At 40.2% G+C, this 121151-nt stretch overlaps 2 protein-coding genes and 1 non-coding gene across 3 annotated transcripts; 1 reads left to right on the forward strand and 2 right to left on the reverse strand.

Moving 5' to 3' along the window:
- Positions 1–1848: 1848 nt before the first annotated feature.
- On the reverse strand, positions 1849–90687 carry LOC139469866 (WD repeat and FYVE domain-containing protein 3-like). The gene is made up of 70 exons (XM_071252181.1): positions 90564–90687; positions 84431–84635; positions 77299–77422; positions 72327–72601; positions 69322–69514; positions 68539–68725; positions 67418–67584; positions 65968–65997; positions 63111–63166; positions 62354–62500; positions 62144–62241; positions 61208–61368; positions 59876–59980; positions 59018–59211; positions 58325–58463; positions 58121–58221; positions 57498–57643; positions 56967–57053; positions 55969–56197; positions 55223–55437; positions 53975–54369; positions 52798–53019; positions 51607–51788; positions 50698–50926; positions 50074–50213; positions 49035–49146; positions 48346–48536; positions 47371–47523; positions 46646–46719; positions 44172–44333; positions 42365–42501; positions 41742–41850; positions 40753–40970; positions 40355–40569; positions 38950–39093; positions 38121–38394; positions 37557–37678; positions 36427–36628; positions 35851–35922; positions 35197–35422; positions 34617–34824; positions 33124–33209; positions 32781–32886; positions 30134–30235; positions 29943–30020; positions 29128–29260; positions 26549–26631; positions 25735–25897; positions 25102–25322; positions 24172–24320; positions 23636–23695; positions 19514–19660; positions 18420–18503; positions 17988–18042; positions 16858–16977; positions 16056–16173; positions 15158–15264; positions 14053–14206; positions 13804–13895; positions 12927–13139; positions 12336–12480; positions 11598–11752; positions 10207–10299; positions 9495–9728; positions 9055–9177; positions 7786–7845; positions 6393–7185; positions 6129–6240; positions 5345–5542; positions 1849–4726 (listed from the first exon to the last, which is right to left on the reverse strand). The coding sequence occupies exons 2-70, from the start codon at positions 84620–84622 to the stop codon at positions 4600–4602; spliced, it is 10944 nt and encodes a 3647-aa protein (XP_071108282.1). The 5' UTR covers positions 84623–84635; positions 90564–90687; the 3' UTR covers positions 1849–4599.
- Positions 90688–92514: 1827 nt separating this feature from the next.
- Trnas-uga (transfer RNA serine (anticodon UGA)) lies at positions 92515–92596 on the forward strand. The gene has a single exon. It is a non-coding gene; the product is annotated as a tRNA-Ser (tRNA).
- A 17642-nt stretch (positions 92597–110238) lies between these two features.
- LOC139469867 (UPAR/Ly6 domain-containing protein crok-like) lies at positions 110239–116274 on the reverse strand. Its single transcript, XM_071252182.1, has 3 exons — positions 116097–116274; positions 112902–113030; positions 110239–112764 (listed from the first exon to the last, which is right to left on the reverse strand). Exons 1-3 carry the CDS (start codon positions 116155–116157, stop codon positions 112544–112546), a joined length of 411 nt encoding a protein of 136 aa, XP_071108283.1. The 5' UTR covers positions 116158–116274; the 3' UTR covers positions 110239–112543.
- Positions 116275–121151: the final 4877 nt, after the last annotated feature.

Consider the following 121151-nt stretch of genomic DNA (forward strand, 5'->3'; position numbering starts at 1 on the left):
GGCCTTACAAGCATATTTTTCTTTCTCAAACTCTAAACCAAACTTCAAATCATACAGATCAGATCAAAACAAATCAAAACTCTACCTCTCTAACACAAGAACCTCCTCAGAACAGCTTCGAGCAAACCAGATTTGTACATTCAAGAACATTGAGCACACAAACTAAACTAAAATCACAAAAACGTGTTAAAAAACTAGATAATGCAACAAGAACAAGGAATTGATGTAAGTCTTCGCACAAGCAGTACCTAGGTGGCAGCACGGACACACACAGCGTCTTCACACAACAGTCATACTACAAGGTACATAACCTACAAAACGATCTCAGTTTGGCCCACAAATAATGTTTATAACATATTTTCTCGTATGTAACAATTAGCAAGCTTCCTATGTACAAACAAAAGAAACACAATATATACAGAATGACAGCTAGCATATTGCACAATGCCATTAGGAGTGTGTCAATGATGTATTTATGTATATATATATATATGCAGTTCATAACACTTATTCCATCACACACATATATATCGGTGATTTCCATTACATTGGTTTTTAACTTATTTTTATATCCCTAAATATCCTTTTGTTACTTGGAAATACATGCCTCAGCATTTTCGTTCACCTTATTTTATATCCAACAGCTTAAAACATTCAGTGGGAGAAAATATGATTACATAGCCATATCAAATATGGATTCAAAACCTTTTGTATAAATCAAGGGGTTATCATTGGCAGGAACAGACACAAGGTAATCTCAGTCCCAATGATTCTGCCATGTTACCAGTTGAAGCCTCGACAAGCACATCGGATCTCGGTTCAGGTGAGCTAACAGTTGCTTATTACTGGTACAATATAATCAACCATGAAACTAACTATAAAATACTTTTATATTAATCATATTCCTATCATCTAATGCTAGAACAAGTAAAACCTAGTGCTCTGGCAATGTTTTTTATAAGCGTGTGGACAGTTAAATCATATTACTTTACATATGACTGTGAAAGAGTATGCCCTAGAGATTAGAATATGTATTGTGTTCTCTGAAAACAGAAATATACAAATGAAAGTTTGCCTGAGAACCAACAATTATTCTCTTAGCCTAAGTAACCTTGGATCAAGGATAACATATATACAGGATGATATTCACAAATTGACAGACATAGTGATGTGCACATATCATTTCATCCACCCAAATTCACGAAAATCACAAAATAGCAACTACCCTTTCTTCAAAAGGACTATCCATATTCTTCTGTTACACAGAAGCATACTTTATCTGAAGATCTAAAACAGTAGTTGCATTCAAAGTTCACGGTAAGAGAACTTCCGAAATCATCCAAGTCACGCAACCATATGGAAACCCTTTTGTGTCGGACACATTGGCTCATCCCTGAAACCAGTGTTACAATGATAGAACCTCTACAGACACCAGGAACACAATCCTGTAGGTTACTCCCACAGGCAAGTGAAATGTTACCATTCTTCGGGGTACCACAGAACAATTTCCTTTCTTGTGCAAATCAATATCTGTGCCATTTTATGAATGTGATATTTTTTTCATATACTTTGATAAATAAAATATTATAAATCAAGTAACATTAGTAAATAAAGCAAATTTTAGGAGAAAAATAATAACAAACTGGTAGCCTACAACATGTTGGCAGCTTACAACACACACGCTGCTCCTATTATGGAAACGTAAATGTGGACCGTGGAATTCAGCCATGGAATGTCTCCTAGTATGCTTTATTGGGGTGGATCAATTCGTCATCAGCTATGCATACAGGGATATACCTCGGTGGTCTCAGAGAACTAGTCTACTGGAGTAAATGTTGGTCAAAATTAAACATCTTCCTGTTCAGACTTAGAACACAGAAACGTTTCTACTCAGTTTAACACTAATGCACTGAATGCAGTACTAAAACACATCTGAAAGTAGAAAATCAGGACTGTCTTTTCTTCAAACTAACAACACTGTATTCTAATTTGTCTGTCATGGGTATTTAGTTGAAAGCTGTAAAAAGATCCCTATCTCATATAATGTTAACACTAATATTCTAACAGACAAAACTTCAGACAGTTTCAGCAACTATGACTTCCTCCTCTTGAGGTCATAAACCCATTTGAAGTAGACATGAATCCTGTTTGGCTAACTCTTCACGTACATATTACACAGAAAAATTATGTTCTCTGCTATGAAATGAGCAGGGAGTTAACATTCATTGCATCAAGGTTTGTGAAAACATATTCAAAAATAAGTAATACAAGTCTCATGAAAACACAAACAAAATGTTTGAGTCAGTCTCTCACTCTGGTATAAATTCATTGCACAAAAAAACAACTGATCACTGCTAACATGACACACCCCTCAAGGAGGAGGAAGTGTTAGAAATTGCTGACAGTCTCTATCACTTGGCTGTAAATGTATTCTAATTCCAGCTATAAAGTCAAACAAAACATATTGACAAGGGAGCAACATGGAACTGTATCATACAATTGCTAACCATGTTCATACTCAATAGCACTATCTTCCTGACGAGCTGCTGGCTGTCTCAACATCATGCTGACGAATTCATGTCTGTCTCCTGTCTTGCTGATGAGCTGACTGTCTCACCATCATCCTGATGAGCTGATGACTGTCTCCCCATCAAGCTGATGAGCTGATGACTGTCTCACCATCAACTTGACGAGCTGATGACTCTCACAATCATCCTGACGAGCTGATGACTCTCACAATCATCCTGACGAGCTGATGACTCTCACAATCATCCTGACGAGCTGATGACTCTCACAATCATCCTGACGAGCTGATGACTCTCACAATCATGCTGATGACTGTCTCACGATCAACCTGATGAGCTGATGACTGTCTCACCATCGTGCTGAGCTGATGACTGTCTCACGATCAACCTGATGAGCTGATGACTGTCTCACCATCATGCTGATAAGCTGATGAGTGTCTCACCATCATCCTGATGAGCTGATGAGTGTCTCACCATCATCCTGACGAGCTGATGACTGTCTCACCATCATCCTGACGAGCTGATGACTGTCTCACCATCTAGACAATGAAGCAAGGTGTGGCTCACAAGCTTCATCATGAGTTGTATCACAGCTGCCAATACAGCTCCACATCATACTTCTTTTCTGTCGGACTAACACATGTAAACAGCTTCAAATTGCTCCACATCATACTTCTTTTCTGTCGGACTCAACACATGTAAACAGCTTCAAATTGCAGAAACAGTTACAATCTCAAACTGGTAGCTGTATTATGTAATGTCAACTTATCAACATTGATACAACAGTGATTATGGCAAGCTGCTGTTAACAAAACTACACTGTTAACCGTGGTGACAAGCAATGCAGATTCTGTAACAATTGGTAACACTGAGTGCTGTGTGTGTGAGAGATTCTGAGGCTGGACACAGATGCTGGACACAGATGCTGGACAACACAGAGCACAACAGGACTCCTACACCCTACACTGCAGACAGACAGCTTACAGCACTGCAAGCAAGATCTGTTCAAACTCTTGGAATTTCACTCCATCCAGAGATTCTGTGTTGGCAAATACCGAGGTAACTGTGCAATATCTTTGTAGTGTGAGGTATTGTCATGTGAAAGATCTTCCAGTGGTGGCTCTCCTAAAGGTGACTCGATTCTCCCTTGTATACAGATTGTTATCCTGTGTAAATGTTCTCCTGTGTTCATGTTGTTCTGTGTTAATCTTGTTCTCTGGTAATGTTGTTCTGCCATGTATCCAGATGATGCAAGTTAGTTCAGATGAGGTTCAAGACCTGACCGTCCCTTCAGGTCGTGACAGAGAACCAGCCTCACACATTCATACACAATGATATGCTTAGGCAAGTAGTAAAGTTTACGCATTAACTTATCTGGGACTTTTGACTTTCTATTCTTTGGATTGCATGTATTAAGATGTGACTACTTTCTCCACAACCATCATGTTCCATCCCTGTTGTCTTCAAAACAATCCAATGCAATAACAGCAACAAAATACCATAAGACATGTAACCAATACTGACAAACAGTACAGAGTGAGGGAGACTTCAAGCAACAGACACAGTAATTCAACAGAAACATAGCTCCCCTTCTGTCAACAGTGCCGAACCACGAGCACCCTCAGCGTGGTCCTTCCACAAAAGTCAGTCTGTTCAATTCACAGTAACAACTCCATGGAGATCAACATAACAAAAGCTGCAAATGCCATTATGGACCCTCTTCATATCAGGTTTCCAACAGGCCAAAATCAGGCTTCAAATATGACCCATAGCTTCAAATGTGCCTTCTTTAGGCTTGACGTCTGCCCCTGCAGGCTTGACGTCTGCCCCTACAGGCTTGACATCTGCCCCTTCAGGCTTGAAATAAGGTGTCCCTGGTGTAATGAGCCTCCAAAGACTATCTGCCTCATCTTGCCAGTGTACAAAACGAGGCACTCCAAGATGGCAAGGTATGACTGAACCTCTCCCTACCAACACATCACAACATTGGTACAGGTGAAGTCGCAGGTGGAACGTGTACTGTGGTCTACTGTTCACTGACACTAGTCTAATGCACTCTATGGAATGATGGTGTTCACGTCTTCTGGCTGGAGATGGCGTCGGCGGCCTGCTGGGCCCGGACTATGTTATAGCAGGCCTGACACACTCGTACCGGTCGCACAATGCGAAGACGCCGGATCTCCGTCTCATACCGGCTACATCTGAAAAGAGGAAAGAATTTTTGATAGGCATAACATTAGTCATGTTTGTAGGGAAGTGTCAATCAAACAAAATGACTGACCAATCAGAAAGTCACAAGTGATATACAGACTCCGCCGACTTTTATCAGTGTGATAGGATATTTGTAAGGTCAGCTTTCAGGACAATAGTTTGTTTTTTCAGAGCAATTACAAATAATATGTAGATAAAAAACTTGAGATGTTGGCTGGTCACTAATGGTGATGAAACAGCAATGTCTGTAGACATGTAACACATGTCATGTTATCAGAAGTATACACGTTAAAAAAAATGGCTGACATTCTAGCCTGTACATTTGGCGCCTCATTACCTCGGCTCTGGTGATAGGTCAGCGGGTCGTTTGACTACATACCGATATATGGTGTATTTCAAAGAGTAAATTTCAGTGTAGCAATTTTCGTCTGCAAGTGCTTGGGGACAATAAACTGATGTGCTCAAGTTCCGTCATATGGTTATTACGTACATATACATTGACATTTTCTGAAGACATTTTGAAAGTTTTACTACATATTGACTTGGAAAAATTCAAAACACCAATGTCATCACTATCTACAAATATTCTGCCATGACACATCACTGACCTTGAACAGAACACTTGTCCACAATTCCGACAATGGTGTCGCCGCTCGGAGAAGGAAAACTTGACAGAGCAGGAGAGACAGCTGTCCACTCCCTCATCCTTCATCCAGTGGTCAGCCACCACACGGCCAGGCTGGTCAGTCACTGTCCAGCTGAATATCCGTCCCTTGGCGTCACCCACATACACTGTCTTGTGGTCCCTGCAACACATACACACACACGCAGTTAAACACAGTTAGTCTAGGGGTAAAAGCGTTCACTCATCACACCAAAGACCCGGGTTTGATTCCCGACATGGGTACAAAATGTGAAGCCCATTTCAGGTATCTTGACGTCATATTTCTGAAATGTTACAACACAATGTATACCTGTGCTTATAAGTGTCTATATGTGTGTTTGTTCTTAATGCTGTTGTCAGCAATATTCCAGCCATATCATAGCAGCCTCTTAATAATCTAATCTGAACCAGCAAAACCAATGATTGATATTATGAGCAATGTCCAACATGGTTGGGGAACGATCATGCACAATCAACCAAGTCACCAAGCCTTGTATAACGTCTATCTTTATTCTATCTGTATGACAGGTGCCTGTAAATAATCAAGTATGGACGTGAAAGTTCAACTCAATTTGAAACAGAATATTTATTATCTAAAAGATGGTTACAACAAAATGTTTTTGTCGGAAAATGTAAGTTTAGCTAACTTGAAAATGGCAAATGAAGATTTCTTAGCCAAAACCTGGTAATAATAAGTGCCTGTTTGGTATCATGAAGGTTCGACTCACTTGGAAATGGCAATGGCTGTGACAGCAGCAGGGTCCTTGTTGTCCTTTCTCTCAAACGCTGTGTGCATCGTCAACTTGCTGCGGAACACCAGCTGACTCTGCCATTGGAAACCTGCCACGGAGGGAAGACCATTGAAAATACCAGTAAGACAAACAGCACTGAAATAACATGTAGACCTGAAAATACATCAACTTCATAACCCAAATACTTAAAGATAAAAGGACATGAGTGTATGACAATGTACTGTATGTGTCTTGTCTCACCTTCTCTCAGTGTGTTCTTGTTCTTAGGCTTATACTTCTTCAGCACCTCCTCCATCGATTTCTTCGAGTCTGCCACCTCACCCTCCTGAATCACCACAAAGTCGGAGCTGTTTGATCGAGACGAGTCCGACTCATGCCCCGACCCCTTCAAGTCAGGATGGCTCTTGCTACGACCATCGACACCAACACTGTTTTCCCCACTAGCTACGGCCGCCAGACACGGTTCCGACTGACTCGGCTGCTGGCTGTTCTGAGACGTCACCTTTTCCTCGTCACCTAGTTCGGTGAGAACATCTAGGGCAGTTTCTAGGGAATGTTCCCCTGACTTGATGCTCGAGCTGTCACACTCTCTACTCAAGTCATCTCCGTCACCATTTGTACTTGTGCCATCCTCGCCTCGGTACAAGTCACTCGTGCTACTCGTCGTACTCAGGTTGGACTCCAGTCTTTCGAACACATCCTTCTCTGTGTCACCCATGTTAGTTTGTTCTCGTTTCTTGTTATCACGGTTCTTCATCCTGTTCACATAGTGATGCTCACTGTCTGCAGATGAACCGAGTTCACATTCCTTTGCTGCCAAATAGTCAGGATCTTTAAAGTCTTTCAACAAGTCCACAGCTGATCGGGCATCGCTGTAGCTATCACAGGACTCACGGCGAGCTATTTTTGGAATTCCGATTGGTTGAGTATTAACAACAGGGGAGGTAACCACATCCTTCTTGCCTGTTTCAGGCTGGTCCTTGGATTTGGTCTTGGTTTCTATCGGCACTTGGACATACTCGACACTCCACATCTGAGATTAAACATAATATGTACATATAACTCCAACCATAAATCTCGTTATAAACATACAATGATCATTATTCCAAAAAAACTAAATGAGGTATTAGATGCTTACAAAATTTGAGTCCTAACAGCAGTCTGTCCCCAAACTCTTGCATCGACCAAACTCAACTAGGCATCATTTTCAGTAGATAATAATATGGATTATTACTAGTTGAGGTCACTATATATCAAACAGAATATTTCAAACTCGGACTCCAGACTATTGGTTAAGTCGCAGACTACTATATTCTACCATTCAACAACCTTTTTCCCTCTGCATTCAAGGGTAATGATCAACATCAAGCAAGCAATAGAAGACAACATTAATTACATTAGACATTGTCTCCATTCCACACAAGTCTGTGACTACAAGTACAGCATCTACACTGACAATTGACACCAAACGGTGAAAGCCTAGGCTCCATTTAAATTGATTCACAAATTGTCACAGGTATATTCAACATAAGTGATGAAATTAACAAAGCAGATTTGCTTCTCATAAGAAGGTTTGCTACAAAAACTGATAACTGTTTACAAGGTTTAGTAGTCCAAAGGACAGTTTCCTTACCCGGACAACTCCATCACTGCTTCCTGTCAGGATGACATTCTGTGAGTCCCATTCCATCATCTGAATGCAAACAATATATTACTGATGTTAAACAAGATGTTCTGATGTATTAGATTGTATCTGCTTGTGTAAGTTAGACAGTGAGTCGGGACTGTGTAAGTGCTGCTCTATAATGCTGCCAGAAAAGGCTCCTTCCACTGGCAACCTGAAAATATTTGAGTCTTGGCAAAGCAAACAAGTAGTTCATTTGCAGGGTCAGGTGAGATATGAGACAAGCATGGGTACTGGGGACCTATTCTGACCTAGATTTCTCATGTACTGGGGACCTATTCTGATCTGAATTTCTCATGTACTGGAGAACTATTCTGATCTTGATTTCCCATGTACAGCAGACCTATTCTGATCTTGATTCCCCATGGGAGACAAGCATGGATACTGGAGAACTATTCTGATCTTGATTTCCCATGAGAGACAAGCATGGGCGCTTGGGACCTATTCTGATCTTGATTTCCCATGGGAGACAAGCATGGATACTGCAGAACTATTCTGATCTTGATTTCCCATGAGAGACAAGCATGGGTACTGGAGAACTATTCTGATCTTGATTTCCCATGAGAGACAAGCATGGGTACTGGAGAACTATTCTGATCTTGATTTCCCATGAGAGACAAGCATGGGTACTGGAGAACTATTCTGATCTGGATTTACCATGAGAGACAAGCATGGATACATGAGAACTATTCTGATCTTGATTTCCCATTAGAGACAAGCATGGATACATGAGAACTATTCTGATCTTGATTCCCCATGAGAGACAAGCATGGATACATGAGAACTATTCTGATCTTGATTCCCAATGAGAGACAAGCCTGGATACATGAGAACTATTCTGATCTTGATTCCCCATGAGAGACAAGCATGGGTACTGGAGAACTATTCTGATCTTGATTTCCCATGAGCGACAAGCATGGTGCTTGGGACCTATTCTGATCTTGATTCCCAATGAGAGACAAGCATGGATACTGGAGAACTATTCTGATCTTGATTCCACATGGGAGACAAGCATGGGTACTGGAGAACTATTCTGATCTTGATTCCACATGGGAGACAAGTATGGGTACTGGAGAACTATTCTGACCTTGATTCCCCATGTACTAGGGACCCTTTCTGATATTTATACCCCATGGGAGACAAGCGCTGATACTGAGGACCTATTCTATCTTCAGGAGTGTGTGATACAGTAGCATGGTGGAGGTGAACTGTACTTGCCTGTGACATGGCCACACATAAGATCTGCTGGTTACGCCCTGTGGAGGTGTTGACACTAGCAATGCCCTCTCCGTTGGTGTTCCAGATGTGAAGGTAGGTGCCAGAACATGTAGCAATGTCGCCCTGTATGATACATAGCAAATGGGGTCAACTGAATGACAGACACGAACAGTCCTAACATTTTAATAAAGTCCGCATTAACAATTTCTTTTATAACAGAATTTAATGAAATAATGATGGGCAGGTATCAATTAATTTCATGTTTTGTGGTGATGCAGTCAGGCAGGTTTGGGTGAAAATATAACAATTAATTTATTATGGCCTTGAGTTGTATTCCTCCACCATCTTGTCAGAAGCAGTGGTAATTTACTGTCACTGATACAATGAAACCATCTGACGGTTCCTGGCTGGATATCAGATCAGGCAACAAAGCAACTCACTGTCAGATCATTGATGGCCACAGCAGCCACCGGCGCTACGTGACCTCTCAGCTGATGTACAAAGATCAGCCGGCTCATATCCCAGATGATACAGGTGCGATCACGTGATCCACTGATGATCACATTGTACGCAGGGGAAGCTGCTAGACATGTGACAGGCTCGGTATGGCCATACAGGGGGCGCTTCAGGAAAGCTTTCCGCTCTTTAGGAATGTACTCCCAGACGTTCACAACCTAGAGACAGATATGATGGGATGGGAATTACAATCTCTGATAGTGGAAACCTCCACTGGATGTATACATATATACACTTTAAAGAGCATTGCTAGGAATGTAAAGTAATAATTTAAGGCAATTAGGAATATCTGGGAAAATTCGACTGAAAAATTTAATCAATTGAAGAGAGATATTAACTGATGTTCACATCTGTCCACACCAGATGGTAATCATACATGACGCAGTGTGAGATCGGCTTCAATCGTTGGTCATAAATAGCGGGACTATACAGAAACTGATGTTCACATCTGTCCACACCAGATGGTAATCATACATGACGCAGTGTGAGATCGGCTTCAATCGTTGGTCATAAATAGCGGGACTATACAGAAACTGGTGTTCACATCTGTCCACACCAGATGGTAATCATACATGACGCAGTGTGAGATCGGCTTCAATCATTGGTCATAAATAGCAGGACTATACAGAAACTTACACAGCTGAATCCTCCTGTGATGAAGAGTTTGGAGTTGGGGCAAGCAGCACACAGTATCTCTCCGTTGTCCAGACACTCAAACACTGCCGAGGCCTGGCACAGACAAAACAGATCATCAACTCTTTAGTCCTTCATACGTTTTAGTGTCTCCTGCAGTCATATTGATGGCCGTGGTGTAAAATGATACTTACATACTTATGAGTTATAGACAAGTTGCCACTGACCCACACATGAAATTCCAGAAACAATCATGACATGACTTCAGCAGCGTTAGAAACAACAGTTTTAGACCACTAGTCCTTATAATGATAACATATAGCAAAACACTTAAAAAGGGCAAATTTCTACTAGTCCTTAGGATGCCTTAACTATGGGGCAGTTTGGCAAGGATTACAGGACGAGTGCCAACTTCTAACGCTGCTTCAACATATAAGAAGAGAGATCTTATGATGTGTGCGCACACCAAGAATTAGCTGCTCCTATTATATCCATTTGGAGAATGGAGAATGCATCAAGGTTATGCCAGGTCTTAAACTACTTGACTACGTTTCACCCTTTGTCTTTGAACAACATAAGAGGTGAGGTGAGGTGAGGTGAGGTGAGGTGAAATTGGGTTCAATGTTTTATCCCCATAATGCCGAGCGCCAGGCAGGGTGAATACAATTTGGATTTTTTAACGTCTTTTGGTATGACGCAGCCAGGGATCGAGCCGCCGACCTTCCGCTCTCCCTGAGGACACTCTACCACTAGCCCACGGATACGTTCCAAAGGAGAGACGGGAACACGCACTGCAATTTTCTTCAAGTATCCTCCGTACTTGGAGCAACCATGTTGGCTATATGACCTCCAGAATATTCTTAAAAAATAGCATGGAGTGAGTGAGTGAGCTGGGTTTAACGCTGCTTTTAACAGTATTCCAGTTATATCAGCTTATATATGTCAGCTTAATGTGGGAGGAAAGCCCGAAGTGATGCAGGTCTCAGATGTTTACCACTTCGGTGAAACCCACGAGCACAGGTATGGTGCTGACAAACCTAGAAACATAATCGGGGCGAACCGGTATTCGAACTCACAATCATAGGTTTCTGGCATGTCGACTGGGCCGGACCCGTGCCCCCGAAAATAACATGGAGAACCAAGAAGAGCCAGACATCAAATGGAAGTTGGAGGTTATGGTATTGGTTGCAATAACATGAAGTCCTATAATTCACTGAGGTTTTTATACATCTTTTTCAGGGCTACATGAAGTGTACATTCATAACTGACCATCAGCCAATGACAGATGTTGAAATAGAGAGGAACATGAAAATGCCCTGATGTTCATCTTAGAACATATAATGAAATCTTTGCTTATCCAGTCATTTCAGTGAGCAGGAAGCAAGTGTACCTACCCTATCAGATTCGTAGTTGCCGATACGGACACTGAGGTCTGAGTAGCCCCAGGCCAGGTACTTGTTGCAGCCTGGTGGGATGAGGACTTTGTTCTGCTCCACAGCCATCACATACTTCTCACTGTGGAAGATCTGACCCACAGCGCTCTTCAATTCTATAACATACAGTACATATATTGCACCGCACTCTTTGTCTCTATAATACACATTACATATTTTGCATGGCACTCTTCAGCTCTACAATATACAGCAGCAGTTCAAAATTTAACAAACCCCAAATTAACAACTGCCTTAAAGAAGCCTTTCCTGCTAATTATCACAAGTCTGTACTTGCTTTTCTTGAATTAAAGCACTTTTCAAGGGCTGTCAATGCATTTCAAGAACTTAACCCTCCATACCACCAAATTAGCAATTTCATTGAAGCATTATGGCAATGTATGTGTGAACTATGTGTGGGTTGGTCTGTGTATTGGGTGGGTTTATGGAGTGGGTAGGTCTGTGTATTGTGTGGGTCTGTGTATTGTGTGGGTCTGTGTAGTGGGTGGGTCTGTGTAGTGGGTGGGTCTGTGTATTGGGTAGGTCTGTGTAGTGGGTGGGTCTGTGTAGTGGGTGGGTCTGTGTAGTGGGTGGGTCTGTCTAGTGGGTGGGTCTGTGTATTGGGTGGGTCTGTGTAGTGGGTGGGTCTGTGTATTGGGTAGGTATGTGTATTGGGCTGATGTGGGTAGCCTGTGGACCTACCTTTGACAGGCTGCATGGAAGGTTTGAGATTGTCAACGTTGTGGAAGAAGAGTCTGTCCGCCGAGGTGCTGGTGTAGGAGCCCATGGGTAGGGGGTCCAGGGCACGGATGTTCAACTTCTTCTGGGGGTGGGGCCGCTTGAACAACTAAACACAACAGCATACATCTCATATACATAAAACATGTATGGGTAGAATTTCCTACAGCGCTGGTTCAAAGTTAGTAAATCAAGAGAAGGTGTTGACGGATGCTTGCATAGATAGGCTGTCACAGTCATATTCTGACGACTGATAAGTGGGAACTAACTGAAGAAGTTATTACAACTACAGAGTGAGTGAGTGAGTGAGAGAGTGAATATTGTTTGACACCACTTTCAACAATATTCCAGCAATATCACGGCAGGGGACACCAGAAATGGGCTTCACACATTGTACCCATGTGGGGAATCAAACCCTGGTCTTCGGTGGGACAAGTGGACGCTGTAACCACTAGGGTACCCCACCTCCCCACATACACTGATAAATCTGTGTACATGAAAGAAAATCATTTCCAGAGTAGCAGCTGCCTCTACAGAAGAAATCTCTCCACCAACCTGTTTCGGTATTTGCCCAAAGTTGTTTATGAAACCAATTGTGGCGTTCTTCTTAAGAGGATCATCAATGCTGTAGATGTCCACATTGCCTTCATAGAACAGATGGTGGAACACATTGACGGACTCCACGGCTGGTGGTCCTCGCTGCTTGCAGCCGAAGATCAGGTCGATCCATTCATGGAGGTGAGCGCTCACATAGTCACACTCAAGAGCCTGGCAATGGCAATGGAAGACATTAATCATCAATCATTTCATAACATTGTTTTGAGGGAACGAGTGAAGTGAAATGGGGTTTAGAGTCGCGTACAAAAGATTATTGCACTTATATAGCGACGTGTTTTGATCAAACACCTGGGCCCACTTGCACAAAGCGATCTTAGCGCTACGATCATCGTAACTCCCATACTTTAGCATAGGCTTACAATAGTCTTAGCGCTAAGATCGCTTTGTGAAAGAGGGCCCAGATGATCGAACAACGGACATTTCGCTCTACGGTCGGACGCTCTACCACTAGACCATGGAGCTGGTCGGGAACGAGTGAAAGATCTATTATGGTGGTTTGAAAATGTAGGTTTGTTTAAAATAATTTTTTTGAGATTGCAGGAAAAAGCAAAATCAACCCACTTCTCAATTACATTCTTTATTCACTGCTTACAAGATTATACCAAGGATGTTATTCAGTTTACAAACAAAACATTTTGCATAGAATAAAGTATTGGGGTCCTAACAGTCATCAACAGTTGCAAGTTCAACTCCATATATGGTTAAAGGTGATCTAGCAATGTGGGGAGTTGTGCAAGTGGCAGCAATAGTAAAGAGATCTCTGGGCATGAGCTATCACTGTGAGGAGCTTGGAGTTATCACTGCTGTGACATACCTCTCTGTGGGCTCGGATGAACTCTCTAGGGTCCCCTTTAGCCCAGGCCGGTAGTATGACATCACCAAGCTGGACCCCGCTCTGCTTACAACCTGCAACGTGAACACACAAGCTGTAGGAAACATAACACTCATGTTCTACATGTCCTCAGATGTGACTTCAATATTTGTTTGTGTTTATGGAGGTATGGACGTAAAAACCAACATTCCTACTGTGTAAATCTGCATTGCTAAGACATCATGTACCTACCTAGGTCAAAGTTGTTCTTGTTGATCAAGAAGTCCGGCAGGTAGAAGAACTCTGGAATAAGCTCTTTCACATCTGCCATGTTGTGTTTAGCTGCTGACAGCCAGTTCTCTCGGATGCTGTGAAACATTCTGTCAGCCAGGTCAAAGTGACCTCCCTTGAAATGAAATCAACAGATCATTATCTCACTGAAGACTACATCTAGATAAAGGGAGGCTGTACTCTAGGGCCTGGTGCCAGGCATATCATAAACTTGAAGTTCACAAAAATAGAATGGTGGTTATTGGTGACTAAAATGCTGAACATATTTCTAATCTTGATGAAATGATGAAGTACTCAATTTCAAAGATGGTTTTGGGGAATGAATGGCTGGATGGGTGGGTCTGTGGTCTGGGTGGGTTTATGGAGTGGGTGGGTCTGTGAAGTGGGTGGGTCTGTGTATTGGGTCAGTTTGGCTGTGTATTGGGTGGGTTTGGCTGTGTATTGGGTGGGTGGGTCTGTGTATTGGGTGGGGTTATGGAGTGGGTCTGTGTATTGGATGGGTTTTATGGAGTGGGTGGGTGGTTCTCTGTATTGGATGGGTGGGCCTGTGTATTGGGTGGGTGGGTCTGTGTATTGGGTGGGGTTATGGAGTGGGTCTGTGGAGTAGGTGGGTCTGTGGAATGGGGGGGGGGGGGGGTCTGTGGAGTGTGTGGGTGGAGTTTGGGGTCTGTGTAGTGGGTGGGGTTATGGAGTGGGTGGGTCTGTGGAGTAGGTGGAGGAGTCTGTGGAGTGGGTGGGTCTGTGGAGTAGGTGGAGGGGTCTGTGGAGTAGGTGGGTGGAGTTGGGGGTCTGTGGATTGGGTGGGGTTATGGAGTGGGTGGGTCTGTGGAGTAGGTAGAGGAGTCTGTGGAGTGGGTGGGTCTGTGGAGTAGGTGGGGTGGGTCTGTGGATTGGATGGTTGGATGGGTGGATGGGTTGATGTATGGATGGGTGGATGGGTGGATGTATGGATAGGGTGGAGCGGATGAGTGGGAGCTTGGTGTGGAGTAGGTGATTACAGACCCACGGGTTCAGATGCCAATCTAATCACAGGCTGAGATACTATGCCACAAGATTAGTCTCTGACCTGGAGTTTCAGGAAGTGCTGTGTGAAGGGTTCCATCCTGACTAGATAGGAGGCCACGATCATGGCTGACGAGTAGTGAGTGCCGTAGTGGTAGGGTGGGGTTTCACCTGCAAACATAAAACAGCGGCATCATTTCATGTCCCGATCAATGTTTCGACAGACAACACAAATGTGAGTGAGTGAGCAAATGGTGAAGTCATCAATATGCCAGCTTTATGACAGCAGTAAGCAAGTAATCAGTGATGGACAACATCATCAGGGTATGAAACCATTGGCCAGGTAATCTAACCACCTGATTCCCATGATAGCCCATGTTTGTATTTTATCACTTTATATAGTGATCCCCAACAATCATCTCAAGTGAGACATGGCATTCATCACTAGTGGACCCGTGAAGATGCGGGGTAGAATAGGTCTTCAGCAACCCATGCTTGCCTTAAAAGGCGACTATACTTGTCGTAAGAGGCGACTAACGGGATTGGGTGGTCAGGCTTGCTGACATGGTTTATGCAATGTCATTGATCCCAAATGCATGGATCGATGCTCATGATATTAATCACTGGATTGTCTGGTTCAGACTCAATAATTTACAGACCGCCGTCATATAGCTGGAATATTGCTGAGTTAAACAACAAACCAACCAACCAACTAACCATCACTAGCGATCGCTGATATTCTTATGTAATGGTCAGCTGACATTCATCACTAATGATCAGCTGACATCCGTCACTAGTGATCACCTGATATTAGTGACTACTGATCAGCTGACATTCGTCACTAGTGATCACCTGATATTCGTCACTACTGATCACCTGACATTCGTCACTAGTGATCAGCTGACATTCTTCACTACTGATCACCTGACATTTGTCACTAGCCATCTACCAGCTTCACCCACCTTGAGGATCATCCCACTCGTTGTATCTCTTCTCGAACTGTTTGAGTCTGTCTGGGGACTGGGCCCCCATAGGAGCCGACAGATCTCGGAATGTAGAAGCTTTGTACAGGTCCATCTCCTGTAGATGGAACCAGACAACACATAAATACCAGTCCACAAATGTGAACAAAAATCTGTGCAGTCATTTTCAAGTTATAGGTCACACACAAAAATGTCCTCTGAAGGATTATAGCAATGCGGTAGAAAGCAATAAGACAGCGCTTTGCAAACATCGGGCTGTACAACAATAACAAACACAGGGAATCACTATCAATGCAAAATTTAACACTCAAAAACAGAAATCACTATGTACGTCCACTTATGTAACACTTTCTAAACAAAAAGCAAGTCTTAACACTAACTGCTGGGAAATACGTAATTAACAAAGGCATATTCCCCCATTTCATGCAATAAAAAAAAGTTATTCACTTTCTTCATTACCGTATATCGCTGTGTATAAGGTGAGTTTTTCGTACCTAATATGAGGGGGTTAAGAAGGGGGGTCGTCTCATACATGGAGTCGAAGATCTCACATTTTTTTCCACTGGCGATGTGGAAAACAACGCAAGATGAACATATTTTTATTGCATATATAAGGTTTGTGTGCGCACTTGTCCAGGTCGCCTTATACACGGAGTATAGGATTTGGGGTTGATTTTGAAGGCATGTACAAGGGGGTCGTCTGATACGTGGGGTCGACTTTAACACAGTCATATACGGTATGTAAATGAACTAGAAGACTCCTCAATGGCTTTGCTCCTACCTCGGAATCATAGTCGTTGATAATCCAGGGAAACACAGGGTACTGCATAAGGTCGTTGTAGCATCTCCCCGCCAGGGTGTTCAGGTGCATAAGGTACTGGAAGTTGTTGATCTCACCCCGCTGTGGGCAGACACACAGGACTCATTATACTCAACCAGAGACACAACACAGGTCAAAAGCAAGGAGGAACGTCAAGGGTCCTTGTCTCCTAATTGTTAAACAATTTCATAATATTTCATTTCATTTTTAATACAATGCCATACAATGTTCTGCCAGTTGATGTCAGTGAGTGAGTGAGTTGGGTTTAACGACACTTTTAACATTATTCCAGTTATATCGCGTCGTGTCAGCTTAATGTGGGAGGAAAGCCCAAAGTGATGCAGGTCTCAGACTTTTACCACTTCGGTGAAACCCACAAGCACGGGTATGGTGCTGACAAACCTAGAAACATAATCGGGGTGAACCGGGATTCGAACCCACAATCATAGGTTTCTGGCGTGTCCAGGGGACGCAACTCTGCACAGCAAATTGCGCCGCCTTAGACGACTGGGACACCCGTGCCCCCCAGTTGATATGACATGCTTAGGGGGATCCTTAGATGATAATTTTATAGCCAAAAACATGCCCCCTTGATTAACAGTGAGGTGAATGGAACTTGGTCCTGGAGAGAGGAGTGTTTGTTATTCATTCATCTATGTCATTAGACAATCCATGGCACAGTAAATAACCACGTCTTGACCTAGTTTCATCACTCATGTTGGCCACATTCAAACAATAAACCATTACATATGTGTGGTTACATGACGGACTCAGCGAGGAGGTCTAGCTTTGGTTATATGGTGGCATATGTCCATGTTATAAACAGTTGTAGATAATATCGTTATAGCAAAATATGTTTGACAAATTTGTTTTTAAATATAACTATGTATACATGATTCAATTGTATATATATCAACTTATGGCTTAAATAATGCTGATGCAATGTTAAATGTTAACTAACTCACTCAAATGATGGACTGCAGTTAATTACTACTGCCAGTGGTATTGACTGTCAATCTGATAGGGAATTTAACAAAATATTAATGATGATGATGATGATGATTCCATTTGATATGACTATTGACACCTACCTCCCATCTCTGCGTCACAGACTTCTCCCCTATCAAGCTGCTGATGAGGCCACCACTGCAAGGAGGTTGACACATGAAAATACAGCCCTTAATGTGAGGTTAGGGCATGGCAAACATGTTTGCTTATTTGTTATCTAGAAAAGGCTTAAAACTGCTTAACTTAAACATTACCCTTCTTTCATATAGGTTCGACAATGATGACAGATTATTCAAAAGATACCATCAATTGTTTGATAGGCATTACTTAGAAGTTGACATATGACAAAGTAGACACAATAAAAGACAATAAAATTGAAACGTCGTCTTTACAGTATTAAAGAAGCTGTTATCCATAAATTGTGTCTAGTTTGAGATATCATTAAGTATGTTCAGAAGAGTCCTGAAACATTCAGTTTATCTCTGACAAGAGCAGTGAAACTCTACGTGACGTACCCCGATTCTACTTTAGCATTCTGCTTCTGTCCGGACACTGACTGTTGGGCATTGTCAGTGATCGCTGTGGCCACCGACAGAATTCTGAAATCATCATCCAGGTTTTAGTGAATACATGAAGTCAAATTTATGTAAAATCAACCATATGTTTCAATAACAATTCTGATATTACTTTGGAATGATCTTCTTTGGTTTGGTTTGTTTGTTTGTTGTTTACGTGTTTACACCCCACTCTGCAATATTCCAGCTATATGAAGGTGGTGTGTATGTAATCGAGCCTGGACCAGACAATCCAGTGATTGACATCATGAGCATCGATCCACGCAGTTGGGATACGATGACATGCATCAACCATGTCAGTGAGCCTGACCACCCAATCCCATTAGTCACCTCTTACGACAAGCATAGTCGCCTTTTACAGCAAGCATGGGATGCTGAAGACCTATTCCACCCCAGACCTTCACAGGTCGAATGATCTTGTAAGACATGATGGAAGAACTACTATATAACATCTTCTAACTGAATCTTTGGTGCAATCAGTGGGGTGAAAAAAAATAATTTAATTTAACGGTACCATGATGCAGGTTTGATTTGACATGTTTGCTAGGCCTGGACATGAGTGAAACATGTGGTCAAAGCTCCACACATTCATAAAATTCATCATCACTAATTTACTGTTTGTCAAAAACACAAGGTGGTGTTGAGAGTTCCGAAGTCACATCGTTGTAAATGCAATTAGTTCCCTGTCTGCACCCACAACTGATAACATGACTTGAGCGTTTTAACATGACAACCAATCAGAGACCTTGTATCACTAAGTAATGGATATTATAACACTATGTCAATTGAAAACATGGCTCTCATTGGTCAGCATTGTCTCGCTGTAGAATGCTTCATGTCACCGGTGCATTAACAATTTGCTCACCATGATATTTCAAGCATGTGAATAATTCACGAAATATAATCATAATGTAGTGGGAAAACAAGTGTAAATGGTTAGTTTTAGGCTCAAAATTGTAACTATTACACCCAAATCATAATGGTTGGAATCTCTGTAATATCAATGAATTGTCTGGGTTACAAGGTGCACTTACTTTGCATACACTTTGTTCCTGATCTTGCGAGGGAACGCCAGTAGATAGTTCCTGCCATCTGCAGAGAAAACCTCGATGGCAATGGGCTGGAGGAGGTAGCGGCGTTTGTGCACCTCTCGCACCTCATCATAGGCGAACTTGCTGCACCTGTTGAATCAGACACATGACATCAGATATTGACGACTATCTCATACTGACCAGGGTGTCATTGTACAAAACAACCGTAGCCCTACAACTCTCGTAGGTCTATGTTAAGGTATGGGAGTTACCATCCCCTTAGCCCTATGACTCTCGTAGGTCTATGTTAAGGTATGGGAGTTACCATCCCCTTAGCCCTACAACTCTCGCAGGTCTATGTTAAGGTATGGGAGTTACCATCCCCTTAGCCCTATGACTCTCGTAGGTCTATGTTAAGGTATGGGAGTTACCATCCCCTTAGCCCTACAACTCTCGCAGGTCTATGTTAAGGTATGGGAGTTACCATCCCCTTAGCCCTATGACTCTCGTAGGTCTATGTTAAGGTATGGGAGTTACCATCCCCTTAGCCCTATGACTCTCGTAGGTCTATGTTAAGGTATGGGAGTTACCATCCCCTTAGCCCTATGACTCTCGCAGGTCTATGTTAAGGTATGGGAGTTACCATCCCCTTAGCCCTATGACTCTCGCAGGTCTATGTTAAGGTATGGGAGTTACCATTCCCTTAGCCCTACAACTCTCGCAGGTCTATGTTAAGGTATGGGAGTTACCATTCCCTTAGCCCTATGACTCTCGTAGGTCTATGTTAAGGTATGGGAGTTACCATCCCCTTAGCCCTATGACTCTCGTAGGTCTATGTTAAGGTATGGGAGTTACCATCCCCTTAGCCCTATGACTCTCGTAGGTCTATGTTAAGGTATGGGAGTTACCATCCCCTTAGCCCTATGACTCTCGTAGGTCTATGTTAAGGTATGGGAGTTACCATCCCCTTAGCCCTACGACTCTCGCAGGTCTATGTTAAGGTATGGGAGTTACCATTCCCTTAGCCCTACGACTCTCGTAGGTCTATGTTAAGGTATGGGAGTTACCATCCCCTTAGCCCTACGACTCTCGTAGGTCTATGTTAAGGTATGGGAGTTACCATCCCCTTAGCCCTACGACTCTCGCAGGTCTATGTTAAGGTATGGGAGTTACCATCCCCTTAGCCCTACGACTCTCGTAGGTCTATGTTAAGGTATGGGAGTTACCATCACCTTAGCCCTACGACTCTCGCAGGTCTATGTTAAGGTATGGGAGTTACCATCCCCTTAGCCCTATGACTCTCGTAGGTCTATGTTAAGGTATGGGAGTTACCATCCCCTTAGCCCTACGACTCTCGTAGGTCTATGTTAAGGTATGGGAGTTACCATCCCCTTAGCCCTACGACTCTCGTAGGTCTATGTTAAGGTATGGGAGTTACCATCACCTTAGCCCTACGACTCTCGCAGGTCTATGTTAAGGTATGGGAGTTACCATTCCCTTAGCCCTACGACTCTCGCAGGTCTATGTTAAGGTATGGGAGTTACCATCCCCTTAGCCCTATGACTCTCGTAGGTCTATGTTAAGGTATGGGAGTTACCATCCCCTTAGCCCTACAACTCTCGCAGGTCTATGTTAAGGTATGGGAGTTACCATCCCCTTAGCCCTATGACTCTCGTAGGTCTATGTTAAGGTATGGGAGTTACCATCCCCTTAGCCCTACAACTCTCGCAGGTCTATGTTAAGGTATGGGAGTTACCATCCCCTTAGCCCTATGACTCTCGTAGGTCTATGTTAAGGTATGGGAGTTACCATCCCCTTAGCCCTATGACTCTCGTAGGTCTATGTTAAGGTATGGGAGTTACCATCCCCTTAGCCCTATGACTCTCGCAGGTCTATGTTAAGGTATGGGAGTTACCATCCCCTTAGCCCTATGACTCTCGCAGGTCTATGTTAAGGTATGGGAGTTACCATTCCCTTAGCCCTACAACTCTCGCAGGTCTATGTTAAGGTATGGGAGTTACCATTCCCTTAGCCCTATGACTCTCGTAGGTCTATGTTAAGGTATGGGAGTTACCATCCCCTTAGCCCTATGACTCTCGTAGGTCTATGTTAAGGTATGGGAGTTACCATCCCCTTAGCCCTATGACTCTCGTAGGTCTATGTTAAGGTATGGGAGTTACCATCCCCTTAGCCCTATGACTCTCGTAGGTCTATGTTAAGGTATGGGAGTTACCATCCCCTTAGCCCTATGACTCTCGCAGGTCTATGTTAAGGTATGGGAGTTACCATTCCCTTAGCCCTACGACTCTCGCAGGTCTATGTTAAGGTATGGGAGTTACCATCCCCTTAGCCCTATGACTCTCGTAGGTCTATGTTAAGGTATGGGAGTTACCATCCCCTTAGCCCTACGACTCTCGCAGGTCTATGTTAAGGTATGGGAGTTACCATCCCCTTAGCCCTATGACTCTCGTAGGTCTATGTTAAGGTATGGGAGTTACCATCCCCTTAGCCCTACGACTCTCGCAGGTCTATGTTAAGGTATGGGAGTTACCATCCCCTTAGCCCTATGACTCTCGTAGGTCTATGTTAAGGTATGGGAGTTACCATCCCCTTAGCCCTACGACTCTCGTAGGTCTATGTTAAGGTATGGGAGTTACCATCACCTTAGCCCTACGACTCTCGTAGGTCTATGTTAAGGTATGGGAGTTACCATCACCTTAGCCCTACGACTCTCGCAGGTCTATGTTAAGGTATGGGAGTTACCATTCCCTTAGCCCTACGACTCTCGCAGGTCTATGTTAAGGTATGGGAGTTACCATCCCCTTAGCCCTATGACTCTCGTAGGTCTATGTTAAGGTATGGGAGTTACCATCCCCTTAGCCCTACGACTCTCGTAGGTCTATGTTAAGGTATGGGAGTTACCATCACCTTAGCCCTACGACTCTCGTAGGTCTATGTTAAGGTATGGGAGTTACCATCACCTTAGCGCTAAGATCACTTTGTACAACGGCACCCAATCATATAACATTACTTTAAGGTTCATCAAGTGTTGTTGTTGAATGAGTAAGTCCCAGAGATTTGACGCCAATCTCAGCAAAGTCAGCATCATCATGACAAGAAACGTCTGCAATGAACCTCACTGTACCCACGGGACTTGAACCTGGGTATTCAGCATGACCAGTAAACACTTTAACCATTAGGCTACCCCTGTTGTAAAAAAAACAGTCACTGGTTACCTCAATCAGGGTTACCATGTTGAGATTTTCATTTTGAAAAAGATGAATAATATGAATGGCAGGTGGCTATGATATGTGACTTCATGAATTTGCTGCTAAGTCCCATTTTTAGACTTGAAACTGTTCATGTGATAATTGCTGTTTTTCGATATAATGTCAGACATGTATCCTGAAATGTTTTGAAAAAATTATTTTATTACATTACGAACCAACGAGAGAAAAATAAGATATGGCGATTTTTAGGGAAGTAAGTTGACATCAAAAGGTCTTTTTTATGACGTCAAAGCACAATTGCATCATAGCACCCATAAGGTCCCTTTTCTCTTGGTGGGTCACATGTGTTATGTTACTATTCGGGCTACTAAATAGCTCAGGTCAAGTTGTTGCATCCCTGCATGATAAGAGCATAACAAGACACTAATCAGCTGGGTGGTATATCTACTGTTGTGACTGCCGGATCTACATATTACTCACCTCCATATATGACAAGTATATGATAGTACAGCAGAACACGGGGAGAACAAACATGGATAGGAGCAAACAAACATGGATAGAGCGAACAAACGCATACAACGTTCCGTTACAAAATCCCTGAATTATTTCCTACATATTATCATACATAATGTACATAAATATACTCTATACAGCAACTTAACATACACACTGAACTGTTATTTGACCCCGAAACACCACTTATTAGTGACGTGTTGAGCGAACTGTGACATCTCACTTACTGTCAATTATTGTCACTGACATGGATATACTCTATATATCCATGCTATAGAGTGAACTGTGAAATCTCACTTACTGTCAATTATTGTCCCTGACATGGATATACTCTATATATACTCTATATATCATGCTATACAGCCATGACTAAAACACTTACATTCTCTTCAGTGCACCCCCACTGCTCATTGATGACTTGGGAATGATGGGATCGTGATACCTGCAAAATAATGGAGTGTGTGAGCGGGTGATTTTATGCCACCTTTAGTAATACTCCAGCAATATCAGGGCAGTGAAGATGTGTGGAAACAAACAGTGGCCTTCAGTGTGATGAGAAAATGGTTTAACTACTAGGCTGCCCCAATGACCCCTTCGCCCAGATAATACAAATCACAATCACACTATCTGAACTGTTCATACACAATTTAGTGACATATGCAGATCTTAATAACACTGTTAAGTTTCATAGTTTTTACATGCATTTACTATTTTAAATATTACATTCATATAACACACTACAAGACATTTTAAAAAAAATATGAAATAATTACACTCAAATATTATACTCAAGAGTGTAAACACAACAAATATGACATTTTCATCTTCCCTGTTTTAGTACAACAAAATATTCACCACTGAATAAAAAGGCTACATAACGTGGACAGTATTATTAATATGGTTGACAACGTGACTCACTCAGGGGGAAGAGTGTCAATGTCTTTGATCTCCCTTGTCTTGAGGAGCGTGAAGCCATCAATCACATAGAAGTGTTCCTTGCCGAACAGTAGCAGTCCCTCTGCCGTGTCCAGCCCCTGGATCCGCGCACACCGGAACATGTGGGTGATCTGCGGAGGAAGATAACGGTAACTTGTAACACTGGTTGCATACTTCCTGCTGCACAGTTATGTCCTTGTAGTGACCATTTGTAACTGTATCACTAGATTCACATCAATGGGTGAGGTGAGGTGAAATGGGGTTTAACGTCGCGTCCAAGATTATTGCACTTATATAGCGACGTGCATGCACGTGTATGTGTGTGTGTGTGTGTGGCTGCTTGTACTAGTCCGAACTGATGCCGATTTATAGTGCTAGTTCACTGAGATACCATGCCGCAGTTTAACATGAACATCCCACTCAAACACAGTATACTGACTCCGAGCCGACCAGTCCTTGTTTTAGCCCCTTAATGCCAGACAGGTTAACAACAAGTACCATCTTTTAACATCTTTAGGTATGAGGCGGCTGGGTCACATCAATGGAGGGCGACAGGTTTCATATGAATATGGACTACATGAAGAGGTATTCATCTTTTGATATGGTTTAACAAATGTAAAACAGGAACTTATTTACACATGCAATACATTACCGGTACAAAAAGAATGAGACATATCTTAAATACCGAATTTCTTCCCAATTCATGGAGAAACTGTAATACTCTTGCTTAAAGAAGGGAGCCAACTCTACATGCCTGGAAATTCAAGTTGGGTCCATATTTAGAAATATTTCCACAAGAAGTATGATCAGGGATGATCAGGGATCGGTCAATCCACCTTCAAGCCTCCTACCTCATACCAAACCATGAGCCCATATTCACATCCTACAGCATGCCTTGTCCCCGGCACCCACCTTCTCCTTGTCTCCCAGCAGCCTGAGGATGGCCTGGTTGTCTCCCTTGTCCCCTGTGGACTGACCCTCCTGTTGACCCTCCCCTGTAGTGGTGTCTGACCGCTCCCCGTCTGTTGTGTCGGCCGTGTCTGTGCTCTGGAGGTCATCCGGGTCCTCATCCTCAGTGCCGGACCGTTGACTGGTCGACCGAGGCAGAAGCTTCGGCATATTCATGATGTCATCTGCAAGAACAAAGACACCAGCATTAATAGATCTGTCGGGACATTATTTTATGTTAGTTTGTTTGTTTGTGGTTTAATGCTGCACTCAGCAATATTACAGCTATATATCAACAGCCTGTAAAAATCAAATCTGGACCACACTATCCAGTGACTGACAGTATGAGCAACGATCCACACCATCAGTGTACAATGACACACCATCAACCAAGTCATCGAGCCTGACCAACTGATCCATTTGGTCACCTCTTACGACAAGCACAGGTTGCTGGGAAACAATTCTAACCCGGAATCGCAACAGAGAATCAATTTTAGTTCCAGAGTGCTGAAAACTGCTGTCCCAGGAGATTCATCTGGCAGCAGCATGTAACACATGAACCTGTATGAGACATTGATCAATATATTACGTCCTCACCTTCCAGTGACCTGTCCGCCCCATTCTCAGACTCGGCAGACAAAAGATCAGCATCACCAGTGCGCTGGATGGGCAGAGATTCCATACCCAAGATTGTCTGAGGCCGATACTGCTCACAGAAATCCTTGCTATCAAAACTGATGGCTACTTTGTACCTCAGGGGCTGAAAATAAGACCATGGACATAAACAGTCATGACATAAATTTGTTACATGTATTTAATTGTTTTACACAAGTTTTAGTGGGGGCACACATGGCCCAGTCGTCTAAGGCGCCGCGATTCGCTGTGCAGAGTTGCGTCCCTTGGAAACGCCAGAAACCTATGATTGTGGGTTCCAATCCCGATTCGCCCTGATTATGTTTCTAGGTTTGTCAGCACCATACCCGTGGTAAACGTCTGCGACCTGCATCACTTCGGGCTTTCCTCCCACATTAAGCTGACAAGCCGTGATATAACTGGAATACTGTTAAAAACGGCGATAAGCCCAACTCACTCACTCACTCACTCACTAAAAGCGGCGTTAAACCCAACTCACTCACTCACTCACTCACAAGTTTTAGCACATCACACTTGGATCTAACTGTGTCAGTCAGGGTCACAACAACAGACTTAAGTAGTTCCAGGGGACATAGGTCGTCCTAACAGCTCAAATGATATTTGCTTACATATTACTGAGACAACACAACTGATATTTACAAATTCACACCAATTGGTTAAATGTCTTCTTTTTTCTCTAATTTCATTTTCTTCATGCGGGTCAATTGTAAAGCAACTATTGGGTCTCAAGACTTCAACACCTAATGCTGATACTTACACTGTCCTCCAGATCAGGCCTGTATGGATAATGCACGTAAAACAACTCATTGCAGTGCATCTTCTTCCTCATTCGACAGGGACCTACAACACAAGCACATTGACACAACTACTTCCAGCCTCCATGATACACACACGTTATACCAGGATCCCATAAACATGCTGTCATTAAAAATAATGCATTTTTTTAGAATAAAAATTTGATACTCTCATTTCTGAAAGGTAGCGGAAACTTCCTGAACAGGGTTCCCAAAACAGAAAAAAACCCAGCTCACCCGAATACACCCGAGCACCCTTGATATCCTCTGAAGCAATATCTCTTTGATAGTGATTTGCAAAGACAGTGGTCCAGTCTTTGTTGCTCTTCAAGTCTGTAAGATCTTTGAAGCGCTAACAATTCTGTAACTTTGGTAAGTTTTATTCTGTTGTACATAGCGAGGACAGAGCTGCGAAGTATGTGCCCAGTGTTGAACCTTTCAGGTTTCTTGTGCTTCTCAGGTGGCATAACTCTGCTATGGTGAAGAGAACCTAGTTGCTGATAAACCCTTAGATCTCACAAACTGGTCAAACTCTTCCCTTTATCATCACATATATTCCTTGTGGATCTGCTCTTGGTTGAATATCCTCTGCTAGTGAGGCTAATTGCATCATGCTCTATGCGTGAAGCTTGTAGAGATCCATTCTTGGATGAACTTGCTTTGTGTGAAGATGAAGAAGATTTGACCAGTTCGGGAGCTTTAGTGTTGGCTTCATTAGTATTGCGATAAGGTCTGGAAATCCAAGTTCTTGACGGCCAGTAAGACGTGACCACAGGCAGAAGAAGGTTCTTCATGTGCATGATCTTCTGTAATATCAGAGGTATCAGTGTTGGTGGTGGGAACACATGAGCGAGCGTGAAGTCCCTCCCACAATACTGCTAGTGCATCATTGGCCCAAGTCTGCAGGTCGATACTGATGAAACAAAGACTGCAATCTGTCGGTTGAATCTGGTTGCAAATAGGTCCACCTAGTTATTGACATGGAGATTGCATTTGTCTGCGGACAAAAGCTCGGTCTCTAATAAGTGCACTCCCCAACAGATGTCTAAGTATCGACGTAGCAGTCATGGAAAGTATTATAAAATGGAAGCTGCATCTGGTACATCAAGCCTGGATGTATAATTCTCCGGTCTGAATGATCCTACGATGTAGGGTGATCGAGACCATGCAGAAGTGCGGCAGTGTCATCAGAGACTGTGCCTTGAAGGAATGTAGAGATCATTAGGGTCATGTGCCAAATCAGTGTCTATATTCACCAACTCCCGATCATCAAAAATCTAGGGATGACTGGTCCTTCTGGCCGTGTCAGAAATTTGAAAACTGCCCGGCTGCCATCAGCACCCAAAGACTCTAGAAGCTGCAGGCCCTCATTCAGAAAATTGCAGATTATTGTGACAATAAATTGACACAAAAATTGACTGCAGGCCATAAGGACACATACAAATTTGAAACTACACGCCTAACACAAGAACTACCTGCCACGGTGCCCACGGGCAGGCGCATATTTCGAACACTGCCTTCAGAGTTGATTGTCGCTATGTCGACCTGTAGTCCTGGTGAAGAGGCAAGGAATTCCATCCCCTAGGTGCTAACATTCTTACAATCATTGTCAACGAAGGTTTACTGAAAGTTACTGACCCGGTTGCATTGATGTATGGTGTCTGAATGTGCAAATAATCATTAAGTACAAATAATCATGCACACCAATCTGTAAAGTGCACTGCACAGCTCCTATTAGGTGTCTGATCTAATTCCAGCATAATCATGCTTGTTTACAGTCTGAGAATCTTGACACGTGTTTTGTTTGTTTGTTTGTTATTTAACACCGCACTCAGCAATATTCCAGCTATATGACGGCGGTCTGTAAAATAATTGAGTCTAGACCAGACAATCGAGTGATTGACATCATGAGCATCGATCCATGCAATTGGGATCGATGACATGTATCAACCAAGTCAGCGAGCCTGACCGCCCGATCCCGTTAGTTGCCTTTTACGACAAGCATAGTCGCCTTTTGTGGCAAGTATGGGTTGCTGAAGACCTATTCTACCCCGGAATCTTCACAGTTCTCTTGACACGTGACTTGTAAATCACCCTGAGCAGGAACACGGAATACAGCATTCCAGGCGGAAACAAGGTCTCGTAGAAATTAATTCATGTGCTAATACAAGCCATGTTGACTAAATGAGGTAGACATGGTCTGTACCAGAGTTTAAATATCAGAGAGAATGTCGATGATGGAGTCCGGTGTGATCTAGACTGTCCAAACTTCTCCGAGCCAGACGGTTCATGGAGGTGATAACCTGGCTCATGTGTGCGTTCGGGTGACCTGGTTTTTTTCTGTTCAGGGAACACTGTTCAGGAAGTTTCCACTAGCTTTCAGAAATGAGATGATAAAAGAAATAAGTATGAGTTAGGATTAGGTAAACTTGCCATATTAAGAAGATATTGTCTTCATTTTCACAATGGTATGAATACTATGCCATCAGTGTAACCATTCAATTATACCCGTCACACATCAAACCCATATAACCAGACATACCTTCCGTCATATCCAGCTGCCACTTGTCCAGTCTATTGCTGACCTCAGGGCCCCATATTCCCCGAACTCTCAGCAGCTCCCCCTCCATCTGGCTCCACTCCTCAATCAGGTACTTCTCCATGTGCTGCTGGCTCTGTTGTCAGGGGCAACACAGTTAGCACCAAATATACCATTACAATAAAACATACTTGTTACTGATACCATGTCTTATCAAACGTATTAAAAGTTCATTCAGACTTAATCTAAATTACAGAAACAAATAAGGAAAACTAAACAAAAATTAAAAGGAGCGTAATATGATTTTCGAAATACAAAAGAAACTATTAAAAGTAATGCTGTAACTTAAAATTAACAGACTATGTGAATAAATTTGAGGTAAAATTGATGTAAACTCTTTTATGCTTACCTCAACAGAAAAATTGAGGGATTTAGTTTTTTGTTTCTTAGTTTGTTGTTTATGCCACACTCAGCAATATTTCAGCTATATGACGGTGGTCTGTAAATAATCGAGTCTGGACCAGACAATCCAGTGATTTATATCATGAGCATTGATCCACTCAATTGGGATCGATGACATGTATCAACCAAGTCAGCAAGCCTGACCACCCTATCCCGTTAGTTGCCTCTTACGACAAGCATAGTCGCCTTATACGGCAAGCATGGGTTGCTGAAGACCTATTCTACCCCGGATCTTCACGGGTCTATTGTGGGATTGAGAGAAGGACTAGACATTATGACATAAGGTCAGTGAATAGTTTCTTCCTGAGTTACGGATAAGACATGTTTGATCTCACCGGAATGGCACAAAGTATTACCTGCAGATACTGCTTGTGTTGAAACTCCACCACATCTTTGACTAGAGTTACATGGGTACTGGTCCACATGTAGAAATCCTGCAACAACCAGAGAGACCATGTGTAAAAGGGGGGATGGATCACCGCTTTACCAAGAGCCAATAAATTGCAGTGTTGGCAAAATGAACATGTACATTGATGTGAGTACTTACATGAAAGTGTACATTGGATGCTGGGGATGACTTGAGGGGCAGCTCTCTCTTTGCGCGGCGCGATGCTAGACGGAGGACGCCACTCCCTACTCTTTGTAGTTTCTGTTAACAAACAATTCCTAGACTGAAACATGTTTCTTTATCTACACTCCCCTGTACTACACGTGGATGTAATAGTGGACTCAGGAATAATTATATATAATAACTATCTGTATCAGCATCTAACACTGGCACAGCCTAGTAGGCCAGAAGGAACAAGAATGTGTTTTTACTCCAAAACATATCCCCCCCCTCTTGTTTTTTTATGACATTAGTTCAAGTTGTTACTGTAAATGTGTTTGCAAATCTGAAAAACAATAATAGCAAACAAGGGCCTGGAGAGATAATGGTTTAATGAAGAAATATTCATTAGCTGTAGAATTTTGGCGGGAAACAAATGCTACTTGTTTGAGACATAGTCCAAATTGATACCAAGGAAACACATCAAATTAAGAAATCATAACTAAAAAATATGAAAAGGAAATAGTTTAGCATGTAGTCATAGCACATGTATAGTTTCATGCAAAAATATTCATTGGTTTGAGAGTTATGGCTCTGATATGAAGCCTAGCATTGTTTGAGTTTAACTCCAAATTGTTTCCATGAAAACATGACAAAATAAACTTTAAAACAATTTTCAAAATATCAAAAGGCACCAGTGAAGATGATAAGCAATGCACATCCTAAATTTTGTTGAAATATATTGAATGGCTTTCACGTTACGGCCCAGAAATGAAACTTACCCTCGTTTGAGACAAAGTCAAAACTGTTTCCATGGAAACATACAAAAATATACACATTTTTGACAAATTTAAAGTACCAATAGGCACCAGTTAAGCTGAAGAGCAATGCATGTGGCAAGTTTCGTTGAAAGACTTTGATGAACGGCTATCAAGTTATGGCTCTGAATAAGATGGGAACGCCGATACCAATACCAACAGGCACCGAGCCAAACACAACATGTCTCATCTCCCTTTGGTGGGGGGAAAGACATAATTATGCAAACAAGATAAGACAAAAAGATATGCACCTGTTAAAAAGAAAGCTAAAGTGATAACTAACAAGCTTCAAACTCTCAGATGCCTTAACAAAATAATAGTGTTCTACTGCATTCAAGAACAGATGAAAAATAAGTATCTCGAATACATAACAGGGTGCACATTATTCACAAACTTGAGATGAGTGTTACTAATTAAAAAAATAAAATATAGCATCACTCAACACCTAGTGGGTGCTAATTGTTTGTCATCACGACAGCATCTTTTGTAGTCACAGGAGCATACTATTAAACAAACCAATAATTGCTTTGGATTGTAACTCATGAGGAAAGAAAAGATGTTGTGATGTCAAACAATTATCACCCACTAGGTGATAAATGTTGCCACGCATTAATTCCTGTCAAAACACTACCTACAATAAACACAAAAGGAAGGAATTTATGGATGTCAACTTCTTTATAATGAGGAACACAACATTTTGATGTATATGCGTATGCCTTTATTCACCCGATGAAGAGGAAAGCATATACTCCTAAACATTCCTCATAATTAAGAAGTTGACATTCATACATTCGCTTCCTTATGTGTATCACTCCTAAATGCCTTTCAAATTGAGTGAGTATGGTTTTACGCCACTTTTAGCAATATTACAGCAATATCACGGCAGGGGACACCAGAAATGGGCTTCACACATTGTACCCATGTCGGGAATCGAACCCGGGTCTTCGGCATGACGAGTGAACGCTTTAACCACTAGGCTACCCGACCGCCCCGCCTTTCAAAGACTTAATAAACACAAAGGTTAGGTGAGGTAGTAACTACCCAGGGGAATACAAGTGATTGTATGGTCCAATCACAGGCTTTGATGTTCAAAGACAAAATCTACCAGCTAATGTTGAACACCACCCACCCCATGAGTGACAGGTTACATTTGTCCGATACCTGATCTATACTTGTCACTGTTCAAACTGCATTTATCATGATTAGACATTTTCAGCAGAATGCACTTCAAAAAAGATAGGTAAGTAGAAATAACAAGTTACCATTTTTACATGACTGTCAACATTTTTTTACTCACAACTAATAATCGACTCGTCAAGTCTAACCCAAAATTCATAAAGGCAGTTTTCATGTTTGTCCATCATCCATCATATTTACGGGACTAGCCAACTAGCCATCTGTAATGCGAAAGTGGTGGCCATGGCAGCCAACTTTACAAGCATTTGTCTATTTTGCCAGCATATTTATGGAGCTCTGAGCCCCATTCCACAACGTGACCTTAGTGCTATGACTAAGTCTATGTTAAAGTATGGCAGTTACTATCATCTCAGCTGACAATATCGCTCCGATGCACAGGGCCATGGATGATAGAGAGTGAGTGATTAGGGTTTTACGCCGCTTTAAGCAATATTCCAGCAATATCATGACGAGGGTCACCAGAAATGGGCTTCACACGTACCCGTGTTGGGAATCGAACCTTCTTCAGCGTCTTCGGCGTGACGAGTGAATGCTTTAACCACTAGGCTACCCGATCCCCGCATGGATGATAAGCAATAATCAATGAATATTGTTACTACCCAGTAGCCGAGGCTGTCCAGCTGTCGACTCACCGACTGTATCTGTGTCTGTATTCTGTCGGTGTGCATCAGGACAGACTTGCGCTCATTCTCAGCGTAGTTCACCCAGATCTTGGAAGCCGCTTCTTGTATCAGCAATCTACACATTTGTAAAACTTCATCATCTGTCATGTCACAAACAACAACAAACAACAAATGATAAATAATAAATTGAGGGATACATAACTGTTGAGCATATATTTGCTGGCGCCCCATTTAATGATATTCACATATGTGATGTTCCTATTTATTTGTATGTGTTTATCAACAAGCTGAGACCTTGTGCTGATGCAACCCAAATTTAATTCCAGATAACAAAGTGTTATCTTACACTTACCTGACAGTGTTGAGATCCGGACTGGAGATGTTCTTGGTGGAACTGTCAATGTTATTCAGTTGGGTTCGGAAAATCTCCTCTAGAGCCTGTTTGAACATGAAAATAATTGTGTCAAATTGATGCATGCTTCTTATAATAAATCAATACATAATTACATGTGTTACTACTACGTTTGACATAAAAAGCAAAAATCTTTCTACTTAAATATCATCAATGTATAAAAGCAAGGTGGAGAGGTGAAATGGGATTAACATCACATTCAAGATTAGGGCATGCTTCTACTAGTCTGGGCTAATGCCTGTTTTATAGTGCTTGCCCACTGATACCATGCCGAAGTGTAACATGGATACCATGCCGCAGTGTAACATGAATACCCCACTCGGACACAGTATACCGACTCCAAGCCAACCAGTTCTTGTTTAATCCCCTTAATGCCAAGCTCCAGACAGGGTAACAAAAAGTACAATCTTTTAACGTGTTTTGGAATGACACAGCCATGGATCAAACCACCGACCTTCTGCTCTCTTGGAAGACACTCTATCCACTAGACCAGTGAGGCGGTCATACATAAGCAGGGGGTAATGAGTAAATTAAGTTTGACGGTGCAGAAAATACTGTAAATCTTGAAATTAACACGAGCGTGAATTAAATGCGAAAAATGCGAGTGGTCTTTGCTCACATTTTTATAATAAGACATTTTGGATAGCAAAAAATACCAACTTAGACATAAGCTGATGTATTCCACACCACTGTTTATTGAGAAGCACTTGTATATGAAGATATATACAATGTCATTCAAACACTAATTACATCCTGTGAATTGTCACTGGTGGGGTCAAGACAAGAGTTCTACTCACTTATGTCATCACTGATCACACCTGCAAGTCCAGACAGACGCCACCCTTTGTTCTTTGCGACTGTGTCAAAGGCCAACACGAGCCAGCGTGCATGTATTGTTTTTTGCGGAAGTTCTTTACTCAGCGCTAATAAGCGGTGCTATTTGGTGTGTGATTGGATTAATGTAAGGTTGGATTAGGGTGAGGATTCTAAACCTGAGTGAGGACATTTTCTTTAGATAGAAATCCAGTGATGCTTGAGAGGAGGGGGTGTTGCATTTATATTGAGTCGCATTTTTGGCTAGGGTCCAGTGGTCGCATTCTTTTGGAGACGCATTCATTTCACGATTTACAGTAATTGAATTCTGTCAGGCAAACTAGTGGTTGACAGCATGAGCAGTGATCAGTGCCATACAATCACAATGAACCAGATCCCCTGATCCACAAAGTGTTTGTAGCACAACGTCATTCGTAAGCCTATGATAAACTATACAGTTACAATACGTTGTAATGCTATGAATGCCTTGTTGAACCCAGGTCACATATTTTAACCAACCAATTCTCATCATAGTTGCAAGTATGGATAGCTGTGGATTTTTTCTACCCTGGAATCTCCTAAGTTCAGCAAGACAAAGTGACCTGAAACGTTGTACTCACAGGCTTCTTGCAGACATAGAGTTCATCCCACACCCTCTTGGCAGCAGTAGCCACCAGATGCATGCCTTCCTTCAGTACGGAGTTGGTGGGGGCCGTCTGCCGGGGCTTCTCTGCCGGGGGAGTCTGGCTGCTGGGGTCAGCCTCTACAGCGTCGGGGTCCACGTGCCATGTTGTTTGTCTTGGCTTAGACTCACTCAGGTTAGCTCCGCTGTTCAAAAATACAAGTCAGCATGAAAATGAAGACCTAGATGACTTGAGGATTTCAACTTTTTTTTATTCTTTCAATGCAATATGTTTCATCTGCGAAGACTAAATAACACATGTGATAAAGTAATAATGTTTGGAGTACTAAAAACAGTGTATTATATCAATAAAACACATGTAAATACATCTACAGGATCCTGTAAAAGTATGTCCCCCCCCGACCGAAAAAAACAGACTAAGTTGCACAAACATATTTTTATTCTGGATTACTGAAGCTAATCAGGTATAAAAAAATGTTTTAAAACTAAAAACATAAAGGTATGGCCACAGTAGAATCTGCAACTCTGCTATGCAAGAAGTCCTCAATGATTGTTACCTTGACTCTGGGTCCTCTGTAAGCTGCAGCAAGCAGTAGCAGAGACAGCCAAGGAACTCCTGATCATAGTTGCCAGGCCCAAACACCATGCTGCGGGAGTTGGTGAGTCTGTGGAGGGCCTCCAGCACCCCTGCCTGGCTGGCCACGCTGTCTATAGGACGCGACAGCTGGAACAGGATGGTCCTGTTCAGACACTTGTAGATACTGTCCAGGGACACCCCAGATGCTGCAAGGTACATGAAGGATTGATTAGTGAATGAGTAAGGTGAGTGTGCAAACGATTTGAAGAGAATTTCAGTTATATTAATCTGTGCCAGCTTCATGTTAGGTCATAGGTCATAGTTTTAAAAACCTTGACACAAGAATGGTGCTGCCAACCAGGCAGGTGTACTGACAGACAGAATTGGAAAATGTAGGATTCAAACTCATGACAGTGGATCCAGGCACAAATAAGGGACACAACTCTGAACAAGAACATGTATTACCTATGATCATTGTACACTTTACTTCTATCTAAATGAATCATCCCAAATTTGGTTCAGTTTCGACAGAGTTGCTTTATTTTTTTTAGAGTTTTTATTATCAAATTGGATTTACAACATATGTGGAAACTAAATTGAAAAAAACATTTATGATTGTTGTTCAAATACTTACATTTTCTTTTGGCTTGTTGTATCAATTTGCTAACAAAATCATACACCTCTTTGGAGACTCTTGTGAATACACCTGCAAAAATAGATTTACTTCTTTCATAGCAGTTAATTAAATTAACAGTTCATTAACGGAAACAGAATAAAGGAATTGATGTAAACTTTACTCAAATGTCAAATCAAGCCATGCGAATGTTGATTAATGCTGCAGTCAGCATTATTCCAGCTTTAACACACCAGCCTGTAAACAATCAAGACTGGAACAAGCAGCCCAGTGGTTGATAGTATGAGCAACGATCCATTGAGGTATGGTGACACACAGTCAGCAAGGTCACACAAACTGGCCACACAATCCTTATTTTAATCAGCTCTTACAATTTTGGGGTACTGGGGACCTATACAGAACTTGAATCCTCCCTCACGAGGGTATAAATAATAGTTAAATTATGTATCGCTAGAGGCCATCATTATACTTAGCATTGTACTTAAATATATATATTTATATATGAAACGACTATGATAACATAAAGAACATCTGTTTCTGCATGAATGAATAAATACGCTATGAACATCTGCATACCTTGCCATAGTTTGTCTACAACCCTGCTAGCGAAGTAGAAGACGTTGGCAGCCATGTTGTTGTAGCTGTTGCCTGTGCCGATGGGCAGTGCAGCCTGCTCCCCAAGGAGCACATCAGCAGCCAGCAGGTGCCCCATCAGAGTCGTCAACAATTCTGTCTGGAACTCCTTCTGCTGGGCTCGACTTGCGTGTTCGGGGGAGGCCTGGAGGGGATGCATGCAACACGGTCAACACACATTCAACAAGCATACAGTCGACAAAGTCATCTATATCCCCCTGCCCATTTTAACACGTTATGGTCCCAAACTAGGTAACTGACCCAACATTTCTCGTAGCCCATGTCAAAATAGCTGCAATGGAAGTTCTAAAATAAACATTTCTAAAATTCCTTAATATCAAATGGCACCAGTTCAGTATGTGCTTAATATATATATATAGACATGCAATGTTTGGAAGGAAATATTTAACAGTTTATTTGTTATACTCAATAAGTGAACCCACCCTATGTTAAAAAATAAATCCAACTTGTTGTCATGGAAACATGAACAACAAAAATTTCTAAAATGCAAAGTTTTGTAAGAAAGTATTGAATGGGTTTTGAGTTATGCTCTGGAAACAAACACCACCCTTATAGAAAGAACCTAAGTCCAACTTGTTGCCATGGAAACATAAAAAATACAAATTTCTAAAATTCCTAAATAGCAAAAGGCACCAGTTCAGCATGAATCTGATAGACATGCAAAGTTTCATAGAGAAATATTTAACGCTTTCTGAGTTATGCTCCAGAAACGATTTTGGGATGCATACACACACGTACAGAACCCATTTCAATATCCCCCGCCAACTTTGTTGGGGCAGGGGATAACATAAATATTATGTTTTCAAATTTGTGGATGTCATTGAGTAGAGAAACTCAATAATACAAGCAAATCTGAAAACACATGTTTGTTATCAATCACTCTTGCTCGGGAAATAACGAAACTTAGACACTTGTGTTGTAAACATAGTATGACATGAACACCCATATAATATCTTCTATATATGTTGTTTTGTCACGGAGAGTGAAAAAACACTGGAAAAAAACCACTTATTTTGGATCTTGTGGCAGCTTCCTATTCCAACAACACTTACATCAAGAAGCAGGTCTATTACAGCATTGGACTTGGAAGTTGGAGGCTGTGAGAAGCTGTCGATGACGATGGTGCGGAGGAAGTCAATGATAAACTTTCTAGCGGAGTGATTGGTCAGGACGCCTGGAATAGGAAACAGGGTACATAGAAATAGAGAAATTCATCAGAATAATTTGATAAAAAAAGGTTGGAATCCTACCTGATACCTCAGGAATTTAAAAGAGGATCTGCAGAGCAAGCTTGTACATTATTCACTAGGTGTGGGATACGAAGACACACAACCATGAAGACACAGTCAGGTCACACATTGTAACCACCCAATCACAATCACAATCATAATCAGGTACGAGGGACCTATTCTTAATCCTCACATCTGACATTAGTAGAACTATATATTTTCAGAGTGTGTAATAAGCAATAAGAGTTTAACACCTTATCAGTCTTGCAGCTTCATCACAGTGCTGAACACAAAGATTGACCTTCATATTATAATGGAAGCGTTAGTTCTTCACTAGTCTAATCAAACAATGTGACATGTTCCAGACAGTATCTGAATCCCACTTACTTCCATTACTTTTCTCCGGAGTCTTGACCAACACAACAGGCTCCGCATCAGGGAATGGTTTGAACTCCTCCTGGGGAGACGTGAGGTCACTGTCCAGGTCCATTGGCTGGAAGGGGAACAGTGTGGCAGCTAGCCCCGAGATGAAGTCCGGCATCGTGCACAGCGTCAGGAAGTCGGCCTGGTTGTGGTACAGGAACAACAGGAACTGCATCAGCGTCACGGGGAAGTCCTGCAGCCACGAGTTGTTGGCGCTGGTGTTGTTCTCTTCTCCAGGCTGGGGACAAGACGTGAAGAGCTCATGTTAATCATACCTCATGCTAATGTTTTGTAATGATCAATTTGGAAAAGCAACTGCAGTCAAGAAAGGAGCTAAACTCTGTCAAGAAAATACTGCTCCTGACACAAAAGGTCTGAAATATTTATTATCATCCAAAACTGGCTCCCACAGGAGATATCGCTTGGATGAGATCAAGCGATATCTACACTGTAGATATCGCTGCAATGAAATTATATCACAATGCTTTGGAGACCATTGTGACGTCACTGGTTACAATGACGTCACAATCAAATGACATCACTAATGGCACTGCTATTGAAGCTGTTAGCAGTACTTTTTACACTGAAGACACTGCTAATTACTGTCTGCAAACTGAAAAACTTGGAAGAATGATGTTGGATGATAAATATAATCTCACCCTCGTGTCCTCGGCAAACCTCAGACTTTTTCCACTTTTATCAACTCGTGTTGATATATTTGATATCAAAAGACACTAGGGTGAGATTTCTAAATCTGCACTCAGCTATGTGACAGATGACATCAGATACTGACCGTCAAGTTGAGCATGGCTCTGATCATGGACAGGATGACAAAGGCAGCATCAGGCACAAGGTCCACCTTCTCCCTGGCCAACAGAGCTACAGGCTTGCTGGCTGGCACCCCGAATATCACAGTCCACACAGCATCCAGGTTCAGCTGCAAATAACATTAGTTCTATGATGGACTACTCTGACATAGTAACAGTAGTTCCCTCAAACTGGTAGACAAACAGCCTACAATACAAGACACTAGCTTAGCTCAGTCACACCATTAGTTCTATGATGGACTACTCTGACATGTATATTCATGTCACTGGAACACGGGACTAAAACATTAGTTCCCTCAAACAGGTAGACAAACACACATATAATACAAGACACTAGCTTAGCTCAGTCACAACTTTAGTTCTTATGTTGGACTACTCTATCATATATTCAGTGAAGATCTGGGGTAGAAAAGGTCTTCAGCAACCCATGCTTGCCGTAAACAGGTGACTATGCTTGTTGTAAAAGGCGACTAACGGGATCGGGTGGTCAGGCTCGCTGACTTGGTTTATACATGTCATCGGTCCCAATTGCATGAATCGATGCTCATGGTATTAATACCTGGATTGTCTGGTCCAGACTCGATTATTTACAGACCGCCGTCATATAGCTGGAATATTGCTGAGTGCGGGGTTAAACAACAAACCAACCAACCAACTATGAAATATTCATAAAATACAATTCAGATTGATCATTGTCACCAACTTTTCAATGACTGTCAACGACCTACATGACAATAGTGTCTGCAAACCTCAATTTAATTCTTGTATCTAAATTATATTAAGAAAGATAAATAGATCATTTCTGATATTAATATGAAAATATATGGAATAGTTACATAAAATATTCAGAAGTTAATTTTACATTTTCACAATAATCTTTAAAACTACAGCTACTGACACCAATACACAGGACAACACGTCTGTTGTTGCTATGTGGTCACAAGAAACTATCTCCAATCTGCACCATTACAAATAACAAAGGGGCTTGTCTGAACATCACACACAAAAAATATAAATATAAAAATTATTCAAATACTTCTATTTAAGTTGTGGTAAATAAAAAAGGTATTTCTATCATTTCAATAAAATCATGTGAACATATCAAACTCGTGGCATACAGTGCACAAAATCTAAACTGCAAAAAAAAAAATACTTTCACCAATCAATGAAAGAAATTCTACTCTCTAAACATACAAACCACTATATGCAGAGATGGCAAAAAATAGCCCAATAAGTCACAACTCAAGGCCATGTGACCAATTTGGACGGAATTCCTTAGAAATACTGCCATCACTGCACATCTACCAGTGTGTCAACCAAACACAATGAGTCTAGTGTGACGACACGGAGAAGTTAATTAGAGAAATATACCCTCCCATGTGACCTGGCTTGGGCGTCTACCTGAACGTCAGCTGGCAAGTCCTTCATGTGCTGGCCCAGCATCAGTGCCATGAGCAGGAAGTAGAGTGCCGACACGTCCGTGTGCCGCGGCAACAACCACTGCAGGGCCAGAAATCCTGGCACATGACACACCTCAGAGTTCACTTCCCGTTCATGGCCTTTAGACGCAGTTCCTAGATTGAAACCTAAACAAAAAATGGTTATTAGGCCACAAAGAAATAACTATTCGATTTTCATCAATTAGCCTAAATAGTAGTCAATACAATATCATAATAACTTGAAGACACAGGTAAGGATACTTCTCTATATATACTTAACTTGGAGAATAATTTCTCATAAGTCTTAAACATTTCCAGCCAACAACATACCCAACATGGTGGCCATCTGGTTCTTGATCACATGCTCTGTGTCGCCCAGCCAGCCTCCACCGAAGCTGCCCTCGCGGAAGCGGTTGATGTTGTTTGGGTTGCGGAACATGGTGAGGAGTAGTCGCAGAGCCAGTACTACGGTGGACTGGTGAAGGTGAGGCTTCAGGAACAGCAGCAACCAATCAAAACCCAGCACCTTCTGAATCTCCTCACACGTACTGGTAACAACAATGGAGAAAGGGGATAACAAAAAGTCTGAATACATTAATTTTATTTGGTTTTCTTCGTTTGTTTGTTGTTTAACGCCGTTGAATATTCCAGCTATAGGACGGCAGTCTGTAAGTAACCGAGCCTGGACCAGACAATCCAGTGATTGATATCATGAGCATCGATCCACGCAATTGGGATACGATGACATGAATCAACCAAGTCAGCGAGCATGACCACCCGATCCTGTTAGTCGCCTCTTATGACAAGCATAGTCGCCTTTTACGGCAAGCAGGGGTTTCTGAAGACCTAAAGAATACATTAATGAAATGGGCCTTCACAGTCAGAACATTCGACTATGAAGCATACCTCCATCTGGCTTCAGATGCTGCTAATCAGAAGTCCTGCACATTGAAATATGCATCATTTTTCTCTTGTAAGGTGAGCAGTGAATACTAGTACTAACATTTGATACAAAATATTTGTATTTGGCCATTTCAAGTTCAAAAGAATCCTTGTTTGTGTTTGTTTGCTTTTCAATGCCACACTCAGCAATATTCCAGCTATATGAAAATAGCCTGCAAATAATCAACTCTGGACCAGACAATCCTGTGATTGATATAATGAGCAACAATAACTAAATCGTGGTACAATGACATGCAACCAACCAAAGCACAGAGTCTGATAACCTCTGATGACCAGACAGGTTGCTGGGTGCCAACTCTAACAAGGAATCCCGACAGGGATAACCTCAGTACATCATGTTACTTTAAGAGACTCACGATTGGTCCACTTTGTTGGCTCCTCGTGGAATGATGAGCTTCAGGACCACCTCCAGGAGGATGTTCCTCAGCTTGATGGTGTGGATCTGGTTGACCTTGCTACTCTCAGCTGGAGACAAGGAATGACAGTGTTATAAAGAAGAAACTTACACTACTTGCTGCCTAAGTGCCATGAATGAGTGAGTGAGGGAGTGAGTTAGATTTAACGCCACTTTTAACAGTATTCCAGTTATTTGGTGCGTGTCAGCTTAATGTGGGAGGAAAGCTCGAAGTGATGCAGGTCTTAGACGTTTACCACTTCGGTGAAACCCACGAACATTGGTATTGTGCTGACAAACCAAGACACATAATCAGGGCGAACAGGGATTCAAACCCATAATCATGGGTTGGTGCCATGCCCAAGGGACGCAACTCTGCTCAGCAAACTACAGCACCTTAGGCCATTGGGCCACCTATCTCCTTTTGAGAAAAGGAATTGTAGCATGATGAGTAAAAGCTTTAATCACTGCTCCCTGACAACCCTGTTACAGTATTATCTACAATGATGACTAGCATGTGACTTGATGCTGTAACTTTGTACTGCATCCTGACCCCTGCTACCGCTTCTGTCTGACATGCAGTACCTGTAACTTCCTGCTGTGTGGCTGAAGGGGACACGTCCTCATCACTGTTGGACACTCCAGTACCGTTCACCTGAAGACTGATCAGCTTCTCATTCACACTAGCTGATGGAATGGTCGATACAACAAACTGACCAAATCTGCAACACATAATGTTCATTAATACTGACAGCATTAAGATAAAATGCGTTTGTTGAGAGCTAAAATTATTCCGTAGTTTGAAAAGATGAAATTGTTTAGTCAGGATTCAAAAACTATTCCAAAAATTAAATTTTCTTATCATGCAACCTTTCTTTCCATCCTTATGTGGAAAAGGGCTTAAACAAAGTTTCCAGCTTCTGCTTAGTGTTATAAAAGACAGAAACTCGTGAATGGGTGAAAACATCATAAGAGGTGACGTGAGCCCTTAATGCTTGTTGGACATAACATCATGAAATCGGGTATAACATGTGTCATGTGTTTTCACGTAGGACATCATTACACGAACAACCGTGCAGCTTTGAATAGGGATATATTCAGCCACGACTTATATCCAATCCGGAAGTGGTCTCCAGGCAATCAGTTGTACAGGAGAGACCACACTGCTATCTCCTACAGACATTACGGTGAGCCAGCTCGGGATCTCTTTGAGGCTTCGTCAAAGCTATCAATCATGCCCGCAGGATTGAAAAATGCTAAGAAGAGAAGATGAACGATCGACAACATCCACAAGAGGTTCTTCAAACCAATACTAAGACATCACGCGCACAAATGTGAGGTGAGGTGAAATGGGGTTTAACGTCGCGTCCAAGATTATTGCACTTATATAGCGACGTGCATGTACGTGTGCGCGCACAAATGGACGAGCCTTGTGGAGACTTCGATGTTGAAGACTGGAGTCTCTACAGATAAGTCACTTCACCCTCCACTGGGTACTTAGTCTGGGAACCCGAATAACAATAACCATATTATGTACAGGATACAGAGTACATTCCATTGGTGATGGTTGGTCTATGACATTGTGGATCCGGGACTTGGTGCAGACCATTTGGTTGATATACCAGAGAACTGATAGATTGTCCGACTGGATCATGATTTGTGATGCACTCAGGATCTCTGCCCAGTGGTATTCAGGCAGAATGACTGCCTTGAGTTCCAGGTTGCAGATGCAGAGTCTCTTTTCATCAACAGACCAGGGCTCTGCCATCTGTAGATCGTGGAGGTGAGCACCCATGCCCACGGTCGAGGCATTGACAAAAAGGTGTTGGGTCGTGTTGAACAGCCACAAAGAGACCCTGGCGCAGACATTCGACTTCACTACTCACCAATGGAGATGCTGATGTAGTGTTACTGGGAGGTTTATCAGAACCTAGCAGTTTAGTCCTGGAGGAAGTCGTGTAAGGTCACAACGCACATGATTACAGCGGGTGTTTGGGTGGTGACCAGGGTGATGCTGGGATGTGTTTAGGCGAAATGTTTTAAGAAGCTGGAAACTTTGTTTCAGCAAGTTTCCACATAAGGATCAGAAGAAGAAGAAAGAAATGCATAGTATGAATAGCAGAAGTTTACAAATTGTATTCGTTGAGAAAGAAAATTATTACCTAGTTTGAAATGTAGACATTGTTTATTTAGGATTCAAATTATGTTCTGTTCGCAATAAAAAAAAATTAAATTTGATTTGCATAAGTTTGATGATACAGTTATGCTTACATGGTATTAAGAACACCCATACAAAAACATTATGATGAAGGAAAATCATTTCTTTCGCCACCCATGCCCCACCCCTTTAAGTCACAGCCTCTAGAGTCAAGAGTAGTGTTGACTGTCTAACCTGAGTAGGGCAGGGATGTCTGGTGGCCCCTGCAGGAGCTCATGGAGGACGGACGACACAGTCTGGATGGTCAGCTGGGAAAGGCGGACGTCATGCATGACATGCAGCAGTCGCTCAACCAGACCGATCTGACGCATCATGCCATGGTTCACCTTCTGATCACTGCAACACAAACACACAATATATCTACACAAACACTCAATTCATCGACATGAACACTCAATACATCGACACAATATATCAACACGAACACTCAATACATCGACATGAACACTCAATAATTCGACACAAACACTCAATATCTCAATACAAACACTCAATATATCAACATAAACACTCAATACATCCACATGAACACACAATATATCAACACGAACACTCAACACATCAACATGAACACTCAATACTTCGACACAAACACACAATATCTCAATACAAACACACAATATATCAACACAAACACTCAATACATCGACATGAACACAATATATCAACACAAACACTCAATACATCAACATGAACACTCAATACATTGACACAATATATCAACACGAACACTCAATACATCGACATGAACACTCAATACATCGACATGAACACTCAATACTTCGACACAAACACTCAATATCTCAATACAAACACTCAATATCTCAATACAAACACTCAATATATCAACACAAACACTCAATACATCCACATGAACACACAATATATCAACACGAACACTCAATACATCAACATGAACACTCAATACTTCAACACAAACACACAATATCTCAATACAAACACAATATATCAACACAAACACTCAATACATTGACATGAACACACAATATATCAAAACAAACACTCAATACATCGACACGAACACTCAATACATCAACATGCCAACACTCAATACATCGACACAAACACTTAATATATCAACAAGAACACTCAATACATCGACAAGAACACTCAATACATCAACACGAACACAATACATCAACACAAACACTCAACACATCAACATGAACACTCAATACATCAACATGAACACTCAATACATCCACATGTACACACAATATATCAACATGAACACTCAATATATCTATACAAACACTCAATACATCAACACAAACACTCAATACTTCGACACAAACCCTCAATACATCAACACTCAATACATCGACACAAACACTTCATATATCATAACACAAACACTCAATACATCGCCATGAACACTCAATACATCAACATGAACACTCAATACATCAACATGAACACACAATATATCAACACAAACACTCAATATATCTATACGAACACTCAATACATCAACACAAATACTCAATACATCGACATGTACACACAATATATCAACATGAACACTCAATATATCAGACCGCCTCCGTGGTCTAGTGGTAGAGCGTCCGCCCGGAGAGCGGAAGGTCTGGGGTTCGATCCCCAGCCGCGTCATACCAAAAGACGATAAAAGATGGTACTTGTTGTTACCCTGTCTGGCGCTCGGCATTAAGGCGCTAAAACAAGGACTGGTCGGCTCGGAGTCAGTATACTGTGTCTGAGTGGGATATTCATGTTAAACTGCGGCATGGTATCTCAGTGAGCTAGCACTATAAATCGGCATCAGTCCGGACTAGTACAAGCAGCCACACAAACACACACACGTACATGCACGTCGGTATATAAGTGCAATAATCTTGGACGCGACGTTTAACCCCATTTCACTTCACCTCAATATATCAAAACAAACACTAAATTACATCAACACAAACACTAAATACTTCGACACAAACACTCAATACATCAACACGAACACTCAATACATCAACATGTACACACAATATATCAACATGAACACACAATATATCAACACAAACACTCAATACATCTAAAAAAACACTCAATACATCAACACAAACACTCAATACATCGACACGCACACTCAATACATCGACACAAACACTTAATATATCATAACACTCAATAACAAACACTCAATATATCAACATGAACACTCAATACATCGACACAAACACTCAATACATCGACACAAATACTCAATACATCGACATGAACACTCAATACATCAACACAAACACTCAATATATCGACACGAGAACTGACAAAGTCATAGTTTCTATCTTCGACAGACTTTTTAAAAAATTTATGGTTTACGTCAAAGGATGCCATTTTGCATTTAAGTGTTTATGCATGAATCCAGACCGCATTGATAACTTGACATTGGAGCGTTCATTTTGGAATTTTGACATGAAAATGTTTGTGTTGATATATAGAGTGTTTTTGTTGATATGTTGAGTGTTTGTGTTGATATATTGATTTTATTCACCAGATGAAGGAGTAAGTAAAAACGTTGTGTTCCTCATAATAAAGAAGTTGATATCAATAATATCTCTTCCTTTTGTGTAACACTTCTAAATGCCTTTCAAAAACTTTATATGACTTTGTCTTACCTAGATTCTGTTAACAGCTCAAAGAAGTGCTCAAAGAGAGATCTCTGTAGATCCCCTGGAGCTTCGTGCCACACCTGCAACACAGACACAGGATTTCACATGACGCAGGAATCCTAAGTACATTCACATTACTCATACTTTCTCAATAAGCTTTATTTGACACAATATATTCATATAACTTGGTGCTGTTTTTTTACAATAACATTGATGGATTTGTAAATAAATACATCTCTTAGTTAGCTCGTGTCTACCTGATACCAATGATATGACCACTTTTCACATTGGATTTAGCCGAAATAACTAAATTAGTACAAAACAATTTGTCAGAAAAAAGTCATTTTTTAGGTATGATGACAGAAAAATAATGCTGTATGCAGAGTATGAGAACTAAAACTATCTCAGTTTAGTTTTACATCTTTTATTTCCACTCTACCAAAATCTAATTCAGTTTCAACCATACTAAGGCTAAAAACAATAATAGTCTTGGTTCTCAGGCGTCACCCGCATCATCACAAAGTCTGCTGCACATTTTGTTTTTATTTCCATTTTCAAAAAAATATAAAAATCCTAATACTTAAACACAATGCACAAAAAAATGAAAATGGAAACAAAAACGACACGTGCAATGAACTTTATGATGATGTGGGCAGTGCCTGAGAACCAAGACTGTTATTTTCTTTATCCTAAGATATTTCTGCAGTTGTTCTCACATAGTATTTACTGACCTCGAGATCGCAGAGCAAGTCTTCAAACGACGTCTGGTTGGGTATGGCGGAGCTCTCTCTTCCACTGTCAACAGTACCCACCAATGAGAAGGTGAGATGTAGGATGTGGCTGTTGAGGAGGTGACGCTTCTTCTTGTACAGCATGGCCAGCATCTACAGTGCAAGTACGGTATGCAGGCTGATCATTCCAGACGACATACATGCTTATTACAAACAGGACAGAATTTTATATCGGCTTCTCTTTGAAATATGTCATCACATCAATCCATATATTTCACCAGTGTTTCAAATGCTTTTGTCAGCCACACACTGAGTATTTCAAAATACAGTGAAACCCTGTACTTCCAAAACCCTGAAAAATACTCCAGATTACCAGTAACAAATTTCTAAATGAATGAGGAGCAGGGTAGCCTAGTGGTTAAAGTGTTCCCTCGTCACACCGAAGACCCAAGTTCGATTCCCGACATAGGCACAATGTGAGAAGACCATTTCTGGTGTCCCCAGCCGTGATATGCTGGAATATTGCTAAAAGCGGCGTAAAACCAAACTCACTCGCTCATTTAATGAATTGTCGGTACATGTCTTTTAGTATATATACTACTCAAAACAAATTAAAGAACACTCAATTTTTTCACATGACTATAATGGCTTGAGAAGTCCTACCTATTTCATCATTTCTCTATGTAACAGCTCATAACTAACTGCTCAATATAAAGTCCTATACCACAGATCGAAAATACAAGAAACTCTCAGCCTGTTCAAATTTCTGTTAATATCTCATAGTTTAAACATTTCTAGAATCCTCTCATTGCTTCAGTCATAGTCTTCATATCCAGGAAGATATGTCCTACACTTCTTGCCTGACACTGTTGTGTACCATGAAGCACGGTACGGCTGGGTGTCCACATCGCTTGCCTTATCCAACTTACTCCTCAAAGTGTTTCCCTTGAATACAAACAGAAACGCTGTCACTACCTGATAGCCTCGGATCCTGTCCATGTCCCACATGGCCGACTTGTTGCTCCGGACCACGCATACCAGCGCCTTCACCGCAGCATACAGGCCCTCAACATCAGTTGCCATGGCGATCAGGCCCAGCAGGGCTGAGGTGCCTCCAACATTGTCCAACATTTTGGCAACAGGACGAGGACAGAACGTGCGGACACCTACAAAATTGAAGTGCCTTCATCAAAATCACCATCTTTGAGAGTTAAATACACTGTGTAGAACTAGTGAGCTAGTGAGTGAATCATTTACCCTAAGGGGCCAACCATTTCATAACAATGAGGGGTGCTTTTCTCAACAAATAATTTGTACCTGAAAAAACAGCAAACAAAATAGTTTTCCCTCAGGGTGGGCTCCCCTGAACAGAGACAAAACATTATCTCTTGAACTGCTGAAGCAATCACCAAAATATATTCTGTGATACAAAAAAAATATTAAATGGTCAGTCCCTTAGTAACTATCAGACGTTAACGCCTGACCATCCAATCCATCACGTCTCCTCTTACAACCAGCATAGGTTGCTGGGGACCAATCTATACCCAGAATCCCCGCAAGGTTACTTCAATAAGGTTAATGACATTACTGGATAACCGACACTGATATCAGTGGGTTGTGCCTTCCAGCAAAGCCTGGAACCCATATGTGTTTACATATCCTACCAAGATAGCCCATGAGGATGGCCCCTAAACTGCGAGCTGGTCCCGCCAGGTGTCCAGATGCATTGTGGAGGATCCTGATCGGTGTTGCGTTTTCATGGGCTGACATAGCAAGCTGGAATAAAAAAACACTTCTTAAGTATCTCATAGACTATGTAATGTACAATCAGACTCTGTTAATCCAGACAGTGCAGTTCCTAGAGAAATTGTCCGTATTAACACATTTAAAGAATTGTGGGTAATGAGTAATGTCCCTTTGTATCTAAATATTCTCAGCAGCAATTGTCCAATGTCAGGGTTTCCAGACTAGCAAGGTCCAGACTTGCAAGGTCATTCAGTGCCTGTTTAAGTAGTACTGAACGTACATGTTATGAACTGTTATTATCTGGTACGGGAGACTATAAATGTCATGTAGCTAGCAGGAAACTGTAAAAGTCACGTACCTAATGGGAACCTGTAAAACCCATCTTCCCGAGGCAAGAGTGTTAACTGACTATAAAAGTATAGTTTCTACCCTTGCCGAACTAGGCTGGTATTATGGAGTTAAATTTTGGCTGGACTAACGAGTCTATGCATATTCCAATCAAAATCGCGCACAGAAATCGAAATCCGGTTCATAAATTGTCGTGCAGATTTCGGTCGATTGCAGGATTTGCAAAGCATGTGCACCGCCAACTCGTTGGCAGCAGATATTTTCCAAATCTTATCATGATTATAATCAAGGTGCTCACGTGATTTGATGCATTTCACGATGTAAGACCCGTTTTATCACAATATAGATCTTGATTATTGATCCTGACTGGGCGCCACCATTTTGTGTGAAGCAAATGCAAGTGCTACGAGAGGTGGATCTGATTGGTCCATAGGAGAGGCTTAGAAGGGACATAACTGGTAATAGCCTCTGGTGGCGCTATGATCGAGCCCAGTATTCCTGCCAAGTTCGCCAAGGGTGGAAACTGTACTTTTATAGTCAGCTAACTCTCTTGCTTCGGGAAGATGGTAAAACCTAGCAAACAATGTAAAGAAACGGATTGCTGCATACCTGTTTGGCAATGGACTTGCTGTCTACTTTGTTGTAGACTTTCCTGATCTTCGCGATGGTCATTTGTGACATAGCATGAGCGTGAACTTCAAACATCACCTTCTCTTCAGCTATGAATGGTCCAGAAACTTCTCCATCTTCTGAAACAGTAAGAATACACTTCCCTGAACACAGTTCCTAATATTGACAGAAACATGGTGAGCATGGTCTTCCGTCGCTTTTAGCAATATTCCAGCAATATCACGGCAGGGGACACCAGAAATGGGCTTCAAACATTGTACCCATGTCGGGAATCGAGCCTGGGTCTTCGATGTGACGAGCAAACGCTTTAACCACTAGGCTACCTGACCACCCCTCCACCCATTGAGAAGCCCTCCACATACATATATTCAGATTATTCCACATTCACTTATATGTAAAGTTTGTACAAAACTTTGAAAAGCCATGTTAAAGAAGAAGGCACATGCTGACAATGAAGATGAAGTCAACAACTGGAAAAGCCTTTTAGGGTAAATTGCATTATTTGTAAATCAAAGTAGTGTATGACCACTTCCCCCAAAACTGTTTTGCTTGTCATTCTCAAATCAACCAATAACAAACTTTTGAATACTGTGACTAGCATACCAAGAACAGGAGCCTGAAAGCTGCCAATGTATGTTGGACCGAGGTTGTAGATGTTCTGAATGGTAGACGACGACACAATGTCCTCAAGGAGGTGGCATGGTCCCTGTCTGAAGGTCAGGCGGGAGTTCCGTCTCAGCTGTGGGGGAGTTCCGATGTAGGCGAACACGGAAGTGAAGGCTGTTGGGCTGGCAGTTCCCCCTCCGCCCAGGTTGGGGGAGATGTAATGAAGCTGTAGGAAATCAGACATTACAGCATGAACTGTTTGGAGCATAACCGAGGAACACATCAACGGAAGACTGCTGGAATGTTTTGTCTCTTCTGCATGCTCTAACTGTAGTGCAACGGGAGACTTTTAATGACGGTTAATGACTGTTAATGAATGTTAATGAATGTTAAAGACACTAAATCTCCAATATGTAGCAATGCAGCCAAGAATCACAGACTCAAAGGTGACGTGAGATGGGGTTTTATGTCGCGTCCAAGATTATCGCACTTATTCAGCGATGTGCATGCACATGTGAGTGGCTGCTTGTTCTAATTCAGACTAACACCTATTTTATAGTGCTGGCCCACTGAGATACCATGATATAGTTTAACATGAATACTCTACTCAGACACAGCATACTGACTCCAACCGACCGGTTCTTGTTTTAGCCCCTTAAGGCCGAGTGCCAGGCAGGGCAACAAAAAGGACCATCTTTTAACGTCTTTTGGTATGACGCGGCCAGGGATCGAACCACATACTTTCTGCTCTCAAGGCGGACACCCTTCCACTAGACCACGCACAGACTCAAAGTCAAATCATCAAAGATATTATGCATAATCAAAAAGTGTATTAATTCCAGTATGTTCCAATTACAACATCAATGTAAGAAAGTCTAATGGTCCCAAGCAGTGTTCCTGACCCACCTTCTGAGTCTGTACATGTTCTCCATCCACAAAGAGGCTGACGCTGCTGTTCTTCATGATGCCAGCTCGGTGGAAGATCAACACCAGGTGGTGCCACTGTCCTTCCTGTGTGAGCTCGGGGCACCAGAACCTCACAGTGTTGTCATTCAGGGTAGGCTCCTGTTCCTGCTCACACCCACTCACTGAAACCACAACAACACTGTCGTCACCCCAGCAGCCAGTCATGAATAGTCAGTGGCTCTCAGGAAAAAAAGGGCAGACTTTTTGTTCTTGGTTTACAAAAATATGAGTGAAAACTCCTAGTCAGTAGATGAGTACAGACTTGATTTTCTTGTTTGTTCTAATCAAGTTGACAGAATGTAATGCCATATGAGTGGAGTAGGAGACGTGGGTCTGCACCCATGGGGTGACAAGCAATAGAGTGCTGAGGACCTACTCTACCCAGGTCCCATGGGGTGAATAGAGGGCTGGGGACCTTTTCTAACCCAGAGTGCTGGGTACCTATTCTAACCCTGGTCCCCATGGAGTGACAAGCAATAGAGTGTGGGGGACCTATTCTAACCCATGTCCCCATGGAGTGACAAGCAATAGTGCAGGTGACCTATTCTATCCCAGGTCCCCATGGAGTGACAAGCAATAGTACTGGGGACCTATTCTAACCCAGGTCCCCATGGAGTGACAAGCAATAGTGTCCTTGGGACCTATTCTAACCCAGATTGCTTGGGACCTATTCTAACCCATGTCCCCATGGAGTGACAAGCAACAGTGCTGGGGACCTATTCTAACCAAGGTCCCTGTGGAGTAACAAGCAAAAGTGCTGGGGACCTTTTCTATACAAGGTCCCCATGGAGTGACAAGCAATAGTGTCCTGGGGACCTATTCTAACCCAGATTGCTTGGGACCTATTCTAACCCATGTCCCCATTGCGTGACAAGCAACAGTGCTGGGGACCTATTCTAACCAAGGTCCCTGTGGAGTAACAAGCAAAAGTGCTGGGGACCTTTTCTATACAAGGTCCCCATGGAGTGACAAGCAATAGTGTCCTGGGGACCTATTCTAACCCAGATTGCTGGGGACCTATTCTAACCCAGAGTGCTGGGGACCTATTCTAACCAGAAGTGACAAGCAATAGAGTGTTAGGACCTGTTCAGGGCCAATTTGGGGTTTAAAAGTAAAGATGCAAAAACAAACCAGAGTTAGGCATGTAAGTTTCCTGTGTGGCCACAATAAGAGCTCTGTCCCGGGATGCTAGCGTGACGCTCAGGCAAATGAGATTCTCGTCCCGCCCCTGCAGGTTGCGGACTACGGTGAGGAGGCGCACAGGGTGGGCGTCCTGGGCCACGGTGCTGAACTTGTCCACACAGAACCACGTGGAGTAGGTCAGGCCGGACTGGGGAGGGAACACCCGCTCACCTGGACACATAGATTAGACACGATCATAGCGACGACATCATTTCCATACAAGTCAGCACATCAAAACTATGAAGAGAAGATTTTGGAGAAGGCATGTCTGTTTCTTATTCATCGAAAAGAGATGCACTTCTAAAAGGCATCAATAACTGAAATTAAGTCACTGATAAACATACACAAGTTATTTTCCTGATGTCTTTTAACATATTGCTTGTTATAAAATTATTCCTGAAACTAATTAATGCGATCATTTAACTAGAAAGTATTTAAATTTACACATTTCCTTAAATAATTTGAAATTCAAACATTTATCAAAGAGTAAATCACTGAATGAAAGAAGAGTGATCAATTAGTACTGAAGAAATACATGCACCATAATAGACACTGACAAGCGAACATGTCAGCATTTACTCTTAACTGCCAGAATGGTTAACAGTGAATGAACAAGTTGGAATAACGATTTTGAGTATTATCCCCTATCACAGCATGTCAGCCTAATGTGGGAGGAATGCCCCAAGTGATGCAGATTTTAGATGTTTACCACACTTTGATTTGTTGTCGACAGCGATCTGTACATAATCAAGTCTGGACCAGACAATCTAGTGATTGACATCATAAGCATCAACGATGACATGCATCAACCAAGTAAGCAAGCCTGATCACCCCATCCCATTAGTAGCCTCTTACGACAAGCATGGGTGCTGAAGACAATTCTAACCCAGATTGTTTTCTAATTCGGTGGGGCCTAAGAGTACAGGCTAAAAATATAACGTTGACAGACCAAGGATCATAATCAAGACATGTCTAGGATCTGAACCCAAGACCAGCAGATCCTGGTGAGACTGTGGGACCCAACTGTGCACAGAGCAATGCAGCAACTTGGACAGAGGATACAGTATCAGCACAATACAAACTGCCTATCAAAGGAGTTGTCACATGTGCATGATTGTTTAATTACCTGTGCCCACTCCGCCAATGACAACGGGCTCCGAGGTGCCGACCACTCCCCCTACAACGGAGGGTGTGGGTGGGCCTTGGGGGGCAATGCTGGGCAGGTACAGGCAGGCAAACCCTTCCGCATTCATGTCAAACTCTACGAAGGCAGGAGTCACCGTTGCCCCATGCATCCTGGCATCTCTGGGTGTTGTCATGGAAACCAGACACTTGACTCGAGTGAGAGGGACAGTCTGACCAGCAGACTTGAGTTTCTTCTCGATCTCCACAGTGGCTTTCTTGTCCTCCATGTTGACGGAGTGGGACACTATCTCAGCATCGTGCCAGGCACATGTGTCCAGCTGGGCCGTGTCTTCAACTGCTCGGCAGCTGAGAGGGGAGCCCAACCTCATGAAGTCTCTGCAGTAGATCACATGTATATCAGTGAGTGAGCTGTGGACAGTTTATCAATTACATCACTGCATATCACTTCAGGGAAAGCCAAAGTGATAGCAGTTCTGGACATTTACCAATCATGAGCATGGCCTATGCTGACAAACAAAGAATCATAATCAGAGAGAATCTAGGATTCTGGTATGACTAAGGCTGCAACTCTGCTAAGAGAACTGCGTACACCCATAAATGTATCAGTGAGAGCCAAAGAACCAAGATGGGTCAAACAAGATAAAAAGGTGTGTTACTTGTTAAAGTTTTGTAACAAAAGATCAAGTAGCTGAAATATGCATCAAAAGATGCATCACAAAACTACTTGCTGTGTCACTTATAAGCTCTCATAAAATGTCAAAAGGAATGCATGTCTACAATTTTATGTCACTGCTTTAATATACAGATTTCCTCTCTGAAAATGTGTCTTTTTCAGTTTTTCTTGTCATCAATGGAACAGTATGAGAGTATGAGGCCAAATTGTCTTGTTCAAATATATTCTGGAACAATCTCCTTTTTAAAAATACACCACTCCTATCACCTCCCCACCGGAGTAGTCAGTTACTGAGGCTGAAAAGAAAAACATTATTCACAGGCAATGACAATACAAAGCGTTAAAATGAAAATGGAACATTTAATGTTGGATATCTCTACTACTGTTGACAGTGCCTTAGAACCAAACTATTTCTAATTCTCAAGCCTAATATATCAAGTATATATCATTACAATCCAACTGCCTAAGAAACCAATCACAACAATAATTTACTATTATTTCTGTACTCAATTATTGTCTTGAATTAACTGTAAACCTGGAAATGCATGTACTCACCGTAGATCTCTGGGTGTGAGTGACTGTGAGGCCAGTCTCTCGAACATGTACTGTAGGTAGGGGTGGAGTGGGTGGGACTCATCAGCGAGGGCCACACTGCCATGGCTCAACAACTCGTGGGGGAAGCGCCCATCACACATCACCTGTTGGTTACGTTCAGTACGAAGCAGGGTCTTCAGGGTGTCACCAACAAACAGCCGCAGGTCAAGGGAAGTCTGTAAAGATGGTGAACATTTGATTTAAAGGACAAGTATACAAAACTACAAGCAAAATCATGCCAATAACGCCTTTAGTGTACACCCTCATTGTAATGACTGTATGAATTCAGCCAGGAATTGATGGTCAGGCTTGATGACTTTGTTGATTGCTTGGCATGTTACCCTGACAGGGTAGGATGGATCCCACAATGTTCCCCGATGGTTATTCTTCCTGACCATCTCTGGGGTCAAGTGGATAGAGCATCTGCCCAGAGAACAGAATGTTGGTGGTTTGAACTCCAGCCATGTCATACCAATAGACGTTAAAAGATGGTACTTGTGGTTACCCTGTCTGGCGCTCGGCATTAAGGGGTGACTGCTTGGCTCGGAGTCAGTATACTGAGTGGGGTACCCATGTTTAACTACAGTATGGATCTCAGTAGGCTAGTGCAATAAAATGCCATTAGTCCAGACAAGCATCTTCACACACATGAATGCATGTCTTAATATTTGTGCAATAATCTTGAATACAATATTAAACCTGATTACCTGAATATCAGATAACAGCTCGATTGCAGGCAGGAGGTGGAACATGGACAGGACGGCACCCGCATGTACGACGATGAGGTCCGAGGGGCTGGTTAGATTGAGGGACATACTTCCCGTGCTCCCTCGCTTCGGTTTCAGAGCAGCCTGGTTTATCTGAGACTCATCGGACACAGAGGATGTGTGTTTCCTCAATGAAGGGGAGTCAGCCTTCACTTGGTTGGGCATTGGTCTGGAGTCATAGTAAAGTCTAGGGTAAGACCAACTTCAGTGCTATTAAAATTTTGTTTTTTGCAACCTCAAAGATTATTCATTCCAATTATTGCATTTTCTCTAATGTTTACGTTTGTATTAAAATCTACATGCAAACAAAACCTCAAATATCTATAAAGATTATTTAACTTACTGCAATAAGTAGATAATGCAAATAATAGTTTGGCAGAAGAATTGGATCAATAGTTCAGTGTTTTGTAAAAAACATTTATTTCCTTAAGTTTAAAAATATAGTCCAAGAACATTAACTATGAAGATGTTGACATCCTATATATGCAAGAAGCAATTCATAAAGCTGATCATGCAACAGAGTTTTTGAGCATGGCATGACTTCTTTTTCACTCAACTCGTTTTAATAATACAAAAAAGATTTGTTTTTCAGAGTAGAACAAGGCAATTACAGCTTTAACTTATTGACTTGAACTATAAATCTTCTGACAAGTTGGAAACTGGCATATCATCCCATCATCCCCCTATCACATCCCCAAACTTAAGGAATTAACATTCTTATCAGACACAAAACTTTTGAACTCCTCTCTTAGGTCATGTCTATAGGCTTTATGTTTTCTATGTCATAATAGCAGAATTAATGTGGTGTCATTTGCCTCAGATTGAAGACTATATTCCTTCTCCAACATACACACATCTCCAGGAATTATACTGGATAACAGAGTGTCGCTACAGTAACTCATGAACTTATGGAGAGGATGATCACTAGGTGTCTCTACCTGTCAAAGGCATCGAGAGCCATGTCATACAGGTATCGGATCATCAGGATCGCTGACAGCAGTATGATTGGTACCGGCTTCTGCAATCTGAAAACATGACAGTACAAGTTATCTACTGCTCAGAAGACATGGCAGTCGAATCACCAACATTTCAACGAAATAACCATGGTAACATGTAATACACTGAACCAAAAAAGTTGAGCAAAACATAAATATTTGAGTATACACTGCAGCGTAATATATGGTTCACCCTCAAACTGTCCTCTTCATGCCGCAGGATTGGCTGAACGATTTGCATGGGCGCAAATTCATCAACAATCATAAATCGATATACTATTGCAGTACTGGTACTACTACAACCCTTCTCACAATGTAGATTTTCCTTGTATCATCAGGGCCTAACTCATCCACCATGGCAATGGTTCAGCAAGGTGTTAGTGATACAAGGAAGGTACCTATGATGACAGTGTCATACAAACCTAAATTGTGTTCATTCTAAATGAACACAACACATACTAAGAAAACACCTACTTGTCATCCTTGGTGTGGCAGAAGAAGTCGTGGAGATGGTCCAGGTTTTCACTAGGTTTCAGATCCTCAGGAGCAGGTTGGATGTCTATGGTGTTTGAGAAGCAGCCTAGCAATCGAATGGCCTCTGTCAGACTGTCATACCTCACCTGCAACACAGAAAAACTCAGGCTAGCAAAGGTTGTATAAATGAAAAGGTGTTGCATTCTATTGTGCTAGACACAACTTTTACTGTGCCATATTCACACTTTACCGCAGAGGCACATAGGGATATCATTTACAGTGTGTATTTAATGCAATAGTCTAAGCATCAGTATGTAACTTTGTTTGTTTGTTGTTTAACGCCGCAATCAGCAATATTCCAGCTATATGACGGCGGTCTGTAAATAATCGAGTATGGACCAGACAATCCAGTGATTGACATCATAAGCATCGATCCCACAATTAGGATCGATGACATGCACCAACCATATCAGTGAGCAATGAGTTGCTGAAGACCAATTCTACCTGGTTTTAATGAGATTGACTTTCTGTCAGGTGATTTAAAGTTTAAAAAAATAGATATCAATGATTAAGTGTGTACATGTTATGGCTAAGAGTTTCAAAACAAATATAATTTCTTATACCTCTGAAGCAAAGAACTTTGCATTGGCTGGTTCGTATCTCATGGCAACAGTAAGAGTGCTGAATACTGTCCGTAGCATGGTAAGTATGTCCTTCCTGGGGACTGAAAAACAAAATGAAAAGTGATGACAACAGTACAATTCAGACGATTTGAGACTTTGGCATGTTAGGACTACTGAAAGTTTGCTCACAGAGGACATACATACCCATATCCCAGGGTGCCCTGGGTGGGTCAGCCAGGCAGCCCTCCATGGACACCAGCACGGACATGACGTACACGAAGCCGCCTACTTTACGGAACACTGTCCGAGTTCGGTGACTCTCTCGCAGTACATTCAACAGAGACTGAAAACAGATGGAAAAACTCTCATGTAACAAGCCCCTGAAAGTATACAATGACCATGACAACAGCATCTTGTTTCCAACGTACAAACTTCATTCAAAGACCTGTCACTTGCCTGGGTTTGGCTAAGGCAGTAAGACAGTTATTATTGATCTTGCTCCCCAAGCATGCGAAGTCTATGAAACATGTCAGATAACCTGCTATAAACAGTAGGGATGAAACAATACATCAGAGCACCGGTGCATCTCTAGTTTTCATGTGACGCTAGATAACGAAATATATTGTCGCAACAAGACAATACACTTCCTAAAATAAATTATTTAGTACTTGTGCCTACAGCTAACTTTTCCTTTGGAACCGGCTTTGAAAAATTTACAGTCAAGAAGTTTTCACATGATTTAACGTAAAGACAATCCAATGTTTGACATCATGAGCATCGATCTATGTAATTGGGATATTAGAGAGGCTGACAACCCGATCCCGCTAGTTGTCTCTGAGACAAACATGGGTTCTTGACAGAATGGATTCTGACATAATGAGATCTCATTATTCCTACCTTGAGAATGTGAGTCTTGAGTTCCAGGTCGGTGACAGGTGCCGTGGGCATGAGACCCAGGAGAGTTCCCATGTCATCGTCGCCACCAGGTGACAGCACCAGCTGCTGTACGATGTTGAGAGCCAACTGTCGACAGCCCAGGTATGGCACCATGTTGTGTGCACAACGAGCTCCTCCACACTCTCGGAACACACCTGGTCACACGCACAACACACTAGTAAGGACAGTTGTTGACAAACACCACACATGATACAGAACTGTACCTACACAAGTCTTCCTATAAGGTACACCAATGAATCATCGTACATTGATTCCTTGATTCCTCTTACTGCAACCAGCATGACTTCAGTACCTGGGTCTCTTTAATGCAAACATATGCCATTTATGCCAGAACAAACTGAAAATATACTACTCAAAAGAAGTTAAGGACCACTCGATTCTTTCATATTGCTATGGATAATCTGTCACGCCATGACATCAGATGGTCTTAAACCTCTTTTGTGCAGTATATTAAGTCTTGGTAAATCATGACAGTTTTTAGAGATAAGTTAAAGAGCCATGTTAGCAAGAATATCTCTTGTCTAAGTCAGTTAATTACTCCAAATTAGTAATGCAAGTAAATGATACATATAAATTAAAATTTTTAAAAACATCTCCATTCTGTGATATCAGTAAACTCTATTCGCAACATGTGGACTCATGTAGGCTTTATATGTCTTGAACAAACCGAAAAAATAACAAAGTTGAACATGGAAAACTATCTGCATAATTAAACCAACTATTAATCCCGTTGAAATAGGAACAGGACAGTAAATGGATTCCAACAAATTGCTAAAGGGGAGTTGTGGTGTTACTGACTGGCATTGCTGGAGTTGCCACACAGCAGCACGGCCAGCGCCTCCATCACGTGGTGCCCCAGCTCCTGCTGCTCCTCCGGGATCTTCCCACCATCCCCGCCCACTGCTGCAACACACACACACACAAATACAGATTTACATTTGTTACACAAACCAGTGTTCAAAGTTGTTAGGGCTCCTAGAGGTCGTCTCTGAATCTACTGCTACAACACACACATACGAGTACTGCTTTAGATTTCTTAGACAAACCAGTGTGCAAAGTTGTCCAGGGCCCCTTGAGGTCTTCTCTGAATCTACTGCTACAACACACACATACGAGTACTGATTTGGATTTCTTTGACAAACCAGTGTTCAAAACTGTCCAGGGCTCCTTGAGGTCTTCTATGGTATTTGAATCTAGGGATCTCCTTCATATTTCACTTTTAACATTTGAGTAATGACAAGGAACTCTTGACTTATTCATAATTTTGAACACTGCAGATCCTGCACATCCAAAGAGCTGCTCATGCGGGATTTCAACCTGGGACCTTTAGAAGTACAAGGCCAACATTTTTTGAAGAAAAGCTACCAGCACATGGCTTTTTATTTCATCATGTTAACTGCAAGTTTAATTTGGCTGTCATGAAACAGCATTTTGTACCATTACAGCTATCACCATGTATCCTACTGCTCGTCAATACATCAATGTTCAGTTACAGTTGCCAGAACATGTTTCAGGCTGTATCTTGTCAGCAATGTTTACAATGATATACTGTATTTTCACTCGGGCATCATGACACCAATTAAGAATTGACTTTCACTTTGTGTGAGTTCATTGGAGTATGAACCTTTATAGAATGAGGGCCAAACTGTATGAATGTCGGAGCTTGCGTCATACAGTTTGGCCCTTATTCTATAAAGGTTCATACTCCAATGAACTCACACGAAGTGAAAGTTAATTCTTATAATTTTTAATATCACTATTTTTTACCTCGATGGATGTAGAACTATACACAATTTTATTTAGGCCAAGTACGTGTGACTTCATGTTTACCCAGGAATGTGCAAGTAGTCTGTCAGTGTTTACGTCATTTCAAGAATATGGTCTCGTGAAAACAGTATGAACATCAAATTGTGTCGTTCATACCCTTATGAAAGTCGATTTTCCAATGGAAAAGCTGGATAACATGTTAACTTCACATTAAAAAATTTAATTACTACATCCCAAAATACAAACATCCTCTTGTCATAATTCAAACTGAACAATGGTTCTAAATAACCCTTTTGGCCACGGAGGCGGTCACTGGATTTAGATGCACCTAACTAAGGATCTGACTGGCAGAGGGCAGCTCACCTGAGTCACTCTGTGGCTCCTTGAGGAGTGCTGCGTATCTGTACAGACAGGTGACCATCACCTCCAGCATGCCCACCTCACGGAACACATCCCTGTAGGTGCTGTGGTAGCGCAGGATCTTCAGCAGAGTCTTCATGCACAGGATGCTGCACTCTATGGAACTGCAACAGTGGTGATGGAAGTCAGTCAGATAACATGCTCTACTCTGGGTGACAATGGCTGAGAGATATTCACGATTCCAGATCAAAATGAAAAAAGATACAGGTTTTGGAAATCAAGATTGTGGCCTCCTTACAATCACTTCGGGTTTTCTTTTTTTCGTAAATCACCATTAAAAGTTCACTTTCGAAATATGTAATTGGAGGTGACTGAGGTAGTTGATTCAGTTAAATGTTTGTTGTTTAATGCCACACTCAGCAATAATCCAGCTACACAATGAGAACCTGTAAAGAACCATACAATACAGTGATTGATATTGTGAGCAACGATCCATTCCGTCAACATACAATGACACCCAATCAACTAAGTCACTATGCAGAGTTACATCCCTTACACATGCCAGATTTGACTTGCATCACTACAGGTGTTCCTCCCACATTCAACACACATGCCATGAGTGAGTGAGTGAGTGAGTGAGTGAGTGAGTGAGTGAGTGAGTGAGTGAGTGAGTGAGTGAGTGAGTGAGTGAGTGAGTGAGTGAGTGAGTGAGTGAGTGAGTGAGAGAGAGAGAGAGAGAGAGATTTTACGCCCTTTAAGCAATATTCCAGCAATATCAAGGCGGGGGACACCAGAAATGGGCTTCACACATTGTACCCATGTTGGGAATCGAACTTGGGTCTTCGGCATGACGAGCAAACGCTTTAACCACTAGGCTATCCGACCGCCCCACATGCCATGAGGAAGTGTGATAAGGCCAAGTGCTCTAGAAGTACTTACTGTTGTGATTTGATGAGTATGCTGAGGCTGATGAGTTCCTTGCAGGGAACAAAGTTCAGATTAAACACAATGAACTCCATCAGCTCAAAGAATTTGTTCTGAAACAGACAAAAGTTGCAAATGTAAAAAGACACAGTCACAGATTCTTATTAAGTATTCTCCAATTTCAACAATGTCACTTGTCTTTTAAGAAAACAAATATTCACATGCCTGTATATCGTTGGGTTTAAGATAGATTTTCTCTGCAAACTGAGAGAGTGTGTGCTGTGGTTCAAGGATGAAGTAGTTGGCGTTGTCCTGGTGATAGATGCTGCTGATGACGTCGAGGATGGTGCTGCACAGCTGACTCGTCTGGGCCTGGAATCAACAAGAGCACATGATCCATACTATCGAGTCATTAGTAAAATATCCAACTGGTAAATGTCATTCAAAGAACTCGTGTCTCATTCAGGCAGGAGCCAAGATAGACGAGGGTTTATTTAAGGAATGCTCCTACCCTACATCTCTGTCAACAAACAGCAGAGCTGGCTCACAGCCTTTACTGTTGACAACCAGGTCTGGAGTGAGTGAGTGAGTGAGTTGGGTTTAACGCCGCTTTTAACAGTATTCCAGTTATATCACAGTGTGTCAGCTTAATGTGGGAGGAAAGCCCGAAGTGATGCAGGTCTCAGACATTTACCGCTTCGGTGAAACCCACGAGCACGGGTATGGTGCTGACAAACCTAGAAACATAATCGGGGCGAACAGGCATTCGAACCCACAACCGTAGGTTTCTAGCGTGCCCAAGGGATGCAACTCTGCACAGCAAACTGCAGTGCCTTAGACAACTGGGCCACCCGTGCCCCCACCAGGTCTGGAGGACACAAAATTTGAAGAATACCCAGTATTGAGTTCAAAGTCCTCACATAAGCTGAATCCAGTGTGAATGTCACATTTGAGTTTTGCACGAGACATCGACCTTGCTCACCTTGAGGAATACTGACTGTAATACTTGGAAAGCATGTAGGTTGCGGACACTGACACCTGAAACACAAACTTCCTCTTAGAAAACCTGGCACCATCAAGCTGATCATGTGTTCTTGTAACACATTGTCATCATCTTACAGACACAGCACGACTTCCACACTACACGTATCAGGCAAAGAAAGCTACATCTACGCAATACACAATATCTACTTCAACCACAACATCCACAATATCTACTACATCCGCAACATCTACTACATCCATAATATCTACATCATATCCTACTACCCATGCACCTCAGTCTGTTCTCCAGGTCAAGTTATTTGTTAAAGTAGGTCCAATACACACTGTTACTTTTCATTGTTCCTTACTATCATTTTGGGAAGAATTTTGTTTGTTGTTTAACGCCGCACTCAGCAAAATTCCAGCTACATGACAGCGGTCTGTAAATAATCAAGTCTGGACCAGACAATCCATGACTCACATCATGAGTATCAATCCACGAAATTGGGATACAAAGACATGCATCAACCAAGTCAGCGAGCCTGACCACCCGATCATGTTAATCACCTCTTACGACAAGCATAGTCGCCTTTTACAGCAAGCATGGGTTGCTGAAGATCTATTCTACCCCGGATCTTCACAGGTTTTTTCGAGAGGAAGACACTGTATGCTCTTGCTTCTAAACGATTGCTACTTGGATATGCAGCTAAATGGACAAGCAACAGACCATAACAAGTAAATGCACAGAAAGACTGATTTACCTTGGGAGAATGTACATGGAAAGATACAACATATACTTGTTATATTTGTCAAATTTAACAAATATATTCAGAATGTGCTGATAAAAAGAAATAAAAACTGATTTTTTAGTTTTCAGTGTATGCTTTCTACATTATGATAAAGTACTAGTACATAAATGTACACATTGTTATTATGCATAATGTATCAGTTTACTCGAGCAACGGTGAGGTCAACAACAGATGTTGTATGGATGACTTACACAGTTAAACAAAACTGTCACAAGCCATATAAATCAATATACATAAATTTGCAAAGGGATTATGTTTCTGGCTGTGGTCATGAGGCAAGTGTTTCCTTGCTGTGTACTGTGCTGCATTGATTATCACCACATTGTGACCCAAACATGTTGCCAGGAGGTGAGTGAGATAGTAAGTTTATGTTGTATGTAGTTTTTAGCACTATTCAATCCATAGCACTCAACACCAAGAATGGGTTTCATGGTGTCCATGTGGGAATTGAACCTTGGCCTTGAGAGTGATAAGCACAGCCTTCCACAATTCTAAAAGAAATGACACAAAGTTATCCCCATTACAGTGGAATTAGACTGATGAAGCAAGACTAGTGAAAGTCACATGGACTGTGCAACTATCTACTAACTACAAGTAATAAAGTAGGACAAGCTCACACAAACATGCAGCAAACCATCATACAAGACAATGTACCATTATATACATAATATAAGGCCATAATAAAGAATATTGCCAAAAGTGGCAAAGTTATATGAAGATATGTAGGCAGTTTTTTCGTCCAGACAATTACATGATTACAGATGAACAGATCGACATGCTCATTTATGGGGTTGGGGATGGGTGGATGGTGTCAATATTAAAAACCAAAGCAGTCAAAAAACGTTCAGGAGTGGGTGGGTTGCCCGAAACAAAGTCTATTCATAATGTGGCCTGACTATGTAATACAATGTACTGGTACATAATCATGCAAAAGAAAAAGATATACATAGTTTCATTATTCAGCACCCGTACAAATGAAAATGAGTAGGTTGGGACAATATTTTACATTTTTTTAAGGGTGTATCAAAGTGAGTGAGTGAGTATGGTTTTACGCCACTTTTAGCAACATTCCCGCAATATCACAGCAGGGAACACTAGAAATGGGCTTCACACATTGTACGCATGTTGGGAATTCAACCCAGGTCTTCAGCATGAGGAGTGAACGCTTTAACCACTAGGCTACCTGGCTGCCCATGTTTGAATCAAAGACGTGAGGATGTATGGTGACTTTAACTGCTGGTACTAGCCCGGACTAATGCCGATTTTTATAGTTCTATACCATAGATACCATGCCACAGTTTAACATGAAGACCCCACTCAGACACTGAATACTGACTCCAACCAACCAACCAGTCCTTGTTTGGGGCCCTAAATGCCGAGCGCCAGGCAAGGCAATAACAAGTACCATCTTTTAACGTCCTCAGGTATGACATGGCCGGGGATCAAACCAGCAAGGTGTAACAGTAATAGCTGTGAGTGAAATGGGTTGTAACAGTATTTCAGTTACATTGTGTGGGAGAAAAACCTGAAGTGACTAATCAAGATTTAAAATCAGGGAGATTCTGGGTTTTGAACCCACAATGATAGGATTCTGGGGGGCTGAATTACACATCCATTGACAACTGAGCCACCTGTGAACCCCTATAACTGTATTCAGGCTGAGCCAGACAAACCAACATCTGACCAACTGCAATACAGCCACTTGGTGGTCCTCACAAGCCCTTGTCATAAATTGCTGCCATGTTGCACATCTGATTTTAGTCTCCATGTATGTCCCATAAACAAAGTCAGTGTACTGGATTAAACGTAAATGCAACTTTAACTTGACATCACTTTTAATGAAAACTTTAATACATAATAAAAGGAAATTCAAACTGATCAGTGTGAAAATCAATAAAAATTGAAGAAGAAAAAACGACAATAAAAAGCAAGAATAAATAGAACTGTTAGTAGCAAGCCATGCTGACATTACAGATGTTAGAAGATGTATTAGAAGAACTCTAGTCCTCTGTCCCCGTGATAAAGACAGTGTTTAGCGTACTCAACTGTTACTACCACTGGAAAATAGCTGAACCTCTGTCAAAATACCAAACAAAACAAAATAAACTCAATGTCAACAAAATTGTGAAATAAAACACATCAAATGTTTTAACAGAAAACATGCCATAAACTGGGTCTGAAACAAACGGAAGTCAAAATTAACTAAACAACTGCATAGAACTGAAGAGGTAACCTAATGAACAAAGACAAACCAAAATTTTTAAAAATCATGACAAAACGCGAGAGGAAATAAAAGAATTTGGAATATCTATATATACTATATACTGATATATATATATATGAAATCAGAATAATGTTGTTTAGATTTTTTTTATCTGTCGACTTAAAATTTTGGGCCGACATTCTGTAAACCCAAACAAAAATATCTGGCCTTGGTACTGGTATTGTTTAGCGCATTTCATCAATCTGTATACACATACAGCTTAAAACATATGTACAATGTGAACCATTCATCAACTTATCTTTTACATAACAGATAATATTTTAATACTATATCATTAACTGACTGCTAAATAATAAAGCAGTTCCATCAAACACATCAAAACTGAAAATTTCTCAACATTCAAGCATATTCATTTTGCATCATGCAAGCTCAAGTATGGACGATGCTTTTCTCTACACATGATCACGTTGACATGAAAATAACACTGTTGTGCTGTCATGAAAACATTTAAACCATGTAATCTCTACTTAAAAATGCAGCATATCTATAAAATACAAACACATTCCCATGCAATCAAAATAGATTCCATCTAATAAAAACCTTATTGAACGGTGTAACATGAAAGCAAGACACTTCAAGAACATCACTTCCAATTAAATAAATCTAACAAAGTACTAGTCTGGACTAATGCCAATTTTATGAGATACCATGCTTAGTTTAACATGAATACCAGACTCAGACAAAGTAGCATCGTACGCTATATTATCGCAGCAGTTATTTAATCATGGATTGTAATGGCAAATGCTTACTGACCTATTAAATATTTCAAATGCAAAATGTTTGATCTCTATGACAGATCAATTAGGATTGATCAATGATGATTTTCTTTACCGATCCAGAGAGGGTTAGATCATTGACTTTGTGTGCTGGCAATAGGTGCCTCACTCTAAGAGAGTAGGTTCGAATCCTGGATGGGACTCAACCCAAAAGAGGACAAGAAGTTATACTTTACAAAGAAAGTGTAAACCCCTCTATAACATTTGTTTTATACATTTGGTGTAAACATATTTGAATTGCATAATAGCCAAGTTAAACAAATCTTGGTAAGCCAATAGTCCTAGAAGATATTCAATTTTAAGACATATGTTTATCTAAATGTGTAGACACATCTCATCCACCCTGTGGCAGAGGTATTACCTGGGTAGGAGAGTGAGCGAACTCACTCAACATAATATAAATAATAAAGTGCCCACAGTGACTTCACGGACGTACCTTTCCCTGCCGGCTGTGGGGTAATGAAGCCTGGCATCTGGAAGAGTGATCCCGAGCTGGCCTGGCTGGGCTTGAGCTCCAGGTAGCCGCACGTGGTAAGTGACCCCACCAGAAGCACCAGGTTCCGCAGGGCTTGTTGGGACTCCTCCGCAGGGTCTTGCTCAAGTCTGATGTCAGGAGATTACAGAATGAAAGAATAAGTAATAGACCAGGACAATTCATTCAAAACTTGAGTAAAAGGTATGTGTACAAATAAAGTAACAAAATATTCAAGTCCACACTTGTGTCTCTATTTTCTTCATCAATCATGCTACAAACTAATCATTAGCTACATGTTGTCATCACACAGTATTAGAGCCTGCGTTAGAAACTGGCACTAGTCCTGTAGCCCTTGTCAAACTGCCCAATAGTTAAGGTATCAAAAGGACTAGTAGAAATTTGTTATTATTAAGGGTTTTGCTATATGTTATCATTATAAGGACTAGTGGACTAAAACTGTTAGTTTCTACACTGAGAGCCAAATTGATTTTAATATCTTTCTAATAACAGTGTTCCATGTGCTCTTCAAAACATTTTGGTATTTTAGCTTTTTTTCTAAAGCAGACTGAAATATAAGACCACTCAAGGCCTTTTCAAATCTTTGAGAGCCTTGTAACATCTTGTCTATGAAATCGTTTATTACACATTAAATGTATCTGTGTAATTTCTTTTCGTCTAATACTGAGGTCAAAGTAGAATAAGTTAGACAGATATTGATGTCAATAATGAAATAAAATACAGATATTCCACAGTCATGGTCCAATTTCAGTAACGTACATTGACGCCACTTTAACTCCCATTACTTTAAACTGATTCATATTGTGTAAGACAACTTTACCATGTAACCTTATCTGTCTTCAACTATGGGAAACTGGATATATTTCCGATGGCCTGCATGATTGGAAGGTGACAAGTGGTCTAAAGGTATGTGTTAAATGTTCTTTTTTTTGCGCAATAAATGTTTTGAAATTTTGACTGCTATAAAGAACTGGTTAGACTTGCACTTGCACATTTACAGTTTTCCCTAGGATATTCTTGGAGGTTCCTGTTTAGGTACTCCCTGTGCCAGTCACACAACGCACCTGAGAAGGAACTCGGAGAGATACACGTATCCCTGGCACGACCTGAAGTCATCAAGCAGGGTCTGTGACACCTCACTGGAATCTTTCAGGAAGCAGAACACCGTCACAAACATTTCCACTAGCTCCAGGGGAGACAACTCTTGTACTCTCTGCATGTTTTCTATACAGTGACGAACACAACCCTTGTCTGCAAACAAAAAGTAGAAACATGCTGTAGCATGCAACAAAAATGCATTGTTTAAAGTAAAAAATATCATTTATACTTATTCTGACTCATACTTCTACACTCATGTGTATGAGTCAGGATAAGAAAAAAGGTTGAAAAAAGAGCGAGACAATGAAGTTTAATGCTGCAGCCAGCTCAATTCCAGGTACATGATAGGGGCTTGTAAATAATAAGCTCTGGAAAACAGATAAACCAGTTGTTGATAGCATGAGCAACATATATAATATGAAAGCATGTGTCTTCAGCAGGCACGCTTGGACAAAATATGTTTTGCCCCAAAATAGATATTATCTTTATAGCCTTAACTTTATTACATTCAGAGGTAATTATTTTAGACTGAATAGAAGTAGTAAAATCCTTTCTCTTTACATTCACTGATACTGTTTACTGACCCTGTTATAAGAAAAATACATGTAACCTTTGCAAAATGAAACATTACCATCATTAATAAGTCAATAGGGAAAGTTTCCAATTCGTAATTTTAGCCAAAAAGGGGCCAAATACCAGCCTCCCAAAACAAATCCGTGTGTACATTACATAGAACGTCAGGTCCGTACCATGAATGTATTTGACGACTGTGTGAGTAAGTCCGTGGCGAGACAGCGTGACAAGCACCTCGGCAGCGCTCTTCCTCCAGGGTACATTAGACAAGGGACACCAGCTAGTGATGGCACTAAACAGCAGACTGAGGTCATCCTTCCTCGCCAGCTCCTCAGCCGGGGAGATGTGGTTGCACAAGCGCACCAGCACCTGCACAGCAACAATACTCATGCAGGGATATACTGTTTGTTTATTGTTTAACACCGCAGACAGCAATATTCAAGCTATATTACATCAGTTTGTAAATAACTAAATTTGGGCCAAAGAAACCTGTTGTTGATATAATGAACAAGGCGCTTGCCATCAGGATATTTGCAATCCACCAAGTCACGATGTCTGACTACCTAATCCAATTTAGGGCATCTTACGACAAGCAATACTAACAAAGAGGACTTATTTTAACCCAGGTCCCCACAAGTCTGTAGGCATCTATGTCAGTGAGTGAGCGAGTATGGTTTAAGCCGCTTCTAGCAATATTACAGCAATATCACGGCACCAGAAATGGGCTTCACACATTGTATCCATGTGGGGAATCGAACCCGGGTCTTTGGCGTGACAAGCGACTGCTTTAACCACTAGACAACCCCACTGCCCCCATCTATGTCAGGGTATCTTAGGGCTGAAGTAACTGTATCTCTGTACTCCATGCTATAAACGATGTTGATATTGACTTGTTACTACACAGAGCTATCGGCTGTCCCATAGTGTTTTCCTAATAGATTCTGATTTAGAACATACTTCACCAACAACCCTGCCATAACAACCAAGCTGCCCAATAGTTAAGGTAGTAGGACTAGTAGAAATTTGCCATTTTTGAGGGATCTTTTTATGTTATCATTATAAGGACTAGAGGACTAGAAATGTTAGTTTCTACTGCTGATAATGTACATGAATCTTATCCCACGAAAACTCAACTGCAACATGATACCCTTCCTAAAACACTTGCCTTCAAATATGTGTACTTTTATTCAATCAAGCAAGTTTCTGTGTACTTATCAGGTTGGAATCATCAAGAGAGTACTCAGCGCAATGACGGAAAAAACATCTATTGTTGCATGATCTAATATAGAAGTACTCGTATTTAAAGGCAGGTGTCTCAGGAAGTGATTGCGTTGCAGACTTTGATAGATCACGATGCATGCACTTCGCTGAGGAAGAAGGTATTATTAGGACAACACCATGGACAACCTCCCGAGGCATAGGAGTTAACTGACTATAAAAGTCCAGTTTCCACCCTTGCCGAACTAGGCTGGTGTTATGGAGTTATGTTTTGTGTGGACTAACGAGTCTATGCATAGCCTAATCAAAATCGCGCACCGAAATCGAAATCCAGTTCGTGAACTGTCGTGCAGATTTTGATCCACTGCAAGATTTGCAAAGAATGTGCATCGCCAATTCGTTGTCAGCAGATATTTTCCAAATCCTTTCATGTTTTTAATCAAGGTGCTCACGTGATTTGGTGCATTTCGCGATGTAAGACCCGTTTTATTACAATATAGATCTTGATTATCGATCAGATCGTCCTGACTGGGCACCACCATTTTGTGTGAAGCAAACGCAAGTGATACGAGAGGTGGAATCTGATTGGTTCATAGGAGAGGCTTAGAAGGGACATTATAGGTAATAGCCACTGGTGGCGCAACGATCAAGCCCAGTAATTCCAGCCTAGTTCGGCAAGGGTGGAAACTGGAAAGTCAGTTAACTCCCTTGCCTCGGGAAGATAAACAATGACAGTCAGTCCATAGCAGCACAGGGATACAGTTACTGCAGCGGGGTACTTGACACTGCTACATCCAGTCATAGTATACAAGTTATGCACAATAAGGAGTAAAATCTGGCCAGAGAATATTTCAAGGCAAGGTTTTTCAAAGCCAATCTATCACATATCCATTTGATATCCCTAGGAACACAACTATTCCCTTTCTAATACATTTGCTAGCATAGTATAATGCAATTCAACGTTATCAAGCAAATGAAAAAGTTGATTTGTAGCATACTAACATTTCACATTCATAACAACATACAATACAAAATGAAAGGAGAAACAAACAAAGAAAAATAATCATTATTTCATTATTCAATCAACTTATTGTTGCTCTTCTTGGGATTTTGATTATCTGTACAAGGAAATGAATAAATCATTTTGAGGTGAAGGTTCCACTTGTTTCAACTTGTTTTAATAATTCACTTTGCCATTTCTGAAATCAAACACTTTTTTCAGCATTGTTGAGCGAGGCTTGGTGTGCATGATGCCAACTTGCTGCAACATTTAGTCTGAAGCCTGGGTGTGGATGATTAGAAAGTTTAGAATCGATATATCAAAGCATCACGATATTTATCAGTTAATAATAGAATTAGTTGCTTTGCATGTGTATCGATACAATTTATGACGCAGGCCTGCAGTTTATCAACTAATGCTAAACATGAACTAGACTGATCCATTATATTTTCAAATTGAATCTTCTGCCTTTATATTGTCCATCTTAAACAGGGTTATCTTACAAATGTAAACATTTCTGTGGCAGTGAATTATTATTTTAGTATCGACATACACATTGTATCCATAAAGCATCAATATAACAAATTAATGGATACATTGATATATGGATATATGATGACATCCCCATCTGAGAGAGTGAGTGAGTAAGTTGGGCTTAACGCCGCATTTAACAGTATTCCAGTTATATCTCAGCGTGTCAGCTTAATGTGGGAGGAAAGCCCGAAGTGATGCAGGTCTCAGACGTTTACCACTTCGGTGAAACCCACGAGCATGGGTATGGTGCTGACAAACCTAGAAACATAATTGGGGAGAAACGGGATTCGAACCCACAATCATAGGTTTCTGGCGTGCCCAAGGGACGCAGCTCTGTACAGCGAATCGCGGCGCCTTAGACGACTGGGCCACCCGTGCCCCCCATCCCCTTCTGAAGCTTCGGCTAACCCATGTCACTCTGACACTTACCTGCACAAACACTTTCTGTAACAGTATGCGTCTCTCCTTGGGACTGAATTCACAACCGGGTTCTAGTGTGTCACTGATGGTGTCAGCAGGCAGGTCGAAGAAGAGATATAGACATTTGACGAGCGTGGAGGGGAGGGAGGCGGCCGTCATGCAGTCGATCAAGGCCTGGTCGCCGATGGACAGCAGGTTGATGGCACTCAGTAGGGTCCAGCCATTGCTGTTAGGTTCACCAGACTCTATTTCCAGAAACTTGACAATTGCACAACTGGCGGCCTCTGAAAGTCACATGACATGAACACATATCATTACACATCTTCTTTATCTTAGGACAGGTTACATGAAAATATCTTGGTACAAATATTCATGATCGTAGTACATGTTACATAAACAAATCTTAGTACACATCTTCCTGATCTTAGGACAGGTTACAAGAAAATATCTTGGTACAAATATTCATGATCGTAGTACATGTTACATGAACATATCTTAGTACACATCTTCATGATCTTAGTACATGTTACATGAACATATCTTAGTACACGTTACATGAAGATATCTTAGTGCACATCACATGTTACAATGAACATATCTTAGTCCATATTACACTGTGAAGCACCTGCCTCCAAGGCAATCAATCCACTGTGACAAACTCTGGACGTTCGTGAGTACACTGCCAGTTATTGTAGGTCCTGTCATATATTGCTGTTGCCACATATCTGACCCACCATATAGCTTTTTATGACTGTAAACCTAATCCAGTGTATTTCAATTATTTGTTAATTTTTCATTGATCTTGAGTGATCATTTATTGATTTCAATATTTAGTTCTCTATGTACCGATGTAAACCTTGATGTTGTAACATGGGAATCACCTCATAACAACATGTACCCAGTAGGGGTGTCACGATAAATCGAAATATTGATACAGTGATCCCTCGATAGCCATTCTTTTGATTGTTGTTATTGCATTACACGCGGCCGGTTTGAAGTTCGAAGACATCTCACATGTTGTCTTACCAATCACAACAAGCTGAGATGAGTATTTAATCAAACAATGCAGCTTATGTTTTTTGTTGCTGGGATTTTATTTTATGTGAGTATAATGCCAGATCTGTGTACGATATGTTTTTTCACAACCGGAACAAAAGGCAGAATGGTTTCGATCACATGCAGCCGGAAACAATGAACAAAATTGTTTTTCAAATACACACACGTGTACTTCGACATGGAATTAACTTTCATCAGTTTATTTGTAACTTTATTTGCTTTAACGCGCTTTAAGGGGGATATTTTTCATGCAATTTTGGGAGGCAAGGTTTACCCTGCGGTGCATCCGGAGTAGCGGTACATCGAGGAGTGTTAAGTCGAGGGACCACTGTATATTGCTATTGGTAAGCACTTAAAGTCAATAAAACGATTGTTCTATCAGTTTCGATTGTATTTACATCAATAAAATACATGCAATGATGTTCAAATTTGTTTTTCTTTTGATCATGAGTGGTAGTAATTTTTATACATGGTAATGTGGAAGTTTCTTTTTCTTAAGTTATTAGAGTAAAGAAAAAACAAATCAGTCATATCTCAGACTTTACTTTTTACTTGTTGTTATGGTTATCACATTCAAAGGAAACTTCAGTTCCAAGGTTTAATTCACCTCTAAAATCCATCTACAATCCATCTACAATGATACACTGAATACTATCGATATGGGTCGCAATAGTTGCTTGCCATATCAATAGTTATCGCAATAGTTTCTTTCAATATCAATAGTTATCGCAGTAGTGACTTGCAGAACAATAGTCACCACAGTTTAGAGTGACAGGCTAAGTATAAATAAAATAGAAAGTACCATGCAGCTATTACTATCATGACTCCAGGAAATCCACTTGCATCTTCTACTACTCAATGTTTGATAAGGATACCAAGCTGGTGCTTTTTACATATACACGCACATACATGTCTACAGATAATAAACAATACGTTGTGTGCATGTTGGAGTAATAGAAATATAAGTATATTTGTTATAAGTCATTGTGATATGTAAGAGTCAACGAGAAAGCCTAAACATGGCACATATTATTACTTTGAAGGAACATGAGCGAAAATCCCAAATCCAATCCAAATATGACAAAAAATTTGACATTGTCCCAACCAATGGGATCTATAATTACAGTGCTACTTCTCAATGGCTCACCTGGATATGTAGTTAGAATTCATAAGGAAAGCAATGAAGTATATGCTTACATCCATAAAGATAAACTTATAATGAGAGAAATATTAACTGTTATCTAGGGTTATTGTTAATGCTCCTGATAGATTGATAGTGGTACCACAGTGATGACTTATATACTAAATGTTAATTAAATTCCAAGTTCCTGAATGCATTTGTTTCAACCTTATCAAGCTTTGTTTACAATGGCCATCTGTTACAATGTACACATATTTATGTAATATGACTACATATTCATAATTTCCATTGTTCTCTGTGTACATAGGGACACAAAATTATGTCAGGCGTGTTGTTTCCACCAATGCACTACAGCGAAACAGACATAATTTTGTCTATGTCTACATGGTTAAATGAAAACACAAATTAATACTTCTGAATCGACGATACCAATCATAATTTATCTACATTCAATTGGTTATACATATTTATGGTAATGAAATGGAGATATTACACACTGGATTATCATGGATGATATTTCTGCAAAACCTCATGTATGTTAAGTGATATAAACAAAATCAAATTTGCGCAATTAACTCGCAAATCAGTTTTATCTGCGCTGACTTAGAACCCAGTTTACGAGTAACAACTACCGTAATGAAACATTTGTTATTTAGTAATCTTTTCAGAAAATGACAAGTGTTGACCTTGAACTTCCATTACAGCAAAACAAGAGGTCAAAGTCATCAATATCGACTGCAATTAAAAGGCACCAGTTCACCACTTGACCTGTCTATGTGCCAAGTTTGGTGAAGAAATAGTGTACATTTTTCAAGATTTGCTACGGATACGAGAACTACCCCCATTTTCAGTCGAAGTCAAAGTTACTAATATGGAAACTCAAAAAATACATTTTTCAAAAATTCCATTACTTCCAAAAAGCATCAATTCACTACTTGACTTAACAATGTGCCAAGTTTGCTGAAGAAAAAATGTATGTTTTTTAAGATATGTTCCGGAAATGACACCATGCATGGATGAACACATGGACTGCCAGACAATGTCCATATTTAATACACTGGATGTGATGTCTAATAAATAAGCAGAGCATTTATAATGGAAACCGATACCGGGTTCTATCTTGTGTTGGTTGATGACAGGCATAGAGAGCCGGGAACCAGCTTACAGAGCAAGAGCACGAGCAAGAGTAACACTGTGAGGAGCCTGATGCAGCAGAGACAGCAGTACAACTACATCCTCTCTCCCATGTGTCAGTGTAACACTGTAAGGAGCCTGGTGCAGCAGAGACAGCAGTACAACTCCTTCCTCTCTCTCATGTGTCAGTGTAACACTGTGAGGAGCCTGGTGAAGCAGAGACAGCAGTACAACTCCATCCTCTCTCTCATGTATCAGTGTAACACTGTGAGGAGCCTGGTGCAGCAGAGACAGCAGTACAACTCCTTCCTCTCTCTCATGTATCAGTGTAACACTGTAAGGAGCCTGGTGAAGCAGAGACAGAAGTAAAACTCCTTCCTCTCTCTCATTTGTCAGTGTAACACTGTGAGGAGCCTGGTGCAGCAGAGACAGAAGTAAAACTCCTTCCTCTCTCTCATTTGTCGGTGTAACACTGTGAGGAGCCTGGTGAAGCAGAGACAGAAGTAAAACTCCTTCCTCTCTCTCATTTGTCAGTGTAACACTGTGAGGAGCCTGGTGCAGCAGAGACAGAAGTAAAACTCCTTCCTCTCTCTCATTTGTCAGTGTAACACTGTGAGGAGCCTGGTGAAGCAGAGACAGAAGTACAACTCCATCCTCTCTCCCATGTATCAGTGTAACACTGTGAAGAGCCTGGTGCAGTAGAGACAGCAGTACAACTCCTTCCTCTCTCCCATGTATCAGTGTAACACTGTGAGGAGCCTGGCGCAACAGAGACAGAAGTACAACTCCTTCCTCTCTCCCATGTATCAGTGGTAACACTGTGAGGAGTCTGGCGCAACAGAGACAGAAGTACAACTCCTTCCTCTCTCTCATTTGTCAGTGTAACACTGTGAGGAGCCTGGTGCAGCAGAGACAGAAGTAAAACTCCTTCCTCTCTCCCATGTATCAGTGTAACACTGTGAGGAGCCTGGTGCAGCAGAGACAGAAGTAAAACTCCTTCCTCTCTCCCATGTATCAGTGTAACACTGTGAGGAGTCTGGCGCAACAGAGACAGAAGTACAACTCCTTCCTCTCTCTCATTTGTCAGTGTAACACTGTGAGGAGCCTGGTGCAGCAGAGACAGAAGTAAAACTCCTTCCTCTCTCCCATGTATCAGTGTAACACTGTGAGGAGTCTGGCGCAACAGAGACAGAAGTACAACTCCTTCCTCTCTCTCATTTGTCAGTGTAACACTGTGAGGAGTCTGGCGCAACAGAGACAGAAGTACAACTCCTTCCTCTCTTTCATTTGTCAGTGTAACACTGTGAGGAGCCTGGTGCAGCAGAGACAGAAGTAAAACTCCTTCCTCTCTCCCATGTATCAGTGTAACACTGTGAGGAGTCTGGCGCAACAGTGACAGAAGTAAAACTCCTTCCTCTCTCTCATTTGTCAGTGTAACACTGTGAGGAGCCTGGTGCAGCAGAGACAGAAGTAAAACTCCTTCCTCTCTCCCATGTATCAGTGTAACACTGTGAGGAGTCTGGCGCAACAGAGACAGAAGTACAACTCCATCCTCTCTCCCATGTATCAGTGTAACACTGTGAAGAGCCTGGTGCAGTAGAGACAGCCGTACAACTCCTTCCTCTCTCCCATGTATCAGAGTGTGCTTACCTGTTGACTGGTTAGATGCCCTGCGTCGGATCTCGGTGACCATCAGCTTGGACACATGGCTACAAAACTGTAGGATGTCACCCCACTTTTCTGTCATTTCACAAGATGGAGCATTCTCAAACACCTGCAACATCAACATTTATTATCATAAATTTGTGTTTATTGGAAGGGTACATCCTTGGAAAAAATACATCCTAAGACATAGTATTTGAAGTATTTTAATCCCATATCCCTATCTGCAGATAATCCCTATCCCTATTTCAGCTGTAGAAACTTAACATTTTTAGCCCACTAGTCCTTATATTGATAACACAAAGCTGAACCAATAAAAATTGTAAATTTCTACCAGTCCTTATGATACCTTAACTTGTGGGCAGTTTGGCAAGGACTACAGGACTAGTGCCAATCCTAATGAAATATTTCATCACACAAACCCCATGCACATTTACCCTACTAACCCTATTCTTTCAACAAATATCATCAACAACAATAATTATTAATGTATGGCTTTACTATTTAGTAAAGAACAAAACGAAAGAAAGAAACATATATACATGATATAGCGTTACCTTTTTTCATAATTTTCAATTTCATTAAAACCATGAGCGAACATTGACTACCCAATCTAAAAAAAGCCTATTGTCAGCTTTCCAAAATGATATTTTTACCATCTTGATAGGAAAATTTCGATTTTGAACAAATGAAAACCCACACCGAACACAAAAATTCCTGCGATTGGGGCTCCCTTTTTGGGTATAGATGCCACAGCACTCAGAATCGACAGAATGTATGAAATATTCAAAACAATATAATGGAACCACTATACTTTATTTTGTCAGACGCTGTTGTTTTAGATCATATTTGAGATACCAAAAGCTGATATATATGATGATTTGAATGCTTCGCTCACTCATACTGAAAATGTAGAAGCCTCGATGCTGATTGATTGATTAGAAAGTTCCCTTGACGCAACATCCTATCGAGGCGTCCTAAAAAATCATGCAGGGAGGTAAAAAGATGGGATTTTAATGAGATTGCATGATCTTAGAGTTCAGCAAATAATAGACAAAAGTGCATCCCTAAACATGCTGAAGCTTCAAAAAGATAATTTTCCTGATAAACATCTAAAACAACTGTTGATAACATATAAATATATCAACCTAATGATTTCCTTTGTAGCAATTTGTTAGCAAATAACATAGCAGCCTCTGATGTTCAGAATAATAGGTCATTGTGACATGAGAATAGATTATATTTTCTATCACGGATCCATCTCCATTTCAAACACACTAGGTCAACCTGTTTCCATCACTTTAGTAAAGAGATAATTTAAGTTTGGAATAAGGAAATAATACACAGAAAAGTTTATAATTTACACACTGAGAATTTGGCAAAGACTGCAGCATTAAGATGCACTCCGTAATTCGGAATGAAATAATTGGGATGTTAACATATTGTTAATTAACATATGTTAAGCTATTTCAATGAAAAGTTAGTTTATGTTCATACTATTGTGTATTACTGCTTATGCTCACTTGTCACTTGATGTTGCTCAAATGATGTTATCCGATTGGTTCCTATTTGAAAAGTCTAACCATATTGGCAGGAATAAGTGCCCTGCTCCAATTATTGTTTGTTTGCTGTTTAACATTCACTCAGCAATACTCCAGCTATATGACAGTCATCAGCAAATAATCGAGTCTGGTCCAGACAATTCAGTGATTGACATAATGAGCATCGATCCACGCATTTAGGATACGATGACATGCATCAACCAAGTCATCGAGCCTGACCACCCCATCCTGTTAGTTGCCTTTTAAGCATATTCGCCTTTTATGGCAGGTATGGGTTACCGAAGACATATTCTACACCGGATCTTCACGGCTTCCTGTTCAAGTTAGGATCTCCTGATTAACTGTGGTAAGTAATCTTAACTAAGCGCCCCTTACTAAGACGGAAAGGTAACATGACAGTCTGTATTTTGTTTACAATACACATTTTATTTTATTTTAAAAGCAATGTAGTAGAAGCATATATCATTACCTAGTAACTATTATCAAAACTGTTTTTAGTTTCATTGACATATGAACTAATTTTGTTCACTACTCCTCGATTTCTGTCAACAAATGCTAGCCTCGGTGGTTTTAATAAGCCCCATTCACAAACGGGGCATTATTATGGCAAATATGGTATATGATTTATATCACAAGATTGCTTGTAAATACATAAAAATAATCAACACCAGAGAATAACCGGTTTCAATTATCTACCACAACAAGATTCTATTGGGTGTAAAAGTAAAAGGTAAGTACTTATATTATTGTAGGTATCTATGCATGATTAAGACGTATACGCTAGAATACACAATGGCAAAACCCTTCACCTTAATATTAAAAAAAACAAAAACATTCTATCAAAGTTACCATGGCAACAATAACATCAATCTGTTCTGACCATACTTACCAAAATGTATTGCAAATGGTGCATCATATCATTTATATAATACCACCTTCCCAACAATGCTGCCAACTACACCCTACTTCTAAATAATCAGGGATCAACGTAAGTGGGTATCTTTAATGTGTGTCTGACAACCTAACCTGTCTCTGACATTGATGTAAGAACACATTACAGTGAGAATGATGACATCTCCATCAGCATTTAAAAGCAATTTACCATCAATTCCAGACATAACAGTAACAGTCAAAATAGACTGATAGCAGAGCTAATTCAATATCAGCAGAAATAAAGATGAACAAGCAAGTGAAAAGTTTGTTTATGTCTCTGTAAGCCATATTCCAGCTATAACGCTGCCTCCTGTAATAATAATTACCAAGTCAGGCCACACTAACAAGTGGTGGCAAAAACAAGCACCCATCAGGGAATGATGACACACAATCAGCCAGGTTACTCATGGTACTCATGCACACAACTCATGACAGGCATGTGACCTTTATTACTAGGGCTGCAACGATACAGGAAGGTCACGATACGATACACATCTCGATATTCTGGTCACGATACGATACGTATCTCGATACGCTATGATACAAAAACAAGACTTAAAGCATGTCAAGATTGAACCTTTCATGATTTTGGAACAGTCAACATTATTTTATAATAACAAGATTACTGAAGTTGTTAGGCTTCAAAGTGGAACTTTCTGTAACTTTCCTTCGAAACAATTCAAAGTTCAAACACCAGGAAATAATTGATGTACTTCACCAGTGATACAACTTCAAAGAATTTGTATGCAATGTTCGAAGAAATTGTATCTGAAATTATTGTTTTATCAGGAATAATATATTCCAATATCGTGTTACTTTAGTTGCAGCTTTTACTCTATATGTATTTAAAACTATAAAAACCACAAGCGTAGCATTTTGGTAATGGTGATTGTTGTTGCAGGATATTTTTACATATGGAACAATTTGACCAGTCACAGTAGGGACTTCCCGCGCGACAGGTATTTCGATTGCGAAAATGTTAAGTTGACATATAATAGCCAAATTGCCACAAATATGACTTTTAACGAGTCAACGTATGTCATTTTTAATATATGTATCTATTCTTTAGTAACTAAAGTTTGTTTAAATGCGTCAAAAGCGGTAATCTGACCGTGGTTGCTGTATCTCTTCACACGCGATTTCACATAACTTAATGAAAACAATATTAAATGAACATGATGAAATTTTGAATAAAATTAATAAAATATATTACAAACAAGTGTCCATTTATACAATGAACACGCCATAATAACAAGATAGTATAATGATGGTATTGAATTGCGTACTTCAGTTCGGTTTTGCTGACTGGTATTTCCGGTGTTATGTGCTTACGGTGATCAGCTGATAATGTTTTTTGAGATGGGGAAAAACATCTGCCAGTGTAAAACCTGAGCTTATTAAAAATGTAAGTACGTTTTGGGGAGCCATGTGTTACCGCACACTATAACCAATTTAGCAGTTAATTGAAAAAAGCGTTCCGTATCGTGGCGTATGGATAAATAGGCCCACGTTTATCATATATCGTACCGTGGGTCAAGTATCGCGATGCATCGGAATATCAGTGTATCGTTTCACCCTTATTTATTACTACAGAATTCGGGACATAAGAACACCAGGCCATAATGAATTGTTTCACTTGCTGTAAAAAATTGCATTCCATACACTAATAAAATTAGAATGGATGCAAGTACTAGGCAGCGGAAGTCCCACTGAGAGTCTGGGCTGTGAAATTGTGGCTGTCTAAATGATAATCATGATCATGATGATAGTAACTTCTCCAATATTAACATTCATATAAAATTTAACTGGCATTTCTATTCTATGCTGGTATGAAATACAATAATGCAGACTGTTCATCTCCATATCAAGTGCGCCACATGTCACCAGCCTGTAGAAGTTAAATAGGTCACAGTGGTCCACAGAGTTGTAACGATACAGTGGGCTCATGATATGATACAGTGCGATCACGATATGATACAGTGGGCTCATGATACAATACTATCGGCTCGCAATATGACACAGTGGACATGCGATACGATACAGTGGACTGCAATACGATACAGTGAACTTGCAATACGATACAGTGAACTTGCGATACACTACAATGGGCTCGCGATACAATACACAGCATTAGAGATTGCCACTAGTCCAATAGTCCTTGCCAAACTGCCCAACAGTTAAGGTATCATAAAGACTAGTAGAAATTTGCCATTTTTTTTCAATATGTTATCATTATAAGGACTAGTAGACTGAAAACAGTTTGTTTCTATCGCTGAATACAGTGGACTCACGATATGATATAGTGGGCTTGCGATGCAATACACCGGGCTCGAGATATGATACACTGGGCTCGCGATACGATACAGTGATACATACCCTGACCCTATGGATGCAATACATTTAGTATCCCAATACAGTACTTTTATTTCACAAGTTAATTTTTTCTTTTTAGCAGGTGAATCAGTCCTGAATTTAAATTTCAGACTGTAGCCAACTGGGAAATGCTAGAGCATCTGCATCAGCTTGTTGGTGACCAGTTTGTCAGTATTCACATGTTTGTACTCCAGTACCACTTGTAATGAAATGTAACATGTATCACGATACAGGGGGTGAACATTAATGTATTGTATCGTGGGCCTCGTATTGGGATACAATGCTGTATTGCTGTATCATTACACCACCAGGGTTATTTTTCTGCGAACCATTCAAGACATTATTCCTACCTAAAACAATAATACTGTAGGTGAAAGAAACAGATTTCAGGGTAGCCATCAATTGGTCAAATCCAAATAGCTCAATTCAGATTAGTGGCTTATGTAAAATTTTGGTAGAAAACAACTCGTCTCTCTTCTTGGACTATTGGATGAGTGTTCGTGTCTATCGTTGTGATTACAGTACAACAGTCAACAACTTTAGCCGTAGTCCAAAGCTCTAGTTTAGTAAAATTCTATTTGGTATAGTAAAGCCAGCTGGCAAAAGTCCATATGATTCACATATGTTTGAGCCCAAACATTTAACATGCTATTCATACATACAAAATGTGAATCTTACAATACAATGAATTCAAAACATTCGATTTCGACTTTTAAACGTTCTTGTGGTATAATGACTACATAAACTACACTTACATCTAATTATAAACAAAGAAACTAACTTAATTCAAAAAGAAAATCAGTTTGTGCTTATTTTATAGGGGTAAATGGTTGTTATTATGGCAAGATTTATCGCAGAATTTTGATAAATTTAAAGCAGAATTTGTCTGGGACTGTTGTGTTAATGATGAAATAAGCAGCCCGTGGAATTATTATTGTTGGTGTATTTATTTATAAGAATTGGCTTCAGTATATTTTTGTGTTTATGAAGTTATACACACTCCACAGACTTACACAGCATGTACACCGTTTTTTAGGTTTGTACCTACATAAACACAAATAATTAATTGAAGTCTGTTCTTAAAAATAATGAACTATAAGAACATCCAGGAAAATAGAAAAGTTTAAAAATAAATAATTCCTCCCAAAAAAGAAACATGACCAAGCCATATCTATGTTTAAAAAAACCTAAATGAGCATAAAAGAACCAACAACATTCTGACACTTGTAGCATTCCTCACTTGTTAACATTTAATGTAAAAATAGAAAACGAAGCATAAAAATCTGTTCCTATTTACCAGTCTTGTCATATATGAATACAGGTTACTACTACAAAGACATCATGTTAGTTATTAGTTATATGTATTAATACATTGTAACATAAATTGGGAAATTCTTAGTTCCAAATCAGGAAGTTATAATAACATTAACAGCAGACATGGGGCCGAATATCGGCCTGTGGGCAGGAATTGATAAACCCTGGCACCATTTGCTGGTATGATTACACCGGAAATGATCAATGCGCATACACATGTTACCATGGTTACAAAGCAAGCTCCATTCTATCATGTTCTAGTGCCACCTTCAACTGCCTCCCAGATTAGAGCACAATGAACAAAGGGTTTAAACATCTTAAAGACACCTTCTTGTAAACAAATTACCATATTCAACGTAATAAGCGCCCAGGGGGCTCTCAAAATTAGAAATAGGGAGCTCTTATTGGAATATTATTTTAGTGAAAAAAACCAAAAACAACAGAGTTGAAAGATAACTATCATGGTTTATGCTGACAGCCTGAAATGTTTATGTATGACAGGTATATTTTTCCAGAATTTAATTGCCCATTATTAAGTGTGCACATAACACATGGGTGCGTATTATGTGTGAATAAATAAGTCTTGTGTACATTGATCAATCAGAAGGGGTGCTAATTGGGGTTGTTCAGTGGCCAATATATTAGCAAATATCGCTGTGGGTGCTTATTAGAGCAGGGCACTTATTACGTTGAACCTGGTACAGGAAAAGACTGCGATATGGCAATTCGAGCATAACTTGTTCTAGTGCCCCATTCAAATCATGACTCTTAATGTCAGAGAGCCGATGACAGCTCTACTTTCACTATGGGCAAGCATCATCCAAGACTGTTTATTCCATGAAGCGACCCACCTTTTTAGCAACTAGAATTAGGATAGGAAAAGGATCTCTACATTTACATCCCTGCTTTTGTGATGCATACTGAGTCAAGTAGCTTACCTTGCAGAATAGTGGCAGCATGTTATACAGCTTGTCCTCTTGGTCCTTCTGAGTAGCTTTGGCCGTTGGATGACGGAATTCCGCAAACAATTTGCGTAAATGCATGAGTCCGAGAGCATTGTCCTGGACATGAGATTGCCGGGCAGAGTCCGACATCAACTTCTGCCCTACAAGCTTCTTCATAAAACTCATGATTCAATTTTTTCTGCAACAAAAGAAAATATTATTTTTGAACATGAAGTTACACTAACAACATATCTGTAACATAATGAGCAAAATAGAAAATGACAAAGAAGGGACAATATTTGGCCATTGATTTTGGGAATAACATCTCAAAAGAGTGTAATGGTTCTGAATACCAATCTTGAAAATTATGTCCATTTGGCATGGTTAAGGGGCAGTTTTTGCTTCTCTGCTGTTTCAATCACCGCAACAAACACACCTCGTTGTGTGTGAATGATGCAGATTTAATGAAACTGACCAACAAGTCACACATACAAGCCACATCTGTACATAGAAATATACAAAAAAATATATAAATCGTACCATTTACCTAGTTTTAACAATATACATTAATTAGCATGTTTCTGCACTAAAACCCTTAGAGATACAAACCTTCCATTCAGCCCAAAAATATCACTTTGGGAAAAGTGTAAAACACCTAAAATATCAAATTATGAATGTACATTAATGTTAAATGTACTAATCACTACAACCGTGGCCACAATACTAAGAGTAATAATAATGACATACCAATAACATTTTAAAAATATTTTTAACACTGCCAACCAACCAAAGCATTATCCATTGCAAATGCACTACAAATGATTTGATATGCATTTGTTTACCCTATAGCTATTGGTAAATCCTTTGACAAGTCATATACCACACAATTTAAGCTTTCAGCCTCAGAAAATGAAACTAGTCCTTTACAGATAATCAAAATGTTTAACTCAATCAAATGAAATAGGTGAGGTGGAATGGAGTTTACGTCGCTTCCAAGATTATTGCACTTATATAGCAACGTGCATGCACGTGTGTGTGCATGTGTGGGTGCGTGCATGCTTGTGCTAGGCCGGACTAATGGCGATTTTATAGTGCTCGCCCACCGAGATACCATGCCAGTGTTTAACAAGAATACCCCACTCAGACACAGTATACTGACTCCAAGCTGACCAGTCCTTGTTTTAGCCCCTTAACGCCAAGCGCCAGGCAGGGTAGCAACAAGTACCATCTTTTAACGTCTTTTGGTATGACATGGTCAGGGATCAAACCCTCGACCTTCTGCTATCCGGGCGGACTCTCTAACACTAGGCCACAGAGGCGTTCTCAAATGAAATATGAACTACAAGCATCATCATAACCCCCTTTAGACCGCTATGACATAGCTGGACTACTGCTCAGTGACTGTGAGGCTTTAAGAAACAAACGAGCAAACAAGAAAATATGACAATGAACTAGTTACTGTTTACATATGTATTTGACATTTTCTTGGAACTTGATTACCTTAAATATCCACACACACACCCAATTTTCTTTTAATTCTCCTTTTTTAGTTTTTTAGCAAGTTTACATGAGTTACTGAGATCATAAAATGCTGTTTTTAAAGGAAATTAATGTTATCTTCTTTGAGATAAGTCATACATAGAACGTTTGACTCGACGATTCTCGTTTTCACCTCTTCAGATGTGAGCTTAGATCACAGTCATACACGACATTTCGAGCTGTGCAGTGATTACAAAATCATACCAGCTGCTTTCCTGAGGGAGCAGTTCAAAACTTTGATGTTGGATAAAAATCTTACCAGTAATTCTTTTTATGTTTGGGGGTGAGGAGTTTAACATGAGCAGGTCTGCTAACTTAACATTTATCAAAATCAACTTTTCAGGGATTTTATGATTCAAATCAACAAATAACTGCTCTCATCATCACCTATTTACTCTGAAACTGAACACCATCACTTTCGGCAGACAAGAATTTAAAAAAAGAAAGATTGTGCCAGTCAAAAACCTTCCTCTAGGCTCTTTGTGTTTGTGTTCCCCTGCTTTGCTGTACAATATTTTCATACACCATGATACACTTACCGGTAGTGCAATGGTATTATGATTTCTGCCTTTGTCTTTCTGAAAAATGTTTTGAGCATGTCAACGTTGTCACTATTAAGTTTTGGCAGATCATGTGTAGTGGTATGTCTCAAAACTTAAGGAACTAAATTCTGGAACGAAGTTCACTAAACAGCCACTAGTTGAATTCAGGAAAAACTAGTTCCTTTTTCTTGTGAAATATTACTTTTGCCATGAGGTAGACATGGTAGATGGCAACTCTGTTGCAGTTCTATTTTACGGACAAGTGAAAACATAAATCAATTTCTAACCCTGATTTAAGTTTTTTATCTGACATTGGATTTTTTAAATGCGAACAAATAAATCCTAAAACTACTATACTAGGGTAACAACTAGAGGTGCGCGATATTAACGGTATACCACGATACGAAATACCAAAGCATACATACCACAATATGTTTGGAAAAAATATTGCTATATTGCGTTTTTCAAAATCATGACAACTCAAATGGAAATTAAGAAATCAGCAACCTTTTCCTGTGGTCGAAAAAGTGAAACTATTTTTGAGAGTTTACTGTATAAAATGTCTTTTACACACAATTAACAAAATACAAAAAATACAAAGTTGTCAAAAACATGCAGGAGGGGTATTCATATTCATAACAAATACAGATGAAAGAACGCATTCAATATATTGTGGTACATACCGCAATACATGAATCATTATTGCTTTCTTGTTTGTTTGTTGTTTAACACCACACTCAGCAATATTCCAGCTATATGACGGCGGTCTGTAAATAATCGAGTCTGGACCAGACAATCCAGTGATTATTATCCTGAGCATCGATCAAAGCAATTGGGATTGATGACATGCATCAATCAAGTCAGTGTGCCTCACCACCCGATCCTGTTAGTCGCCTCTTATGACAAGCATAGTCGCCTTTTACGGCAAGCATGAGTTGCTGAAGACCAATTCTACCCAGGATCTTCATGGGTTGAATCATTATTGCAACAAATTGCAATACAAACTTCAGGCCAATACCCATCACTAGTAACAACCCATGGATAATATTATGATAGTAATATTTCTGATTAGAATAGAAGACTATGAAATACAAGCAAGAGGATAAACATACAGTGCTTGTCCTTCAGCCTGAAGGTATTTACCCCAGTATTAAGTGTCAATCATGTCAATAAGTGAGTGAGTTGGGTTTAATTCCACTTTGAAGTGTTCATCAGTCACATCTCTGCATGTCAGCCCTTGTGGGAGGAAAGCAAAAAGTGATGCAGATCCTAGATGTTAACCCTGACAATCCAAGGATCGTAATGAAAGTGGAAATTTAAAACCATGATCATCGGATTCTGATATGACTGACAGACACAAATTGGCACAGCGAATTGCAGCATCTTGTATAAATGGCCACCCTTATGTCAATGAGAGATCAACTGAAAACCACTTGTGGTGTAACGATAAGGTGGGGTCACAATACGATACATATCCTGATACTATGGGTGTGATATGATTTGTATCCTGACACAGTACTTTATTTCACAAGTTGAAATTCTTTCTTTTAGCAGGTGAATCAATCACTTGTCATTTAATTTTTAAGAAATCAAAGATGGGATATTGTTTGGCAGAAACAAATTGGCTAGAGGGCACTGTGAGTATTACAGAGCTCCAGATAAGCTTTTGTTGTTGTGGGTATATATACCCATGCATTTAAAAATCATTGGGTATCAGTAATTCTATCTGGGTATTCAAATTTCTGTTACCCACTAGTTTTTACACATGTGGGTATTTAAGTTAAATATCTAAAAACAGTATTCATCTAGTCCCTGCAAACTGGTGTTGTGTGGGTTCGAGAGCTTTATAGTACTAAAAAATACCACGATACTTCCACAAGAAAGTATGATGTAACTGTCCTCGTGGAGTTTGGCAAGGTTGACGGAATGCCCGTTTATAATTTCAAAATAAGTTGCTGATTTGACAATCGAATACGCAGGGTTACTTCACAATATTTTGATGATACGCACAAGTTTTATTTTTGTAGCGTATCTGTAATGTTTGTTGCGTATTTGATACACTGGGATATTATTTTACATTTCTGCATTTCTGATGCGTATTTTACGCAGATACACAGCTTATCTGGAGCTCTGGTGTTACATATGCTATTTATGTCCAACCATGAAATACTAGAGAATCTGCATAAGCTGGTGGTTGAACAGTCATCATTATTCACATGTTTCCTCAACAATATAACATAATGTAATGTATTGCAAACAATATGCTATACAATTGCACAGATACACAGCTGTGATGGAAAGTTTCAAAAAAGAATCCATAAAAATTAAGATTTATTCATTGAATGATTAACATACACTGCATGAATTTCTGCAAATAGCAATCGGTGTCCGCAAAGGATATCTGTGTGGGTAGGTACACAAGCTGATCACTTGAAGCCAGTGCAGTGAATAAAAATCAATTATGTCATTGTTTATACAACAATTTACTTCCTATTCAAAAATATAAAATTGTCAATATAAAGTGACTGGTGCAGGCTAAACGTCACCTCGGCGAAAGGACACAAATTTCTTGGGCGAAAACGGCACCTCATTTGGTAAAAACGGCTACTAATTGTCAGGCGAAAAAGGCACCTATGTTTTTAATAACGATAAGAACAACTTATGTGGTAGTTTGTATGCTTTATTTACATGCTTTATTATGCAATGTTGTAGCATATATGTTTTCCTTGGGCGGGGACGTCTGTCATCCAAAGAAACATTCTTGTAATGTCGGCTGCCGGCAGAAAGGGGAGATATATAAGAAATATCTATAAAACTACTATTTATTTCCTACTTACTAAAATAAATATTAAATATATAGTATACCTGTAGTCCAATTTCTTGACATTTCCACCAGACTCGGTTTCAACTTGACATTGAGTTAATTTGAGTAAAGGTACTTAAAACTTCAAAGCATGTGAGGTTTCAACGATAAGTTAAGTTGCACATCCCAATCAGAGTCGTTAAGTAAATTAGAGTAGAGGCTTATTCCTAATGTAAAATTGTTTTACGGCGATTAACATTTCACAATTTGTTTGTGTTTGCAAGTTTGAGTTTAATTTCATTTATTTTACTTCAAAGCATGTAATGTTTTCACAATAAGTTTAGTTGCGCCTCCAAGTCTGGCGAGTAGAGGTTAGTTTCTAATGTAAACTTTTTTTAACATTTCACATTTATTTGTGTTTGCAAGTGACCATGTGAGTTTAATTTCATGTATTTCAGTACTAAGGTAAACAAAAAATAACAAGGTGCTGTTTTCGCTAGGTAATAGTAGCCGTTTTTTGCTTTAGGTGAGGTGCCCTTTTTGCTAATCATGCTGTTTTTGCTCGGTGACGTTTCGCTGAGGTGCCATTTTAGCAAAAACCCAAAGTGATTCAGCACACCAAGAAAATGTAGATTGTTTTCCAGGAATTTTACACTTAACTGATTTAAAGTATGAGGAATCATGGCTATAGAAGTTGGAACCTAACGATGTCTAGTTAACCATTTGTAATCAGTGTTTACATTAGAAGAGATGACTGTAAAAATGTGAACAGGGCTAGATGGCCTGTAGTTCTACATAGATACATAGGATGAGTTCATTCAGGCTCATTCCATTCATACTAATTTAATTCCTCCAATAAATATAATGCATTAATTGAAAATTTACTTTAATATCATGAGTATGTCGCAAATCGTTTCGTGACTTTAGTGCCACGGCTGCCAGTGATGATGAATTTACCAAATTGGCACTCTCAGAAGCAGGAAATCGGTTTGTCGGAATGTACTCATTACAAACCCTTTCTCTCATCTAGTCCGTGCGATGAAATGAATTCGTATTGATATATCATATGTGCTTTAAAAATTGACATAGTATGATGAAGAAAGGTGAAATATTTAATGAAATGACCCCGCCTCCTCACCTCAGAAAACAAAACACGAATGATTGAATCAGACGATGACACTTGCTGTCAAACTCTGAACCAAGAATATCCACATAATGAACAGATATTACGATACAGTCTTACCTATCGTTCATTTGTGGAATCCCATGTGTGGTTATTACAAACTCTACATTGCAAATTATCATTATAAAGCATATTTCAAGGCATTTTTTCCTGTGAGTTTCGGTACGATATCCATTTCTCACTTCCGCGCATGTTCAGTTTACTTCCGCTAGGTGGCGCTATAGAAATATCACATCCGCCGGCCTTCCTCAAAGTCAGAATGTTCATGGCAATCATTTATTTTGCAGCACATTTCGTTTTCTCAATCATGTGCAGCCATTTGAAGTCTGTTATGTATAATTCTTGAGATATTTATCATAAGTCATATTTAGATGGACAGAAAGTCCCAATCTCCATTGCGTCTAATCGATCTTGAGGTCCTTTGCTGCTCTTGGCAAAGTGACAAGGTCACATGTCGTAGATTGTCAGACGGATCGAAACTTACTGACGCAGATAGGCGCAGCATTCTTCTGGTCGCATTATTTAGAACCAAATTACCGTTATATTAGAAACATTAGCTTTCCTTTCGTGAATGTGAATTTGTCCGAGGAAAAACCTTACCCTTGCTTTTAATGAATCGTCAATAGGAAATATGGAATTCTAAGGCAAGAGTGATGGACAGGATATTTTCCCCTGTACGTCATCAACTTACGCTATATACATGTATTCTTTTATATTTAATCTGATCACAAATCCAGATCAAAATATTATGACAGTCTTTCCATTTAGTCTTTTTTGCATTAAATGACGTATCAGGCGGAATAAATGCTAATTTAGTCTAGTAATGAAATAGGCTCCATATACATATATATATATATATATATGACTATCAAAAAACTCCAAAGATGTTAAAAATGGAAAGGAACAGCTAGGGTGCATCCCCAGTTATAATTTAACCCACCTACACAACTAGAATAGCATAACTCAGAACGTTTTATGGTTTATATTATTAAAATCGTAGTTGCATGTAAGCTAGATCAATTTATCCCTCAGTTCAAGTGAAAATGCCGAACGTGTTTGAGCAATATTTGAGTTGATAGACTTCTTCGTAAAGTACAAAATTATAACCGTATTGGTAATGTGTTTTTATGGAGCATAACAATGACTGCAAGCTAGGCGTTTCTTCGTGCGAGTGTTGATGAACTAGGTTCCAATGTCTACATGAATATTGTAGCCCGGGATGGTTTCAGCACATGTACATACATTTCCATTGAATTATTCACTCATTCGGTATTATGAATTGAATTGATTAGGTATTGATGAATGGAGCAAATTGCGTATATCCTATTGCTGAAAGCAGCATGATTGCAAATGAATAAGAATAAATTAGTATTCATATCTGCGTTCCTCTGACATGATTCTCGCGAACAGATATTTCGTCTGCTCTCGTTCAACAGACACTGTCCTCAGTCTTAACTGGTACCGCTGCTTGCATCCGCGACCGCATACTATAAGCTGGTTCCCGGCTCCCTATGCGCGTCGTCAACTTGTGATATTAGAGACGGGGCCCAGCTTACCGCATTCTGTTGACTTAGACTGGAGCCAAGTCAGTTGCGCAGGGAATATTTTCGAGCGATTTATGCGAATATACAAGCTGGAACTAATTTCGGTTCCTAAAACTACTAGACATCATGTAACTGTAATATTCGAGTGTTAATTTCGTGACCTTTATTTTCTTCAAAGACATTCGTGATCACGGCACGTCGCGTTGACTGGGCTCCTCACACCGATATCTGTAATGTCGCGTACCAGCAGTACAACCAGTTACCAGTGTAAATCTTGCATATTTACGGAACGTCCCGAATGCTAACGAAGGATATCCACGTAACGGAATATCAACGGAAATACGACTTGTTCCGTAAATACCCGAGCGCTTACAAATAGGCGAAAATAGATCGCAGCTGTTGAACCAGTTCAGGAGTATCGTTGGCGTTGCTTACTTAATGGATTATTTCCCCGTCGTGTAACAAGAGCTGCGATGGCCGAGTGGTTAAGGCGTTGGACTTGAAATCCAATGGGTTATTCCCGCGCAGGTTCGAATCCTGTTCGCAGCGTATGTTTTTTGCCCAAATGAGCATACGTCCCTGAATAAATGCCCTGAAAGTAACCCAAGAAAACATTAAGTACACAAAATACCAGAGAATACGTAATTTTGAAACATCTTGAAAAAAGTAAGACTGTATGTATAGTTAATGTTTGAGTTTCAAGAAACTACGCTAAACTACGTTTTCGTCCTTGCAAAGATGATGGGTGGGGAAAATCCCTCCCAATTTGAGATTTTTATCCGTGACATATTTCGTTAACATTTACAACAACAAAAACACGTCTATATACAACTATTTACTTAAATAAAGCCAAAGTTTACAAGACTGACTTTAAGTCTCTGAAGCACATTTTAGAGACGTTTTTGGTTTTATTGTCCAATAATACATACATGTATTATAAATGGGTCCAGATAATCTCATCATTTTCAGAACCAAATACATTTTCGGATAACACACACTCACTAACACTAACACACACTAACACCAGATTATCGATTGTATGAACACGCGCCCCTGCGGTATGGGACGATGTCATAATATCAAATTATCAAACCCATGTTTGTCTGGTCCTTAACTATTTTACAGGCTGTCGTCATACACGCTGTAATATTGCTCAGTGTTACAGATCAAACAAACAGCTGCACGGCTTCTCCAGCAACCGTTTACGACCCGACACCGCTGATGAAGGTGGCAAAAAGGAGTATTTGCATGTGTACATTTAGGCGATTCTAAACGTTGATTGGGCAGTTGAAGCAATATGACGTCACTTTGCTCCGGTATTGATTGCATGACGCCCCGATTTGTTCACGACGTCACAAATTGATAATTAATACCTTTTTCTTAATTTTGTTTTTAAAACTTACAATTTGTAATGTATGGTTTGATACACCCACATTCCATATCCATTGTGGAGTGATATTGTTTGTTTGTTGTTTAACGCCGTACTCAGAAATATTCCACCTATATATATGACGGTGGTCTGTAAATAATCGAGCCTGGACCAGACAATCCAGTGATTGACATCCTGAGCATGACCACCGATCCTGTAAGTCGCCTTTTATGACAAGCATAGTCTCCTTTTACGGCAAGCATGGGTTGCTGAAGACCAATTCTATCCCGGATCTTCACGGGTTGAATCATTATTGCAACAAATTGCAATACAAACTTCAGGCCAATACCCATCACTAGTAACAACCCATGGATAATATTATGATAGTAATATTTCTGATTAAAATAGAAGACTATGAAATACAAGCAAGAGAATAAACATACAGTGTTTGACCTTCAGCCTGAAGGTATTTACCCCAGTATTAAGTGTCAGTCGTGTCAATAAATGAGTGAGTTGGGTTTAATGCCACTTAGAAGTGTTCATCAGTCACATCTCTGCATGTCAGCTCTTGTGGGAGGAAAGCAAAAAGTGATGCAGATCGCCTTTTAGGGCATCTTCAAGGGTCTGTATTATATTTACGATACAGAAGAAAACTGGGATAATTTCTCTATACGTTACCCATTGTGGTGTGATGTTTGTCTGAAATTTGTACTACACTACGGGTTTCTGTTCAGAAATGTACCAGAGATGCACCATCCACGATAATGCAGCGTATTATATATCAGTTCTGTTACCATTACTATTCGAGTGAGCATGGGTTTACGCCGCTTTCAGCAATATTTCAGCAATATCACGGCAGGCGACACCAGAAATGGTCTTCACACATTGTACCCATGCGGAGAATCGAACACGGGTCTTCTGATGGACGAGCGACCGCTTTTACCACTTGCCTACCCCACCCCTATTTCTATTGGACACAACACGAAGCTATTGTGGCGAATAGGCCCAGAGTATTTATCATGATACAATAAAAATAAAAATACACGGAATAATAGAGGATGTATTTGTCTAAGTATATCATTGCTTACCTGGGACCCGACAAGTATAATATTGTTCGTGTGTAGAGATATTTGTTTCAGCCGGATTAGAATAGGTCTTCAGCAACCCATGCTTGCCGTAAAAGGCGACTATGCTTTTCGTAAGAGGCGACTAACGGGATCGGGTGGTCAGGCTCGCTGACTTGGTTGATGCATGTCATCGTATCCCAACTGCGTGGATCGATGCTCATGATGTCAATCACTGGACTGTCTAGTCCAGACTCGATTATTTACAGACCACCGTCATATAGCTGGAATATTGCTGAGTGAATGACCGTTTGTTAACAGACCGGTATATGGCAATAAGGGCATAGGTGTAGTTGCTGTCCCGGACCACCAAGGACCCATTTGCGTCCATTATTGGGTGTGGAAAAAAATTGCAAATCTTGGCAAAGGAAACACAGAAGTCTTTTCACTGCACAAAGTGTAGTTTAATTTTATACGACAAGTATAGACCGTGAGACTTGCTTTAAGGCCGGACAATGTATGTATATGTGGGGATCCGAACCCGGACCATATATATGGCATGTCTGATATGTTGCCGTTACAACTGACTGACTGACTGACTGACTGACTGACTGACTGACTGACTGACTGACTGACTGACTGACTGACTGACTGACTGACTGACTGACTGACTGACTGACTGACTATCTATCTATCTATCTATCTATCTATCTATCTATGTAAAGAGTGAGTTAGGGTCGTTTCTATATTTTCTATATGCAAAGTACGATCCTACTGCTCCGAGAGAAAATCATTACAATAAGTGGTGAGCTTGTGGGCCACACTAATACAGCTACATTGTATATCATGAATGGGTCGAACCTGGACCAGCCAAACCACGAGCAACGCGTCCCGCAATAAAGATACAGGATGCCAAAGTCAAACTTCCAAGAATTCGCCCCTATTTATTTCGGCTCCTAACACCAAGGCACCTTTATCATAAGTGAATGGAGATACCATACTTTGGACAATCGAGGATGAAAGTACACACTTAGTGGAATAAGGGTCTCTGAAATCCTCAAAGTGAGGAACAGCTAACTGCATTCCAGTCCCCCCAAAACTCCCGCTATCAGCAGGGGTCCTCTTGCCAGCTCCCTGGTGTGTCACATCTGATTAATGACCACAAGCTCTTCTGTAGCAGACGACATGTATGTGAGTCCAGAAAATAATTGTCTTCTTTTAGAATATTGAGTGAGTGAGTGAGTGAGTGAGTGAGTATGGTTTTACGCCGCTTTTAGCAATATTCCAGCAATATCACGGCGGGGGACACCAGAAATGGGCTTCACACATTGTACCCATGTCGGGAATCGAACCCAGGTCTTCGGCGTGACGAGCGAAGGCTTTAACCACTAGGCTACCCGACCGCCCTAGAATATTGATATTTGGTTATTTTAAACTACTTTCGAAACATTTAAATGTTCTGCAGATTAAAAAAAGGATATTGGTCAACTTGTAGACAACCCATTTAAATTTAAATTTATTGTGCGTAACATAATGGCCTTATAAATGCTTTCAAAAGCAGGCAAGACATATTACAAAGTATAACTCTTTTGCCATGAAACATTTATCTAATCAGTTGTGTACGAAAATATCAAAAGTACAGTAGACATTGATGAATAATTAAAACAAATGTTCATAATTAACAAATCAAGTGGGTTTTTTACATGAAGCAGAAACAGTATTTACTAACTGGATTCAACATTTGACATAATAAGAAATATCTTTCAAGAGCGATAAGCGTGTTCATAAACCTGCAGGTGCAATGGACATCATTTGACTGCCCAGTACTACAATTCTGGTGACATTCACTGTAGATGCGAAAAGTTCAGTTAAAACAAAATATACAGGAATAGTTTCATCTTGGTTTTCCTTTCATGTGAATACCATAGTAACCCCTATTTCTTCTAACTTTGATGGCAAAGAGTATTTAAAACATAAATAAGTACAAAGTAACAAATGTCCTATTTGGGATAAAATTCTCTCTGTAAAGTGCAAACCCTAGTAATTTTTGGAGTTGAGTCCCATCTGGGACAAAAATGGAAGTTTTGACAAATGGTACTCACAAGTTTCGTGTACCACCCTGACAAGTGTATATTGGCACGGGTACAACTTTGCAATATGTTCGCCACTTATTAAACCCACTAATCATAAAGTTTTAAATTTTACCAATCATATTATTCTCAAAAAGGTTCGAGGTTATTGAGGCACATAATATATCCTTTTAATAATCTGAAGTGGCAGTCAAACATAACAAATGTTATATTTGGGATAACACTTTCTTTGCAAAGTACAGTTTCTCCGGGATTCAAACCCACACTGCCAAAGTGAGGCACCAATCGCCAGCACACAAAGTCAGCGATCTAACCCACTCAGCCACCCAGGCTTCCACAAAAATGAAAGTCCGACAATTGGTAGTCGAGATCACGAACTACCCCTCTGTTTAAGTGTAAATTGGCACTGCTCCCATGGCCGAAAGCTAAAACAGATTCTCGTACTTTTTCGGGTTGAGTCCCGTCCAGGATTCGAACCCACACTGCCAGATTGAGGCACCTTATCGCCAGCACACAAAGTCAGCGATTTAACCCATTCAGCCACCGAGACTTAAACAAAAATGAAAGCCCGACAACTGGCCATGGGAGCCCTGCCAATTTACACTTTTCAGAGGGGTACACAAAGTATGTGATCTAGACTACCAGTTGACTACCAGTGTTACCCCAAATATAATATTTGTTACATTTGAACACTTTCTAAATGGCATTGTGTGTTCATGGCAGTCAAACAGTTTTGAACATTATTTGTAGTGGCGAACATATTGTAAATTTGCTCCAGTATAAATCCATTTTTCAATTTTTCACTGAAAGAGCAAGTTGAACAGAATACTATTAAAACACTAGTCTGCCTCACAGAATCTCAAGCTTTTTAGTTTCCTTTCTGCCTTCCCCTTACTGAAATGCTATAGCCCTAAAATATGAAGCAAGTGTAAAATTTTCTAAAAGCTGAATCTCTCATCTCAGTGTGGCTCTTTTTCAATTTATTGGCGTTATTGTTTTTTATCAAAATTATATAGACTAAGGGTTAGTCTACTAACATACCTATGAGTATGAGCCTAACCCTAAACTACCATCATTAGTAATGGCTAATGAATTGCCTAATTGGGTTTGAACCCGATATATATAAATGCTTACCACATTGAACATGATTTAAATATTGGTCAAGGGATGTCAGTTTCCAGTGAATAGACCCTTTATTATAATCATTACCTTCAAAACGTTTTTCAAAGAGTTGATTTGGTCACTGTAGTTTCACTGTTTTGTCTTGGAGTGTTATGTTTCAATCCTTGAGTGTCAAGCTGGCCCATGCCATCAGTGCCCTAAAGTAAACAAACTCGGACCAGCTTGACCGTGCCTGCTTCACTGGAGCAGGGGAACAACTGATAAAATCATGGCTAAAGAGTATCAGATTCAGTGAGAGGGGTGATGCTGACAGGGAGAGTTTGGGCTTATGCCACTAAGTGTACATGTTCTGTCCCAGAATCACAGCCCCGGACAGTGCTTCATGACATGAACATGTTCATCCCCAGGTAATAGAATTGGAACTGTTAAGTTGTATTTTTCTTTCCACAAATATATCCTATTAACTCATTTGAAATGAACAAATTAGTTTAGTGCAGTATAGCGAGAAATTGGAAGAGATGAAGCCTGTCTATTCGTACCTTGTTCCAAAATGATTGAAAACAAATATATAACCTGTTTTAATCATATTCATTTAATTCAGCATGGCGAACATACACGAATGTAATTGGTCAAACTGGACAACTGTAGACTGTCTCCCAGACACTAGAAAATAAAGTTAAAATCGAATCCAACACAAGTCTAGGAATTAAGCATTGTTCGGGGTTCCATTTTGACTTTTTGATTTTATTTGTTCATTTCTAAATACTAGTACATTTTGTCAATGAGATAACTTTATTTCTGGGACTAAATGTAAGTCTGAGGCGGCTGGTTTATAAATTCGTAGCAAGGCATATATGGTTACAACTCCGAGGAAGGGACAATGTCGATGGCGCTTTGACATGTCTTCCAAACAAGTATAATCTAAACGACGCAATACTCCGTGGCAGAAACACCATGCACCCGCTGTATGCAGATTCGATTCTGGTCCAGGAATGAAAGAGAAATCTAACATCCATAACACTAAGCTGGAAATAATCCAGGACTTAACTAGCCGAGTTATCTCCCCTACACCAGTATGCGATATTTCGTATATAAAGGTGCTGTCGACTTTGGATGGGACAAATGCTTTTCATATATTTAATTGGCTTTCAACAAACCCAAAACATTTATATAATTACAAATATGTAATATCGTGTTCAGTATCTAAATATGTCACTGAATAGTCGAAGGTGGTGGTGTCTGATTGTAGCCCTGCGTTGTGGTAGAATTTGTTCCTCAAACTTGAACACGTCCCTGGCAATGTCGTAATACCCACACCTTTGTGGTACTAGACAGAAGTACATCGTCCGTAAAGAATCCGTTCTCTGAACACTCACTATAATTTGCGGCAATGCTCAGAAACCGCGAAAGTAGTCTGTAAGTGCCGGTTCAACAAAAAACATGCCGAATTTGATTTCCAGTTTTAGCTCGACACGTACACAGAGTCCGAATGTTATTACAGTGATGTATGTATTACCTTACATCAATATGCATAGAAACACGTGTTCATGTTGAGGTCTGATCACATTGCAATCTAATGTGCCGAATCCCAGACCCGCCGTGATGATGTTTACCTCCGCGGGCATCATACCCCATCTCGGAGGGTTCACCAAAGTGATGAAGCCCTTGCATCTGCATCACGTCCTCAATTCCCCCCACACCAAGCTCACACCCCGTGATGTAATTGAAATAATGCTCAAAGCGCCTTTATACCAGACTCACTCCCTCTAAATTTGCCCTGGAAGAAAAAAATCAAAACAAGAATCCAATCCAAAATATACCTCGTTTCGTTCATAAAGAAACAGTTATATGTGTGTAGGCACACAAATCATGGCTAATACTGACATTTAAATTTGTGAATATCAAACAATGAAGTTGGTGGTCATCATTTTGTCATTAGTGCTGATCTATCCTATACCCGATGCAGCGACACTAATGCAGCCATGTCGGATTGGTGCAATAACCATAGTAACGGAATGTAATCGTGGATGTAACAAGTCCGGGCAGATGAGAAAAAGTGCGCCAAAACAAACACCAGTGATCGATGGAGCGTGAGGGGAGGAGAGTTACAGTCAGACTCATCGCCGAGTCCGTCGGTTCTGGAGGTATCATAACGGCTGCGTTTTGGCGTTGGTAACGGGATCGGCGTTCTAAATGTCGTGTCAAAACATAGGTGGATCTCAAAATGATGAGAGTGCGTGAGTTGGGTAAAATGCCGCCTTGAGAAGTAAGTCTCAGGTAAAACCTCACTATGAGGTATCATATCGGAGTAAAAGATCTGAGTTAAAGATTCTTCTTTATTTTAACTAGATGTTATATTACCTACCCTTCGCATATATACATGCAATCTTACTTACGTATAGGTAATGAGTTGTCCCTGCCGTGATATTACTGTAATATTGCTAAAAACAGCGTAAAACCATACTCACACTCTCAGGTAAGTATTCGGTAACGTTAATGTTATAACCAGTCAACACTCATTACAATTTGGGTTGTTTTTGTTTGTTTGTTTGTTTGTGTGTTTTGTTTTTTTTGCTGTTGTTTTTTTGTTTTGTTTTTTGGGGTGGGTGGGATGGGGTGGGGGTGGGTGGGGGGATGGGTCCATTCACAAAAAAACCCAGAAACTAGTAATTAGATGACAAGGGTGAGGCTGCCAACTCCCTTTGGCTACGCTGGATTCGGGGTCTAGATGTATTTGGGACTCAGCGGTGTGGTACGTGGGCCGGACGCAAATACACTCGTACTTGGTAATCATTTATAAAAAAACAATAATGGCGTACGTAAAAGTTTTCTTCATGAAATTTTATGTTTATAAGATTTCAATTAATTTAACTTCAAATCGCACACCTTTGTCAATGCTTTTGAGATGTGTGTTAAATAGAATTCGGGATTCAGGGATGAGCATGGAAATCAGAGTGAAAAATTAGATGGTATTCAGTATTCAGGGGTGTGGGCGCCCTCACCAATGGGTCAATTCGAGAACAAATAATTTATTGACTCTGTATGATGAAGATCGAAATAATCGAAACCAGGTCACTGCAGTTCCCGTTCACCCCCTGTATCCATGTCTCATGGTTGTAGTCGCATAAACACAACTTTTACATCGGGCGTGGAATCCCGAGCACCACCATGCTGTAGCCTGGCATCACGGTGGGACATGGAGGTAATGGGGAATCGATTTAATCAGTAGCTTTCACTGACTCTGTGTAGCGGACATGTCTACCAGCACTTATCTTCTAATGCGTTTATATGGGGTATCCAAAAGGCATGACGTTTCTGTAAAAGAAACAGTTCGTCAGTAGATTTTACTAACGTTGGATTTTGGTAGTGATCAAGGTTTCTTTTCTTTTTTTGTCAAGGTATGCTACATGCTGCTGCGTCCTAAATATGATTATGTTGCGATTGTCCAAAGACAATAACACTCTGCAAATGCAACTGAATATCCTAGCAACACTGGTGAGTGAATTTATTATACCTAGGCCTCATATAAACAAAGAGTGTGATACATATAGCCGGTAATAGATTGTCATTTTAAGTCAAACGATGTGGACAATGATTTAGACACGAATATTTCATTACTATCAGGGTTGCGCTATTATCATTTACAGAAGCTCGAGGTCTTCCATTAACTGCCCGAGGGCAATAGAAAAGACCGAGGGCTTCTGCAAATGACAATGCCCTGAAAATAGCGTTACCGTTATTATAGCTAAAATGGATAGAATTTGTTATCAAATAAAAATAAACAAAATATCGGTTTTGCAACATTTAGTGCAATCAACACGAATTTCACTGACCCACTTTTACAGATATGAAAACGTCATATAACAAACCAGATGACGTCACTATTGAACGTGACGTCACCTATCCCTATCCCTATGACGTCACCTAACAACGGGCGTGATAATGGCCCGTCGTCAAACAATATGAGGGCATTATCAAGTTACAGTAGCCCGCTCATTTCTGATAACACGCGGGCGGTTAATGATAATGCTATCCATTTTAGCTATAAAATAAGGGTAACGCTATTTTTCAGGGCATTATCATTTGCAGAAGCCCGAGATCTTCCATTAACTGCCCGACGAAGGAGGGCAGTTGAAAAGACCGAGGGCTTCTGCAAATGACAATGCCCTGTAAAAGAGCGTTACCGTTATTATAGCAAAATGGATGGAATTTGTTTTATCATCCAAAACTGGCTCCCACAGGAGCTTGATCGAATCCAAGCGATATCTACACTGTAGATATCGCTGCAATGAAATTACATCACAATGCTTCGCAGACCATTTTGACGTCGGCGGTTACCATGACGTCACAATCAAATGACATCACTATTGGCTCTGCTACTGAAGCCGTTAGCAGTACTTTTTACACTGAAGTCACTGCTCATAACTGTGTACAAATTGAAAAAGTTGGAAGAATGATGTTTGATTATAAATAAAATCTCACCCTCGTGTCTTTTGATATCAAATATATCAACACTCGTTGATAAAAGTGGCAAAAATCCTTGGCAAGCCTCGGAATATTTCCTCTTTCATCAACTCGTGTTGATATATTTGATATCAAAAGACGCTCGGGTGAGATTCTCTATATCAAATAAAAAGAAACAACAATGTCGGTTTTTGAAACATTTACTGCAATCAACACGAATGTCACTGACCCACTTTTGAAATTATGGAAAACGTCATAGAACAAACCAGATGACGTCACTATTGAACGTGACGTCACTATCCCTATGCTATGACGTCACCAAAAACGGTAGTGATAATGGCCCGTCGTCAAGCAATATGAGGGCATTATCAAGTTACTGTGGCCCGCTCATTTTTGATAACATGCGGTCGGTTTAATGATAATGCTATCCATTTTAGCTATAAAGCGTGATATAACAGGGCCCAGTTCGTCATTTTGTCCTGTTATCCCTGTATGTTTCTAGCATCAATGAAGTTACACCTTAAATTGGTAATGCATGCATATTTTGACTGCTTTGGGGGCACCCGGAATATAGTCCTACAGTGATGTTGTCTTTTCCATTTAATATCCAATAGTAAAATACGTTTATAACGAACACGCTTATAACGAACTGACGGATATTACGAACTTAATTTTTGATCCCTGCCATTTGCTGTACAGATGTTGTATATATGCTTACAACGAACTACGGTTATAACGAACTGCAATTAGTGGTACATTTGAGTTCGTTATAACCGTAGTTTACTGTGATGGTACGAACAGGGTAAAAATCTAACATGTTGTTTGTGAGCCCATGGCGAATCATGAAATGATTATCACAGATTGTGTTGAAATGAATAATTATCTTGCAGTCACTTTACTCACTTCAAATACCACCATATACTCACTGAAAGTTTCCACGTGGCATATCCCTTACTGTGAATGAAGGTTTAAGAAAATTCTCATGTCGCTAAAATTCATGTTGAGTACTCTTAGCTTTAGAAGTATTCTTAATGCTAAAAGTCGTACATTTGAGAGTAACTTTTGTATTTTCTTAGAATTTACTCATACTTAAGACTTCTTAAGCACTCTGAGAGTTTGTATGAATACGGCCTTTGAAGGGGGGATGTTCGTTTTCGCCTACAGTGTGAGAGGGTCTTTTCAGGGAAAATGAGTGCTGAAAACATGTGTAGCCAACGGGTATTGTTTTTATTATCCAGATTCCAACAAGGGAGGTCGCAAGTGCATATGTACACATATAGGTATGAAACATCCAGTGAATGATAAATAATAGTCATATACCTGTCTCAGCACCTGTAAACCCCTTTGCTGGATAGGGAGCACCATTGTTTCAGTAACCGGTTGTATCCCGTATACGACTGACGTCAGCCCACGTCAGACAACGCCGATATAGCGTCTAGGTATAGCTCTGTAAGATCACGAAGTGTTACGGTGCAGTGGGGCATGGTAGAAATATCCCATGTATGTGCCTACAGACTGATAGTAAATCCCTCTCTCTGTCTCTCTCTCTGTGTCTCTGTCTCTCTCTCTCTCTCTATCCCTCTCTCTCTATCTATCTCTCGCTCTCTCGCTCTCTCTCTCTCTCTCTCTCTCTCTCTCTCTCTCTCTCTCTCTCTCTCCTTATTCTACATGTCATTCACTTTCATTATGTGCAAGCAGGTTGTCTATATGCAAGCACATACTTCTCGGCTAACGCTCTGAATAAAAGCTATATTTCGTTGCTTTACGTTATGTAAATGAATTCACTGCATGACGCTTCAACGCACGCCATCTATACATGTCAAGAAGAGGTTCACTCACACAGGTGGAAAATTACAATACCACAATCCTACAACACCACATGCACTCGACGACTACCGCGGACCAACATACTCAATGCTCCCTGAACGCTATGCTTGCCACTGAAACGGTTGATTCACACGTATATTAGCCGAATTATAAAAGTATTGAATAACATGTATATAGAGCACCACAGACTTAGCAGATTAACGTGCAAGCGTTGTCGACAGAACTATAACACAGAGGGCTTATAGTGAAACCCCGGTCTCTGATCCCGCTAACAATTAGTTACCTACAAATTATTCAGTGGAGATAAACGAGAGAGTACGTATACTGCGTCGTACAACAAGTCTTGGCATGTATCGCTGATACTGCGGCGTCAGTAACATTTTCTCTTACTATATATAGTTAACTGTAGTACTTAACTAATGTAAATGGTGTCAAGGTGACCTGTACATAATGTGAGTGAATATAAAGATATTTCAGGGGTATATATGTCGGTTTAACTGCCGAGTTTTGTCGCGGTGTAGACAAGCTAGTGCTCCGTAAACAGTGTGAGCGCTGATGTAGTACAGCCTCGATTTATTTATGCAATTCAATTTGTTGCCTTAAAGAATGGAACAAAATCCAATTAAAACGTATGTAATAATTTTAAACATTGTTTCCAGAGATTATTATTTTCATACATTCGGAACGCACCGGTGAAAAGGATTAAAATATACCTCGGATCGTTTCTAAATTCATTTTGGTTGCGACTGTGTGATATTGGCCTTGGTGTCACACACACACTATAAATCAGGCAACAGCTGAGAGATCGATTTAAGACGGTGACTTCGCCCCAATACATTCCACAAGTCCCATATTTCTCATTGTCCTTCTTCACAATAGCATAAGCCGACAGCTAGGAGCTTATGACAGGTATATTACACACGTCTATCTGTTATCTGTATGTTCAGTACATACTAACAATAATATCTAAAAACTATTATAATTACAGTACAGTTAACCGAGAGACCTGTCAATGAATTGCACACCTTCTAATTGCAAAACATGAATTTCGTCTTACCCGAGGGCAGGGATTGTTGCTCATGCTATCAACCATTGGTGCACCAGACAGACAGCTGTGATGAATAGCTTGAATATTGCTGACAGCGTCGATAAAATCATTCACATAATTTATTAACTTACCGAGTGAGTATAGTTTTAGACTGCGTTTAGCAATATTCCCGCAATATCACGGCGGGGGACACCAGAAATGAGTTTCACACATTGTACCCATGTCGGGAATCGAACCGGGTCTTCCGTGTGACGAGCGACCGCTTCAGTCACTTGCCTACCCAACCCCTATTGATATTGGACACAGCACGAAGCTGTTGTGGCGGATAGGCACACAAATGGGCTTAACACATGGTACACATGTGCAAGATTACTTACTGAAACTAAACAATATGCATATATAGGCAAGACACATGTTAACCACACACGAAATTCATAACGCGCTAACACCAAGCACGTAGATGATACGGTGTATAGTTGAACCTACACAGATGCCGCTGGTCGTTGTAAGCGGGGTCACGGTGTATGTTTAGTTGACAATATAGCAGTCAAGTATGCCTCGCGGCCTGTGAACGAGTTGGCGGCAGTAAATGTGTCATGTACTCTCCACTATGATACACTGCCTCGCTCTATATACATCGACTGCAGGGGACGTTTGAATGACAAGAACATAGGCCTCTTATGCAAGAACTCAACACTGAAGTAGATAACATACAGCCGATAGCAATCTCATAAGATATTTTTGGATGTCCAAATCTAACAATAGAATCTGTAGGAGCATTCCCAAAACATTTTTGAAATATTTAGGTCCTTGAGTTAATTTGGGTGTAGTCACTGTATCAAGTTTGGATGTTGGGAAATAAATTAACATAGTTGAAATAACATAAATGATAATACTTTGTTTATATATTATAAATAAAAAGACACCATATCATCACAGATTCACCCGAATCTTTATCGAGAGAAAAAGGGGTCACTCGATTGTCTGTTGATAATAAATCGCCTTTCCAGACGAATGGAGATCTCTGTGTCCACCCAATCGTTGAGCTTTGAGTCCACCAAATCGTCGTGTTTGTGTGAGCGTGCGCGCGCTTGTGCGCGTGCGTGCGCTTGCGTGCGTGCGTGCGTGCGTGCGTGCGTGCGTGTAAGTGTAAATACCGAAATTTAGACACTCTCCATTAACGGCCTTTGACGGCCATACATCCACCCCCTATGTGTTAGTAGAATTTGAATTGTGAGTACATATTTAGAGGATAATATGAGTGTTAATGTCTAAATTCCGGTTATTCCCGAGCGATATAGTATAACAATAACGCTCATTTATCGTCAAAAATTGCTCCCACGGGAGATATCGCTTGGGTGAGATCAAGCAATATCTACACTGTAGATATCGCTGCAATGAAATTGCATCACAATGCTTTCCAGACCATTGTGACGTCATTGGTTACCATGACGTCACAATCAAATGACATCACTAATGGCACTGCTACTGAAGCTGTTAGCGGTACTTTTTACACTTAAGGCACTGCTTATTACTGTCTACAAACTGAAAAAGTTGGAAGAATGATGTTGGATGACAAATAAAATGGTGGCAATAAAAGTGGAAAAAACCCTCGGCAAGCCTCGGAGTTTTCCCACTTTTATCAACTCGTGTTGATATATTTGATATCAAAAGACACGAGGATGAGATTCCCTATATAATATCCTCTAAATATGTACTCATGGTTCTAACTCTACAAACCCACAGGGGGCATGTATGTCCGTCAAAGGTCGTAAATTGATGAAAGGTCACAATGTGTATACAATGATAGCTATAATGCTTGGTAAGAAACGTTTTATAAAGTCAGTCAATTCATCCACGTTAAATGATGTGTTGGTTGGTTGGTTGGTTGTTTTACGCCGCACTCAGCAATATTCCAGCTTTATGACGGCGGTCTGTGAATAATCGAGTCTGGACCAGACAATCCAGTGATTGATAGCATGAGCATCGATCCACGCAATTGGGATCGATGACATGCAAGTCAGCGAGCCTGACCACCCGATCGCGTTAGTCGCCTTTTACGACAAGCATAATCGCCTTTTAGGGCAAGCATGCATGGATTGCTGAATACCTATTCTACCCCGGATCTTCACGGGTCATGTATTGGTACAGCGGTGAAGAAATGTCCTTCGAATCGGTTAAATTTTATTATGTCAGTTATTTTTTAAATTACTGCAATTCATTGCAAGCATGCCTTTTGTACCAAACGAATTGAACGCGGAACGCGTTTGCTTAGACGAGACATCTGTCTATTGATTTATATAGAGGCCCGAGTCTATCAGCAGTGAAAGTATGCTCATTATACCACTATGGAGAGCTTATTGTGCAAACACCATAGGGTCGAAGGGTTAAGACTGTGAATGCCACCATCATTCGTGACCAAGTCGTGCCTGCTTGTAGCTTACGGAAAGATGCGAGTGATGACGAATGTTAACTCGTGTCGTTCCGGGATAACCCGCATTCGTCATTACTCGCCACTTTCCGTAACTTGAAAGACGACTCGCCCCATATCGATCAATGCTAATGCGCGTTAACATTGGGGTATGATAACAATAATCCAGAGTAAGTAAATCAATTACGGCAATCATTTAACTAATCTTGGAAAGTGTATATCGTCATTTTAATATATCACATTACAGGGATGACAGAATTGTAGTAGTTATGCACAGATAAGAGATTCAAATCTACACACGTGCGTTTGTTTACATTCAGTTAACGGCTCAAATGACAGCTCCGGGTTTTCCCTTTTAGTTTATGTCTGATGATGTATTTGGCTTCCCAAACTTAATTCAGTTTAATATCCACTGTCAGAATATGAAAAATACACCGTTTCCTGACGTGTCTCATGCATGTCATTCATATTTTATTCACCGTAATCATATTCATTGTTTACAGAGTATGTCACCTAGGTTACATTTGGACAACTAAACTTAGAAAAATGTCCACTGTTTTTTTACATGAACTCAATTCATGATATAATTCACACTTACTTATATATTTCACTGTGTTTAAAATTTTGTTAAAAAATCTATTTGAAACTATGAATCATATGTATTAATTTTTTTTCAATGTGTTACACTTTGTCGGTTCCTTAACTTCCGTTTTTCTGTCAGTATATCACAGACTCTGTAAGTAAGTCAGTCTTGCCCTATCACGTCCTTAATCAACTAGGGTCGGTCGGGTAGCCTAGTGGTTAAAGCGTTCGCTCGTCACGCCGAAGACTCGGGTTCGATTCTCGACATGGGTACAATGTGTGAAGCCCATTTCTGGTGTCCCCCGCAGTGATATTGCTGGAATATTGCTAAAAGCGGCGTAAAACCATATTCACTCACTCTCACTTAATCAACTAGGGTCGGTCGGTTAGCCTTGTGGTTAAAGCGTTCGCTCGTCACACCGAAGACCCGGGTTCCATTCCCGACAAGGGTACAACGTGTGAAGCCCATTTTTGGTGTTCCTCGCCGTGATATTGCTGAAAAATTACGTAAAACCAAATATCACCATTTTATACGAATGAAAACAGATATAGCACAACTAGATACCTCCAAGTCGCAGGAAATGTAATCATTGGTGGGTAGCGTCACCCAGGGGGTCAAAGCTTTCATTCATCAAGCCGAAGACCCGGGTTAGATCCCCTACATTGGTGCAATGTATAATTGGCATTTCGGGTAAGAAACCACTGTTTGAAGTTTGATAATACGTTCACTCACCCATGCCGCTGAATAAGCCCAGAGGGGCTGGCTGGGACTCTACAATGTTTGCTAGTGGAACGTGTTCCCGCAGTACATAAGCACGTGTTTTGGTATTTCAAATGTGTAATAGAGCTAGCTGTACGTTTATTAAACAGGTGAACTCTTCACGAGCGAGTAATAAATTGACATTCCGGGTTAGAATATCTGGATAGGTCCTCGACAACCTATGCTTGTCTGAGTAAATGGATGGTGGTCAGGTTGGGTTGATTTTTTCACTATAACTTGTCGGTGTGTGGCGATGTTCAGATCAGTTATGGTGAGTGTGGTCCACGCACAATTGTTTACAGGTTGTAGTGACAGCTGAATGTCGCTGACCGTAGCGTAAAACAACCAAAAACACAAGAAGCATGCGCAGCCTAAAACCTGTCGAACTGTTTTCCACTGATATCCCTGCTTTAAAAACCCAAAACCTGTTTGGGAATATTCAGGCGACATAATTTGTATACAATAAACTAGTTTCCCAAACCAGGCATATCCTTTCCTGTCAAGTACAAGTGCCTCCGGCTCTGTCACCTGTGACATTGGCGTGTCCGCTATGCCTCAATGGTTTTGCCTCCAGCCCTAGCTGGAGGTAACGTCCTTTATACCAAGACAGCTTACATGAGTCACGGCGGAGACTTGAGTAACCAGGTCCATCATTGTGAGAGGAAACGGCAATTGCACTGCGTATTACATATGTCATCTCCTCATTAAACGTATTTGCAATGTACTGACCAACCGATGACAACCTCACAAGACTGGGTTTCAAAGATTGTTAACAGAACCAGGGAAACATCTAGTAGCTACATAAAATATTTATGTACTATTGAATTTTCTTCTATTTCACAACCTTCCCTTTCTAGTTCTAACCTGTGTCACTGTCTGGTTGTGGTCCGAGGGTTATCAAGTAGTGAAGTAGACTGGGGCAGTTACCACTTAAACTTCCGATGCTTACAGCAACAGTCCATGTCCCTCTGCTAAAGATTTAGAATTTCCATAAATACAGACCATGCTTGTCGTAAAAGTGAGTATGGTTTTACTCCGCTTTCAGCAATATACCAACAATATCACGACAGGGAAAACCACAAATGGGCCTCACACATTGTACCAATGTCGGAATCGAACCCGGGTCTTCAGCGTGACGAGCGAACGCTTTAACCACAATGCTACCTGACCGGCCCTGCTTGTCGTAAGAGGCAATGAACATGTGTTTAAGCTTGCTGACTTGGTTGATGCATGTCATGTCCCAATTGTGTAGACAGATGCTCATGACGTCAATCACTGGATTACCTGGTCCAGACTTCACTACTTCCAGACCTTCGTCATTTAGCTGGAACACTGCTGAGTGTGGTGTTTAGCAAAACAAAGCACCACGCTACCTCAAACAAAGGTAAATACTACCTTTGAAAGTATACAAGATGAAAACGAAAACAATTATCACTATCATCTGTTTATTTGAAAAAAATTACATGAACATTCACTCAGAACACAAGTTCATACCTGCCTCAATAGAAGGCCTTCTTGTATTCTATTGAACTATACCAGCTCATTCCATACCAGATGATCACAGGCTAAAACCAATTACAATAAGCCAGTAAAATTAAAACGGACTGATATAACAATAAAGATTTCAAATTTACATGAATAACAGGCTAAAACTCTGAATACATACCCCTACATAAGCTCAGGAATATCTATATACAATATCATACAATATTATGACCATATTCCAATTTTTACACAAGATTGATTGTCCTCCAAATTTTCAAATTGTCAAAATTGACCTGAAACTACCTGAAACTACTGACAGGAGTTTATACATGTCCACAAAACCCATTATTATTACTTGTCAGTCTATTAATTTCATGTCAAATTTGACCTCCCTAAAACATGCAATGTGTGGTAGAGAATGAGCTGGTGGTAACCCTACAACATGGTGAAGTAAATAGCGTGATGAGGAGCTCCTCAGAAGCTGGTGAGGAAAAACATTCATGTCTCTGTTAAAACTGGCCTTCCAAATGCTACAATAAGTTTCAGGGATATATGTTTCTTTTCCAATAGGTGTCTACTCACACTAAACATTTTAAAATTAACTTCCATACAAAACTGTCTATTTCAAATATATATTGCTACAAATGGCACTATTTTTTTCAAAAAAAGAAGCGACAATATGTAATATTTAGGATAGCGAATAAAATCTTCAACATGAAAATAAACTACATAAACTCTTTAAGAAAAGTAACAATATATTACATAGGAACCGCCCTTAAATCCTTGTACAAAACAATCTTTTAAGTCCAATGTTAGCATGCTCTGATGATAACATGCTAGGTCTGACACTATTCATTCCAAAGTGTATTAAATAACTGAAAAGTATAAACATCTTTCTTAGGAATAAATCGTAATATGAACAGTGGTGTACGAACAACATGAGCATTTTCACATACCTATACACTGATACACACCATAATTAAATGCTTGGTACTTATTAGGAATCATACAGGTGGTTCTGTGAGAAGTCTGATTGTGACAAATGGTAAAATACATGTAAATTCTTTCAAATCACAGTGCAAAAACATCTTGGTTAAATGATAATCTTCAAGCATTGATCACATACTTCTGGATTACAATCACTGTCGATACCCTAGCAAACGTTCTAACAAAAGACAAATATTTACATGATATGAAGAAAATAAAAACTCATCCTTTCCATAATTCAAGACACTGTGATAATGTTGTAGTAATGTTCCAGTATACTATTTGTGCTGATGAAAAGTTTGAGTATTAAGAACGAAATGCTTATTCATGTAATGGGAGATCTTTACTTCAAACAATATATTTGACCGTCAGCATTTTTTACATCATGATTTACATTAATTATCTATAGAATCAAACAGAGATATGAATTTCAAGAAATTGTTTTTCAATGTTTCAATTCATTTTGACAGACAATGCCTTAGTCCATAAACTGGTCGGTATTTCCTCTCGGGGAATGTGAAACATACACAAGACAGCACATCCAGGCAATGCCCGTTTCATTCACACAAACAATGGAAATTAAAATGCAAGATATGCATTCACTGAATATTCAAGTAACATTAAACTTCATTTCCTAGCATACAATTCTCGGGTCACATGCAGCCTATCTTGTTTCTATACTGTTCTGTAAAAATCCTCAAACCACCCATGAGGGCAATATCTTGCAACTGAAATATGTCAACAGTTTAGAAACAATCTAGGATGATATCAAAATCATAATGGTGGATGGACTTAATTGCTCAAAGGAACGACAATTCTTTAATGTGATTTTCTAAAGAATTAGTTCAATATATCGGTTAAACTGTGTCAAAAAAGTATGAAGTATGTTTGATTCATCCATAAATGACACCGAAGGCAATTCAGAATAATGCCACTTTTTCAGGACCAATCAGAACTTTATAACATATGGTCTTCAAAGGGCCAACACTGAATTTTATGAAGAAACTGAGTCTAACAAACCTATAATTTTGATTAACATTGAAATTTAGAACCAGTGGGTTTTTTTCGTGGCCCATGTGCTAAGTTGGTGGTTTTGCCTAATACATCAATGGACCTTAAACTTAACAAATCCAAATGTCACTGGAATATATTTCTAATGCCAATCTGAAGCCATTGTGAAACAAAGTGCATAGAAAAAGACTTCTGTTCACATATTGAAGAGAGTTTGGTAATTCAGGAAGAAAGAAACCTGTTTAATGTCTGTCACTCATAAATGCTTCCTAGCAAAATGTGTGAGTCCAAGAGCAAGAGACAACAGGGTCACAGAGATGGCCGAAGTAACTGCGCTGTTGCACCCATCCTCATTGCAGTGACAGTATTGCACTTTGTAGCGATAGGTTCCAGTACGAGAGATACAGGTCAAGGGTGGGTCCTCCTCATGGCCGCATTGACGGATGATACGGGTATCATATTGCTCGCTGTAGTACACTGTCAACATCAAGAAAAGGACAGTTAATTACTAATTGATGAATAAACGATTAATTACATGATTTGGAATATAATTGTCTTCCACAACATTCACAAAGCAAACTACATTCATACATCTAATATAGAATTAAACTTACCTTCTTGTTCAATCTTACGACACGCAGTTCCATTGGCACAGGTGACTAAGGTGTCTGATTCCATAGTCAGCGTCCCGCCACAGCTTGGCGTTAAGAAGGAATTGCATACATGGCATTTAAGACCCAATCCTGAAACACAAATTGTAAAATGTACATGGCATAAACACAGCGGTTTTAGTTCATTAAGTCCTTATACTGAGAACATATAGCAAAACTCTTAAACAGGCAAATTGATACTAGTGCTTTTGATACATTTAACCTTTGGGCAGTTCAGCAAGGACTACATGACTACAGACTTTCAGTTATCATGATATGCCAAAATTGAGGTTCTTGTAGACCTAAAACAGTTTTGCATGGTACATCAAGAGAAATATTCTTATAAGAATGTGAGACATGATCACTCAGTCACATCAAGTGCTAAAGGTTCAAATACCACCCATAATGACAAGTTTCACACTGGAAAACTGAAGCACTACAGCATATAATATTCAAGGACTCACTTTTGGATTTTATGTTTTCGGAAACATAAATACTAAGTCTGTATGAGGCGCAGGGTGTTTAGTATTCTTACAGAAATGCGCAGTCTCCGAAATTAAGTATCAAAATCAAGTGGCATATGCTTTTGACACTTACATTTCATCAATGTTTCACTAGATTCAAATACTATGCAATCTTTGGCAGCCAATCTCAGAGACCATATCCATTTAACACTGGTTGGGTATGTTTTTACTTATGAAAGGCTTTGTTCTCCTATTATAAGGTTTGTAGTGTCCAAAGACCACATATGATGATGCATTTGATTCAAGTTTTACTTAAAAAGTAATAAATTATAATTTACTTTACTAATTTTGTATTATTTTCATAGTTTTAGTTGTATTTTCTAGTAAAAAATGAAGAAATCCAGACAAAAATTATATTTACACAGATTCTGCATTATTTCTATTTGTGGATTTTGTTGGTAGAACGTTTATCTAAAAATATAAGTGTTATCTAAGTGACAAAACTGAATATGATCAAAGACATCCACAATTTATCAGTTATGTTTAATTTTATTCGTAAGTCCTGACAACAATTATCACAAGAAGAATACTAACTGATATATTCAAGGGCGATCACCACTATCTGATAAATTGTGAAAAACATGATACAAATAATAATCAGATAAAAAACCCAGATATGTCAACAGGTAAGGAAAGCATGAAAATGTACTTCCCGTATCTTATGTAAATATGCTCTAAATGTTACATGTATGTTTCTGAATACCAATTGTGTGATTGTATACCGATTGTGTGTATGCCTACTACATTGCCTCTATTACACAAAGGAATTATCTATTTTCTACCCTACACAAGTTACATTTCTTTTCACCCTTACAACCCAAAATTTCACAAACAAATATTTATGTTATATAAAGGCATACACATTTATTTAATCGAAAAGAGAGCTGTTTCGTCTGTCAAGAATATGCCCTGACAAATGATAGAAGGAAATAGGTCAGAGCAATAAAAGCTGTGACCTCTAAGTGTCCCGCGAGCTAACCCTCTCACATGGACAGCCACTGTCTCACCTGAGGAAAGTGACATGCCCTACATACTGCCTGGCTCAGTTATCCGGGGACGGACATAACTACTAATGGATGAGCTGCTTTCCTACTTCAGCAAATCTCTGTGTTTTGTAATAGTGCAGATCAAGATCAGCTTTAGTTTTGTCATCTTGGGAACCTAAGAAAAGACCCTGGCAAACAGGTACTTGCTTGGAAACAAATTTTCTTGCTGGGGACATCTAAGGAGGGGACATCAGGGACCCACAGGACTGAGGTACTTTAACCTAAGGATGGTATCAGACATTCCAAACATACTCCACTTCCAATGCAATTGTTACAATTTAAGAAATTAAAGACATTTGGTCCATGTTTTTAGCTTCGATACCTTCAATCTAGAGACTACATCCATGGCCAAACAATAGTAGTAAGACAGAGTGACTTAAACATGTTTTAAACTAAAGCCTTGTTGGTACAGCATCCTACATGATTTTGCGGTCATGAACAATAGCCAAAACAGCATTGAAAATTGGCACCAGTAATGTGGTCCTTGCCAATCTGTCCAATAGTTTTGATTGCACATCATCCATGAGTTGTGACAAGTAAAGCCATGGTAAGTAGTAACAACATATACTGCAAACAATCTTTTAGCATAAAGGTACACCCACTGTGGCCTTTGTAATAATATAGAAATTACCAAAATTGTCTAAATGGCATATTTAAAAAATGAAAACTGACAAGAACACTTGAACCATACTATTATCAGACATATTTATTACAATCTACTGTTTCTAAAAAAAACTCACCAAGACAACGTTAGAACAAAATGCACCTAGATTTTGCATGTTTTGTGTGAATCTGAAATCCTATACAAGCTAATAAAAGGCTAAACACTGTTTTGAATAGTGATACAAGTTGAGCATAAGGTTTGTTTTAACAAATGCAAAATGTAGGAAGATTGCACAGATTCTATCAGTTTTGAATAGTCTTCCGTCAGGTTTATAATCACACATAGGCTACTTAATGTCATGCTTACAGTCTGAGTTCCAAAAAAATGAATGCATTCTCGTATAAATCCAAGATCTGCCTTGCCTTACAACTACATTTTTTTATTAATCCATAGAAGAAATAGGGAAAGGCTACAACAATCTACTTCATATCTCCAGTTTTAATAGAAACGGTATCTTCGCTAGGGAGGATCGTATACATAGAACATGCATAACGTAGTTACTATATTCTGTACCCACATGAGCGTGTGGTCCCATTACATTAGCAACAGAGACACTTTTTCTTGAGCAGTGAGCACAACCTTTCTGAATCGTCTCTAGTGACCACGCTTGCATAAAAAATAAAATAATACCATATATATGTATTCCAGTTTGCACCTCAACAGTGTTCAATGGAACCGGCTTATTTCATTCGAGACCGGACATGTACGAAGGCACATTTATCTAATATCACAAAGGAAACAACATCAAACTAAACATACATCATGACATTCAATTGCTTGTCTCAGCGCTTAAATTATTAAGCGATCGCATACAAGTACTAAAGAACCATAACATGGGAAAGAGCTTCAAGAAAGCAGAAGCCATTTTGGAATGGAATCGGCTTCACGAGGCGATTACTTGCCCCGGTTATTTTGTCATATTTACCTTCCTCAATCAGGAACATCAACAGCAGTGTAACTGTTGGGAGAAATACAGATATTTTCATGGTTGCAGGTTGAATTAGGATCCTCGAATAAGCACACGAACAAAATACGGCCCTTGCTCCCAACCGCAAACCTACTCCAATGCCCTGTCTATGACCTTGGGGAAATGGACGCGAAGGATAACGCCACCTATGTGATCAAGAGGGGACAACTCGTGTCGCCTATATTCTATTTCAAGATAACATTACATAATGCCTGTGATTCCTCAGCCAATGCAAACATTCCATTTGCTATTGTTGCGGAATATTGACACAATTGGACATTTTAGTATTTTTGGAGATGTTGACATGTTACGTATCGTAATTGTTTATCTTCTTTGAGGGGCATTAAAAGGCTTCGTATATATCCTACACACAATTAAAGCAAAGAACAATGTCAGAGTGTATAGAAGAAATACAGGAGAAGCAAAATGTATTAAGTCCTGACATTAAAACTGTTCAAAACTGGTTAAATGTACCTCGTCAAATGGACAGATTTAATACATGTAGCCCAATATTCTTAAATTATTTTACAGCGCTCCGATAAACAAAAGACGTCAACGACCAAAGACTAGTTTTAAAAACCAATACAAACCCATGACTTTAGTTGTTATTCAAAATGAAGCCAGAATAGGAATACCAGACAAGACTGAATAGTGTTACTGTTTAGCTGTTCACAATGAGAGCGAATACAGTGCTACCCAAAGTCACTATTATGTTCAGTGCAATGGTCTTATAGATATGATCTACAATATTTTGGAATGCAGTTTTACGTTGTGTTTCATGATGTCATCATTATATCTAGCGTGAACTTAAATTGTGACTAAAACGGACCCCAAGGTATTTTTGTATGAAATGAATTCGTTTTAATTGACAATTGACATATACCCAGATCGACAAATCAAGTCCTTGATATTAACGAAGGATAATGAGTGCATTCCAATGTTTTACAGAAAGTTATTAAGTACACGATTTATTTTGTGTCGTTATCTGTTAATGTTTCATTTACAAACAACGTCATAATGTCAATGTTATGATGTCCACAATAATGATAAACGTCATAACGCAAGACTATTTTCTTCTTTTTTTTTGTTAAGGGATTTTGGGTTAGCACATTGTAGACGGTAGGTCGAACAAATATAAATAAAATTTCAAATACCTCTTTTTATTACCTCTCGCGATTCGTCACAATTCACTGAATTTCGAAGTTTTTAAGATACATTTTCAACAGGTTTTAATTATAGTATTCTAAGCAATGCCATTTCAGGGGTCCTTTAATAATAATATTAAGACTGATTAAAGTACATACAACCGAATATTAAGAAAAATGGAAATATAATATCTGAAATATTTACATCAAGGCATTACGTAAAATCCACGGTTAATAAGTAGGTGTAATTTAATAGAAGACATTCAACACTTAGAAGGAACACATGTGTCATTTTCCTTTAATGAATGCAATTGCAAAAAATATGAAAATCACCTGAATGGTGATAAAATAGGTTGTACAATGCTTTCCGGTACGTTGTAAAAGCATCAACTTTTTTACGGAAAAGAAACTACCGTACAGGTTGATAGCACCCCCTACATGTATATTGTGTATATCTTGGCGATTGAGAACTGTTTGATAAATCCATTGTTGAATAAAGCTAATAATCCATGCAATTATATGCAACATATGCAAGGGGGGGGGCGGGGGGGGGGGGGGGGGGGGGGGATGTGGAAGCGTAAGAAAAAACCCCAGGGAAGGATGATGTGTCATACCATACAACCGTAAATTTCAGTTATAATTGTCAGAATATTTAGAATAATAGCAACAACACCGCGCTTCACTACAGCTACACATACCAACTCGCAATATTTGATGCGAATATTGACAAACCAACAAAACGTCGCGTTGGTTCCGGATATGAACACTTATCATGGCCTATGATCATAGAACTTGAAAACCAAATTGTATAAATTATTTGTTGAGTTATTTAGATTTCGCGTATTCGGATATTATTGGTGACGTGCAATGAATACAAGGCCTATGCTAAGTGATGTCTACCCGAAATAGTAATTATTTCTGGTTATCAAATGTACTGTCTTTTGTGTTTTACTGGGAACAACATTATCTATATATCAATAATGTATAAATACACGAATGACATGAATTTGGTGATTCCACTCTCGGTTCGACCACAACAATACACTCGCTTTTTAAGGCCCGAAAGGGGGCTCGAGAACCCACTTTCCCCCACCGAATTTCATGGGGTTATTTTGCAATATATATTGATCACCCAATGCAGCCACTGGCCAACTCATACACACAGAGTAGTTGCGGCGAAAGTGAATTTAGAATCAATATAATTTTATATAAATATGTTTACTCCCCCGAATTTAGAATCAATATAATTTTATATACATATATTTACACACACACACACACACACACACACACACACACACACCAAGAAACGCTCCTCTTCGGGCAAGCACTCAGCTTCTACAGTCGTACACGCATGACCTCAGCGGTGTGACATATATCCGAAACAGGCTATACCACGTCACTCTTCTACCGCTCTCACTGAACTTGCGCAATATCTTGAGAAATAGCCGGGATCGATTGCTCAGTGCTCGTCGTTCCATTGCTCTTCTACAAGCGTTAATTTCCTAATACATGTATTTAACAATCACATACAGTTAGTTTCATAATAGTGCTGGCGGTACTAACTCTACTGCGCCGATAAGAGCGGAAAATTCCACATGTTACAGAATGTCAGTGACAGGATTATTGCACTTGCAGTTCGCACATGAGTGCAAGATGTTAATGTTGGCGCTATTGATGACGTCATGCAGATTCCATACATTTAATTCTATAGAAATCATTAGGACGAGTTCTAGGGCCAACAGCATCGAGGTAATATGCACAAAAAGAATAAATAAATGTAGATTTCAGGTTAAACAGAAGCACGTGTTTGTATTGGTGGATGAATATAAAAGCATCGATTCGTGTCGGCATGTTAGGTATAAAGGATGTACCAGAAAGAACTACTGGATTCTAAACAAAATCAATAGATTTTGCTGTTTTTCGTCAGGGCAGGTTGGCGCTTCAATTACTAAAGGAATGAAACATGTATGACGGCTAAGAATATTTAGAAACAATGTCCTGCGTTGCATTTATTTATAATACATACTTCACACGTGAAAACGTTTTTAAACTGACAATTGATTTGTGAGTCAGTAATACTCAGAGTTTAAAGCTAAATTCATATTGTTTTCAAATCATGTCATTTTACTTCAGCGAAAGACATACACTCACTTATTTTTACGAGTTTTTTTTCGTGTTCTTAAGAGTTTCAGATTTTGTCGTATGTTTTTATCATTTATCATTTTATTGTTATTTAAAACTTTTAGATCAACTCTGTCTTATTATTCTGTGACGGTGAAGAAGAATGAAAGACAAACACAACGTAACCGGTCAAACAGGTTGTCCCGCCATGATAATCTATCCCCAAGGGATATTATGAAACATTTCGTAATTAACCTCTCAATATTACATAAGATGTGTGACTGCTGTTTATGGGGGTAGGTTTAGATAAAGTCTCAATCTCAACACAATATATCAATTGTTGTCCAGGTCCTTCACGTACTCGGCGCAATGCTAAAAGGGAATCTTACAAATTGTTAATGAACGTTGCGCAGCGTGACGTAATGTGTCACCTTTGTCGAGTCCGAGATATTCTTGCAGAGGTGACATCGTGAGGCTCTGGAAGGGTGGGATTGAGTTTTGCCGCTGTGGAATTTCAATTGAATTCGTTGGTAATCACTTTTGTACACTGTCTTGTATTGGCTTAAATGTCTGTATTGTCAGAAATGATTAGTATTAAAAGAACTTTGGAGTATTATCTTCACATATACAGAATTACTCGGACTATACACGTCACATGACGGTTCGGGAAACATTCGGAATAGTTCGCCAACTTGTAGGTACAAAGTGTACATGCACCGATTAATACACGAAGCACGAAAGACAATACAGATGTAAATAAACTTCATTTATAATTAAATAAAGTATATTTTTCATTTAAAGTCTGGGTAAGAATCGACAGTCAGGTGACTGCCGCCAAAAATACTGCATGTGCACATTTTTCTATCAATTCGTGCTTCTAATGTATGGATACGCTGCACACGTCACTAAATAAAGTTGCTCACAGTCACCCGACTGTCGATCCTCAGGTGGATTGTAACCACGTGATTAAAAGTCAATGGTGATGTTTATCACTAACAAAAACTGACATGTCTTGAAAAGCGCACTTTACACTTTTTATCACTACTGTAATTTATATTCCTTATCGGCCGAATGGCTTCTTTTCACTTTATAAGTATTCGCACACATGCAGCTATCTTCGGTAATTTATCATCGGGAGATTTCAAGGGGCGAAGACTGTAGGTAACCTGGCTCATTACACGGCATCATACCCTGACGGCTCGGGACATTGCTCATTATATCAGTCACTGGTTTGTTTGTTCTAGTTTCAATCCCTTTAAATCAGATCTTAGTTCTCGCTACGGCTAAACAAGCTCTGTTTAGCGGTAGCGAGAACTAAGACCTGATTTAATTGAGACTGTGATATAACTGCAATATTGCTGACTGGCGTTAAACAACAAACAAAGAAACAGCCTAAACATATACACAGCGAGAAAACATGTCGTCAATATTAAATCATATTCCTCTGCTAATGTTTTGTATTTTTGTAATACAAGAACAGCGCTAATATAACAGAAGTTGGGGTGATATATAAAAATATATTTGTGAGTTCTGTATATAGATTTCAGTTTTATTCTCTCACGTGCATAGGGCACAGTATTCTTTTCAAGTATCTATTTCAACATCCAGTACCCTACAAAATCATCTGACTCCCCAGCCAGGTGAATGGTAGGGCCCCCACCCCTCATGGTCCCCTTCTAAGCTTGTCTCCGATCCCTGAGGACATGACTGAGAACAGAGCGAGGAAAGGACGGCTTGTCACTGG

This window comes from Haliotis cracherodii, unplaced genomic scaffold (genome assembly GCF_022045235.1).
Source record: "Haliotis cracherodii isolate W230 unplaced genomic scaffold, xgHalCrac1.p SCAF_2, whole genome shotgun sequence".
NCBI lineage: Eukaryota > Metazoa > Mollusca > Gastropoda > Lepetellida > Haliotidae > Haliotis > Haliotis cracherodii.

Coding starts and splice junctions, on each gene's coding strand:
- LOC139469866 (XM_071252181.1), bottom strand. CDS start 84,622: ATGAGTTTTATGAAGAAGCTTGTAGGGCAGAAGTTGATGTCGGACTCT. Junction 41,851..42,364: donor CACACAGCAGGAAGTTACAG/GTACTGCATGTC, acceptor CCTTGTCTCCAG/CTGAGAGTAGCAAGGTCAAC. Junction 13,896..14,052: donor CAAGAACAACTTTGACCTAG/GTAGGTACATGA, acceptor TTCACGTTGCAG/GTTGTAAGCAGAGCGGGGTC.
- LOC139469867 (XM_071252182.1), bottom strand. CDS start 116,157: ATGAAAATATCTGTATTTCTCCCAACAGTTACACTGCTGTTGATGTTC. Junction 113,031..116,096: donor GATGTTCCTGATTGAGGAAG/GTAAATATGACA, acceptor TTTGTGTTTCAG/GATTGGGTCTTAAATGCCAT. Junction 112,765..112,901: donor TCGTAAGATTGAACAAGAAG/GTAAGTTTAATT, acceptor TGATGTTGACAG/TGTACTACAGCGAGCAATAT.